At 44.0% G+C, this 124,934-nt stretch overlaps 2 protein-coding genes, 1 long non-coding RNA gene and 1 pseudogene across 7 annotated transcripts; 2 read left to right on the forward strand and 2 right to left on the reverse strand.

Moving 5' to 3' along the window:
* The first annotated feature begins 10,511 nt into the window (after positions 1–10,511).
* Positions 10,512–11,036, forward strand: LOC144291222 (large ribosomal subunit protein uL22 pseudogene; annotated as a pseudogene).
* A 12,760-nt stretch (positions 11,037–23,796) lies between these two features.
* Positions 23,797–60,027, reverse strand: ANAPC4 (anaphase promoting complex subunit 4). Its single transcript, XM_077880720.1, has 28 exons — positions 59,759–60,027; positions 56,581–56,686; positions 54,541–54,673; positions 53,047–53,121; positions 52,882–52,908; positions 52,746–52,790; positions 51,970–52,054; positions 51,003–51,107; positions 49,258–49,341; positions 47,612–47,698; positions 47,125–47,189; positions 46,342–46,384; positions 46,131–46,207; positions 44,612–44,712; positions 44,480–44,531; positions 38,506–38,561; positions 36,203–36,249; positions 34,925–34,981; positions 34,332–34,388; positions 32,362–32,455; positions 28,412–28,509; positions 27,780–27,841; positions 27,658–27,696; positions 27,456–27,557; positions 26,598–26,672; positions 25,568–25,741; positions 24,773–24,896; positions 23,797–24,156 (listed from the first exon to the last, which is right to left on the reverse strand). Exons 1-28 carry the CDS (start codon positions 59,885–59,887, stop codon positions 23,929–23,931), a joined length of 2,427 nt encoding a protein of 808 aa, XP_077736846.1. The 5' UTR covers positions 59,888–60,027; the 3' UTR covers positions 23,797–23,928.
* A 406-nt stretch (positions 60,028–60,433) lies between these two features.
* LOC144303053 (uncharacterized) lies at positions 60,434–63,166 on the forward strand. Its single transcript, XR_013370087.1, has 3 exons — positions 60,434–60,531; positions 61,081–61,337; positions 62,376–63,166. It is a non-coding gene; the product is annotated as an uncharacterized LOC144303053 (long non-coding RNA).
* A 2,727-nt stretch (positions 63,167–65,893) lies between these two features.
* On the reverse strand, positions 65,894–110,526 carry ZCCHC4 (zinc finger CCHC-type containing 4). Of its 5 annotated transcripts, XM_077880752.1 has the most exons (14): positions 110,371–110,526; positions 108,828–108,946; positions 107,981–108,063; positions 96,231–96,506; positions 95,711–95,791; positions 86,440–86,512; positions 82,568–82,718; positions 80,943–81,043; positions 73,379–73,500; positions 73,075–73,150; positions 71,349–71,400; positions 70,684–70,828; positions 67,549–67,705; positions 66,741–66,881 (listed from the first exon to the last, which is right to left on the reverse strand). In XM_077880752.1, the coding sequence occupies exons 1-13, from the start codon at positions 110,501–110,503 to the stop codon at positions 67,690–67,692; spliced, it is 1,428 nt and encodes a 475-aa protein (XP_077736878.1). In that variant the 5' UTR covers positions 110,504–110,526; the 3' UTR covers positions 66,741–66,881; positions 67,549–67,689. The 5 variants fall into 5 exon arrangements, with proteins under 5 accessions (XP_077736869.1, XP_077736893.1, XP_077736887.1 ...); XM_077880743.1 differs by lacking the exon at positions 67,549–67,705 and having other exon boundaries at positions 65,894–66,881; XM_077880767.1 differs by lacking the exons at positions 67,549–67,705; positions 107,981–108,063 and having other exon boundaries at positions 65,894–66,881; positions 110,371–110,510.
* Positions 110,527–124,934: the final 14,408 nt, after the last annotated feature.

The raw sequence follows: 124,934 nt of genomic DNA on the forward strand, positions 1-124,934 counted from the left end.
CCCCGTGCCACCACCTATGGCACTGAGGAGATCTGCACCAACAGAAAGATGCTCTTCCCAGCCTCTGCCCGCGCACCAGCCTCCCTTCTCCCTCCCACTGGGTGACCCCTATGTTCCTTCTGGGCCGGCCTACCGGCTCACCCCGCAGGGGTCTCCTCATTGCTGGGCCCTTCAGTTCCCTCCCTCTTCGGTTTCTTCCCATCACCAGATGGGCATCTGAGTGTGCTCTAACACCCCCAACTTCACATAAACCCCCCTTTGACCTCCAGCAGCCTCCAGTGGCCGTCCTCTGCCTCCATCCCGAACCCTGCTAACCTGGAAGCAACCCCTGCACTTCCTGTTCTCTCCCTCTCCCCTGAACTGACCCCAAACTACCCTTGTTCCCACCACTGTCCAGAAGCTACTCCTGTCAGGCACCCCCGTGACCTCAGCACGGCCAAGTCCAGGCTCGTGTCTCACTTCTGAGTCTAGGTTACCCCCCACCTGCAATCAGCCGCCAAACCTTGTCGATTCTGCACTTTTAATCTCCCATCTGTACCCTTCCTATTTTTTTAAGATTTTATTTATTTATTCATGAGACACAGAGAGAGGGAGGCAGAGACACGGGCCGAGGGAGACGCAGGCTCCATGCAGGGAACCCGAGGCGGGACTTGATCCCAGGACCCTGGGTCACGCCCTGGGCCCAAGGCAGATGCTCCACCGCTGAGCCCCCCAGGTGTTCTGAGAGCCTGGTTTCTGTTTGGATGAAGGATGGAGTGTGTCAATAATTGGGGGCCCCAGGGGCCCCCTGGATAACATTAGGAGTGAAGTCAGTAGGTATATAAAAAAAGCCATTGAAAAGTTACTTTCCAGCAGATACAAGTGGACCCTTCCGCTCACAGCTCTGCAAGCAAAGCCACTGTACTTCTGTTTAAGTGAAGGAGCGAACAAATGACACAGTTACCCCGGGGCCTGGTCCTGGGTCACCCCGGGTTACCCAACCCCCCCCAGAGCTGACCATGACTAAGAGCTCGTGCCCTGAATAAACCACAGTGCTCTGATGGCTCCTGGCCCAGGAAGGCCAGTGTGGGGCTTTCAGTGTCCCCGGAAGTCAGACTGTCTGTCATTGTCGCGCCCGCGGCCCAGCCTGCCACACACACACACACACACACACACTCACTCACACTCACACCCAAGGCACCCACAGTCCCTGCAGAGAAATAACGCATCGGGGCCAGAAGCCCGGGGCGCCGACCTCGTCCCTCACCTCGTCCCTCCCTGGGCTGCGGGTGGGGAGTTTTCAGCCACAGAAACACCCTTGTGTCGCTGAGATGCCGGGGGGGGGGGGGGGGGGGGGGGCGGGGGGGGTTACTGTCCCGGGCTGCGAGGTGGGATTCACTCTCCCATCCCCTTCTGATGCTAAGGCCCCAACCCCTGCCCTCCGACTCCGCTTGAGAAGAGGCATGTTCAGTGTCCAAGTCTCACCTGTGGGGCGCCCGGGGGGCTCCGTGGGTGGAGCGTCCGACTCTTGGTTCAGCTCAGGTCATGATCTCCCGGGTCACGGGATCGAGCCCCACGCTCAGCGGGGAGCCTCTGGGGCTTCTCTCCCCTTGCCCTCCCCCCACTCTCTCTCTCACTCTAAGATAAATAAATCTTTTAAAAAAAAGTCTCCTTTACACACCCCCGCTCCCCCGACACCCCCACGGCTCTGCTGTGTGTGCCACATGCATGCACGACGCAGCTGTCCCTGGCACCTCTGGGCCAGAAAAGCCGCGCACATCGTCCCAGGAGGACCGGCTGCAGGATGGGCCCAGATCCCCGGTTGTATCAGGAACACCCAGGTGCCCTCGTCACCGCCTGGCCAGGTGATGGAAGCCCAGAGAGCGTGAGCCACGGCGCATGCAACGGTTCGAGAGCGCTGGGAGGAAGAGCCACCGGCTGGCCTGGGCTGGCCCTTGGGCGCCCGTCCCGCCCCCCGGAGGCCCCCGCCAGCCGTCCTCACTGGTGTGGGGCCCCCACTGCAGGGGCAAACCAAGACTCAGACACCGGGTAGGGGTGCTTGATAAATGTCTGGGCGCCTCGGGGGCGAGGTCCGTATGCGGAGGGCTCTGAACGTCGCTGACGGAAGTCCAGGCCCTGCCCAGCTGGAAGTGGGTCCCATATAAGCTGAGCTGTCCATATAAGGAAAGCAGAAAAGCGACAGCGAGGAACAGTTCTCCAGACCCACCAGGGGGTCCTTGCGAAGACCCCAGCCTCCGCCCTCCCCCCTCCCATGCACCAACTCACGGGCTCTCGAAAGGTGGGTTTCTGCCCCCGGGCCTTTGTACATGCCGTTCCCTCTGCCTAGAAAGCCCTTCCTCCTCTTCGTCACCTGGACATCCCCAAGTCATTCTGCAGAACTGAGCCCAGGGGCTGCCCCTCCTCCGGGAAGCCTTCCTGCCTCCCACCCAGGCCATGCTGTCCTGGCGCTGGGCACACAGGACTGCGGGTGTCTGCGTGCTTGCCCGTCTCCCACCGGACCACGAGCCCTGCAGCCGGGGATGAGAATTCACGGACATATTATCATTTCAGCATCCGGTGCATATGATACATGTTTGGTTCATTCACTCCGCAAGTATGCACAGGTCACCCGCTCCGGGCCTGGCACCTGCAGGTAACAAGAAGGTGAACCCCCTGCCATCACGGAGCCGGGGGACAGACGCTGAAGAGCAACCAGAGGGGGGAGTGAGCATCTGACCCTTGATTTTGGCTGCGGTCACGACCTCAGGGTCTCAAGATCGGGCCCCACATCGGGCTCTGTGCTGGGTGTGGGGCCAGCCGGGGCCCTCTCCCTCTCCCTCTGCCCCCACCCTCTCCTTCTCTTTCCCTCTAAAATTAAATAGTGATCTCTGGGTGGCTCAGCGGTTTAGCGCCTGCCTTTGGCCCAGGGCGTGATCCTGGAGTCCCGGGATCGAGTCCTGCATCGGGCTCCCTGCGTGGAGCCTGCTTCTCCCTCTGCCTGTGTCTCTGCCTCTCTCTCTGTGTCTCTCATGAATAAATAAATAAAATCTTAAAATAAATAAGTAAATAAATAAATAAATAATAAATAAAATAAATTTTAAAAATGTAACCCAATAAGTATAACAAGTGTCCCAACAAGTGCGAGGAGGGAAAACCAAAGCGGGGTAGGGTGGCACGGCTGGGGGTGTGCTGGGCGGGGGCAGCGGCTGCGTGGGTGCGGGCGGCCTGGAGCGGAGGCCTGAATGGAGCCGGGATAGGCCGCGGTACCGGCCCAGCCCACTGCCCGGATTTCAGTGCCAGCTCGTCCCGCTGGCCTGTGTGCTCTTAAGAAAGTCCCTGACTTCTTCCTGCCTCAGTGTGCTCTCCTGTAAGATGGGAGCAGCAACGAGTGCCTGTTTCTGCCTGTTTCGAGAGCTGGCGAGGCGGCCCATCTCTGTGAATTGTGGTAAAATGCGCCTACATTCAATTTGGCGGCTTAACCACGGTCAAGTTGTCGCGGGGAGGTCACCACCCTCTGTGACCACATCTCACGTCCCCGCGCTGGAGTCCCGTGCATGAGCCGTGACCCGTCTCCCCGCGGCCTGGCCACCCCAGGGACTCCCTGGCTCCGCATTCCCCCGCCCGGGGCCCACTCCCAGGAGCCGACCCTTGCCTCGTTTGCCCCTTGGCCGCTGGGTCTCCGAACATCGGGGTCTCGAGGTTCCTTCACGGCGAGCGTGGGCCAGAATTCCCTTCCTTCCCAAGGCTGAATAATAAGTGTTCCATTTTACGCACGCGCCCCATCCCCGGGGAGCAGTAACCCTCCCCAGGCCTCCCCCCACCTCCTCCCCTCCCTCCTCCGGCGGCGCTGGGGACACTGGGCAGCTCCCACCTCCTGGCCACGGGACGACGCTGCTATGAGCTCGGGGTACAGACCCCTCTTCAGGGCCTTGCTTCCAGGTCTTTCGGGTGTAGACTGCTGGATCACAGAGTAATTCCATTTTTACTTTTTGGAGAAGCTACCGAACTATGGCCCCTACTGACTGCGCCCTTCCGTGCTCCCAGCAACCATGGGTAAGGAGGCCCGGTTCCCCCGCTCTCCTGGTATTGTGTCCTTCCTCCCCCCTTCCTCCCCCCTTCCTCCCCCCTTCCCCCCCTTCCTCCCCGCTTCCTTCTCTCCCTCCCTCCCTTCATCCCTCCTTCTTCTCCTCTTCTTCCCTTCCTTCTTTCCTCCCCTCCTCCCCTCCTTCCTTCCCTCCCTCCCTCCTTCCGTCCCTCCCTCTCTCCTCCCTTCCCTCCTTCCCACTCTCTCTCCCTCCCTCCTCCCCTCCCCCCTCTTTCCTCCCTTTCCTCCTCCCTCCCACCCTCCCTCCCCTCCCTCCCTCCCCTTCCTCCCTCCTTCCCTACCTCCCTCCTTCCTCTGCTCTCACCTTTCTTCCTCCCTTCCCTCCTCCCTCCTCCCTCCCTCCTCCCTCCCTCCTCCCTCCGTCCCCTCCCATGAAAGGCACCATCCCAAGGGCATGTGCCAGCAGGTGAGCACCCCGGGAATGCTGCCCCGTTGCCCGTCTGGCCCGAGTCCCAGACCCACTCCCCCTAGCAGTGGGAAGGGGCTACATCCCCATGCCATGTGGTTCCTGGCCCTGGGCTGCATCTTCTCCCTGTGCCCCTGTCTGAGCTGTCCTCCCCTGGGACTGCCGGCCCGCGTCTGCCTGGTGGGCCCCCTCCTCCTGGCCGCACCCTGCGGTCTCCTCTCTTCACCCTGACCTTTCCTCCAGCCGCTACCAGCCTGGACCCGTCTCGTTCGTTCGTTGTTCGTTCAGTTAGTCCTCTTTCGTCTGCTCCCCTGCTTCCTTTCCTCGTGGAGACTCCATGAGGGCGGGAAGCTTCTCCGCGTGGGTCACTCTTGGACCCACCACCACGAGCACGCTGTCTAGCAAACAGCAGGTGCTCAGTATGTGCTGACCGAGTGGATTGGGATTGAATGAATGAGTGAAGGGCTCCCCTTCGCCCAGACGGAACAAAGCTCCTCTGGGGTGCCTGACCTTGCCCGCAGAGCATCCCAAGCTGCCAGATATCAGAGTTATTTTTAAAATTGTGGTAAAATATGCACAACGGAAAATCTACCATCTTAATCGTTTTTAAGAGCACAGCTGAACTGTACAAAATGCATTCGTATTGCTGGGCAACCACACCACGGTCTGGCTCCAGACCTTTTTTATTTCAAGATTTTATTTATTTATTTATTTATTTGTTTGTTTGTTTGTTTATTTATTTATTTATTTATTTGAGAGAGAGAGAGAGAGCACAAGCGGGAGGGGGCGGAGAAAGAGAAAGGGGACACGCAGACTCCCCGCTGACCGAGGAGCCCAATGTGAGGCTCCCTCCAAGGACCCTGCAATCTGGGCCTGAGCCCAAGTCACACTCCTAACTGACTGAGCCACCCAGACGCCCCTAGAACTCTTTATGTTGCAAACTGGAATTCTGGTCCCAAGGAACACCAGCTCCTCATGCCCGCCACCCCTTATCTCGGCATGTCCTGGGCCAAGGAAGGCCCAGAGATGAAAGAAGCTGTCACACTTCCACCAAGATTTTAAAGTTCCTGTATATCATGGTGATGCTCTTAGTCGCCTCCCCAGTCTCCCATCACCATGGCAACAAGATCCGGTGACAGAAGGGAGAGGGAGGGGCCTTGCCCCTTGACAGCTCCAGAGCTGTGCCGCCATCAACTGTTCTGCACCGTATTTGGAAGATCCCAAAGCGCCCAAATGGCTTTATGAGTGGACTTATTTTCACATCCATAGGGTTCCAGAAAGAGCAATGGGATTCTAGAGCAATCTATACGGAGGTAGCGATCTATTCACCGCCTGCCAATGATCCCGAGGAAACATGGCAAAGAACAAAGAGATAGGGTGAAGGAGACCTGAACACGTCCCCGGCCTTCTGATTTTACTTATAGATCAAGTTTTGTTTGTTCTGTTTTTAAATTTTATTTATTTTAGAGAGAGAGAGAATAGGGGGAGGGGCAGAGGGAGAAGGAGAGACAATCTCATGACAGTCTCAATCTCCTGCTGAGCATGGAGCCCGATGTGGGGCTCGATCCCCCGACCCATGAGATCATGACCTGAGCCAAATCGAGAGTCGGACGCTCAACCGACCGCCCACCCAGGCGCCCCGTACATGAAGTCTTGCATTGGATCACCTTTCGATTAATATTGGTGCACTTCCTAGTATTTCTCCGGGATAGCCAGCAGGGGCTGACAACTCCTGCCCCTAACTTGCACTCACTCTTGAGTTGCACACTCTCTGGGTAAGGACAGGGAGCTTAGACCAGGGCGAGCCACTGGCTGTGACGCCACTTGGGTGTCATGCTCTCGGGCCGATGCTCCCATAGTCGTTCAACCACGAAAAGCCGGCACATACCAGGTTGAACTGGATCAAGATGGGGATGAGAACAGTGTGCTTCTGTTTCTTCCACTGTAAAAGGAAGCCAACAGCATGACCTTGCCCGTGTTTGCTGCCACCGCGAGCTTAGGATGACATATCCAGCTGGTGCCCACTGCCCACACACTAACACGGCCAGATTTCCCAGAAGATGGCCTTCCCCTCGGGGGAGCACCTGAAGATCGTTACCCCGATGCCTTATGGTTCCCCCGAGAAGGCAAGGAGGGACCCAGAGAGAGAAAGGGGTGGAGGATGGGATCAGAATTCGTTCTGGATGCCTACTTGGTAACCTCCTCCCCTCCCACTGAGCTTCTCTCACAGCCCCAGGAGACCTTGCACACTAGGCCTCATGCGTTATCGGTCCCTCTTACGATGAAAACCCCAAGCCAACCTGAAGCCCAGAGTCTAAGTGACCTGTCCAAGTTCACACAGTTTGTGTGATCTGAACCCCCAGTGCCCGGGGGGTTGGCGAGAATAAATGAGGGGGGTTTGAGTCAGCCTCTAGGAACGTTTTACATCACCTTCTTCTTTTTTTTTTTTTTAAGTTTTTATTTATTTATTTGACACAGAGCGAGAACACAAGCAAGGGGAGCAGCAGGCCAGGGGAGAGGGAGAAACAGACTCCCCACTGAGCAGGAAGCCCGACTCGGGGCTCGGTCCCAGGACCCCAGGATCATGGCCCGAGCTGAAGGCAGACGCCCAACAGACTGAGCCACCCGGGCGCCTCTACGTCACCTCCTTTTTTTTTTTTTTTTTTCACGTCACCTCCTTTATGTCTTCTTCCTCCTTCCCCCGGCAGGTGTGTGCCTCCACGGGGCTGACACCTGCCACCCCAGCTCCTGCTTTCATCCCCCTGCTGTCACGGGGAAGTTCTTTGTCAGGAGGGAAGGCGACTTGTATCTGGAAATGGTTCCTCCGACCTTTTTATGAAAACCTAGGCTTGTGCTATGTGCCTACGATGACACGTTAGGCTATTTAGTGCTGACTGATCCCCATTTGTGAGCAGAGGGAAAATTCCTCCATGTGTACACATCCCAAGTAAAGGCATCAAAATGATCTCCTGGGCTGAGAGTTGAACTGTGTGCCACCCCTCTTGCCCCCGACCGAAAAAAAAAAAAAAAAAGATTTACTGAAGTCCTACCTCTAGTCAGGACCTGGGAGTGTGACCATACCTGGAAATAGGGTCCTCTCTAATAGAGGTGATTAGTTGACGGTGAAGATGAAGTCACCCCAGAAGAATAGGGTGGGCATTAAATCCAACGCGACAGGGTCTTTATAAGTGGAGTGACATGGGGAGCGGGAAGCCGGGCGGTGACAGGGACAGAGATTGGAGTCATGCTTCAAGAAAGCACAGGAACACCAAGAAGCTGCAGGCAGCAAGGGAAGGTTCTTCCCCAGCACCTTGGGGAGGAGCTTGGCCCTGTTGACACCGAGATTTTGGACTCGTGGCCCCCAGAACTGAGACAACACATGTCTGTTGTTTCGAGCCACTTCGTTCATGGTGTTTTGTTACGGTGGCCCTAGGCCCCCAAGAGGCCTCCGCCGGCAGCAGCCTGCCCTTCCGGCCACTCCGGCCAAGGCCGCAGGACACCCACAAGCTCCCTCTGTCACCTCTGTCCCTGCCCTCGGGTCCCACCATGGCTCTGAGCAACGCAGCAACCATCAGGGCTCTGACTTGAGGGGTACCCCAGAATAATCCCCCAGAGGCCCAGCAAGGTGCCCAAATCCACACCAGAATCGCACAGCGCTGTTCCTCAAACTGTGCCCCCCCCATCAGAATCATTGCAGGGGCGCCCGGGGGGCTCAGTGGGATAAGCAACCTGCTCTTGATTTGGGCTCGGATCAGGATCTCCGGGTGGTGAGATCGAGCCCCCCACCCCTGTGCTCAGTGGGGAGTCGGCCTCTCTGCCTCTCTCTCTCCCCCTCCCTCTGCTCCCCGCCACCCCCCCACCCCGTGCCTGGTCACGTGTGCATGCATGTGCGCACCTGCTCAAAAAAAATTAAAAAAAAAAAAAAAAGAATCAATGCAGACAACGGAGTGAAGTGCCCCAGCCCAACGGACTCAATATCAATATCCGGGGCCAGGAATCTGAATGTTCAACCGGCACTTCGTGGGTCTCTTGGCACCAACAACCAGGAGGAGGCTCGGGGCAGGTTCAGACTCGGCCCGGCCCCCACCCCAGAACATCCTGGCGCCCTGCGAACACTGCAGCCGGCTGCGGGGGGGTTCCCATTGTCCCCGGACAGCGCTGTACAGGAGAGAGCAGGTCAGGAACAGACCCTCCCGAGGCTGAGGCAGGTGGCTGAAGTGGGAGGGACTTCAGGGGGCTCACAAAGGGCCTGGGGCAGAGAAGTGGCTCAGAGAGGGGACCCAGCAGGGGGGGCGTGCAGGGCCGCGGGGGACAGCGGCTGGGGGCACGCGGGGGCCCTCCCTCTCTGGCCTCTCTGAGCCTGCGGGTCCCCATCTGCCCAAAGGAGGCCACTCCGCAGGCACCGAGTGGGAAGGGCACCCAATGCCAAGGCCCCGGGTGGCCCCAGCCCCGGGGATAAGAGAGCAGGTGCAGGCATCCCAGGGGACCGGGCACCAGAGGCCTGGGGACACTGGCCGGGCCACCCACACTCCCGGGCCTGCAGCCCCAGCTGCTTCCCTGCCCTCCCCTCCTCCCCCGGGCTCTCTGGGGGAGAAACTGCCCCACCCTCCCCACCTCCCCACCGTCCCCTCCTCTCTTGTGCTGGGGCAGAGGCTGGCCAGGAGAGCCAAGGGCCCGGGGCCACCCAGCCCAGGGTCAGCCCCGACTCTGCAGGTGGAGGGGGCGCGCCGCTCTAAGACAGGCCTCTCCCCCCCTCCCCCGCAGCCCGGACCTCCCCAGGTAAGGCCGGGCCTCCCCTCACACAGAGACCCCTTGGCAGAGCCTCGGGTAGGCACCTGGCCCCACTGGTGACCTGCAGCCCCCCTGCCCGGGCCTCAGGGGACTGAGGTTCTCAAGTGCTGGCGCCCCTGGGGCGGCCTGGTCACCTTTAACCCCTGGGCCCAGCCCTGGGCCTGTGTGGCTCCAGGAGGCTTAGAAGGGGTGGAGGAGTGGAGGGGAAGAAGGGGAGGTGGGGCAGCCGTTGGGAGCCAACGGTCTGGGCCGTGTGCAGGGAGCCCCTCAGCAGGGCTGGGGCTGGGGCTGGGACCCCTGTAGCCGGGGGCCCATGTCACCCTGCTGGGCCCCGTTGTCCCCTTCTTGTGGGCACAGCTTTCTGCAGGATAGTAGGATTCCCAGATTCTAGTTGTTTCCTCAAGGAGTGCAGGGTTCAGGGAAGGAGAGGGGTGGCGCGGCCCAGTTCGCTAGGGGGTGATGAGCGCTGGGTGCATGAGGGGGTGCATTGGGGAGCCCCACAGACAGGAGGGAGCCGGGAGGGCGTCACCCCGAGGCCCCAGGACGGTCCTGCCGCTGAGCCGGGAGCTGGGCCTGTGGGAACTGGGTGTGCAAGGCAGGAGGGCTGCAGAGGGAACAAGGCCCCGCTGTCCCCTCGTGCTCCCCGACCTCCTTCGGCTGCTGCTGGGCCCTGGGGACTGGAGGGTTCAAGGCCAGGGGCCCGGCAGCGGCGGGGAGGGTCCCCCGTACCCTACAGGACCCCGGGACCGTGGCAAGGGTGGGAGCCAGGGCCACTGTTGCTCGGCCGACAGGGTGGCCACAGCCTGGGCCTGAGGCTGGGCTGCACGTTGGTGGGGCGCTGAGCCGAGTGCCACCCCGAGGTGCCGGAGCCGAGGGAGCTACTGGGAAGCTCTGGCAATGGTGGGAGGACACCGTGAAGACCGACCCTTACCTATTGTCTGGGGGCACTGGGGGGGCCCAGTCGGTTGAGCAGCTGCCTTCAGCTCTGCTCACGATCCCAGGGCCCTGGGATCGGGCTCCCTGCTCAGCGGGGGGCCTGCTGCTCCCTCTGCCCTTCCCTCCCCCTGCTTGTGCACGCTCTCTCTCTCTCTCTCTCTGTCTCAAATAAATAAATAAAATCATTTTTAAAAAAGTATTGTTTCTAATGGCAGAAACTCGCAACAGTCTAAATGCCCGTCAACAGAGGAAGGCATCGCTGTTCCCCGGAGCGGCCTGAGGTGACCTCCGAAAATGGTTCGCTACTCACTAGACTCAGAAAACCCTACAAAATCGTGCAAAGGTTCAAATCTTCGTGTTTGCTTTGAGGACACGTGTGAAAGTGCCCAGGCCATCGAGGGTGTGCATATCCAAAAGGCCACCAAGCTTCTGAAAGGTGGCACTTTGCAGAAGCAGCGTGTGCGATTGCGTCGCTACAATGGTGGAGTTGGTGGGTGTGCGCAGGCCCAGCAGCGGGGCTGGACACGGGGTCGGTGGCCCAAGAAGAGGGCTGAGTTTTTACTGCACATGCTTAAAGACGCAGAGAGTAATGCTGAACTTTTAGGTGTAGATTCTCTGGTCATTGAGCACATCCAGGTGAACCAAGCCCCCGAGATGCGACATAGAACTTACAGGGCTCACGGCCGGATTAACCCACACATGAGCCCTCCCTGCCACATCGAGATGATTCTTACTGAAAAAGAGCAGATTGTTCCTGAACCAGAAGAGGAGGTTGCACAGAAGAAACTGAAGAAACAAAAACTTATGGCCCGGGAGTAAAAATAAAAATAAAATCCAAAAAAAAACAGAGAGAGAGAGAGGAAAGCATCAATTGCTTGCCATGTGCTAACACCAGAGAATGTTCTATAGAGTCCAGGTGACTGAAGTCTAGCTCTGTGTAGCAACGTCGGGCAAACCAACGGAGCATAATATTGAACAACGAAAGAAGGTAAGTTGCGCCGGGCCCTCTGTGCTGCTCTGTCTCCAATGTGTATACATATATATTTACACGCACATATAACTTATTATCATAGAATCAAACACTGTGCTATATGATACTAAACTTCAACAACGTATGCAATAGCATAATTATTTATGGAGACAATATTTGTATTAATAATAGAAAAACATGCCTGGGAATAATAACCAAACTCACGGAGAAGGGGAAAGGGGGAAATCAGGAAAGGGGTACACAGGGGACTCCGATTGGGTCTGTATCACTTTGTTTCTTTAAAAAAAAAAAATCTGAAGAAAATCGGGCAAAATGATAAAATTTTATAAACCTGGGGAGGTGCTCGGGTGCTCATATGACTTGCTCTTCTGCTCGCGGGACTCTTGCAGGAAATTTCAAGGTCTCTAATATTTCATGAATCTCATTGTGGGGCCCTCGGGTGGACCCCCCAAGTCCTGGAAGATGCACCCTGGTAAAATCCAGTGTTGGCTTCAGTTTGTCTGAAGCCCCATGTGATATGTGGCCTGCCTCCGGGAGGCCTGGCTTCTTCCCATGTCATCACTGGAGAGGCTTCCCCCGCTGCAGAAGGGGTCAGGAAAACATCGTCCTCCTCACCGCGTACCTCGACGTCGCTGGGACAAGGAAGCCTGAGGACACCGGTGCAGAAGCAAGGCTGTTCCAGTTATTGTCACACTCGGAAGGGCCCAGCTCCCGTCCAGGGCCCTGCGCTAACCTATACACCCTCGGCGGGTCGGGGGTGGTGGTGGTCGTTGCCTACAGTTGCCAAAAGCAAAGACCAACCCTCGGGGTTTTGAGAATTTCCCTGTGGGGCAGAAGGCGATGCCCCTCCGAGCTGTTTCCCAAAATCCACACTAGACAGGCATGTAAGGGAAGCTGGGATCAGCCAGGCCTTGGTCCTGACAAGAAAAACCAAAGAGGTCCTTTGTTTCCGACCTCACAACCCACACCTTCTGGAGGTTTTACAGACGAAGAAGAAACAGAGGGTCCAGGAGGTTACAGGGTTTGCCAAGACCACGCAGCCAGTACCTGCTTGCTGAAGCCAGGCCGCGCGGCTCCAGGGCCATGAGGGCTCCCGTCTCCCTGCCACAGGGGGTACCCCCGGATCCACACCCTCTATCCGCAAACCTGGACCAGCCGAGGGTCAAAGTCCAGAAGGCACCGATTTGAGAGAGTCCGCGCACAGGGATGGCCCGGTCCGTGAGGCCCCCGGGAATCCAGGACAGCACGCCGCAACGAGACCTCACAACACAGCCCAGCACAATTACGCATGTTAATATTTCGGCAGCAAAACGTAGTAATCTGCACGCTGGGGAAGGGCGATGGGAAGTCCACGTGCCCAGGTGGGAAGGCAGTGGAAAGCCCAGCTGGGCGGGCCAAGCCCCCAAATGAGAAGTTTCATTTCTGCCCTTCCTATTGTGCCCTTGCGAGGCTCAGGTGGGAGAGATTCCAAAGCATCTGTCTTTGTTTATTTTTTTTAATTTTATGTATTTATTCATGAGAGATACAGAGACACAGGCAGTGGGAGAAGCAGGCTCCCCCGGGGAACCCGATGCGGCCCTCGATCCCAGGACCTGAGCTGAAGGCAGATGCTCAACTGCTCAGCCACCCAGGGGACCCAGCATCTTTATTTTTTTTTATTTTTTATTTTTTGTATTTTTCAGCATCTTTCTTTAAATTAAACATCACTCTAGTGCCCTTGCCGTGGTCCTCCTGCCCCCATCCCTACCAATTCCAAGCCCCTCCGTGGGCACCCCCTCTTGGGGACCCCGTCCCTACTCTGCTGTAGCCTCCCTCTCTCTTCTGCTCAGCCCGTTGGCGCGGCCAGAACCCGCGCGAGGCTGAGGGCACCGGGCGGAAAAGCCAGGCTCGGGGAGGCGGCATTGGCCGTCGTCCCCACCCAAGGTCAGGTGGACACTCTGTCTCCACTTGAGTCTGCTTTAGGATCCGCTGAGCATCGAGTGGTCACAGAGGTAAGAAGGAAATGATGGGCCCCAGGTTTTCATTGGGAGATTGGGAAAAGAGTCATTCATTCATTCATTCATTCATTCATTCATCCTTTCTAGATGCTTCTCGAGCTCCTACTATGTCCCAGCAGACAGAAGACCCCTGTCCTCACTGGAGAGGGGAGTCACACTTGGATTCAAAATATCCTGTGCAAAGGTGATGGGTGCCTTGGAGGGCAAGAGTAAGGGAGCTCAGGGGCCAGGGCAGTACCTGTGGTTTCAGATAGGGTGTGGAGTTGAGCCAGCAGGTAGGGGGGAGGAGGGAACCTCACCAACTGTCTAAGGGAGAGGGTTTCAGGCAGAAGGCACAGGACGCATGCCTGGGAGGGGGTGGGGATGTTCCTGGAAGGTTCCAAATTCAACCAGGAGGCGGGTAGGGCTGGCAAAGAATGAATAGAGGGAAGGAAGAGGAGTTAAGTGTGTCTGAAAGTGTCGGGGTGCGGCGGGGTGCAGAATCACTCTGGGGCTGGTCATGTAGGGCTTTGCCTTGTTCCCTGAGAGAAGGAACTGTTGGAGGCTTTTTGAAAAGAGCAGGACCAGCATATTGGTTACAGGAATCACCGTGGTGCCTCCCGGACCTGAGAGTCATCAGACTTGAGTCTGAGTACAGAGGTCCACTATGACCCCAGGATTGTAGGACAGGAAATATGGTCTGGAGAAGACCTGGGCAGGAGGCCCACGAGGAGGCCGCCAGCAGGTGTGGCCTGCAGCAGCCGGATGGTGGCACTGCGGATGGAGGGCGGGGCACCAAACCCACGAAGAACTTCAAAAGCACAATCCAGACTGGGTTCGGTGGATTGGCGAATGGAGAGTCTCAAAGACAAGCCGTAGGTTTCCAATCCGGGAACGTGGACTGTGGCACATTTTAATGAAATGACAAAAATGAATACATCAAACATGAACACTGGGTTTTTTTTTTTTTTTTCCTCTTAAATAGGCTCCACGCCCGGGGTGGAGCCCGACACAGGGCTCAGATTCACCACCCTGAGATCAAGACCTGAGCTGAGATCACTGAGACGGATGCCTAGAAATAAGTCAATCAAGGAAAGACAACTGTATGACCTCACTCGTATGTGGGATTTAAGAAGCAAATCCCACATACGATGAATATAGGGGAAGGGAGGGAAAAATAAAATAAGATGAAATCAGAGCGGAGGGAAAACCATAAGAGAGACTCTTAACTCTAGGGAACACACTGAGAGTCGCTGGAGGGGACGGGGTGGGTTACGAGGTAACCAGGTGACGGGCATGAAGGAGGCCGCGTGATGTCATGAGCCCAGGGTGTTCTGTGCAACTGATGAATCCCTGACCTCTCCCTCTGAACCTGATAATACACTATATGGGCATTAACTGAATTTAAATTTTTTTTTAACTTTTTACTTATTTTATGATAGGCACACAGTGAGAGAGAGAGAGGCAGAGACACAAGCAGAGGGAGAAGCAGGCTCCATGCACCGGGAGCCTGACATGGGATTCGATCCCGGATATCCAGGACCGTGCCCTGGGCCAAAGGCAGGCGCCAAACCGCTGCGTCACCCAGGGATCCCCTGAATTTAAATTTTAAAAAAAAGTCAGCTGCCTAACTGACTGAGCCACCCGGCGCCCCAACCCATCTAAAGAGCAATCCTTAGATGACTCGGCCGGTGACCTCGGGCCGCTGCCAACCCCCCCTCGTACACGAACGGCACTGCGGGGGTGCTCCGCGCCCGGGCTCGCTCTGCTTGCCCCTGACTTCTGGCCATCTCCCACATGAAACCGTGTGCTCTGGGTTTGCAGCGTTGGTTTTTTCCTTAAAGAAGTATTTTAAATTGCGATAATCAGTGTGACCTACAAGTTGCCTTTTTAGCCTCTTTCAAGCGTGCCACTCGGTGGCATTGATCCTAGTCACGAAAGTCAAAGCCGCCTTCACAAAAGTCTCTGGGAAGCCTGAGGAGCACCTGAGTTACAGACTAGGAAACAAGGTTCAGATGGATTTTTTTTAAGATTTTATTTATTTATTTATTCATGAGAGACACAGAGAGAGACAGAGGCAGAGACACAGGCAGAGGGAGGAGCAGGCTCCGTGCAGGGAGCCCGATGTGGGACTCCATCCCGGGACCCCAGGATCACGCCCCGGGCCCAAGGCAGACACTCAACCACTGAGCCACCCAGGCGTCCCTCCCCAGGGGACATCTGACCCCATACACAGAGGGCAAGGAGGGACAGAAGAGAGAGCCAGGCCACCCCAGCCTGGTGGGCGACAGGTGCAGTCAAGCTGCAGCCAGTAGATCCCCCCACCACCTCCGCCCGCCAGAACCTGAAAACTTGACGTCGAGGCTTTCACGTGGTTCAGTGACTCTACCACCCAGGCCTCAACCCCAAGGCTACGTCCTTGAAACAGCTCCAGCGGGTGGGGAGCCTTGGATGACCCCGGGGCCGGCCCACGGGTCAACCGGAGGTCACATCCTCTTAGTGACCTTAGCCAACACAGGATGATCGTGTCACCCGGGCCGGAAGACCCCGGCCCCACCAGGAGGGGAAAAAGCAAAGTGGAGAAGGAAAAGCCCGTGCCAGCCTCAGCCTCGCCCCGAGGGCCCGCCCCTGGGAGCCTGGGCCCGGACCCCACTGCCCCCCCCTGCTGTACACTTGGTGACAGCACGGTCCCTCATTCTAAGTGGCAGGTGCAAACGGCGCAAACGGCAGCTGGATCAGCCTCCGCCCAGGACCGCCCGCAAGCCCGCCGGGTCAGGTGCGCAAGCGTGAATGCAGCTGCGCCCTCGGCCCTTGCAGGTGCCCCGGGAAGATGCAGAAACGCGGGGCCCGAATCCCGGGCGGCGATCGCAGAGCGGCTCCCTGCGCCCACAGGCGCGCCCCGCAGGAGGTCACCCGGGCTGGTGCCAGGGCCACGCGGGAGGCCCCCAGGGACCCCCGGGCAAGCGCCCCCGTGGCCAGGGCCTGCTGGGACTGACAGCCTCCCTGCTGTCTGCTCCCGTCCCGCCTCGGGGACACCCAGGAAGAGCCCCCCGCCCCGGGCCCCCCAGTCTCCCGAGCCTGCCCTGGCTCCCCCGGCAGCACCCCGGGCCCACCCTCCCCCACTCCTCCCCGGTGGGTCCCTGCCGGCCCGCGAGGTGCAGCGCTCACGCCCCTGCGAGCTCGGAACCAGCAGCCTCTGCTTAAGCCCCTTGGCTCCGTCCTCGCTTCGCCCCACGAAGCCTTGAACTCCGGGCCCGGGCTGAGGGCCGAGGCCCCGTGCTGCTCCCGTGTGGCCGCGCGACCCTCCCTGAGCCGCACGCACAGGCGAGCCAGCGCCCGCTGCAGGGGTGTCCCACCCAGCCCCTGAGCGACAGGCCCCCTGTCGGGGGACTTGGGGACCCCACCTCGGGCTGGGGACCCTGGCACACAACCTCGGGCTGGCGGGCCGCCGGGCGTTAGCGGGACAGCGCAGGCCGGGCCCGGGCTCCCCGGCTGCAGGCGGTGGCACAGGGCACCCTCAGACCCCCGTGGCCGTGGCCGTGGGGAGCGGCCCCCACCTTGGATGGCTCAGCTGCGCGCTGACTCCCCGGCCTGAGGGGCGCTGCAGCCTCCCAGACAGGCCCAGGCCGCGGGGGAGCCCAGGCCCGGCAGGGTGGGGGGCGCAGCCCTTGGAGGGGGGAACCCACGCTGAGCCAATCTGCACATCGGGTCCCTTCGCTCCTGCTTCTCAAAGGGAAGCTGCGTTCTCAGGGCCGCACTGTGCACCCCCCGGGGCCCGACTGGCTCCCCCAACAAGCCCCCTTCCGGGGCCGGGAACCGGATCTCTGGCCCGCGATGCTCTGAGCCGCTCGGTGCCCACCCCCGCTGCCTGGCTCACGCCCTCTCCCCCCACCCTGCTCCTGTCATTCCCACGCGCGGGTTAGAAAACTTGCCCGCGCCTCAGTTTCTCCATCTGTGAAGTGGGGATGGTGCCAGTAACAGCACCTGCCGTGCAGGATCGCGGCGAGGGGCCCGCCGCCCACGGGCCCACACGCACTGTGAGCCGTCGCTGTCATGGGGCCCCATCACCCTCCTTGTACCCCGGCTCTGCCCCCCACGAGTGTGAATGACACGCAGCGAAACTCCTGCACGCATTTCCTTTTCTGTACAAGGTCAGCGAGTCCCTTGCTCGCAGAGGCCTTGAGGATCGCGGGGACCTCGCCGTCCTCCCCGCGCTGTCGCGGAGCACCCCGGGGATCCCGGCCCAGTTTCAATCCCAGCCTCACTGCCTCCCTACTGACCCCAAGTCAGTCCTTTCTTATTCTTTTTTTAAAGATTCTACGTATTGATTTGACAGAGAGAGGGAGGGAGGGAGGGAGAAGGAGGAAGGGAGGGAGGGAGGGCGAGCGCACAAGCAGGGGCAGAGGGGGAAGCCGCTCCCCGTCCAGCAGGGAGCCCGATGTGGGGCTCGATGCCAGGACCCCGGGGCCCCCCCGACCTGAGCTGAAGGCAGCCGCTTCATCGACTGAGCCACCCCGGCGTCCCCCGCCAGGCCTTTCCCGTTCTCCCCATTCCCGGGGGACCTCAGGGCCAGGCCCTCTGGGGCACCTCTGGCGCCGTCCCTGCAAATGGCCCTGACCGGCCATTGCCTTTCCCTGTCTTCCCCCCCACCCCAATTCCAAGATTCCACAATTCTCCACCTTCCAATCCTCCGGCCCCAGTCACCGCGTGACTACCTTCCCAACCCCTCGCCCTCGCTGCCTGGGCCGAAGTGGGTGGGCAAACCCCCAATCCAGATTGCACCCAACACGCCAGCAGGAGAAAATGATCCCAGGAAGCGCACCCCCTCTCAGCTGACACCTCGCGTCCCCAGCAAGTGGGGGGAAGTCGCTGCTCCTCGTGTCAGCGGAGGCCTCGACGCCTCGTGCACGGGGGGAACTGCACCCCTGCTAGCCTGCTAGGGTGCAAGGGGCAGGGTGCTCCAGCCAACGCTGAGCCCTCCCCACCTTTCTGCCTTCTCAAGGATTTCACTCTCACGCTTCTCTTTTCTCTGGAAACAGTCAGTTCCTTCTCCTTCAGCACATCACTGCTGGGGACATATAAATATGCCTTCGTGTCATCAATGTTTGTTTTTTTTAAAGATTTTATTTATTTGACAGAGAGAGAGAGAGAGAGAGCACAGCATGGGGAGCAGCAGAGGGAAAGGGGGAAGCAGGCTCCCCGCCGAGCAGAGGCCCAACGTGGGACTCGATCCTAGGACCCTGAGCCAAAGGCAGATGCTTAACCACAGGCGCCCTGATCTTTTTCTTTTTTAAGCTCCCCATTGCCGTCCATGCCCCCTCCCACTCTTGCAGCAAAATTCTTCACACGTTGCCCGCATTGGTGGCCTCTGCTTCTCCCCTCCCTCCTGTTCCTCCCCCGCTCCCACGGGGCTCCGGCCACTGCCACCCGAGGAACCCAATCCTGTCGGTGTCGTGACTGATTTTCTTTTTTTAACTAAAAGCCATCTTTTACATACATGCTTCCTTAGGGTCACAAAAACAAAGGCCTTGAAAATTACGCGGAGGCTGAAAACAAGGGATCTTGATTTGGAAATCTAGGTGTAAGGCGGCGGTGTCTGGGTGGGGGGGAGGTTCAAGGACGACCGGGGATTGTTACTCTCGGTGGGCGCAGCCTGGACCGACCACGACGGGGTTTTTTTTTTTCTTAAGGAGAGGAATGTAATCTGTCAATCAGTTTGCAAATTTGGGGGTACGACTCATTTGTGAATGAATCTGACTCATTGTAATATTGTTAAAATCTCAGGATAATTTCTCTTTCATATCTCAAACCAGTGTCCACTTTGCTGTTGCCAGCATGTTTGGTGACCCCGATCGTGCAGGATCTCTGGAGCACCCAGCACGTGCCAGGCACCGGGTGTGAGGAAGTAAACAACCTGGGCACCATCTCGGCCACGGGGCTTATAACCTAATTTAGGCAATAAAATAGGCACCAGAGGAGGACATAACAGCAAATCGTGACATCTGGCATGAAAGGGAGGGGGAGGAGAGATTCCTAAAATCTCTGTCGCCTTTTCCGAGGAAGACATAGGCTGAGGAATTGAGAGTGAGGATTAAGCCCATGAGGTGTTGGGGAAGGGCTTGTTCCTGGCAAATGGCACGTCTCAGAGCTCTGGGGCAGAAAGAACAGGAAAGAAAGCCAGTATGAGTCGGGGGGAGCCCCAAGACGATGGCAGGGAAGACTTCAGGGGCAAGGCCAGCAGAGCCGTGGGGAACATGCTCACAAACGGAAAAGTGCTCAAGGGCTCAAGTTTTCTCAGACATACTAGCCAATCCTCATCCCTCCCTCCTCCACTTGTTGGCAGCATGTGACATGAAGAAAGCTCCCCTGACGGGGTTTCCGTCAAGCATGTCACCCAGGTGTCCTCCTGCCTCCCCGGCCACTCTTTCCAAGTGTCCTCTGATAGCTCCTCCTCCAGCAGGGAGAAAACGGGCTCTGCACCCCGGAGGACCCCGCAGCAATGATCCTTGCCCCTTCCACGCCCACTCTGTTATGTAGACATCCTGACTTTACAGCCTAAGAGAGGTGTATTGTATATATAAATTTTTTTAATCCTCCACACCTCTTCCTGAAAGGTAGGCAGGACAAAATGGTGCAAAGCACGTGGTGGAAGGGAAAACAGGAAGTAACATGTTGTCAACTTCAGAACGGTTTTCACCATCGTTTGACATGTTGACAGTCACGGATGCCAGTTTATAGCATCTAGCTGGGCTCCTAAACACCCAGTTCTACTATCTGAAAAGTGGAAAAAATACAAATCAAAATATTAATGGTCGCTCTGTAGCAGGAATTGAGAATCAGAACTGAATAAAAACAGTTCCTAAGGTTCTCAGCCTGGTTGGGGAGATATGGGAACATTGGAATTGGAAGGGCCTGAGGCACAGATTACAAACTTGTCTCCTTGCTTTGACACTGAAAATGTCTATCAAGCGGGTGGGCTCGGCGTCACGTGGTCATGTGGCGGGAGGACTGATCATCTGTACAGCAATAACCACGCAGAACACTTAGCATCTGGGGGTGCTGTGTGTTCACCCTGTACCCCCCAGAGCCAAGGGGACATTTATGAGTTGTCATCACCTGTTAGCCAAGCTGCCTGGCCCATGCAGACCCACCTTGGCATCCACTGCTCGGTGGGACGTGAGCTGAAGGTTGAAGCGTGGCCCTCTGGGATTCAGTGGTACAGGCTGCAGTGCATAGATTCGGCATAATTAGGCCCACCATCGTTTAAACAGATTTACAGGACGGTGAGCGTGTTGCATGTAAAATTAATCGCACAGGGGTCATTTGTAAGTAAAAAAATATATCCATTTTCAATGCATCTAAGGGAGCGGCTTTTAATTAAAAGATGATCGACCTCGGGGATCCCCGGGTGGCTCAGTGGTTTGCTGCCTGCCTTCGGCCCAGGACTTGGTCCTAGAGTCTCGGGATCGAGTCCCACATCAGGCTTCCTGCATGGAGCCTGCTTCTCCCTCTGCCTGTGTCTCTACCTCCCTCTCTCTCAATCTGTCTCTCATGAATAAATAAACAAAATAAAAAAAAAAAAAGTTCTTGGGCAGCCCGGGTGGCTCAGTGGTTTAGCGCCGCCTTTGGCCTGGGTTGTGATCCTGGAGACCTGGGATAGAGTCCTATGTCGGGCTCCCTGCGTGGGGCCTGCTTCTCCCCCTGCCTGTGTCTCTGCGTCTCTCTCTATAGTCTATGGAAGCTGTTTTTTAGTAATTAGAGGTTGATTTTTTTTAATGATTACTTAATGGTCTCACTCTTTTGTAAGAACTCTTTTTTTTAGATTTTATTTTATTTATTCATGAGAGACACAGAAAGAGAGTATTCCTAAGAGTTTAAATACTATTTCCTGCTGTAAAATAATCCTTACTCTCATACGATAAGGTTTTTGTGACCTTGACTTCACATAATGCTAAGTACCCTCTCCCTTTGTTCAGTGAGAACTAAAAATGATATGTTGGACAGTCAAATATATATTCTAATGAATGCAATCAGTCTATAATAATTGCTACAAATGCAAGAGGTGCCTAAGAAACTGATTTGCCCCGAATTCATACAACCCATGATTTCAATTACAGCAGTCTTTAGAAGTATTTAGCACACTTGCTTGCTAGATTTCCTCAAGAATTGCAAGTATTTAGATTAACTCAGACAACTATATCTATATCTGTATCTAAGAGAGATTCCCTAGTTACGGGGTCATAAACCCAAGGTTACATACCATCATAGTTTTCTTCACATTTATATTCAAATGCTCTGAATAAAGAAGATAAAATGTTTTAGCATTTTGCTAAGTGTAAAATTTTTGTTTTGGAAAAAAATCAAGAACGGAAGGAAAAAAGAAACCTACAAAGCCAGAGAATTAGCAAGACTATTATCACAGTGCCCATTAAGGCACAAAAAAAAAAAAAAAAAAAAGTGCTATTTAAATTCCTAAAATATCAACACATTTTATCCTTGAAGAGAGCAGTACAGAATTTTAATAAGTGCTGATCTTTATCAGGTGTCTGATATGTGCCAACCACATCGCTCTACAACACCCATTTAGTCCTCAAACCCTGAGACAGGTACTCGATTATCCCCGCTGTGTGAAGGTCAGGGCCTGAAACCCCACACAGGCTGTGTGGGGGGAAGCCCACTGCCCAGGGTCCTCCAAGCCCCACTTTGCTGGTCATTCACTAAATTCAAAACTCATATTCAGCATCAGCTGCTAAATAAACTAGAAATAAAACGATAGTCTCTATTGCTCAAATTATTTCTAAATATTAAAAGCAAAGTTTCTCATGGTGTGGAAATCAGAGCCTAGATCTAAAAATAAAATGATAACAGATTATTTGAAAAAAAAAAAAACAGATTATCTGCACCACACTTATTAAAACTTAAGACCCAGAGACACTTGGGTGGCTCAGCCATTGAGTATCTGCCTTCAGCTCAGGGCATGATCCCGGGATCCAGGATTGAGTCCAGCATTGGGCTCCCCATAGGGAGCCTGCTTCTCCCTCTGCCTGTGTCTCTGCCTCTCTCTCTATGCCTCTTATGAATAAATAAATCTTTAAAAAATTAAAATTAAAAAATAAAAGTTAAGATGGAATTCGGCTATCAGTTCAAACTCTTCTCCTTTGACATAATATAAACCCAGTTCCTAAATTATCTATCATATGCATTAAAATCATTAATGAAAAAACTATCCTCCTAAAATCAGGAATGATTCACAATTATTTAACTCAATGTTAAGGTGTCGCTAGTACAGCAACAGAACTAGTACCGATGCCTGGTTCGAGATGAACGCAGAGTTTGGGAGTTTCGGCTTCAATTCATCCCTAGGCTGCAGCTGCAGAAAGCAAATGTGCCCAGGTCAGAAAATCTTTATAAATTTCATGCTGAAGTCACATGGGACAGATTACTGTCTAATAAAGAACTGGTTGCTCATTGTGAAATTGTAATTCATTCTAATAAGCTGTAATGCTGCCTGAGAGATTACCTGTCTTGCTCACAAAAGCTAATTCAAGACATCTGTGCTACGCCATGAAACTGACCGACCACCAAGAAGCATTTATGCAAATTACAGATGAATCGTGTTCCAGGCCTGCTACGCACAAGGCTGCCCGCCGCACAGCCGCTCTCCTGAAGATGATGGCTCTAGTCACCGAGCTCATCCACACAACAGTGGCTTCTCTTCAGTTTTCCCTTCAACACCGACACAGATCAGCCCCACTGAGGTACCTGGGGCACCTAAAGCATGATGTGCCTCAAATCCTAGCCCAACAGGTACTACTGAAGAAACAGGTGAATGATACGGGACCAGGCAGTTACCCACTCCTGTGGATATAGTATATTTTCCTGCCTGAAAATATTTAAAGCTTTAAAAAGTGATGCTTTCATTCCATGGTGAACTGATACTAGAATTCATATATAAAATAGAAACTCATCGAATATGACTCATTTTAGGAACGAGCACCAGGAAATCAACATGTGCACAAAAGCTAAATTAGGTTTCGTTGATCCATGTTTCTAATGTTCCTAAGGTGTGACATAGAAAGCCACCGTGTGTCTTTGATCAATTCTGAACAGGAAAATGACACATCTAAATGCTGCCAATTCGAAGAATTCAGAGCTCAAATCCAGTAACAAAATGAGAAGATAATTATGTAGGTGTCAAGCGGTGTTTTTGCTATTTAGATAATAAAGACAGTATCCATCTTATTTAGCATTACAGTAAAGCCGTATAATTTTGAAAAACATAATTTTGAAAGCATTATGGAGACCCAAGAATCAACTAGAAAGGGGAAGACGGAAAAGGGGAAGACGGAAAAATAGGAATAAATGTTATCTACACGTTTAAAATACTAAATGCATCAAAACCTCCCATGATGAATGACTGTTTAAATGTAATTTCTTCTGGAGAGAGGGATGATTCCTGACACCTATCTTTTAACAGAAAAGACTGAAATATTCTTCACATTCGATTTATGTTTTCTTTAAACATGAGTTGTGCACACAGTATTAAAAAGAAATCTTAGCAAAAAGAAAGTCTATCATAGTGACTATACTACCGAGAGAAGACGAAGAGGACTAAGGAAAAACTAAAACGTATGGTTTATTTCCTTGTGATACAAAGAAAATTAAAAGTGGTCCAAAACACCTCAGTCCGTCTCCCATGTCCTCCCTGACGTGATGAGAACATACAAAATAATGGCAAGTGAGATCAGGAGTCTAGCTCAGGGTCAAGTTTTTCCACTTTGATGACGATCTCTGGAGCTAAGGCAGCAGCACCAGCTTGTTGATTCTCCGCCTCCGACTCAGACAACACTTCTTCCTTTATTTTCACAGGTTTATTACCGGCTTCCTCCTCTTCATCTGAAGATTCATCGAGCTCCCATTCATCATCTATATCCATTTCAAATACTCTCACATGGCGGAGATTTGAGCTCAACTGGAGAAAAGGTCAAGCATAGAATTTTTAAATTAATAGCTTAACTAACACATAATATACAAGAAGTCAGAAGTCTGAAGAATGGTTTTTGATTAAAGTTATTTTCCCATGGATTCACAACAAAATCACCTCACTTAGCCTCATTTGCTGCAAAAGGATCTCCATATACCACAGCGATCTCAAGTAGAGATCACTTTATTTTTTTCAAGTAGAGATCATTTTAAATAAACAAATAATATCTGGAATTGTACGACTCATTAAGCTTTCTCAGAATGAGAAAGCTACACAGCCAAGACTACAACATGTTCATAATCAATAAAAGCAATACACCACAGGGACGCCTGTGTGGATCAGTGGTTAAGCATCTGCCTTCAGCTCAGGCCGTGATCCCAGGTCCAGTGATCAAGTCCTGCATCAGGCTCCCTGTGAGGAGCCCGCTTCTCCCTCTGTGTCTCTGCCTCTCTCTCTGTGTCTCTCATGAATAAATAAATAAAATCTTAAAAAAAAAAAAAAAGCAGTACATCAAGAAATGTTCACATTTCCTAAAAGGACCCGATAGCTCCAAAGTCATGTCCTCCTGTTATTCTTGGTCAGCAAACAATCTGTAAATACTTACCACACAGGACACTTTGCGAAAACCATTCCCAGCAACATATTGTGCTTTCATACTTTCCAATAATCGCCAATGTTTCTCAAAATGCATGGTACGTGTGGGAATAGCACTGCACTGTTCATCTAGCCTGGAGAAGGGAAAAACCAACCCCAGAATGAAAAAGCGATCTCCCTGGTTTATGAAGGGTTGTATCATTGTCCACCATGGGTTCGACTTCTACTAATATTCCCCTCTCCAGTGTAATTCTCAGCCACTGTGTAAAAAGCTGCGACCCTGTATCCTAGGAAAATATTGCGATTCCAAATAGCCAGAATGGCATCTTACTGAGGTTTCTGATTCCTTTTCAAGGAAAACAGACCTATTTTTAAATTAGAGAAGAGACCCACTCACTTAAATCTAAGAAAACCAAAGTCGTTTCTGGAATTGGCTGTGTCCCCTCCATATGGCTACTGAGATTCTAATTCTGAAAGGAAACCACTGAGAGCAGTTCTACTATTAACTGGGGTTAACTGCTACCCTTGAAAACACAACAGAAGTCCCATTTGCCATTCCAAATAATTCTCTGCTTGATTTCACCAAGTACTTCTTGATTTTTTTAATAAAGCAAAAGGGCAGAAGAGCTGTTGAAGCCAGTATTTTTTAAAGAAAAAAATGGTACTTCTGCTCAGCTGACTTTACTGCCATCCCTCGTAAACATGGTCTAGCATGCCTAAGGAATTAGAATTAGAATGTACAAGACGCATTAAAAAGCACCTAACTGTTGTGTCCCAAAGATGCTCTTATGAATGAGTGAGTCACCTTGTGGAGTAAGCCCCAGTGAACTGATACTCTGCAGCAACCTCGCTGTCATACACTGAAGACAACGGCAGCTGGACCAGGAGTCTATCTCTTCCTTCGCGCCCCACGGTGTCTTTAAGAACCACGGTTACAGTTTCATCATCATAAAACTGTGCGTCTAAGCAGCTGTAGGTGCTGGAAGTGAAGTACTTTCTGTTATATCACAAGTGATCGGGACTACTGAGAAAACACTCTGGTACCACGCAAAAAAATGGATGAAACAAAACCCACGTGACATTCTGTACAATTACATTTAAAATATATCCTTGGTTTGCACTAAAATCAGTTACCAACAATAGTGATTATTCACTAACGGAACTAGGCTCTAAAAATACGTCATCATGGAAAAAGAAAAACCCGTGAGGGTGAGGTGATTCACGGTTCCAGGACACTCCTGACACCAAGTCAGGCCTTAAGCCTATGGAAATTCCATGAATGGCCCCTTGTAGATATACTGGCTAAACAAGCAGGCTCACTTGACTGAAAAGTAAGATTTACAGATGAAGAGTCACAACAACTTCAGAGATATTATCATAAAAAACTCCTTTTATGTAAGGAAAAGTGAGTGAGAGAAGGACTGGCCTGTGATTAGCGTCCATTCCACAGCCTCAGGGACGACTCTGGTACTGTTAGCCTTTTATTCCTAAGAACATACCAGAGCAGTGAGAATGATGCCACCTCACATGATCGTTGGCCCACATGCCCCCTGGAACCACCTTGCTTTTTTAACAGACAGGGGAGCTCAAGAGTATCAATCACAGGAAACCACAGCTACATAAATTCCTGTAAGGCAGGATGGTTCTATTTGACCAGTAAGTCAATCAAAGTATAACCTACGTAAGCGATCCTGTCCCGAGCTGCAAGTTACAATGGCCTGCTAAGCGTAACATCACTGTCCCACAGTCTAACCACATTTCTATAATTAAACATACACACCCATCATATGCATGCACATGTACACAATCTCATCCAAATGAGATCCAAGATTTACCTTCTTCTCACTTTTTCCGTTGTGGCATATGTGAAGCTCCCAAATTTAATAGCAATTAGTCCATTAGTTACAGATCTTGAAAAAAAAAGGGGGTACGAAAGAGACTGTGTGAGACAACCTGGATAGCCAATCATCTAAATGCCTGAAAGAACACGAGCCACTGTTAGTATGTTCACCCACACAGCACGTCCCTGACCAAAATACGTCATGCTCACTCTGCAGCACTGACAACTCATTTAAACACCTAGATAGACAACCCTACATCAGAATTACAACTTGGCTTAAAATCTTAGTCACTACAGTAGCTAGAAACCTTACAGAATTAAGGACGATTGGAACAACCAAATTATTTCTCTTTGGCCCCATCTTGGGTGTCAAAACATTTCCTTCAAATTCAGATTAAAATACTATCAGTATTTCTGTACATGATCTTATGTTTTAGAACTTTTATTTCGGGTTCTCAAAGAAGTCTCTATAAGCAGGCCTCTCATTTAATGAAAGGCATACTCAGCCTGAGGCAAAAATCCTTTCGATAAGGAACCCAAACCAAAGTTGTGAACTGCTCCAAGTTCATGAGATACCATCCTGAGGGTTCGATTGTCATATTTTTTTTAACCCTAAAGAAATCCCGCATGTCACAGCTACACTTGTACAAAAGATCATCTAGCATCAGAGGGGATCACTCAGCTTCTTGATTTGGCGTTACCATCCTAATGACGTGAAAACACCCTAAGAGCAAGTCTAAGTCAAAGTCGTAAGGCAGCTTCATTGAACCCCAAAACATTGGGGAAGGAAGCTGTAGGTTTTATTATTAAAAATCATACAATCTCATTCTCTAATTCAAACTTTAATACTTACTGGGAAATATCAGTATGTCTCCTTAAGATGCACATTTTATAAAGCGAATCTTCCAGAATAGTAAAAAGAAGATAATGTAGATTTGAGGTTTTATTATTCCACCTAAGGGAAAAAAATGTAATGTCAAAACCTGATTTTTAGTTATCACTGCAGAGAACAAGACTGTATTGCTCACATGAGATGGGGAGAAACACATACTTACAGAAAAGGAAATTTGAACAATCTGCGTGTACAGTCCTGACTAGAACAAAAGAAAAAAAAAAAAGGCTAAGAAAAATTAAACTGGCTGCTGAATTTTACCACCCAAAAAGTAAACAGAATTACCTTCTAGCATCCCTATATAATGGAATACAGATTGCTTGATTCATCGATTTTCCAATTACGTCCTAAATAAAACATTAAAAATACAATGAAAATATTTACATACACACAGATACTCTACAGAAAGTACCTGACCATCACTGTTCAAATCTAGTAAAAAGCCATCTAGATCACCAAGCTTTCACACAAGAGACTTCAGTGACAGTCGTAACAGCAAGGAAAAGAGGCAAAAGAAATTGTGAGCTGAAAAGGACGCTGGGGAGAAGCGTGCATGCCAGACTAAGAACCCCCATCCCATCCCCAGTCTCACGGCACCGACTTTCCTTCCTGAGAATGAGACACAACAGCTCTGTAACCAAGACCCTTTGTAAAAAGTCTGTTCTAGGAACACATAAAATAATAAGGTTGCCAACACTTTCGATAGCCTTGTTATTTGTTTACTTTTTAATTTATGTAAGAAACTAACAATAAGAGAGGAAATGTTAGGGTGAACCAAATGAACCTGGCGATTTTGTTAGCCAAAAGCTGGATCCCAGCATTTTCATATGGCTCACCTTAATGACTATGATCGTGAGTCACATGTTATAGACACCCTCCCTCCTACACAAAGACATGCATTTGTTTTTCAAACTTACTGCTGGTTTTTGCAAGCACAGATCAATAATGTTCTCCATCCGCCTTTTCACAAAATGCAATGATTTTCGAGGATAATACGGAAACAGCAAAGGACTTTCTGGTTTCAAGCAAAAAGAGAAACAGAAACAAAACCACGAAGCTATAGTAAACCAAATGATTAGGAGAAAATAATCTCTTGTCAGAGCCAGTCCGCACAGCTTCTGTGGCCGTGGAGAGTCCCCTGACCGCTTCACTATCCCTTTGCACGACCTCATGACAATGACTGTGGCCTTCCGCCTCTCTTCCATCATCCCCTGCTGCCAGCCCACTAAAACCCACCATGCTTACTACAAGCCGAGTCCCGCAGCTTGGTACTCTAGTCTATTTTCCCCACCAAACTCTAACGGTGTGCTTCCGCTGGGTGTAAGAAGGGATGATTTGGGAACCACAAGACACAGGGTAAAACAGAGTTCTTTCTTCTCTACTCTTTGCCACAATGGGGTGACAAAAGCAGTCCAGTATTGTTTTGGGAGAGGTTAATAATAAAAACAGAAACAGGAGGCAAAAACTAAAGCTGTGTTTTTTTTTTTTACTTTTCAAAAGGCTACCCTACCAGTAGAAAGTGATAAATAATTGTTCGCTGAGAGCAACTATGCTAGATTCCTTTATATGTTATTTCTATTGCTCACAACAGCTGTACGAAGTAAACATCGCAAGCTCCAATTTATAGATTAAAAAAATGAGGTTTACCCAGGAGGTTTGGCAAATGCCCAGCGTGAAAACGACAAAACAATCTATACCCGTGAATCCAACCCTCAGACTCCCAAAGCCCACCTCTTCTACTCAGCTCTGTAGGCTTCCTTGACTCGAGGCATCTCATGGCACAGCTATGCTGGACAAAATGAGTTTTAATCACGTTAACATTTTAACCTCCCCACAGGTGACAGATGCTTTGGGAGCAGAGAAAGATATTTTTGGTCTTTGTCCCTGGCTCCTGGCACAGAACTTCAAAAATCCTCAGAATTTCCTGACTGATAAGGGTGACAGGAACATCTTTCGTTGTAATGAGGTGAGGCTGGGTAGATCCCTAGATGGCTTCAGGATGACAAGTGGTCACCAGAAAGGACTAAGTCCCGATGAGAAGCCTGGACTTTTCGGCCCTTGTACACCAACTTCCAGGGAGGGGAGAGGAGCTATAGTTGAGTCCAATCACCGATAGTCAATGGTTTCCTCAATCAACTGGCATAATGAAAACCCCACAAAGAAGCCCTGACAAGCGGGTTTCAGAGGGTCCAGGCCGTGGGAGGGTGGCAGGCCCAGGGCAGGCATGGAAGCTCTGAGCCCATCCAAACCCTGCCCTTAGCATCTCTTCCACTTGGCTGTTCTGACTTGTCTCTCTATAATAAAGCAGGAAACCTAAATGAAGTGTTGGTTTTGTAAGCCATTTTAGCAAATTATCAACCTGCAAAGAGGGGGTGGCTGTGGGGACAGAAGTGTGGGCCACCCAGGGACTTGATACTTAAGACTGAAGTCTGAGACGCGGGCAGTCTCGGGGACCGAGCCAGGGAACCTGTGGGGTTTAGCACACACTAACCTGTGGTAGTTAGCATCACGACTGAATTGCAGGACACCCAGTGGGTGTCAGAATTGTTGTCGGGAGTGTCAGTGTCACACGCTAGCATGCTGACTGCTCGGGAGCTGAGCGTCAGGCATTAAGTGCTTTATCCACATTTATTTCATCGTCACAACTGCTTTTCTGCTGTACAACTGCCTCGCAATGTGGCTGAGGGCAGATTGCCTCACATCTCTGAACCCCAGTAAAATGAGCTCATTTCTCATCAGTAAAATGAGCAGATTCCAAACCCTGCTGCCCAGAGCACCAACTTTTACCCATCATGCAACACTGGCTCTCCTTCACTTATCCTGAGAAAGTACAAAATACTTAGCATGTGATTTTTGCAAAGTGCTAGACAGACGTTTCATGAAGGTTTTCTTAATAGTTCCATAATGATGGGGGGTCTAGGTGGTGCAATCGGCTGGGAGTCCAACTCTTGGTATGGCTCAGGGTCATGGCATGGAGCCCTGTGTCGGGCTCAGTGCAGTCAGCTTGGGATTCTCTCTCCCTCTGCCCCTTCCCAGTGCACCTGTGCACACACACTCTCTCTAATAAATAAATCTTAAAATGTTCATAATGAGAGCCCATATTTCTCCACACTAAGAAACTAGAGAATTAATGAGTTTCTCCCCGTTCACATAAAACTTCAAGGATTTAAGATATGGAGTTAATAATATGAAGTGTTACCTTGGTTAAACAGGACCCCCATAGGGCGCCTGGGTGGCTCAGTAGGATACGTGTCTGCCTTTGGCTCAGGTCATGATCCCAGGGTCCCGGGATCGAGCCCTGTGTCTGGCTCCCTGCTCAGTAGGAAGTCTGCTTCTCACCTCTCCTCCCGCCCCGCCCCTCCCCTCCACTTGTACTCTCTCACTCTCAAATAGATAAATAAGTAAAGTCTTAAAAACAAACAAACATGGGGCCCATAGCTAAGATTAGGCCTTCCTGTTCATCCACAGAAATGAGATGTGAAGAATTAAGGGGTAGGGTCTATTTTTAGCTCAGTGAAGTTCTCAGGACCATTATCAGCCCACTCCCAGACAGGGTCCAGGTGCCACTGCTGCTGGCACATTGCTGTCAGCCCTCCTCAGGCTGCGGAGGCATCCTGAAGAAACACAGCTGTGGGCTGAGTCAGCTGTACCTTTATTCTCCCTCTACTCAATAACTAACTGACACCAATAGATCTCAAGCAATACAGAATGTCCTTCTCTGAAAAAGAATTTGGGGCAGCCCAGGTGGCTCAGTGGTCTAGCGCCGCCTTCGGCCCAGGGCATGATCCTGGAGACCCGGACTCCCTGCAGAGAAGCAGAGCCTGCTCCTCCCTCTGCCTGTGTCCTACCTCTCTCTGTGTCTCTGTTTCTCATGAATAAATAAATACAACCTTTGGGAAAAAAAAAAAAAAAAGAAGAAGAATTTGGACTTCTAGGGTTAGAACAAAAGAGGAATAAGCCAAGTTCTGGGCCTCAGAGAATTCTATCCTCCCCGATCTATCTTCAGTCATTCATTTATTCAGATAAACAGCAACCAGATAGAAGTAGCAGAGTTTACCACTGAGTCGAGTTAAAAACTCAGGCTTTGAGGTCAGCAGAACCCGTGGGTCCATTATATACTAGCTTCTGTGATCTTGGGCCTTCTCTGAATTTCAACTTCCTTGTTAGAAAATATGGTAACGGGTGCCTACCCCCTGGGTTTCTCAGAGCATTCAGGGAGGAAATATGTGCATGGGGCCATTACCCTAGGGATCTAAGAAACTGATAGACTGTAATCAGAGCACGCTTTTTTTTTTTTTTTAATCAGATCACTCTGAGAAAGCAAAGAAATATTGCTTCAAATATACTTGTATCTAAAATAGTGAAGCTCGGACTTACTTAGTGGTTGCTATTTTGTGTTGCATCTCTAATAATTTTGGATCATTTTACTCAATCAACATTTCAAGATCCTAGAGAATGAGAGGCACAAGTAGTACACATGAAAAACTACAATCTCAGGAGAAGTGTTATGCATCACTAGGCTTTTAGGAGTTCACAAATTGGAACTGGCCAAAGACTTCTCTCACCAGCAGGCTCTATAATTTTCTTCCCAATATCCTACTTTTTATAGGGTACTAAACAGACAGTATGAGAATACCTGAGAATACGCAATCTTCCTACATCACAGTTCATTTCAGAGTGTTTTCTACTGTAGTAATGTCATATACTATTTGTTATTTTGCTACTTCTCTAATCAAATGCAACAGAGCACAAATGATCTAAAGAGCAGAGATAAATATCCAATAATTGTCCGGCAATACTCATAGCTAATATACTGCTCTCAAATCAAGTATAAACACAGCCAAAATCCACTGGGTTCATTAACTACCTTTAAGGTGGTTGCTATTTTGAAGAAAATCATACCACTGGTTTCCTTCTGTGTTAGGGGGTGACACAAGATCGTCATCTTCATCTTTCAAGTACTAGAATTAATAGAGAATCAAAATTTTAAATGTCGTAAACCAAAGAAGGAGGCTTCAAAGACTTTATATTTAACACTATTCTATTTAAATGATTCTGTTTTACTGCCAAGGGCTCTGAAACTATATTGCTATTACTTCATGCAAAGTGACCAAAATTCACTAAATGCTGAGCCACTGAGCAAACTGCAAACCCCTGAAAGTCAGAATGGTACAGATGCAGAGACCACAGACTGAGTTTAAATTTGGTGTTCCATGTTCACGAAGTACATTTTAATCTTGCGCGTGTGTATGCACGTGTTATAAATGAATTTTAAAAGTATCAACTATCAATCTACTCTAGGGCAGGAGTCCTCTGAGTATGGTCCACAGACCCCTAGGAGCTCCAAAGATGCTAGGATCCATGAGGTCAATACTATTTTGAGAATTTCAAAATGTGATTTGCCCTTTCAACTGTGTGGACCTTGGCACTGATGGTCAAAAGCACAAGTGGGGATAACTGCTGGGGCCAGGTGGCAAAGCCTCAGGCCATACTATGGGCAGCGTATTCCTGTTTGCAGCATACTGATAATTTCACTTCTTAGTTAATGGAGCTACTAAAATGATCAATTTTATTAAATCTCAATCCTGAAGTACAAATCTTCTAAAAATTCTGTGTGACAGAAATGGAAGTATACACAAAGCACGTCTGCTGATACCTAAATACGATGGCTACCCTGAGGAAAAACATTTAAGAAATTGTTTTAGTTGTGAGTTAAGCCAGGCCCTTTGTTGGTGTTAACGGAATTCCATTTTTATTTGAAAGAATGACTGGCAGATAAGCTGTGATTATTCGTATGTGGGCATTTGGTAGACGCTTTCTTGAAAATAAAGCAAGCCTGTCACTTTAAGCAAAACAACTGACAGTATTTGTTGCCAACGATAAAATTTAAACATTTAAGCAAAAATTAAAATTTCTGAAAATCTGTATCTGCCACTGTGTGCTTGACAGCCATAGCACTTAAAGATTTTCTGATGATATTGGTACGGATATTCATAATATCAGATTTCTGGATACTGCATGAAGAAAGGTGTCAGCATTTGGAAGATCTGCATAACTCAGTAACCAGTATTTTCCAAATGATCAATACATAATATTACAAAATCACGCAGGGGTAAAAGATCCATTCAAAGCCCAAGACAGATGAATGGATTTTAATGTATCAGAGTATGAAAAGTTCACTGATGTAATTTTAGATTCCACATTAAAGCCAATCTTTAAGACACTATCTCTTATCAAGACTTGGTATAATAACAAAAAACATCCACAATTACCTGAAAAAGCCATTACAATACTTCTCCCTTTCTAACACCCCTGTGAGGCCAGATTTTCTTTGCAGACATAAACCAAAAAAACCCATCACAACAGACTGAAAAAGCATCTCTGAGAACCTGTTTTCTATTAAGCCAGACATCGAAGAGATTTGCAAAACTACAAAACAATGCCACTCTTCACTAAATTGTTCTGTAAAACATTTATTTTTCATTAAAAATATTTACGTTAACATGTAATGTTTAAGTAGAATTATTGCTACTTTTAAATAATTTTGTATTTAATACCATAATTTTCAATGCCTACTAATATCTACCATTGATAAATATAACCCACATTAACAAAAACTCTCCGGGGTCTTCAATCATTATTAAGAGTTCTGAGACCAGAAGCATAAAAATGGCTCCTCTTTTTGGTCCTTTACTAAAAGTACAGAGTTGATGTGTAAGCCGGCATTGTATTATTTTCTAGAAATTTTGGATAATAAAGACTAACACTGCTAAAGTTTTAACATTAGTTTTTAATAATTTCTAAAAACAGTAATAACTAAGTTCCAAAAGCCCATACCTGACCAACTTTTTCAACATTAAAGTATTTTCCTTTTCGATTATAAAGGTCTGGAGCCTAGAAAGAATAAGCATAAGCATAGTTTAACTCTTAAGTCAACTCACAAAAGATAAAGAAAAAATTCTTAAACTTAATGAAAAGCTTAACTTTTTTTTTTTAGATTTTATTTATTTATTCATGAGAGACACAGAGATAGAGAGAGGCAGAGACACAGGCAGAGGGAGAAGCAGGCTCCATGCCGGGAGCCCAATGTGGGACTCGATCCCGGGTTCCCAGGATCACACCCTGGGCTGAAGATGGCGCTAAACCACTGAGCCACCAGGGCTGCCCGAAAAGCTTAATTTTTTAAGGGAGCTGTTAGTAGCAGTTATCCTATTTTTTTTTTAGGGATTGTATAACACACATCCAAACAAAAGCTGAGTTTATAAAGCCTCTAAAGTTAACTATTTCCATTAATTAGTTCGATAGTTTAAAAAGCACAACTGCTAAAAATGTCAACTAAGTTGGATTAAATGTGATTACTTCTCACCATTACCCAGGTTTATTTCAATTCTTTTTAAAAAAACAGCATTACAGAAATACCAATTTCCTACCTCATTGAAATGTTCCGTAAGAAATTCAGCAACAAATGTGATATCTTTTTGAGTCATCTATCAAAACCAAAAAGGAACAAAAAGAAAAACAAATCAAGACAAAAGAAAGCTTCTCGATATAACCTACATTATGTAATAATAAATGTGACCTTTTTTACTATCTTCTAAAAGCCATGGTACAAGGAGGCAAAGTTCCTTCAAAGAAATATCAATAGAAATCCAAAAGATTATGCAACTGTGAAAATATGAAATCTCAAGGCTCTGACAAGCATGTAATCGAACATTTTAAACCCATTTTCCAATCAGCTAATCCAACAGCTACAGAATTCCTGATGGTCTAAATTTGGTTTATTATTTTAGGCCTCGTGGTAAGACTGTGTGTGCAGGGTCCTTGCTTTGGAAGAGGAGACTGTATGTCCAGAGAAGGAGTCTTGACCTGAGTGAAGACCTACAACTCAACAGTGATGCTTGCCTCGGGGTCGATGTCTGCTTCCTGCAGTGACCCTGCCACCACCCCACTCCAGTTCTTCAGGCCTCACAAAATTATACAAGGAGGTTACTCCTCTCCCCAACAATTAACACATTTTATTTCCCCAAACAAAAGTAACCGTGATATCAGAGAAACAGCTACCGTGAACCCTGTTTTGCCAGGCCAGTCATCCTAGCATAAAAGACCTGCTCCTTGTAAGAGTCCCAGAATGGCAAGCCCTTATTCATGCAGTCCACTGAGGCTAATTTTAATGCTCTCCATTTTCTCAGGCCCCATATTATCTCACCTATCTGAATCAGAGCGCAGGCAGAGGTGAGGATGAGTGAGCCACAGAATTCAGGTGGGAATTTTGCCCTAGTCTGAAAGGCCTCATTTAAAGCAAATTCCACTGCCAATTGTCACAATCCTTACCGTCGGAGAAACTACTGTTTACCAGATATCAGCATTGGGACTAATATCTAAAGTACCAGATTTCCAAGGAAATAAAAGTGCATTCAAAACATAAGGAAGTTATAAATATGGAACAGAAGCACCCTACATGATACAGAATACAAAATCTTCTATAAACATGAAAATTATAAAATTAGATAACCATGGTAAAGGTATTTTGCAAGATGAAAAGTAAGTAAAACAAATTTTTTAAAGAAAATATCAAAGGCTCACTAAGATATATTTTAGCGTCTACAGCCTGATATCTTGGAAACTAGCAATGGTGTAAGAATACCAAGAGGAGCAGCAAAGCTGAGCTCAGCCAGAGCAATATTCAGCACACTGGGAAACATTACTACCTTATTCAGCTCTGGAAGCACGTGGTCTTCCGTCATTCTCAACATTGCTGGAAATATAAATTAAAAAACAATCTTTAAAGGAAAGCTACAGACGTTATTACAGATACATTTCAAAGACTAAATGTGTTTCACTGGCCTAAGTCTTCAAGAGTTAAAGAAATCTTTTCACCAAGGAAAACAGATTTTCCTTCTAAAAACCAAAGCGTGAAGACTTTAAATTTGACTTTTATTCTCAGGTTCAGAATGGCTGGTCTAACAATTCTAAACTAGTATTTTTTATTTTCTCCTTCAACTCAACCCACTGCCACTCCAGACAGTTCGATGTGACTGCCGCCTTGTGTGAAGACTATGTATGCAGGGATTCATTCCTCTCCTAACATATGATGTTTCTTCTCTTAAAATCTGCAAGCAACTCATTCCTCCAAAAGCCTTAGAATACCAAACAAACATGTTTCTTTCTCCTGGGTTTTGGCTACACAAAGATATTTGTACTAAGACTTATGTGTATATACTTACACTTACATACATGTATATTTATAGACTTTCTTTAGTTTCTGCGGCTGATTCATTTTGTCCTTTCAGAGGGCTGTGTTTTTGTATTATGTCCACCAGAGTCAAGGAGAATGCTGCATGTACTTTTGCATAGTGTTTGCATATCTCCCTTAATTGCGTTCGGTCAGGAGTGAGCATGCTGGATGTGATTCTGCACAGATAATTTTAGAAACTGTTCTCAATTAGTTTAAACTTCTAAATTATCTGAAAAACAAGCCAGAATCTAGTCCACTCATTCATTCATTTATCCTCCCAAAAATTACTCACTGAGCATAGCAGGGGTGCTGGGGACACAGCAGTATAAAAGAAGTTCCTGCCTTCATGGAGGCTACCTTTCAAAAAGGAGCAAACCGAGGCAGTACAGTCAACGAAAGGCAGAGCCAGGATTATAATTAGACCTCTCGTTCTCCCATCCAGTGTGCTTTCTGCAATGTTCCGCTCTAATGATAAGGACTGAGCAGTAATTCATTTCTCTTCTAATCAGGCTTCTCATTAGAGTTAGGACATGCAATAAGACTATAAACTGCCTCAACTACACCAGTAATTACAAGTAAAACCAAACCTCTTCTGTAAAAGAAAATTATTTCAAAGATCTCATTCAGTTTTAATATTGTAATTTATTCTAATCAGCGTCCCTGATATTAAACAGGCTGGCCTGATAAACACTCTGGCTCCCCATTCTGGCTAGCCTCGGTACGGTTTTGAGAAAAAAATGAAGAATTTCAAATGCCAACATCTGCGGATCCCATTCTTTTTTTTTTTTTAATCACAAGCAATTACATTAGGCTGACAAATACAAAGTCTGTTTATAAGATATCAGAATTGAAGATTTAGGCATTTGTTTAAAAGCTGTGAGCATATTACAAATAATTTACCTTCTATTTTACTCTTTAGAATTTTAACATGGGATAAATCCTGTTTGTAACTAAATTTTCCTGTGTTGAAAGGGAGCATATGTTGGATCATTTCAAGGATATTAAGGTGGGGTGGTTTACAAAAATAGTACAAATGGGACCTCCATAAAATATGCACACACTGTAGAGTAAGCAATAAAACACTTACTATCAAGTTAATAAATACCAGTTAACTACCTACAATGAATGAAAAGACACTGTGGAGATCCAAAGAAACACTAAATGGTCCGCATTCTAGTTAGCTAGGGCATTAGTGTCTGACAGAAAGGATATTGCAAACCTCGTTCAGTGCTGTCCAACGTGGTAGGCACCAACAGTGTGTGGCTTCTCAGTACTTCAAATGTGTGTAGCATGATTAAAGAACTGAATGTATAATTTACATAATGTCAACTAATTTAAAGAGTCATAGGTGGCTATGGGACACCATAATGGAAGGCATAGATATAGAAACAGAAGATCAAGGAACAGCTCAGAAAATACAGTACTGAAGGGCAGAGGCTCTATCTTATTTTTCCCCCTCTCTTTTGAAAAAACCTAACATCTACCAGTGCCTACTACGTAGCAGAGATTCAAAAATGTTACTTTCACCCAAGGAGACACTACAAGGTTTAAAAAAAAAAAAAAGGTTAACCATCAATGAGTGATAGGGACAGCTGATGCTACAAGTTATCTCCTTTGGGAGCTGGGGCTGGTGATACAGAAGAGGGGTCACTTAGGCCATTCTCTCTTCCTCTTACTTGAAATTTTACCAGAGTAACTGAAATATTCTAAATTGGTACTCCCACAATTTTAAAAGAAGTGTTAAAGTAATAAGAATGCTTCATTCAATTAACTTACCCACATAAAGCCAGCGAAAAAACGCTTTGAAGTTTTTCATACTACTATCTATAACTCTGAAAAGATAAAAATAAAAGAAATCAGAAAAAAAACACGCTTTGAAGTTTTTCATGCTATCTATAGCTCTGAAAAGATAAAAATAAAAGAAATCAGAAAAAAAATTATGTGCGGTTCATGTATCATCGTTCAACTGTGGGATATAATAATCCTTACCATTCTATTTTATCCTATCTGGAGGACATTTAAACCTTTGATTTTACAAATCAAACACATACCTAAAAATAAAGCTTCAGAAGAGCAAATCCTGGTTCTTTTCAAAAACAAAGCAAGTCAGATTCCAACTAGTTATAACAGCCTTGCCACAAACTGTGTAATAGTCTTTCCAGCATTCAGTAAAGTATGAAATTCTTTTCCAACTTTGCAAATAAAAGTCAGAAAAAACGTTTTCAGCATTATTCTCAGTTTAAAAAAATATTCACTGGTCAGTAAGAAGAAAAAACATCAACACAACAGAAAATCATCATAAATTTGTACTATGCTGCTACCTCTGGTATCAGTGGACATGATTTTTGGAAATCAATTTTTGATGCTTTAAGTAACTGACCTCAAAAACTGAATTTTCTTGAGCTTTACAGAAATGCACAACCCAAATTTAAGTGTTCTAAGCGGAAGTCCTGTTCATTTTGATGAAAAAAAAATCTCTAAATATGGACAGGGGTATCACTTTTTAAAAATCTCTTTAAGCTCACATCTACAAGATAATTAAGCAACTAAGAACACCTGTACTTTTCTTTCATAAATCTCAAAGCCCCTTCCTTTTTTTTTTTTCCAAAGGATGTTGCAATTTTTTTTTTTTTTTTAATTCACGAGAGAGAGAGAGAGAGAGAGAGAGAGAGAGAGGCAGAAGGAGAAGCAGGCTCCATGCAGGGAGCCCGATGTGGGACTCGATACCGGGTCTCCAGGATCACACCCTGAGCTGAAGGCAGGTGCTAAACCGCTGAGCCACCCAGGGATCCCTCAAAGCCCCTTCCAAGCAAGAAGTTTCATACTATTGGGGAGGTAGGTCTTGTTAACCTGGCTCTTAGAGTAAAACACTTGACAAAAAAAGACTGACATCTCTTATGTTACCAAGCAATATGATCAAAAATTCTTGGGGCAGCCTGGGTGGCTCAGCAGTTTAGCGTCGCCTTCAGCCCAGGGCCTGATCCTGGAGACCTGGGATCGAGTCCCATGTCGGGCTCCCTGCATGGAGCCTGCTTCTCCCTCTCCCTGTGTCTCTGCCTCTCTCTCTCTGTCTCTGTCTCTCATAAATAAATAAATAAAATCTTAAAACAAAAAACAAAAATTCTCTTGTGGCAAAAATGAAAAAAGAGAAGGAAAGTTCCTTTCTGTCTTTCCTAATCAATACTTGGACCTCCCCTCCCCTGCCTTGGGCCATCCCTACTCTGCTACAGGCTAACATCAAAATTCTCACTGCCTCAATTTCTGTCTACAACCTGAAATAATGCTATATTCAACTTACCTCAAAGGAGCAAGAATTTAAATAAACTACTTTTGTTCATGTTGGAAAGTGATCACAGAAAGCTTAATATTTTATGCTTACTCTACAAACATGGTGAACCAAAAGATAATTCAACATACAGGAAAAGCAGTCATCTCTCCTCTCGTTTTGTCTTCTGAGCACAACCTCTACCATCTAAAACCCCATTAAAATGATAATGGAGTGGCGGGAGGGGTGTGTTATAAACTCCCTAAAACAAAAAGGACAGTAGGAAAGAAATTTCAGAAATGTCAGGAAGGCTGCGCAACAGAGGCGGCCACATGCAGGACACGCAGAAGAGTCAGGAAGGAGCCACCTGCCCTGTAGAATCCCAGGGACACCCAGACTTGGAAATGTCAAGTTCCATAGCAGCCCCGGGATGACGTTGGGCTGGACCCGGCGCAAAGTGAAATACAGAGCAGTCAGTATGTTCTCTCCCCGACAACACAAATGCCTAGGGGTCTACCTTCCAAACAAAAGCAAACGAACGGGGTTCTTTCAGGAAACCGAACAAGCTGGGAAGAGCTGAGGTGGTCGGTGTGGGCACTGGTGGCCCACAGCCAAGCTCTGGCGCTCCAGGACTCAAGCCGGCTTTCTGTGGCTCTGTCTCAGAGATTCCAAGCCAACCTGCAATTGCCTCCTGAATAAAGATCAGTAAAGGAGGGAGCATCAGATATGAGAAGAAAGCCTGCAACAAGAGACCAGGACAAACAGAAAAGTGACCCAGGAAGTAGAGATGATTCAGGCAACGGCAGACTTTTAAAAATATCTAATTAATGTCCTCCGAGATTTGCGAAAACGTCACCTACAAAGCAGGAGCACAGCTTTGAAAAATGATTAAAGAAATTGGAAGACACTCTGGGAAACTGAAAGACAAGGACTGCCATGACAAAGAATCTGACGCGACGGTTCAGGTCACATCACGCCCTCCACCTCAGCTCGACCACCTATTCCAGAGCTTACAGCCTAGACCCCGGCACTGGCAACTGGAACCCTCTAAATCTCAACGTCCAGCAGGCCACTCACCAACAACCCCAGTCTTCCCAGCGACCGCTCTCCAGCACCCCAGCTCTCGTGTCACCAAGACTGCTGCCCACGGCCTCTGCCACCTCTCCTCTTGCCTCACTCACTCAGCGTCCTCCCTTCCCTCCTGAACCAGCTCCAATTCCAGGTTCATTTTAATCATGCCCTGGCTTGAATTCCCTCGTCCCACGTTTGCTTCACCTTGGTCACCAAGCCCAGCAAATCCAACCGCTCACGGGTCCTGGGCCCTGGCAGCCAGCTGACCCCAGCAGAGGAAGACACAGAGTTGTGTCTGACTTCTACACTCACGTAAGCACTAACCAGCACCCGCCCCTCTCTCTCCCACTGCACTACACAACCGGGTCGCGGCATCTCCTTCATTCGTAAGCCACCTCCCCACTCTTACCTTCCAACTGCTGGCACATTTCCTGTTTCATGAAGACAATGAACAGTTGGAAGTGAACCTCCCCCAGCCCCCATGTGCTCACAGACTAGTGTCTGTGACTCTTCCTATAGGCTTCTCCCCCGTAATCATGGATAAACTATCTTTCCAGCCCAATTCCCCAATGCACATGGCCGTCCCCTCCCATACTCTTAACTCCAGCACTCCTCTCCTCTCTCTGCCATCATCAGTTGTTCCCCTTCTGGAGAACACCCCTTATATATAAATATGCTCTAATTTCTCCCATTGTAAGGCAAAAAACAAAAAACAAAAACCCAATAACTATTTCCCACGACTGGCCATTTCCCTTTATAACAAAACTCAAGAGACTACATTTGCTGTTTTCTTTGCACCTGCTCTCATTCTGTATCCCAACAGCACCCATGACTCTGTGACATGGCTCTGATCAAGGTCACCAATAACCAATCCTAGTAATACTCTGATTATCTGTTCTATTCTTGATCTTAATCTTGACTTAGCATTCTTCCTTACAATGCTGCCTTTATTCTGCCTACAGGAGACCTACTCTCCTGGTCCTTCTGCCTCTCCAATTTCCTTTGCAAGCTCTCTATCAACCCCATTCCTCAATGTTGGAAAGCCCATCACTCAGTCTTCTTATCTGTCCTCTTCTCTAAGCACACTCACTACCTCATCTAGCCTCATGGCTTGAAATAACACCAACATGTTGATGGCTCCCAAACTAACATCTCCAGCCTGGACTCCTCCCTTGAATATTCATCTTATCTCATCAACAATGTCTTTGACGGTTCCATGAGGGTATTTAACAGACATTTCAAATTTAATATGGCTAACACACTGACCAGGTCATCAAAATTAACATCATTAAGGAGGGGCCAGACAGGCATCGTTTGGATAGGACACCTTGAGAAGGACACTCCACCGTTATATAGTATTCTGGCCAGGGATGTATAACCTGAATCTAATCATAAAAATACCAGATAAACCCAAATTGAGAAACATAAAACACACATATATATTTTATATATTCTCTTCCAAGTCTTCTCCATTTCAGTAAATGTCAATCCTACTCTTCCAGGTGCTCAGAACCTAAACTCATAATTATCCATGACTCTTATTTTACCATGCACATAGAATCATTCAGCAAATCCTATTATTTCTACTTTGAAAATATACCCAGATTTTGACCTCTCTAGATTCCAGCCACCATTTCTCTTTTGGCTTCTATCCTTGCCCTCTTATAATCTATTCTCAGAATTAAGTAAATAACAAGAGAATCTTTTAAAAACCTAAGTCATATACTGCTCCATGACCCTGATTGCTTCGTCTCAAATCCAGAGTAAAACCCAAAGTCCTTCCAATTGTCTATAGGCTCTACACAATCTGGCCTATCCTCCAAGACCTCTCTTAACTCATCCTCTATCTCTCACGCTCTGTTATTCAATTCACTTTAGCTATAGTGGCTCCCAACTTAGCATGCTCCAAACTCAGCATCTTCACATTTGTTGTCTCTTTTACCAAATACCAACGACTCACTCCTTTCAACATCATCTTCTCAGTGAAGCCTTCCCTATATAAAATCACATCCCCTAGGTCCCTCTTCCGTCCTTGGTTTTTCTCACCACTACTTATACTATCTGACTTGCTATATAGTTTAATGATTCATTTCTGTATTGTCTATCCCACCGCATTAGAATGTAAGATCCATAAAGATTTTATCAGTTTTGTTCACTGCTATATTCTCAGCATCTAGAATTATGTTTAAAATATAGGTTAAGTACTTAATAAATGTCTATGATGAATGACAATGTTGGGTAATTAAGAAAATTTCTCATGAAACGGAAAAGACATAGATATGAAAATATGTGAGGAAAAACAGAAGACAAGGATTAGCTAATGGCTTAATACCTGACCCAAGTTTCTAGAACAAAAATCTAATTTAAAAAAAGAGAGAGAAAAAGAGATTACCAAAATAGTAACACAATAGAATTCAGGTTCTAATGGTATTTTCTTATTCTCAGCACAATGAAAGGACCCACATTTAAAAACACTACTGTGAAATTTCAATATATCGAGGATAAAAAATGAAACTTTAGAGATGAGAAACAAACAGAAAAAAAAAAACTCTAGAGAGGGATGAGAATCAGAAGCACCGGACTTTCCATTAGCCACAAAAAGGCTGGCACACAAAGGAGCAATACTTACAAAATTCTTTGAGCAAACGAATTTTCCCCTTCATCACCCTATACCCACTGGAAACCATCAATTATGTGTAAAGGAGAAAAGATCCAGAGTTTGTTGTTTTGTAGCTATTTTCTGAGTAAGTTACTGGAGGATGTTTTCCAACAAAATGATTAAAGAAAGCAAGCAATAAAGGAGATCCTAAGTCTGGACCTAACTCGTGAAAGCACTGTAGTACCTATGTGACAGCTGCCAGGAGAGCTGGAGCAGCACATCCAGATGGGTGTCAAGGTGGGGGAGGGTAGGTCAGAGGAGATGTCAGGGATCGAGGGTGAGTCCAGGGGGTGATACTGCCCTTGAGACAGGGGAAGAATCTGAGGATGTGACAAAGGCAGACAACGCAAAAAAGAAAGAAAACAAAGTCTAGGAAAAACAAACACAGATAAGAATTTCTAAAACTGAGTAAATAAAAGAAATGCGGTATAGTTATTATACAACTTAGAAGTGGGGAAGTCACTTCAGAAGAACTGAACTTCTTCACACCTTCAGAAGAACTAAAAACAGACACAGTCAAAGGAATTAAAAGGATTCCCTCTGAGAGGGGATTGGAGTGAGGATGGGGGTAGGGAGAGTAAAACACCACTCTGATTGATGAAACTGCTGGGTTATTGGCTTGTTTTAATCATGTGAAGGCAATAATTTTGATAAAAATTTAAAGACCCATTTTAAGAAAATCACAGTCTGCTAGGTTCTTGCTTATGAGAATAAAATATTTTCAATCCAGTGATTCTAGGTATCCCAATACTTACTGAAGCAGCTCATTTGCCTTGAGTATGAAAGAACCCACAGCAGTAATAGCATCTAAAGAGAAGTAAATAAATATCATTTGTCAAGTAACTCAAGTGTGTTTAATGTATTCTATTGAAAAAATAAATTACTACCTTCAATTCCTGCAGCATCTAGTCCAAGAGGTTCGTATTTTTGCTTCCATGAAGCCATTCCTTTCAGTTCACTCAAGTGGTATAATAAAGACTCGGAGCCACTATCAAAACAGAACAGAAAAAAATTCTCATCATTACTATCCTCAAGGTGGCAGGCAGCTACTACCTGACCTAAACATTTCCAAATTTTCAGAAATAAAAACTGAAAGTAACTTTAATTTTTTTCTATGGGAAGTGATCATTTTTCGAAATTTTCTCTAAAAACTGTAACAGAATCGTTACGACTGACTGACTCAGATGAATACATGAGCATGAAATTAAATTTTACAAGATCACATTGTGTTTTACAGTTAGCCCTGGCACTCTAAATAAAGATAGTCAGATGGTCATCTTATTCACCCGAGCTGTGTATATAACATCCAACAAACTTTAAGTTTTGACTTTAAACCAGGCACTAGATACTGGGGACAAAATGAAAGGATCCTCATGGCATGGACAGTCTCACGTGGGGAGGACACTCATAACCACAGTCAGATAGTATATCATTCCAACAATCATAAATGACTCGAAGGAAATGCTCACAATTGTGAGTGTAATGGAATAATACCTGACCAAATCTGGGGAATTAGGGAAGGCCTCTCAGAACAGGTGATATCCGAGCTAAGGGGTTCAAGTAAGAGCAGGGTGGAGTGATCCACAAGGCAAGATGGATGCACAAAAGCCCTAGGTAGGATGAAAATAGGTCAAGTCCGATAAAGCCACGAGTGTGCATGAAGCAGAGAGGAAGGTGTGTTAAAGGCCATGCAAGAGTCTTGGTCCTGTGAGCAGTAAGAATAACCTGATGAGACCTGCTGTGGGGAATACATTCGAGGGGCACAAATGTATTTGTGGACTGGAAACCAGGCTGAAGGGCACTGTAGTGATCCGAGGCTGAGGTGATGTAGTGAGGGATAGGGAATTCAGCATAAAGGGATTTATCAAAATTTAAGTCAAACATTGAGCAGCCACAAGCACACTGCTTGTGGTGAGGGAGCTGTGGATAGACATAGGAGGAGACCTGAAGATCGGAGAGAGTCTGGCTGTGACTGATGCTCAGTAACTTCAGGCAGGTTTGAATTTGTTTCTTCTTGTGTAAAAGGAGGATAATCACAATCAACACCTTGCCAAAGTGCTAAATGCAAAAACACGTAACATGCCTTGTAAACTGTACAATGATAAAATACTGAATTTTTGTGCTCAAAAAGGGGTATATGCCTTTTCAAAATACACCTCCTGCTTGTCTGAGAAAAGAAATCCCAGACAGAGAGCTCAGCCCGGTGAAAAGATGTTTGAAAATTATTTCATAAAGCAGAATTACCGTTATTGATTCTTTAAACCTTGGGCACCCCAAGATTCCCCTCAAGTACCAATGCAACAATTTTAGCTAGAAAAAGCTCAAAAAGAGAATGCCAGCTGATGAAGAACACCAACAGCAAGTACATGTAGACATAATACCAAAAATTCGACATCACCTTCATACCTCTGTAAGTGGCTTATAACCAATTTCTGGATACTGGAATATGATGATTCTATCGACTGGCCAAGCTTCTTTAAGCCCTAAGTGAGAGGAAAAAATACATTTAGCATATAAGTAAGATATTGTGTGCTGCTCTAAAAAAAAAAAAAAAAAAAAAAAAAAAAATCAAGAAAGTGCACATAGCCATTTAAATAGAAAGGTATTTTAACTGTACCTTTACTGTTAACTGATTCATTAAGAGGGTCTGAAGTTCAGCACTACAATGAAAAAGAAAGTATTTTTAGTTTTCTCTATCCAAAATGTGAATGCATCACTTAAAACTTGCAAATTTCAAAATAAAAACATTTTTAAACCAAATAAACAGAAAGAAACAGTCTAACAAAAATTAAGACTTTGTTGTACTCACAAAGGAAGAGAGAGAAAACAGGAAACAATAAAGTTCAGAAACAGACTGAAATATATTCAAGATGTACTGGATGCTAAAAGGGCATTTCAAATCCATAAGGAGAAAGTGTACTACTCAATAAATTATGCTGGGCAATTATCTAAACCTTCAGGGAAAAACAGGTTAGTCTTCTAGCATACAACCAAATAAATCAAATCTGGAACATGTAAATGGAATAAAACATGAACCATAAAAAAAAAAAACTCTAGAAGAAAATACAGAACAATCTCTGAATACTCTTAAGATAGGAAAGGTCTTTTTAAGAATAACACTAAGATTTAAGAATCTACTAAGGCAGATACCATAAAGGAAAAGATTGATGGGGTCATAAAATATTAGAATTTTTTTTACACATTTAGAAATACATACATATATTACAGACACAGAAAATGATTACATTTACAAAAATGCATAGAAAAGTCTAGAAAAATACCTATTTTTTATTTTTGTGCACTAGAATTTTTTTTTAAATGAATACGAATTACTTTCAAAATAAAAAACTACTGTACAAAAAGAAGAAAAAGCAAGAGCACCTAATAGGAGTTTTACTACCTTGCTTTCCCCCACAACAGCAAGTGCATGAATTCATCTTGTACTGAAGTGGTTGTGCTCTTCTCCTAGATAAAATGGATAAAACCATGACATGTATTTTAAAAATCATAACCATATGTATAATTCAAAATTAAAACTAGAGGAGCATGACTCCCTTTCCCCTAACCTTCCTTCAAATCCTTATTCAAATTGATTCTGTGCATGTCAGTTAATGGAAAATAGCCAGTGGGCTCTTCCAACACCTGTTCTTCCTCTCCAAGCCCCACCGGCTCACCCCACAATCCTGGCCTGGCCTGGGCTGTCCCAACATGAGGGCCCTTCCTCCCTGGGGAAATGGTGTGAGCTTAGACTGAGCCATTTGAAAGAAATCTTGACCTTTGCCTTTTACAAACCCGACCAGTACCCCATCCCTCAGGCAGCTCATCAAGTCAATGAGGACACCGCGTCTCCTCTTACTCCTTCCAGGGGGAAATGTCACAAACTTTACCTGCACAAACTTGGTGAGACGAGAATCCATCTGCATCAGTATTTCTTCCCATGCTTCACACATACACGTGAGTGACAAATTTATATACTATTAACAAGAAGGAAAAAATATTAAAATACTAAAAATAAAAACTACGTAAATTAATGTGCTAAGTAATACATACTTCTTGCCAACTATCTCAAAGAAATCCAGAATTTATTTCCAATCATTTTTAACTCAGCCTGCGAAAGAGACCACAGCTAATGCTTGATAACCACTTAACTATCAAACGTTCCAAAATTCAGCTTTTATCTGGTAAAACAGACATCCTCCAGCTTTATATATATATATATATATTTTTTTTCATGTACATTGTCAAAATGCTGGTTTAGTCAGCTATTCCATTTTCAAACAGAATCCTTAAAAAGACACCGATCTCCAGAAATCTTTGACATCAAGTAAAGTCTGGGATTGTGGCAGACTGAAAAAGAAAGGCCACAGTCCTTTGTAGCTCCTCTATCCAGACACAGAGTCCATCCTCTCCAGTCCCTCAATCTGGGCTGGCCTTGTGTCTTACTGTGACCAACACACAGCAGAAGTGACACGGAGTCCAAGGCCTCAAAAGGCTTTGCACATTCCCACCTGCACTCTTGACACCCCTGCTGCGGCCACCACTTCACGAACGAGCCTGGACTAGCCTGCTAGGAGATGGCAAACATGGAGCCACCATGGTTAAGGGACACTCAAACCAGCCCGCTGGCCACTGATGCATGACCAGGCCCAGCTGAGATGGGCTGAACCTGGCCTGGATCAGCAGAACCTTCTAGCTGAGCCCAGCCCAAACTGTGGAGTAAGACACTGACCTGCAGAATCATGGGCTAATTTGGATTGGATTTATTATGCCTAAGAGTGAACGGATATGAGGCCTGTTTTTTGTTTTTTTTTTTAAATCTTTTTTTTTTTTTTAATTTTTTTAAATTTATTTATGATAGTCACAGAGAGAGAGAGAGAGAGAGAGAGAGAGAGAGAGAGAGGCAGAGACACAGGCAGAGAAGCAGGCTCCATGCACCGGGAGCCCGATGTGGGATTCGATCCCGGGTCTCCAGGATCGTGCCCTGGGCCAAAGGCAGGCGCCAAACCGCTGCGCCACCCAGGGATCCCCGAGGCCTGTTTTTAATAACACTTTATCTGCAATAAGACTTTTAAAATTCCAAAATGTAAGTTTACTTAGGGGAATATTTTAAAAAGATTCAAACTACTTTTTTCTTTTCTTCCAGAGAAACAGATGGGTGGGAAGAGATTTTCAATTAAGTTCCTTTTTCTCTGGGGCGCCTGGGTTGCTCAGTGGTTAAGCATCTGCCTTTATGGTCATGATTTCAGGGGCCTGGGATCGAGTCCCACATTGGGCTCCCCTCAGGGAACCTGCTTCTCCCTTTGCGTAGGTCTCTGTCTCTCTCTCTCTCTCTCTCTCTCTGTGTGTGTCTCTCATGAATAAATAAAATCTTAAAAAAAAAAATTTCCCTTTTCTGATTAATGGACATCATAAGATTACCAGAAGAGACACGTTATACCAGATAGCTTCACAGACAAAATTTGCAAGTGTTTTATTTATAGACTGTTAGAAACTTAAGAGTATATATTCACATAAAACAAGCTATAAATAATACCTGTAAAAGTGCTGAAATGTGAGTAAACTTTCTAGCCATCCGAGTTACTTCAGGTAAGAAAGAGTACAATAGATTGGTTTCAAGCTGTGAGATCAAAATAGAGTTATAATCAGACACACTTCTTTTAAGGATAAATCAGTCCCTCTGAGCTAAAAACAAAAAACAAAAAACTGCTCCCTTTGAGATTAATACTTTGGAGATTACAGAATAGAATCTTAGAATACAGAATAGAATCTTAGAAATTTTCTAATCTGTCATGTTTACCTGTGCACAGATCCCCCCCCCCCCCCCCGCCCCGGTTAGCAATCCTATCTCCCTAGCTAAATAAATATAATAATCTACTTTGTAACACTATTATGAGAAATTTAAAAATGATTGCAAAAATATACTTAAAAACTTTTTAAAGAACTATAGGCTACTGATAAACACAAGTTAATATCTATTACAATGCCATAGAATTATATCTCAGTAAAGTGGTTATTTAAAAAAATATACATTACAAACTTCAAAGAAATAGTGAATCACTTTATTATAGCACCAAATGCAATCCTAGATATTGTGTTTTCACAGAACTTTAAGATGAAGAGCAACTATTATGGGGAATCAGGAAGTCAAGAGTACCTGATGCTCTGAATATAACAATGAATATTGAAAGCATCATACACAGTGCATCTTGCATCTTTTTGGTCTACTTGTTTGAGAATTCATGCATCTTTAGGCTATGTGGTTATTTGGCATCAAAATTAGGGAAGGGGTGACTAGCTGACTCAGTCGGTGGAGTGTGTGACTCTTAATCTTAGGATTGTGAGTTTGAGCCCTGTGTTGGGTGTAGAGATTACTTAAAAATAAAATCTTAAAAAAAGAAAGAAAGAAATCTAAGGAATATTTTCTTAAAGGCAAGGCTATAATCTAAATACTCTACAGGAGATCACATGGTCTCCACAATCTACAATACAAACAGCATACAGTACAAAAGATTTTTCCGAAAATTAAGTGATCATCTTACACAAGAGGCAATGTGTTGGTTAAGAGAACTGACTCTGGACCCATACTGCCCAGTATCACTTACCAAATGAGTGATACCGAGCAAGTTGTGCAGTATCTACTTATCTATAAAATGGGGATAATAATAGGACCTATTAGGTTGCTGTGAAGATTCAAATGAATTATTACTGAATCATTCAGTACTTGGTACATATTAAATAATTAAGAAATCTTAGCTTTTATTATTATTTGGATCAGACTCCTAAGAATATATCTGGTATAGGGATGCCTGGGTGGCTCGGTCAGTTAAGGATCCAACTTGGTTTCAGCTCAGGTCACAATCTCATGGGTGGTGAGATCCAGCCCTGTGATGGGCTCTGTTGTCAGCACAGAGTCTGCTTGTGACACTCTCCCTCTCCCTTTGCTCCTCCTCCTGCTCACACTCTCTCTCAAATAAACCTTAAAAGCACACACACACACACACACACATTTGGTAAAAGGTAAACTGTACAGCAACCAATTAACATGGTCATTAATAAACTATTAAAATACTGTTTTTATAAAAATACACTGGGCCCTGGGAATAATAAAGTGTTCACTAGAGTAAGATTCTATATTTGAGATTTAGAAGCTCCAAGTTAGTTCTTCTTCTTTTTTTGCTTTAGTGACCATTAGAACCCAAAGATAAGGATAATAAAAACCTATAAAACCTTAAAAAAAAATATATTTACTCTCTGCTACTACAAGATTTCCACACTCACCTGAAAGTATGAGACCTCTGAAGCACCACCAGCGGAAACTTCTGTGACCACTGATAATGATTTCAAATCACTGGATAAACATAATGCAAGACAAGTACCAACAATCTGTAAAAGAGTCAAATTCCCCAGTCTACTTAATATTATTGCTAGACTGCAGCTGCTTACCATACAGAAACAAAAATTCACAGAATCCTACAAAGCAGAAACACTCATGCCTGACGCCTTCCATGTGTATGTAGGAGATGCAAGGTGTGTATCCACCCAGTCCACATGGAGAAAGACAGACACAGACATAAACACACACACACAGACCCCTCCATCAAGGGTCCCAAATCAGATGCTGGAGAGCCTACAGTATATTTCGTCCCCCTCAGGAATGGCAAGAGTAGGATGGAAAAGATGAGGAGAAGACCAAGACTTAGGAACAGTGACAGACCTGGTACTAAGTATAAGATCGCTTCTCATGATGTTCATCACATTCCCATCAAAACTGTAGCTCTCACCCTGACTACAGGCTAGAAAAACATTACATCATAATCAAGTGTATTGTATCAATCTTTTTGTTAAGAAAAACTTGGCTCAGCAGTTGAGCATCTGCCTTCGGCCCTTCGGCCCAAGGCGTGATCCTGGGGTCCCGGGATCGAGTCCCACATCAGGCTCCCTGCATGGGGCCTGTTTCTCCCTCTGCCTGTGTCTTTGCCTTTCTCTGTGTGTCTTTCATGAATAAATAAAATCTTAACAACAACAACAAAAAAGAATAGAAAAACTTGACTAATTCCACTAATAGCACAGATACCGTATGACGGCTATTTTATCTTCATAAGAAAATTAGCCTCTTAACATTTATAAATGAATAATTCTAATAACTGAAACAAGAAAAAAAAAACCCAATGTTGTATTCTTTTTTCATAAATCAGGTAGTACATTCTAAGAGAAGTGATATGGAAAATTTTAAAGGAAAACTTACCCCTGTGACTCGAGCAATTTTGAACATTCCATATGCATAAAGCTCGATAAATCCAGAACTTCCTCCAAGGACAAGAATATTAAGCCTAATTAAAAGTAATGTAACAAGCTGAGGACAACAGAGAAGATTGAGTTCTTAAACCAAGATATAAACTGTTCTTGCTCTCAGATAATCTGCATGCTAAGGCTCCCCTGTGGGGAAATTGAAACACCACACAAATTCACCAGTTCTCAATATTCAATCATAGAGGGCTTATTCTTTTTCTCAAAGGGACATAAATTTGCTCTAGCTTAAAAAACATCAGTTTATAGTAAAACAAGGCCACAGTATTTTAATGAGTGTATTTTTTTTTTAACAACGACTGTATTTATACACTCTCGATAACACGATCCTTTTCCCAGTTAATACAAAGTGCCGTCAGTTGTATCATGGCTCTGATACTAAATGTTCTACAAGGGCTTAAAAAAACTTAGAATATTTAAATTTAAATTTTAGAAACTCTAATAACTTCTATCCTCTTTTACTTTTTATTAAAATAAACAAAGGTGCAGTATAGTATTATTGAACTTGACACAAAGACCATACGATAAAAGCAAGTATGTAACAGAGGCTAATGTCTGTATATTATTCTGAGGTGTTTGTAAGCAGAAAAATAAAAGGATGCACATAAAGTAACTGCCCTTGAAACTCCAAACTGCCCTTGAAACTCTGTCACAAGTATCAAACATCACCTTAAAGAAGTTAGACTTGTTATTTAAGATATTTGCAAGATTTACCTGACGTCTCCCAAAAGCTTAATAATTTCATCAGAATTTTCTTCACTAAAATATAAAAAGAATTGTGTTACCTTTCAACTACATCTTTCAATTAATAAAAGATTATTTTACTTGAAAACAGAAAAGGTATACTTGCCTAAAAATTTTTGAGGTGTTGCTGTAACTGGAGAAAAACAGAGACTAGTGTAAAAAGCAATAGAAATATATTTTTTAAAACACATGAGAAAATTATCAGTGTTCAAGGTAAAGGAAAGAGAAATCTACAAGACAGATTCTAATGAAATTAAACTCTGATACTTACTTTTTTGGCAGTGTGGGTAATTTAGGTAAGAGAAGATTTGATTCATCCTCAGCATTATAAAAAGATGTTAGAACACTGAGAAGAAAAGCAAAGAAGAGCCATTACAAAAGTACCAAAGATTTTACTTGTTTTCCCATTAAAAAATACTTTTATAAAAAATTGCCCAGTTTTAGACATTATATATATTACCAAGTAAACAAATATCACACGTATTTTAAAATGGTAAAGCTCTTCTAAGCATTGATACATTCACATGACTATTTGCAACTGTTGTATCTATGAATTTCAAACACTGAGCTAGATCCTTATTATTCAATTTTTTATCAACCCCCTTAGTTAATTTGAAATTAACTTAAAACTTAATTAGAAAAGAAAAATTACTGTTAAGAAAATTATCACATTTCCACATTTATTTTCAGTATTAGCTAAAGCCACTCATCCTTTAGGCCATCTTGAGTGCAAACCTGGTATATGACTTGAATGCAGAGTAAGGGAAACTTATTTTCATGAAACCAGGAAGGTGTCAGGACCACAGACACAGAAAGAACTCATTCAGCATCAAAACAGAGTACTCAGGGGCACCTGAGTTAAGTGGCTGCCTTTGGCTTAGGTCATGATCTCAGGGTCCTGCGCCTAAGCCCTGCATCAGGCTCCCTGCTGAGCAGGGAGCCTGTTTCTCCCTCTTCCTGTGCCCCTCCCTCTGTGCTCTAGCTTTAATAAATAAAATCTTTAAACAAACCAAAAACAATAACAAAAACCCAGAGTACTCAACACTTTTTGTACTGAGGATGTTTACTAATAAGATGCCAAAAACCCCCAAAACTCCAAAGGAAATAGACAGCAAAAAAAAAAAAAAAAAGAAGAATCTCAACTTGCTAATAAGTAACTTTAGTTTCTATTACTTAAAAGTACAAATCACTATCATATGATCTCACTCATACATGGAATTTAAGACAGATGAACACATGGGAAGGGGGAAAGAAAAAAAGGAGAGAGGGAAACAAGCCATCAGAGAGGAGATATGGACAGAGAACAGAAGGCTGCTGGAGGGAGGTGGACAGGTGGACGGGGGGGTGGGCTAGACGGGTGACGGGCATGAAGAAGGTCACTTGTGATGAACACTGGGTGTTATATTTAAGTGATGATCAGTGATTTCTACTCCAGAAACCAATATTGCACTAACTCCCTAAAGTTTAAGTAAATAAATAAATAAATAAGAAACTAAGTACAAATCAGTGACATTAACCACTAAGAAACATCTTAGCCCTTCAGGCATCATTGCTCCAATAAAGAAAACAGATTTTTTTTTTCAGAAGGAAAAAAAAAAATCTAACAAAGCATTACAAAATTTCATCTCAATAATCTGAAAACCCGAAGTTAAATGCAACATGCCCATGCTCAACACTCAGATACTCCCCAGCGTCCGTTGTAAAACACGGAAACTGCATGACTATCCCACTGTGGCTACTGGGAGCTCTCTTTCCACTCCTCTACCTGCTTTCTGCAGTCACTTCCATCCAATGCATACAGGAAACTGGGGCCTCCACAGAGAAGGAGTGCAGGCTTTCAGGTTTTTCTACATCACACAGAACGATTTTCTTGGTGTCAGCAAGAGCAAAGGCCAAAACTGAAACAAGAAGAAACAATCAGGACTAATTCATTTGAGAAAAGGAGATGGTTATTTCATTTCTTGCCCAGTTTTACTATTTTAAATGCATCATAATCATAGAAATTATTTAACCTAAAAATCCTTCCTTTAAATATTATTTTTAAAAATGGGAAGATATATTTACATGTAGTTATGCCGTTATCTAAGCTTATTTCCAAAGGCTCATAATCTCATGAGCGACCTGCTACTTTCTCATGTATTGCACTTCACATTTGACACATCAGAGCCTCTGGACTAGAGCCCTGCTTCCAAGCAGAAGATACAGAACAGGTCTCAACAGACAAACAGTAATATCCTATCACCAAGATATGCTGGTCTAGCAAACATGTCTACAAGGTAAGAAGCAATTCTATCTACTTGGTTCTTAGAAGGTTCAGTATTCCCTTTTGTTCCTAACCCTTAATGGGAAACGAGGCCATCAAATGCTGATCAGTCTTCTTCCTTTCACTGTGGCCGAATTATCTAGTAGTTTCTCCAGATACATACATTATTAATATCTTCCTAATACATCAAATTTAAGAATTTCTAAGTAGAGAGCTATGCATTTCACTGTGTATCAAGACACACAATTTTGTGAGATGTGAGGCAACTCACATCTCCTCTTCTTCAAAACAATTTAAAGCAGTCTTGAATACTCATTACCTAAAAAACCTTATTTCACTGTCCAAAAACACAAGGCATTTTTTTTTAAGATTTTATTTATTCATTCATGAGAGACACAGAAAGAGAGAAAGAGAGAAGCAGAGACACAGGCAGAGGGAGAAGCAGGCTCCATGCAGGAAGCCTGATGTGGGACTCGATCCCGGGACTCCAGGATCATGCCCCAGGCTGAAGGCAGGCGCTAAACCACTGAGCCACCCAGGGATCCCCAGCATATTTTTTTAATGATAAAAAATTCATCTACTCATATACATTTCAATACTCATGGACTTCCATGATTTTTTTTTTTTTTTTGAGATTCTGGTATTTTTGGATGAAGAGTGCAAGATCTCATGATGTTACTTAAAAAGCTCTCTAATTTTACACATATCTTTTTTTTTTTATATAAAAGATAAAACGAGAGCTGAACAAATTGAGTACAGACAGACAGTTGAGGCTTTCAGGGCGTTTTTACAAACTCATTTATGTTCACTAGGAAAAAAATTAAGCAATGAGGAGTACATACCATTTTACAAAAACAATTCAGTTTTTGCGTAAAAGCACCAATGATAACAGATTAATTTTAAGCTGTATAATTTACAGCATTTTATTTTATTGACTGTATGTGTACAAGAGCTCAAATAAAGACTCTCATTATAAAAATAACAAGGGGGACGATAGAGTTCAGTCGTCAAAGCCATAAGAAGCTACAAAATAAAGGGCATGAGGAGAAACAGAAAGAATGTGGTCAGAACTGACAGTCCTTCAGGTGAAGCATGCATTTGTGCTGAGAGAGTATGAGCTACAAGTTTAGTGCTAACATACATTTCTGGGAGAAAAGACCACAGTGGTGTTGAACAGACTAGTAAACAGCAGATAGGACTTGAGCCATCAGTGCAGGACAAGACAGTGCAAAGAAGCAAAGCCTAAGTATTTTGTATATTCTATCAGATTTCATTCTAGCATTATCTTTGCCAAGAAGTCCAATTTCACTGTAGAGCGATCTCAGCCAAGAAATAAAATAATAAAATTAATCTCAGCTCAATGAAAACACTTTAAACCTTCCAAAAAGAAAGTTCCCAAACTGGATATTTAGTATACAATAAGAATATAATAAGAACAATAAATTCTTTCTGGAAATAAGCTTTCTCTACAAAATACTTTTTGTGAATAAAAATAATAATAAAAACAGTAATATAGTATTTTTTAGAAAATCCTATCATTACGTTTGCCATCTGGCCTCCAAGCGAGACAGGTCACTTCCTTTCCTGTATTTTCATTTGGTGGAAAACTCCAAACTCGATGAAAACTTGCAAGTCGATGAAGTAAAACCTAAGACAAAACACATAGGGTGGCAAAAATTTAAAAATCCATTTCCAAAAATGAAATAAACCTAGATCCCCACTATAAAAATCTTCAAAACTAATCTCAAGCATATTTAGCTATCAGAAGAAATTAGAAGACAACAGGGTCTGAATGAACTAAAGGTATATTCAAGGAGATGGGTGAAACAAGACCTAATTTAACCCTGTACTCTACACACTTTCCTATGTCAACAAGAGACTTATCTTTTAGAAAGAAATACAGTTGTCCAAGAAGGTGGTGACAAAAAAATAAGGAACGTAAGTAGCGCTAGAAAGGTAGCTGTAATAGCCAAGTAACACCCAAGTAACACCAAACTTGGAATCAGACACCTTGGGATCGAATTTCAGCTGTTACTTACTGGCGGTAGATCTTGGGACAAGTGACTTAGCCATTCTAAATTTCCACTTCCACACGGAAAATCCCCACCGTGGAGGGTCAAGATGTGCCCCACAGTGCCTTGTGATTTAAAAATAAGGCTGTCCCTACTCCACGCTCTACACAACCAATGAAAATATGGAAGACAAAGCCTCAGAACTGCACGTGGCCCTGAAGACCCTCCCACACCTTCTCAGGGCGCCACTCTACAGCGGCTCCTCTCCCGGCCTCAGCTCGCAGCCTCCTTCACTCCGGGCACACTGGGCCCCACAGGGAAGCCAGGACTCCCAAGGAATCCTTCATTCCCTAGACTCAGCGCTCTTGTCTGAGCCCATCTCTGCCATCCCTTACTTCTGAAACCCTCCTTCTGTATCTTCTGGATACAGTGCTGCCTCATGGTCAGGTAGCACCAAGATCCCCATATCTTCCTTCTCTTCTCCAAAAAGTGCTTGTCACCCAGAGACACTGCTTTCCAGCAGGATTCTCAGGTGAGAGCTGTTCCCTATCCCATGCTCCCCACTCTACTGGGCCAGGAGATGAAGTAGGCTTCCTCCTTGACGTCCGATGACATCTCTGGATGACTTTTCTTCTCTAAAATCCTCCAACTCTGAATCATATGCAATCACACAAGACCACCCACTACCCCTCTTAATCATTTAAAGCCCCTTGGCCATTTCCCTCCTGCCTGGAACATCGGGACTCGTGTCATGCTTTCCAACACCATTCATCACCATTCTTGGTGATTTCAAGAGCTACGGTGTCCTGGCTTTCCAGTTCCCAACTACCTTTCTTCCCGTGATCATGTCTTCTACTCACCTGTCACTCCCAGGGTCATGCCCTTGACCTTGTCCTTACAGTTACAAGTGCTGCCATAAAGTTTCAAACCTCCCACTTTCCATCACTCCCTCTACCCTTCTAGCTCATTCCTACTAACACTCAACTTCAGTTCTTCAACCTCACCAAGCCATGTAACACACGATTGCACCTACTCATTGTCCCTCACTCACAACCCCCCCCCACTTCCATACTTAATTGTGTTAGAATCCAAGGACCACCAATACCATCGCTCCTCTTACATGTAACTTTAACTCCCTTGCATCTCTGTCGCTATGTCACACTTGCAAAACAACACCCTGGTGAGACCCAACCATGCCTACACCCACGGAGTCGAACAGAACAGCAGAGACACAACCATGCTCACTAGATTCCGCCAAACTACAAGACAACCAACCTCCTGTGGCTCTTAATTCTGACCAGCAATCTGTGTGTTTGTTTGTTTTTTTTTTTTTTGGTTGTTTTGAAGATTTTATTTATTTATTCATGAGAGAGACAGAGAGGGGCAGAGACACAGGCAGAGGGAGAAGCAGGCTCCCTGCAGGGGGCCCCATGTGGGATTCCATCCCGAGACCCTGGGGTCACTCACGACCTGAACTGAAGGGAGATGCTCAACCGCTGAGCACCCCAGGTGTCCCCTGACCAGCAACCTTACGAAGTTTCCCTAGTCCACTTGCCTCATGAGCTTTTCATACCCCGCACTTCCCCAACTACCAGTATTTTCTCCGCCCTCACTCCTAGACGGTGCTCCTCCTTCACTGAGGAAAGGGGCACAAAGGCCCGCTATGACATCTACACATCTAGTCCCACCGATCCCTGCTCTCCCTTCCGTCCTACTGCCGCGGCTGTACTATCTGCACCCCCCTCCGGAGCAGGAAGGGTTCCAGGGCACGGTGGCAGAGGGCAGCGGCCAGGAGGTAACACGGAGGGCCTTGAGGAAGGAGGCAGCAACGCCGGGTGAGGAGGTAGCAGCAGCCGGCATGCGCCGCGGCTCTGCAGGCTGCTAAGTATTCCTTACCCCTGGGTCCCAGCTAGTCTGCACACAACTCCTGCCTGCCGGGGAAGGAGGAGACCTGCAGGGCTGAGGGTTTCCTTACAAAATGGCTGCCGGGTGACCGGGGCCCTCAGGACAAAGGTAGATGCAGCGGTTACCCGTGATGAGGCCGAACGTGATTGGGAACTAGAAACGCCAGGTGACAACACTCAGGTGCGCCCCGTGGGCCCAGGCAAGCATCATTCCCTTGCTTTACAGGTGTTCTTAGTAGGAGTCGGCCCCGCGATCCGCAGGAGAAGCTTGGACAAGGGGCGCCCGGGCGCGTGGTGACCCCGGGTCCCGGGATCGAGTCCCGCATCGGGCTCCCTGCACCGGGCCTGCTTCTCCCTCTGCCTGCGTCTCTGCCTCTCGCTGTGTCCCTCATGAATACATAAAATCTTTTAAAAAAAATAATAAATAAGAATGAACACTTGGCCAAGAGAGTCTAGATCTTCGAACCTGCCGTGAGACGCGCCGTCTGAGGCCCGAGCATGCCCAGGGGACGCGCCACACGCCACGGGCTTCCCAAACGCCCATTTGACAAATGAAGGACTCGACGGGACTCAGACTCGGGGATGCGGGGCCGCCGGGCGAGCGACTCCGCTGCGCGAGGACCGCCGCTCTCGCCTCGCAATACGGGAAATGGGCCCATCCTGGGGGCCTCCCGCGGCCGCTCCCGACGCGCTCTGCGAAGGGAGGGGGGGGCGGGGCGGCCGCGGCCCAGCGAGGGCGCACGCGGGGAAACTGAGGCCGGGCCGGCGGCACGCGCTCGCCGTGGCGGGCTCGGGCTCACTCACCTCGCCGGCCGTGTTGGCCAAAGCGATGAGATCGCGCTTGGGCGACCAGACCAGGAAAATGATCTCCTGCGGCAGCTGCTTCTCTCCCACCACCCGGAAGGACGGGAAGCAGGTCGGGAAACGCAACATGGGGGCGGCCCTGCGGGGACTCCCCGGTCGGACGCCGCCGAGGGGGGGGGGGGCTCCCGGCCAGGCGGTACCGGGGGTCCCTCTCCGCGGCCCGCGCCGCCCGGACCACCTCCCCCCGCCTCCCCGCTCCTCCACCCGCCGCGCGCCCGAGCCCCCGCGCCGCCCGCCGCCCGCCGCCGCGCGCTGCCGGCACTTCCGGGCCCGGACTTCCTCGCGAGAGGACCCGGCGGCGCGCGGGGCGGGGGCGCGCGGGGGCGAGGAACGCGGGCGGGGGCGCGCACGGGGCGGGGGCGGGAGCGCGCGGCGGGGACACGCGGAGGGGGCGGGAGGCGGGAGCGCGCGGGGGGCACGCGGAGGGGGGCGGGAGGCGGGAGCGCGCGGGGGGCACGCGGAGGGGGGCGGGGACACGGGGGCGCGCGGAGGGGGGCGGGAATCGGGGGCGAGGACACGCGGACGGGGGCGCGCACGGGGCGGGGGCGGGAGCGCGCGGAGGGGGGCGGGGACACGGGGGCGCGCGGAGGGGAGCGGGAGCGCGCGGGGGGCGGAGGCGGGGGCGCGCGGCGGGGCCCCCCAGCTCCAAACCCCCTGAGCGGGCAACTAGCTCGACTGTCCCAGTAAGGCCGGCGGTTGACAGGCGGTAGCAGGTGGTAGTGCGAGGGCTGCGCGCTCACCCAGGCCTCCTCCCGCGGAGGACCTCCCGGGGCAGAGGACCTACAGGAGGCCCGAGGCCGGGGCGGGGGCCGCGCCCTGAAAGGCTTAGGCTGCGCTTGGCCGAGGCGGAGATGCGGGTTGACGCGGCCACGTGTCAAGGGCCGAGGGAAGGCGGGCAGGGCGGCGACGGGAGCGAGGCGGGTGTCCGGGGCGGAGTGCGAGTCCGTGACGACCCACAGGACCCTGCGAGGTCAGGTGTGACGGGGAGAAGGCCGGGCCCGCGCACCTTCAGGAATGGAAGCGGGAACCATGTGGGCTGTGACTCCTCTAGGCCATGCGAGAGGCTGTCATCTGGAGGGGTCCAAGTCATAAAATCGGTGAAACATACAAAGTAAAAAATTGGCTGGAAAGAGATGGACGTAGATCGGTGTTGGAATCTCTCATCCTACGAGGGTTGCATTTATTAAATGACAAAAAAAAAAAAAAAAACCCAACTCAAAGTGGCAGAAATAATAACTAGAATGTATTGGTTCATGTACAAGTCCAGAAGCAGAGCCGACCTCAGGGCAGGCTAGATCCAGGGACTCAGGAGACATCGAGGACCAAGCTCAGGGCGGACACCATCATGAGGCTGGCTCCCCCCGGGGTCGGAGGAAAGCTGCCAACAGCAACTGGATCTACGCGCTTCTGCATTCAGAGAGAGAACGAAGGCCTCTTCACCAATCACAAGACCAAAGCCCTGAGCTTTGCCGTGATTAGACCAAGCCCTATCATGAGCCTAACCTGCAATCAGTCACAGGTACGGAGTATGGAACAATGCCCCATAAAAAGTCCTCCCCAGGGATCCCTGGGTGGCGCAGCGGTTTGGCGCCTGCCTTTGGCCCAGGGCGCGATCCTGGAGACCCCGGATCGAATCCCACATCGGGCTCCCGGTGCATGGAGCCTGCTTCTCCCTCTGCCTGTGTCTCTGCCTCTCTCTCTCTCTCTCTCTGTGACTATCGTAAATAAATAAAAATTTAAAAAAAAATTAAAAAAAAAAGTCCTCCCCAAGAGCTGGTGAGGATGTCGGTCATCTCTCTCCCAAACCCCACGACAGGCACACGTTGGAGAGGGTGGGAAAGATCCTGCCGACACAGCCAGTCAACACTTCAACAGGACACTCAATCACAACTAGCCAAAGGGTAGTTTTAAGTATAAAGGTATTTGGGAGATGGTCCATCCTGCCAGAGTGAGTCTAAATCCGGGGTGTTTTGTCTGTCTCTGCGAAAGAAATTCAGAGACCAACTCATGTGATTCCAATCTGAAGAATAGTTCTAATAAGAGCTACAGAACCAGTATTCACAGGTATCGAAAGCTCTCCTAAGGAAACAAAGGAAAGTCATCAGTGTGGTTAGCACTTTTACAAGTTGTTTACAAGAGTGAAAAAATGCCAACAACTTAGATGTCCAACCATAAGAGGCTGACTTTAAAAAAGTACATTATGCCCATACTGAAGAATAATACTATTGTAAATATAAACTGATGTTCAGATGTTTATGAAAAAAAGGATTACAAAATGGTAGGTAGTCCCCATTCCATTTTTTGTGGGGGATATTTTAGAGTGTGTTTATATAGCTATTTATGCAAAAATTTATTTTTGAAGAACATACACAGAAGTTGTGGCAGTGGTTATCTCTGGGAGGTAGGGGACTGGAGAGGCTTTTCGTTTTGATTTACCTGGCTCGTGCATTAATTGTAAAGTCAACAGGTAAGCCCTTTGTCTTTCTGTCCTCATTAAGCACGTAAAATATTGTCTGATTTCTCTGATTTCTCCTACTCCTCGCCCCTACATTCACAGGTAAAGAAACTGGCCCATCTAGTCTGAGGCCTAGTCTCTCAGAGACCAGCAGATGTTAGGCCTCTAATCTGCAGTGGTATTAAGTAACCAAATAGTGTGAGAATCTTGTGCCTGTCCAGCTAACAGGATAATACTCACCTCTCAGAGCTCCGAGATCTGCTTGCTCACTTTGGATGTTTTTCCCCCCCTAAGTCTTGCTGAGTTAACATTTATACTAACTCGCCTGAAATCAAACTGTCGAGATCACATCTTCACTTGATTGCAATGACCTTCTTAGCTGACCCTTGACTAATTTAACCCCTGTCCTCATGCTCCAATTAAAATCGCATCAAATAGGTGAAATTAGATTTTCCTTTGCATTTTGTGCAAGCTCTCCTTACCTCGGCAGCTCTAAGCGTCTTAGGTTCTTACTCAGGTCGCCCAGTTAGGGTTTTGAGACCTCACACAGTATATTACATGGCATCTCCACTCACTCAGTCCTGATTTATGAGCAGCTACCACTTGGTGGGTGAGCCAGGGTGTTAGTCAGCCACCCACTTCCTGGGGTCATGGGGAGAATTAGTGAAGTCACACGTGCAGCAGCTGTTGTCTCTGACATTAGTGTGCAAAGCACAGCTCCAGGAGCTAGTGAACACACACCACGGTGTCCACAGGCCACTGCTACCAACGAGCTTATCTGGACAGGGGAAGTAAGTACAAAAAAGTCGATCTAATACAGGGCATAGTTTAAGTACCTTAAAAGAAGTAGGGGGAAAAAAAAGAAAGTAGGAATGGGAATGAAAGACATACAAACATGCACGTTTTTATTTCACTGGCAAGAAACATACTATTCCAGGAGAGACACCAATGGGGACATCTTGAGGGAGGCAGCATCACACCAGGACCCTTTGTGGGCTGTGATTTTATTTAAAAATTAGACTTCTCCTAGATGTCCTAGTATTTTGTAGATGACTTTGAGGGGGTCAGATATCAACCTACGTGTTTTTCTTAAAATTACCTCGAAAGCTGAATTATTCGAAGTTTAAAGGTTCTCAGTCTTGCTCACCTAGTACATCCCAATCATTAACACACACCTAAACCCTCAGTAGCAAGACCGTCTTCCTACTGACTCTAAGTCCTCCAATATTGTTTCAGCCTGTTGTCCTTTTTTCAGTCCTTCTAGGAAAGAGAAAAGACCGAGGGGAGCCTGGGTGGTTCAGTCAGTTGAACATCCAGCTCTTGATCTTAGCAATCCGGTCTTGATCTTGGGGTCGTTAAGTTCAACCCCGGGCGTGGAGCCCACTTTACAAAAATAAATAACGATTAAAATAAATAAATGAAACAAAGAGGAAAGACACCTCTCCGTGTCTTAGGCACACCTGTTAAGAACTGAACGGTACCCTCTAAATCCAGATGTTGAAGCCCAGCCTCCAGTACTTCAGAATGGGACTGTATTTGGAGATGGGACTTTAAAAAGGAAATTAAGGTAAAATGAGGCCATGTGAGTGGACCTTAACCCAATCTGATTAGTATCCTTAAAAAGGAAACCTGGATGCAGAGAGATAGCGGGGAATCATATGCACAAAGGAAACACCACGGAAGGCTAAGGAGAGGCAGCAGATCCAAATTTGCCAACACCTCATTCTTGGGCTTCCGGCCTCCAGAACTGTGAGAAGATAAATTATTGTGATTTAAGCCGCCAGTCTCTGATAGTTTGTTATGGTAGCCCTAGCACACGAATACACCTACCATATGAAGACTTCTAGAAGATTCCATGCTTTCATCAAATTTTTTTGAGCACCTACATAATGCATGAGAGATATAAGATGGTATAAAATGGGTACGGACATTAAGAAACTGAAATCTTGTGGGGAAACACAATCTGTAAGCCTAATCACAGAACAATACACGAAAAGTGCCTGAAATGTGGTTGCAGAACACCTCCAGAGAGGAAGGTATGGGATGGTAGCAGGGACACAGCCTGGACTTCCCAGAAGACAGTGAGACTCCGGCCAGGGCCTGAAGGCTCCATAAGGGTTTAATAGGTGGCCAGATGGAAGGAAATACTCCTGGAAACATAAAGAAGAGGAAGAGGTGAAAACAGTGGGCATATTGGAGAAATAAATCAGAAGTGAATTAGTCTATCAAACTAAATATAAGAAAAAACTTGAAATATGATCACTCAGGGCCTACAAAGTGACTCTGGATTTCCTTGAATTTTGTAATATAAGCAAGAAGTTTAATGAAATTTAGCTGTAATAATTTAAGAAAAACATCCTTTTAAAAAGCTTAGAAAATTTTAGGTGTCTAATTTAGGGACTTTCCTCAATTGCTGTTTTGAGTAGGTAGCTATCTTAATATTCAGAAATGCATATTTTTAATTAGAACAAATAAACTCATCTCCCATCACACTTTACATCCCAGAGACATTTTTACATCCTATTCTTTACTACCTGAGAAAAGAAAGAAGCAGTTAGTTCTTAAAATTAGTATTAATTGAACACAAAAGCAAAATCACCAAAATTTTTTAAAGATTTATTTATTGGGGGGGTAGCAGAGAGAGAGAGAGAGAATCTCAAGCAGATTCCTTGCTGAGAGCAGAGCCTGACACGGTGGGTGGAGGAGGAGGAGCTCAATCTCACATCCTTGACATCATGACCTGAGCTGAAATCGAATCAGGGAGGGGAACACTCACAATGGTCTGCAAAAGGTTCCTATCTCACCCAGTCACCTCTAAATCTACCGTTCCAATCACCATAGCAGCCCATGTGCAAAAGGGGGTAAGGGAAGTGCTTTTTTTTTTTTTTTTTAATGCTTTATTTACTTATTCATGAGAGACACAGAGAGAGAGGCAGACACGGGCAGAGGGAGAAGCAGGCGGGCAGAGGGAGAAGCAGGCTCCCTGCAGGGAGCCCGATATGAGACTCGATCCAGGGATTCCAGGATCACACCCTGGGTCAAAGCCAGCCGCTCAACTGCTGAGCATCCGCACCCCCCCCACCCCCCCACCCCCCCCACCCCCCACCCCCACCCCCCGGCATACCAAGGGAAGTGTTTTCTGATTCTTGTTTAGTCCAGGGGGCTTAGCTCATCTTTTCATATCGCTGGATATACAGCCCCATCCACTGATCAGGGCCACGCTTAATGCCTTCCACACCAGGCATCAAACAGTCCTAACTTAAAGACCAGAGGGAATTTCATTGCCAGATGGGGTGCAGTTCTTGCACCTTCACTCACAGGACTGTAGCTAAGCCCAAGCAAGCATGCTTCCAAACCTGCTCTAAAGCAGCTGTTTGGGAGTAAGAGAAAAGTCATTATGCAAATGAAAGCAACCAAAAGTATGCAATCCTAAGGAGATCACGTCAGATACCCAGCAGAGAAAGGGGAGAGGGCCTGTGTGTTCTCAGAGTTCAAACCCAGCCCCTTCACTACAGTGATACTGGACAACCATATGATTACCATTAGGGCCCCGTACCCATCCATCTGCCCTTGTTAACATTTCTCACTCACGGAAATGAGAGCCAGGCACATGTGCCTCATTTAACATAACCATAAAAACAAGCCTGTAATAAGATAATTACATAATAACAAAGAAATGGGCTGTGAGTGAATGACCTGGCCAAGGACATACAGTCAGGAAGGGTTCATCAGAATAGGGACGAGAGGTTTTAGTCTCCAAACTATCCTGCCTTCTGCTACTACTTTTACAAAGAAATAAATTTACTGCCTCAGTTAAAAGACATGGAGTTGATGGAGCGAGTCATAATTCTAGACATCTCATTCATTCTACAACATTTAAGTGCTTCTACACCATCAAAGGACACTGTAAAAAGGACTTGACAAGTATTTAATAATAAAACCATAATTATAATCTTTGTATCTTAAGACTACTTTTTGGAAATTCTCTCCATCATCTTCAGATTTTTGTCTAAAACTAATTGTTCATTGTACTTTTCTTTGCAAGAGGGGTTTAAGTCATCATACAATATTTTGATACTTAGAACATTTCTGTATCTAAATTAACATTCTTGTGTTTAACATAAACCAGACTTCACATTCTCACTTTCATTTTTCTTCTGACACTTTCTGCAAAAGAATGCTGCATGCCCGTTGTTCAAAAGAGGCCCAAATCATGTGATTGGGAGAGATTTAAAGTGAGAAAAAAGGCACACAGAAAGATCTGGTCAACCATCTCAGGATGGAACACCTCCCCATATCCCCAGAGAGGCTGCTGAGGTGTCCATAAACCAGCAAATACTACCTGCCTATTATCTGGCTTAGAAAGGTGCATACCTTTGAAAGCAACAGAATTTAAGTCCAATGTGGCCCTTTCAGAAAATGGCATCAAAGGTTGGACAATAAATCTTTCTTATTCTCGAGTCACTGGACATTTAAGAGCAAAGATATTGATGGGCTCTTTCTCTCCTGTTCTTCTTCCTTGTAACAGATGTATGATTCATGGATTGTCCTTTAGTGATCCCCATTTTCATCTTATTACTTTTTCTTTGCTTCTGCTTTCTGACAGCTCTGAAAAACAAGGTGCTAAATTATTTTGTAGAATAAGCATAGTGAATTATGTAATTATGTTGGAATTTAATTAACCAGCTGACCAAATAAGAAAACAGAAGGAGAAGAATTTACTGTATCATAAGCATAAATCCTCAGAATCCTCACCATAATAACAAGGAGACAATCAGAGGCCTGACTAAGCAAAATGCTTAAGTAAAGAAATTTCTCTGAAAGACGGTTACTACAGATTTATTTGGGACAAGCCCACTAGAGGTAGAAAGTCAAGCCAGGAAAAGCCACCCACTGTGCTTAACCATATGGTAGACTCTGGTCAGCATGTGGCCACCAAGCACTTGGAATGTAGTGAGAATATGTGCTCTAACACATAAAATGCACACCGGATATTGAAGAAAGAACACAAAATATTTTGTCAATAACTTTTATATCGATTGTGTGTTCAAATAATATTTGGGACATATATTATTTAAAATTTAAAAACAGTAAGGCCAATGAGGTCCGAGGGTGTTTTGCTGCTATTTTGGTATTGGTACATCTGTACTGCTCAACTCAGCATTTCAATTTTCAAATCCTTGAATTACATTTTTCAGGAAAAGGACCGATACATGTGCCAGTTAGCAGAGGCAGAGAAATGAAATGGCACAATGGAAAAATGGGCAGCACTTACAGAGGCCCATCTTGTAAGCTCTACAGCTAATTTTCCTTTCCTCGATGGGTCTAAAAGTCCAGACAAGTGCCACATAGGATGTCCACATGTTGTGGTCTTTGCCTTCTTGAGTGACGAGCTTCACAATGATCGACCTGGAACTCACGCTCTAAGAACACTACACCAGAACAAAACAGATCCTTAAGCTTCTGGTGCTCTCTGAACCAGGTTCCAGACAATCTATAGCTGAGAAAGATTACCGGTCGGTTCATTCATTTTCTCTAAGCTAGCAGAATCATGCCATTTATCATATCACAAACCAAGGAAAGGGCTGGGGCTGCCACCACGGGCAAACCTGGAAGATCCCCACGGGTACCCAGCAATATCTGTCATTAGACTCACTCCTCCTAAACCCCAAGTCCTAGAGAGAAGCTTATTCTTCATCTTCCCAAGACCAAAATCTGGCAAAGGGCCTTCATGTATAGTATATGATCCCTCAGTGGACCAAACGCAGGCCTCGCTTTTTGTTCACACAACATATATAGTAAGGGCTGGAAATACAAAAATGAGAGGCATAGTCTTTGACTCCAAGGATCTGGGAGACTGAGACAAGGTAGATGTCACTTATCACTTCCCTCCCCTAATTTTTTGGGGGGAAAGAAACTGAGGCTATGAAATCCTCTGTGAGGAACCAGCAGAACCAGCTTGATGCTAGAACCTGTGTTCTTAACTACCTTGATACTATATACTCTCCTAAATTATTCAGATATGTGAAGTGCTAAGCATAGAGTAATCACTAAACAAACATTAGCTATTATTAGTAGCTCCACATGACTATTCTTCAGAATTTTGCTTGACAACTTTCCATTTTTTCTTATTTAGATTTTGGATTATACAGTGGGTAACCTATCAGTTCAAAAATAAAACAAATACCGCAGCTATCTTTATACTCTTTTGTATGCTATATAAATCTCCTTTCCCTCCAGCCATTATTTTAAGTAGGCTAATGTCCTGACAAGGGATGATTTAGCAAATTTATTAAGTATAATCTCTTGATGGCACAATGAAGCTGTATGTGCCTGTAAAGAAAATTTAAACAAATTTTCTTCGGCTTATCTACTTATAAAAAGAACTAAACATGAACCAGCAGACCCCACTAAAGGACACAGTAAACAAAAGCAGAAGAAAATATTCATTTGTAATATGAATAAACAAACTTTCCAGAGATAAAGTCTTTCAACTGAGTATAAACTGCATTCCTTGAGTATAAATCATTATTTTGTTTTGCCTTAAAATTGAATTGACCTAGTGTTTGTCCTCTAAATTATAGGTATTTATGTAATGATAAAAATGATTAACCACAAGAGGGAGCCAGCACCATTCCACTTCATGAGCAAAGGCAAATTAAACTCAAGAAAAACAAATTAATATGACAGCTATGAGATCTTTTATGCCATATATGCTAAAAAAGGTGATTTAAATTATTTTTTATCATTGTAAAGAAAAAAATTTGCCTTGCCAATTTCATTAGGAAAATTTTTTGAAAGCCATCCCTGAAGAGAACTGTTTGCAGGAGTTTAGGAGTCTCTTCTGAGAGAAAAAAAGTAATGCTATTTAAGACTTATCAGGTATACCACATCCTAATGGATTTGCTCCCTGAATTAAACTTGATAAAATCTAGTACTGAAAGATACTAAATGGTTTCCTTCAATGAAAACAATAGCATACTACTCAGCAAACTAGCCCAAGCTACAGAGGAGCCAACAAGGAGCTTATAAGACATTAGCAAAACGCAAATTAAGTTTCCATGTATCATAAGATCACACACTGAAAGTCTGAGCATATTACTAACTCTGTTTGCGACCACAATTACCTCGTGCATGGGGCAACAATCCCATGCCACTAGCTTATTAGGTGGTCCTTTATTCCTAAAGGTTTCTAAGAAAAAATCTTTTATACACTACTTAATTTAGAAACTTTAATTTCTACCCTGGATTACATACTGGAAATAACTGTTTAAAGTAAATTTGATGAAAAGTGATGGAAAAATAAAACAGTAGGCAGAATTTAAATAGCTGGACCTTACTGGCAAAAACTAATTGCCACTGACTAAAAAACAAATTAACAAAGGGAAAAGAATTCTAATACAATCATAAATAACATTAGATATTTCTAATACTAAGAATTTTTTTTATCAGAAGTCGTGAGATAGCTCAAAAATGTTATGCTGACCTCAATTCTCACAAGTTTTTTTTTTTTTTTTTTAAGATTTATTTATTCATGAGAGACAGAGAGAGAGAGAGAGAGAGAGAGAGAGAGAGAGGTAGAGACAGAGGCAGAGGGAGAAGCAGGCTCCATGCAGGGAGCCCGACGTGAGACTGGATCCCGGGTCCCCAGGATCACGTCCTGGGCCGAAGGCTGCGCCAAACCACTGAGCCACCCGGGCTGCCCAATTATCACATAATGTTAATGTGTGCTTTTCATAACAATAAAACAAGAAGACTCAATAACTATCATCCCTTTTAGGTTTTTTTCTAAGTGTAATCATTCAAATGAGCCCAGTTGAAATAGCAATGATTTTTCTAAATATGCTGTTGTCATCGGTATAACTTTGCTCTGAGTGATAACCAATACCAAATATTGGTCGAAAGAAGTAAAAATAATCATAGAAAAAAAGTGGTAAAAATTAAAATTTTCATATTTAAATAGTAAATGTTTTTTTTTTGAAGTCTGATATAATTTAGAGATATCTTCGTTTTCCAATGTGTTCACCATGGGATTACACACTACATTTCATCTGAAATGCCTTCTCTAGCCTTGCCTGCTGTCATGTGTCTGCACCCGATCTATCCTGACTTGAATATCATGTCCATCAATAAAGCTTGGGCTCTCTCCCCACAAATTGTAATTTCACATGACCCACAGGACATATAAAGTTAATCAGTTTCTACCTTATACTTCGGTGATTTTCATGTCTTACCTATAAAAATGTTAAGCTCTTTTATTCACACTCCCCCCATCTATGCAAACAATAAATAACAGTAAGACAGCAAATAATTCAGCACTTCTGAATCCTTAATGCATACTTTTATAGACTGCTTTATACAAATCACAGAAGGAAAATTTTTTTCTAGGCAATAAAAGAAGTCAACTCACCTGTTCACTTTCTTAGATGTAGTAATTTTAGGACAAGTACTACGTTTATGGTCTAATTCACCACAAATAAAGCAGCCATCTTTAGGGCCCCCGCAAGAATGATCTGGAAGCGCACAGTGACCACAAATGCTACAGTGGATCCAGGCTACAAAATAAAAATTAAGTCTTAGAAGAAGTTCATTTAATATAATTTTTCATTTGATCAGCCCTTATGACAGGGAAGCATGAATAGTGTTTAGTTCAGATAATGTGACCAGTTGGCATTGCTGGTTATAATTTGGCTAAAGAGGCCAAGGTTAAGAGGTCGGAATCCCACATAACCCAGCTAACTTCTTTCTGATATGTGGCAACAAATGCAGCCCTTCTTCAATGAGTCATAAGCTGAGAGCCACTGACACAATGGGGGCTGGCTGAGTGACACAAAGCCCTATTAAAATAAGCCAAACCAAATGCCACACTGAAACAGGTTACAAAGTCATGTCTCCCTATGAAGGAGAGAGTGTGCACTTTGGTAACTGCAAAAATTAGAAAGCAAGTAAATCAATGCCGGTCTCTATATTATTTTTTTTCCTCTTATAAATACAATTAAATAAAAATCCTATTTAGGTGAAGAAAAACTCTGAAATGTTTTCATAGGCTCTCAAACACTGAGTTTAAATACTTACAAGGTTTTACACACTTTTTGCAGAAAAAGCAATGGTTCCATTTCCTGCCATCCTACAAAAATAATTTTTAAATTATGTTTAATCCATCATTAAAAATCAAGTTCCACAATTAAAAATTAAAATGTCTTATTAAAATCTGTGTAAATTATTCATTCCTTATTTCTCACTTTCCTGGGCTTCACAATTAAATACTTTGATTTTAATCTATGCATTTCTCCACTCAACTCAAACGTCTCCTTGATGGGCCCCAATTTTCTTAACTGGAAAACTAGGGGATTTATCTACATGATCTTGAAAGTCCACTCCAGTTCAAGCAACCCAATCTACACAAAGAAGAACTTGATGAAAATTTCAAGAGAATTAATGATTCATAACTTTTACGTGTCTATGCAGCATAATCCTTTGTGAAATTCATATTTGAGAACTTTAGATAATTTTAAAAGATAGAGATTATAGGCTACTGTTTGGGTAATGTTAAACCTGTGAAATGAAACTACCTAGAAAACTATACAAGACACTTACATGTCCAGTTTAATGACTATTATATAGCACACACTGATGAATCCCAACAGGTTAAGGAATACTGTTCCCCCATCACTCTCCCACATGCTCCTTCAAAATCCAGCACTCCTCCTTCCCCACCAAGTAACACTTAGTCTGGTTTCTGTGATGGACACTTCCTTGCTTTTGTTTATTTTTACCATTTGTGTGTGCACCTCTAAATAAAGAAGCTTTGTTTTCCTCATTTTGAGATTTATAAGACCTGGGCATATTTTTTTTTTTTAAATAAAGAACACAGAGAGTTTCTAAACTGATTGAAATTACATGTAATCAGATGCACTACCACAGTTAAAAACAAGTATAACCAGTCATAAAATTGTGAGGTTATGAAAAATATACTTTATGATAGTTATAAAAATACAGCGTTTCCTTTGGAGAATTATTTGTGCGTATGAGCCAAACTAAACCTCACATGTTCTTCCTGACTGGATTTAGCTAAAATAAACAGGTCCCCTTAAGGGCCATCCCACCTCCTTAAAACAATAAATAGGAGGTATGTCCCCGTAGTCCTTCCTGATCTATAAAAACTGGGAAATACTTATCTACTCGGGCTTTGTGCAGAGTGACTGAGTAATCCATGTATGGTAGGAAAGATCCTGGCACATAAAAAGTACGTAGAATATGTTGTTATTATTTCATCAGAATAGGGAGAGTATCTTATGGTTCAGTACCGTATTTGAAGCATCTTAATTTTACCCTCAACAAAGTTTAGCATTCCTCTCGTGCCTTATCTGAAATACTCCTACTTTAGCAGTCATAGATGCCTCACATAAAAGTGAATTCAGGGGTGCCTGGGTAGCTCAGTTGGTCTAGCGTCTGCCTTCAGCTCAGGTCATGATCCCATGTCCATGGCGTCAGGCTCCCTTCTCAATCTACCTTTGCCTCCCAACCTCCCCATGTGTTCTCTCTTGATCAAATAAAGAAAATCTTTTTTTAAAAAAAGTGAATTAAAACAACTGTTAATGATGATGGAGGTACCTATTTTTTAAAGCCTGTTGTACTTTATAATTAGAAATAAAATATTGTATTGAAGTATAATTAGTAAATGATAATATGGTAATACAAATTATATCATCAAAATAACAGTAAGCAAATGTAATGAAACTAGTAAGCTAAAATAAACTGAATATGTTTTAATAAAAATGCATTCTATAGAAACCTATACCTTGGAGGTGCAAGAATTACAGTGCTCACAATGTTGATTCTCTAGGGAGATGTATCGTTGACACAAAGGGCAAAATCTAGGGAGGAAAGAAACAGATAAATCAGCTGCATATTCTCAGGAAGACTCACAGAGTAGACAATTATTATAAAGATTGAGTGTAATCCAAATTCAATATAAAATTATAGACCAAATTTAAAAGTAACAGAAGAGCTATATGAGCCAGTATTAACAGCATTTTGATATTAGATATATAGAACTTTATTTTCAGTGACTCATGTATTTCAAGGCCTCACTAGGATCTTACCTGTACCCTTCTTCACTAGGAAGGATTATTTTGTTGGGCGGAATATTGGTGAAAATACGCACAGGAGACTGTTTTCGACCTGTCTTCCCATGTTTATAAAGTGCATGATTATCATAATCTACCTAGAAAGTTTAAAAAAATTTGAAAAAGAAAATTTATTCAAATGAGTCAACATTGATGAAGATTTCTTAACCAATAAAGAACAAGCTGATGCTAAGATAGAGTTAAACCAAAGTATTTAAGAAGAAATTCTTAAAAGCAAGAGTTTGCTTATTCATCAACAGACTCAGAACAGCCTCTGTGGAGTGAAATTTCATTACAGAAAAGGTAAACTTTTCTTTTTTTTTTTTTTTTTTAAAGATTTATTTATTTATTCACGATAGACACTCAGAGAGAGAGAGGTGGAGATACAGGCAGAGGGAGAAGCAGGCTCCATGCAAGGAACCCGATGTGGGACTCGATCCCGTGACTCCAGGATCACGCCCTGGACCGAAGGCAGGTGCTAAACCGCTGAGCCACCGAGGGATCCCGGTAAACTTTTCTATAAAAGGTAAACTGGTTATAGAAAAGGTAAATTTTTCTATAAAAGGTAACCTGGTTATGATAAATTCACATTGCCTGGTATTAAGAAAACAACTATAATCTTTTAACCAATACAAAAGACTTCACAAGAAGGCCTATTACACAATTAAGAATTTTACCCTTGGAGATGTGTGCCAGCTTGGCTGGGGCTTTTCACCACTGTGTGTGAAATCCGCTACATGTCAGTTCTCAGGTCAACGAGTCTTGGTACAGCCTTACTCTGACCCCCTACCATTTGCTATTTGACCTCTACATCCTGGCAGGGCACAGGTTGGGGACCAGGGCGTGGCTGTGCCGCTCACTTGTTGTGATGTGAGGCAAATTTATGTAATTCTCACCCAGAAAAGGAGGTTAGTGAGCCCTGCCCCAGAGATGCTGTGAAGGTGATGTGAGATAATGTGTGTAAAATGCCGAGTTCAGGGCCTGGCATACAGTAGCAGCAGAAAGATGCAGATGAGTTGTGACTGTTTCAAACATCTACCTCTCCTCAAGACCCCAACCTCAGCCTTCAGGCTTGGCTGATCATCTTGAAAGGAAGCTGAAGCTAACAGGCTCAATTTCTTTTTTTTTTTTTTTTTTTTTTTTAATTTTTATTTATTTATGATAGTCACACAGAGAGAGAGAGAGAGAGAGAGAGAGAGGCAGAGACACAGGCAGAGGGAGAAGCAGGCTCCATGCACCAGGAGCCCGACGTGGGATTCGATCCCGAGTCTCCAGGATCGCGCCCTGGGCCAAAGGCAGGCGCCAAACCGCTGCGCCACCCAGGGTTCCCTAACAGGCTCAATTTCTATTAGCTTCTCACTCTCGTCTCCTTCTCCAACCTCTCTGGTTACCCATACATGTTCTCACTTTGCTTTGAAACCTGCTCTGAACCCACTTGGTCACTAAGTCCGTCTTTCTTTAGATCAATAATTCTCCAAGTGTTGGGTCTGGATCAGCAACATCAGCATCACCCCTGAGATCTTGTTAGGAAAGAGCCTCTCGCCCTGTCAAGGACCTAACAAAACAGAAGTTCTTGGGAGTCAGGCCTCACAATCTGTATTTTTCACAAGCCCTCCTGGCGCACTGAACGTTGAGAACCACTGTTCTAGATTATCCACAAGAATACCATGAGATTTTTATGAAGTCGGTACAGGCAGGAGCCCAATGTTCAAATAAGTTATAATGAGTTGTTTAGATTCCAGACAAGAATACGCTTAAGAATTTTTCAGAAGAACTGGCTTGCACACTAGCTCTATTTAATAAGCAAATCATAAACATGTAAGGACTTAATGATAATGGAAAGAGAGGGCTTTAGTGAGAAATTCTGAAGCTCTCCTTATGCCCTACCACATTAATAGGTGAACAAGTTCAGGAAGACTGATCAACAAGCTTTAGCAGGGGCAGGTGGGGGTGTAAGTGCTAGAGACCCAGAGAAACAAGGGACAGTGTGGGACAGCACTTTATAAACATGGTAAGTGCTAGACGGGGAGACCCAGCTAGACAAGGGACAGTGTGGAAAAACCAACCCAAAACCAAAAGCAAAACCCTGGGAGTTCTGGTTCCTGTGGATGGTGAATCCACAGTCTAGCGTACCGTATGAAATCTGGCGCTGGCCCAGAGCTGCCCTGCACAGAAGTGTAACATCCTAACAAGGAAAGCATGAGGTTAGATCACATTTGAAGTCCTGCATTCACTGATAAAACCAGTTCATTTCTACTGAAAGTAATGGGAATAAATAGGATTTGTTGTTTAACATTTTGGGGGTATTTTTTCAGAAAAGCACAAACTGGAAGGATCTGATAACTATTTTATAACTGAAGGGGTGTCAGTGGATTCGAAATTAGACTAAGCCTTTATTGCTTTGGAGAAGAGAAGTAGGACCAATGGTTAGAAGTTAATAGGGAGCATATTTTATCTCAATATGAGAAAATTTTCTAACGATTAGAGCTATTAAATAAATTGAGTTGCCTTGTAAGTCTGCAGGACTTGGCTCACTGAAAGCATTCAAGTGAGGCCGGACGACTGCTTGTCATGAATTTAGTGGAGAGGATTATTATGGTGGGAAGTTAGCCTACGTTACACCCCTAATGGTTCTTTCCAACTTTAAAATTCTATGAATATATGTTACCTATTAGAGGCTAAAATACAAAAGCAGATTTTACTTCAAAACTACCTTAAAATATTAATGTAAGTAGTTTTCTTTAAAAATGATTTAAATTCCCAATTATTCCCTAATGCATTCCTCTATGTATTTAATAAATATATGACACCTTATTAAATTCAACAAAGATATTCTGAACATTTATGGATGTCATAGGAAAAAAAAAATCTTCCCAAGAGAACCTTTCGAAGATCTTCAAATGTTGGAAGAGAGGGCCTTAGAAAGATTTCTAGTAAATGGAATATCCCATGTAATACAATAGACAGCAGATGGAAGAGAGGGAAAGAGAGAACAATTTCTTTATGGTTACCCAAGGAGTCGAAAATGTATGTGTCAGGAAGGTAGTTGATTGCTTGATTTTGCATAACCTAATTGAGATTATTATTATTTTTAAATGTGGGTTTGTTGTGCTAATTAACTATAAACATATGGTATGTAAAACGCATGCTGCTAGGGTAAATTAATGTACCTCTAACATACATCCATATTTCATAGCTTCATCCACACAAATAAACGTCCTATGGAAGCGCTGTAAAGCAAACACAATTTTGCAAATTGCATATCACTAGTGGTAGAGCTGATACACCATTTTCCCATCATTATCTCTGACATTTCACTCACAATGATGATGAGAGGCATTTTCAAATAGAAAATTTCTCCCATGGAACTGATTAATGTGATGAAGTACTGTATAGAAATGAGGGAAAGCACAAAATCTCTGCGATTCTTAACTTTTAATTTTATCTATACGCAAATTTCTTCTGTGACATGAGACTGAAACTAGTTATAAGGAAACCACCAAGACTTTCAAGTCAACAGACATTTATTTTGCACCTACTATGTTCTAGGCATCCTGCTGGGAAACAAAGATGAAATAAGACAAGAGTACTTGTAGTTCGCTAACTCCTTCGGGATTGTGTTCTCCTTAGTTTCAGTGTATCAAAATATCGCCATCAGCCAACTTCCACCAGAGCCCTGTCAAAATATCTTCATTTCTGAACGTGAAACTAACCTCGAAAGACAGTTTTCTACACAGGAGGATTTTCTAAAAGATAGCTGTAAAAAAATAAAACCCAAAGCTCTACTTTCAACAATCTAGACAAATGTCCAACATTAGGGAGAAACAAGAGATCACAGCACGTTCACAGTGGAAGGGAAGTGAGGCCACCTAGTTCAGATACGGTAAGTACAGGACCTGAATGCCACCACACCCCCACCCGGCCCCTGTGGTGGACACCACTAATCCATCACACACCACTCCCTGCCACCAGGCCTGATACTCTCAACAAATTCTCTGGAAAGTCGCTACCAATTTATCAGGCTTACCACTAAAGCACTAAAAGTGGAACGTACCTGCCATCTCTTTCCTGATTCAATCACTTTATTTTATAGGTAAGGAAACAGAGACCAGGAGATACACTGACTTCTCCCAAGATTAAAGAGCCTCTAAAAGTCAGTGGGCTAGGACGCATACTTCTGACTCTGAGTCAGAATTTCTTATATTATCACATTCTTCCTTCCTACTCTGCCCTTAATAAAACTCTTGCTTTTCTAGGTCTTTGATGATTGTTTTATTCTGTACTCATCAAGTGCTTTATCACTGAAGAAGTCTACGTAATTTATATTTTATGAAGATCTGCAGCATTTCTACCTTCCTTTCACCTGAAAAGTATTTTGAAAAAAGAGATTTAGTGATTTGGGTTTGTTTGTTTGTTTCTGCATTGTGGTTTAGGGGGCTTATAATAATCTTAGGCAATGTGAGAAAGAAGGTCTAATCACAGTCTATGGCAAAAACCTGTGAAGGAGGACAAGAGACTTTCAAATTTTTCATTTGATGAAGACAGCTAATATTCAAAACAAAGAACTGCTACAAAACCAGGTTAAAATAACAAGAAAGAAAAGGAAGAAAATAAGTTTCAGAAAGGTTAATAATAATACATCCAGAGACATTTTCAAGGAAGAAAGAAAGAAGAAAAGAGAAAGAAAAATAGATTAGCAAGGTGAGGTACAACAAATAAGGTTTATAAACACAATAGGAGATATGGTACAATCAGTTTCTCCAACTGCGCATGCAATGGGCAGTAAGTGTTCTTATCTTTAGTAGAAAGATAAGATTTTTAGGAAAAATGAAGATTTGTTTCACAGCTTTTATTCTAGTTTTTCTTTTCAGAGTTTGGCTTTCTCTTTACTAAAAAAAAAAGACTGCTTTTCACCCTATTTGATATGGCCTATCTGATATGGCCTAGTTTGAAACTTTTTTCACCAATACACTGAATTGTATAATTATTTTTAATAAGCTTGGACCTTGGGACTATTTCTCAAAACTGAGACTCCAGTACTTCCCCAAGTTCCGTTCTAGTAACTCAGGCCATCAAAACAAGCCATGGCTGGTTTCTCCATATTAACCTCTCATCCACTCTACTCTGGATCTGCCTTTTTTTTTTTTTTTTTAAAGATTTTATTTATTTATTCATAGACACAGAGAGAGAGGGGCAGAGACACAGACAGAGGGAGAAGCAGGCTCCATGTAGGGAGCCCAATGTGGGACTCGATCCCGGGTCTCCATGATCACACCCAAGGCTGCAGGCAGCACCAAACTGCTGCGCCACCGAGGCTGCCCTGGATCTGCCTTTGCCTCCTCGCCATTTCAAGCTCTTGCCTGCAGCGAAATCTCATTTCTAAATGTACATAGGACAGTCTTCTGAGGGATCTTATGTTTTGCAATTTTAATGTTTCATATACTGTACCAAAACACAAAGAAACAAAAAAGCCCCAAAGAAGAGTTTTACCCCCCACTCAGAGACTATCTGAACGGTGACATTATGCCAATGGTCTCAACAATGCTGGGAGCACTTATCTTTAGTCTATTTTGTTGTGTGTCCGGGACTAGGCTATGCCTTTTCCTGTATTGTCTCACATAATTCCTAAAACCACATGAGGCAGATATATTATTATTCTGCTCATTTAGCAGGTCACATGACCTGCAGAGAATTAGATAAAATGTGTAGGCCTAACGAGTAAGTGGCAGAACCAGGATTAAAACCCAGTTCCTTTTCAACTCCAGAGTTCATGCTGTTTTTCATTCAAAATGTTTTAAGCACCTCCTCTGTGCCAGACATTGTACTAGAAGATTATTCACTGTCAAAGACAGCAGGCGCTCCTGCCAACTGTAGTTTATTCAGTTAACATCTTTAGGATATGTCTGCTATTTCAGCACTGCAAACCTCAATACGAGAAGTACCCCTCAGACAAGAAACAGAAAACCATGTGCTCTAATAATGAAAGTAAACCAGATTTGGGAAGAATTATGATCTAGACTTTGCCTAATGCAGAACTCAAGAAGTCAGGTTAAAATGACTTGTGCTATATACTTTGGAAAGGAACCTGTTATATACTTCAGTAGCCATAAAAATGTCCATTAAATTTGATAATGAAATTTTTGGAATTCTATTTCAGTTTTGGAAATTTATCTTAAGGAAGTTATATAAAATATGGAAAAATTATATGAATAAAAGATGTTTATGGTAGTGTTATTTATACTACTTTAAGGTAAAGCAACCTGTGTATCTAAGAAAAAAAAATATAACCTGCTAATCAAATAATATAATGTGATTAACAGTGGGCACTTGGGTGGCTCAGTCAGATTACTGTCTGCCTTTGGCTGGGGTCATGATTCCAGGGTTCTGGGATCAAGTCCCACATCGGGCTCCCTGCTCAGTAGAGAGCCTGCTTCTCCCTCTCCCTCTGCCTGCCACTCCCCCTGCTTGTGCTCTCTCTCTGTCAAATGAATAAATAAAATCTTTAAAAAAAAATAAGGTGTTTAAAAGCATAAAGACTATGGAGCTACATTTAAAACTGTACACTTGCATAAGACATAGTGAGGAAAGTAGAATTCGGATTCATCTGCTATGATTAAAAACCTACGTGTCAAATTATGATATTTGCTAGTTGGGGTGGAAGTAACACTGTTTCTTTCAGAGTCTCTAAATAATTTTCATAATGGTAAATGCCTTCAAGATTAGAAAGATTAGATCCAAGTGCTAGCTTGGAACAAGGAGTGGAGATATTTTCCGTGCCAGGGCTGAAAGCCTTCATAAAGGCAGTCCATTGCTCAGAAAGCTCAAGTAGCAAAGTGTTATTACAATAGAGGAAGCAGTGGCCACTCGGTGACCACACATGGTGATGGTGACAATGAGGTTAACTCCAAGGAAATGAATACAGGAAAGTGGACATTAAAGCAGAAGGAGTTGAGGGCAGAGACGGGAAGGAGAGCCGGTCAATTTTACCTTGAAATCAGCACACTCACCCACACAGACCTCAGCATCTCTGCTTCTCTGACACCCTGCCACCAAGGACACACCTCCCTTCAGAGCTCCTGGCATCCTCTGAGTGGCACAGTAGAGTGTACATGACATTCCACTGACCAGAAGAAGCGACTGACTTCTCTACAACCTCTGAACAAAACCCCTGTTCATAACAATAACCCTGGGGTACCATGGCATCTTCTGGTGATGGTAAAGGTCAGGTCAGTCTGTCTAAAACCTAGCTGCGCTGCAGGATCACCTGGGAAGCTTGGTAAAATGTGGCTTCTTGGGGCTTTACTCTCTTATTTTAATTTAGTAGGTTTATTTTGGTACCTAAGAATCTATATTTTTAGTAAACACCTTAAGAATTACCTTTAGGAACCTCGGGATTAATTTACATATGGTACAATTTTAGTGCTTAATATAGCCAGTAATATTTTCATTTACTAAAATTGATGGATAGTCTGATCAGAATATTTATGTAAGCGGAATATCCATTCGTCAACCACGTCAGAAAACAGAATTTTTACTATACCTGGTAATCCAGCATGCAGAAGCTTGGAAAAAACTGACGAATTCGGGATTCAAAAAAATAGGGGAAAATCCAGAATATGGGTAGTTCTTTGTGACTGCTATCTAATGGATCACAAAAAAGGAGAAGAAAATAAATTGTTATCTAAAAAAAATAAAACAGCTGTAACTGCAAACCCTCTAATATTAGGAGAAACTGCAAGTGTTTTCAATGCACTTAAATCATACAAAAGAAGAGAATGTTTACCAGAGTGTCATTTACAACTTGACCTTTCCCAAAAGTCAATGGAAATGTGCTTTTACAACTAAACACAGTTATAAGGGGTATATAAAAGCAATCCTTACATGCATATCACTATAGTCTAAGTAAAGGCAAAGATATAACCAATAAAGTGGGAAATGACAAGGAGCCTTGCTTGGAAGCCCCAAGGTCACTGTCATGCGGTGGCAAGAAGTATGGGCTAGAAGGCAGAAGGCCTTAGGTCAGGATCTCAGCTCTGCTACGACTCGTTATATCCATTTTCAGGGATGAGTCAATCTTTCCTGAAGCATGGGAGATTCTTAAAAAACAATCTTAGTCAAAAATAACCTTTATGACAGATACAAGATGTAGCTATTATGTAGCCCAATGCCAGGTACTTTCTATATATTACCTCCTTACAATAACCCCTAGAGTTAGGCATTAATAATCCCATTTTACAGACAGGGCAACTGATGCCATAAGATTTAAGGAATTTGTTCAAGTTCAGGCACCTATTAAGTGCCAGAACTCAAATTCAAGCCCACTGAGCACTTCGTTGCTTCCTCAATTAACACTGACCTTACCTGTTCTAATAAGTGGACTTAAGAACTGAAAATAAGTGGAACACTTAACACTATGAGTCATGTTTCAGATTTCTTTTGCATTCTCTCTCCAAAGCACACTATTCACATAGCACAATTAAAGGAGAAGCTTGATGACAAACTCCTGACACTCCTACAGTTTTTCAATTTGCAAGCGAGAAACTAAAAAAATGACTGTGCCAGCTAATTAGACAATTAATTAAATACTCTGAAGGCCTAAGGCACTTTTGAGCTGAATAATAACCCCCAGCCACTAACCCACCTCTATCTCTGTGGTATCTATTTGTCACAGATAATGACTCATGGCTAGCGCATACCCAGTCATCCTACCCAAACCATGGCACAGTTTAGAGCTCTGAGCCAGAGGCTGGGGGCCCTCTTGGAGCTCTGGACGAGACTTTAGGAACATGGAACGTAAGATCCATGAGGGCAGGAACATGTGTCCATCTAGTTCAGTACTCTATTTCCAGGACCTAAACAGTATCTGAACACAGGGGCCACGCAGTAAATATTTACTGAATAAATGACAACAGTGTACTGCTATTCCTCATAATGTTCCCTTACGTTCACCTATGAGTCATTTTGAAAACACATGATTAGAATAGTGCAAAGTGTAACATGCTAATGAAGTCTGCTACCTCCTCAAACAAGCCTGTTTCTAAAAACACAAGAACCCAAGACATGTATATTTTATCAGTGCTCTGATTCACTGAGCTCTGCTAATATTTGACAGGAAGTAGATACACAGATACATGTTTATTTTGCAGTAAGTAATAAATTACACACCTTCGCTTTGACCTTCTTTCCACATAGCAATTAACTTCTTGAATGTAACAGCCAGAGGTTCAACCAAGCCACCAAAAGGAGGATCTGTCACCATAATGACTCCCTCACCTTTATCTTCCTGTAAAAATGTTCTGCATACTTCAAGGGCAGCCTGGAACAAATAAAAATTCATTTTTAAATGAGGACTAGAGGGAGGCACTTCATCCTATTTGGAGAAGACATGAGGCTCGGTCCCACTGTTTCTACTGAAACTTCATCCATCCTGCCACCCCAGAGTCCCTCAGTGACATCCAGAAGCCTCTCTCATTCGGCCCCCATGAGATTTTATCTTTGGGTTCCTTGATAAGGGGTTTTTAAAATTGCAAATTCAAACACCATCACTATCAGAGGACTACACATTTCAAATGGTTAAATTAAAAAACTAAATTTAGTAACCTAGGAGAGAAAAACTCATTACCCATGAAGACTATCTAAAACGCTAAATTCAATCCCACAAACAGAAGCAGGGACTGAGCCAAACACTGGAGACACAAAGACAAATACGACCTATTTTTTTCCTGTCTGGTTTGTCCACCACCACAAGTTCAGGTTAATAAGAGCTACACGTTACCAGTTACCTCATACATGTTTTTGAGCACCAGGTACAGGACAGACATATTCGGACATGCACGGTGAGGAAATGAATGAAAGTCCACAAATAACAAAGCTTATCCAGGCCATGAAACCATGCAATTAACACATTTTCCCAACAGACTAACTGAAGTGTTTTTAGTAATTGTAAAATTAACATTACGCACTGTCTAGGATATTTATTATTTTCTGCTTTGGGAGAAGTTAATAAGAGATATACCTATAATACTAACTCCAGTCTACTGACTTTGTAGTCGTTTTCGAGTACTCATCTATAAAAAGCAAATCAACACAGTATACAAAATAGCCCGAGACTTTAAAGCTTAATGGCATTTTAAATTTTAATAAACCCATATGTACTTTATAATAAAATATATATTGTTCTTCCACTAAATCAATTTAGAAGACTCAATTGATGAGAGAAAAAAAAAACACAACACTCTAATCCCCTTTCCCTAGGAGAGTCTTTATTAACTTCCTACTGGAAGTCCTAGAGCAAGGGATGGCGTGTCAAGAAGGTTAATCATTTTTCAAGTGCTGCCTGGCACTTCCTTAACCTGCCTTCACAAACAAGGACTTAAAGTACAGACATTGTTATTGAAAAACTTCCAATTCCTTAGACTTAAAAGTAGGAAAAGAAAAATAAACAAGTAAACTAAACCTAGACTCTTGGCCAAATTAAAAAACCAATAGAGTATGTCTGTTTGCAGGTAAGAATCAATGGTGTGAGGTCCTGTCATGACCTGCTGAGGGTCCTAATGTTGACCACCTATAGAAACGGAGGCTTGCTTATGCCACCAGTGTTGACAGTACTTTAACTCTTCCCTTCATTTCAATCATCATTTTAAAAAGTGCTTGGTACTTTATTTTTCTTTTTAAAAGATTTATTTATTTATCTATTTATTTTAGAGAGCCCGCGAGTAGAAGGGAGGTGTAGGAGGCGAGGGAGAGAGAGAAGCAGACTCTCCGCTGAGCAGGGAACCTGATGCAGGGCTGGAAGCCAGGACCCTGGGACCATGATCTGAGCCAAAAGCAGACACTTAACCAACTAAGCCACCCAGGAGCCCCAAAATGCTTGGTACTTTAAATAACCATCCCCTATACATACTTCAACTTCCTTGACCATTAAGGCGTATGACATTTTCTATTACCTTAAAGACTGTATGATTTTCTATGAGAAAATCCTGTGCAGGGAGCTCCTGCTTTTTAATTCAGTGGGCTGTGAAGTGCTTGCTTATAGGCATCAATGGAGGCTTATGTCCCCCAAAGCGCCCTGCACACCTTCACAGGCCCCTGGTAGACGCTTAAATACTCAAGTGATTGATCAGTGTATGGTAAGGCTCCACTGAAAACCTTGACTCAGGAAGTAGGCAGAAAAAGGGCAGATAGTAAAATCATGCAAGACAACAGTTTTCTGTAGATCAATCTCTACAGTTGCAGTGCTATTTAAGGCTGCTCCTAAAATATAGAGAAAGGAAAACCTGGGCTAGATTATTTTCTTCTGGGAAAAATAAAGTGGAGCTCAGTCTTGGCAGCATATTCCAACCATTATTCTAGAAACTTATAAGGTAATTCCACAAGCTTTCAATAAAAGTTAAAAAGAATTTCCTAGGAAAAGGCTGATTACATGTTACATTCTTAAAATAGAAGCAACAGTCAGCTGTTAGGTATTCAAATGTCATTTTACTCTTATCTCACCATTATTGTTCAAGATAGAAAGCAAAATCATGGTATGGCATGAAAAACATAGAAGAATGAAATACAAAGCCAGGCCGGACCACAAGGTCATCTCTGACTTCTCATCCAGTACACGTACCACCAAATCTCGTTTCCATCTGTGAAATGACTATAGAATCCACCTCTCTCTTCCCCACAGCTACTGGCCTAGCTGAGAAGTCCACTGTGGTCTGTTGTCAAGTGAGTCTGCAATTCCTCTCTCTCTCCTTCACACTCATCTAATCGGTTCTCAAATCCTAGAGATTATCGACCACATAAGCCCTTTGGGAAACTGTGAAGTATGTCTAATTCTAACTGCTGCTTATTTCATATTTGCTTTCCACGGCTATCGCAGCTAAAAAATATATATCCCAATGCTGACTGAGGCTCATGGAAGGAGTACACCATTGGCTAGACTGGATCAGGAGACTCTTTTCCAATCCCAACCAACAATTCAGAATTTGTTTTCCTTGTCTGGATACACAGGTTTTTAGTTTTGCTTGGTTTTTGTCCTATTATTAGTTAATAACCTAAAACAACATATACTTCTACATGGCTCACAGTTTTTTAAAAAATTGATATACATGCATAGAAGGATATGTGCTTCTGGTAGTCTTGATCATCTCAAACAGTTGCAGCCAACTTCCTGTCAGGTATGATTACTTGGTTGGATATAGTTTTTATTTTATAATAGGACTGGCGAAGAGCTCAAACTAGAAGTATCAGCTCTGCTATGTTGTTTATTTATAGTGACATTACTAACAACGTATTATTGAAAGAAGCTACCCCTGCTATACATGGATGGTCTCCTCCATTATCAACATTCCCCACCAGGTGGTACATTTTCCACAACTAATGAACCTGCACTGACACATCATTATCACCCAGAGTTCACAGATTAGGGTTCACTTTCGACCCTGTCTAATTTTTAAGAATTAGTTTAATAAAACTATAAATCCCCTTAACTGCAACATGAAATTTACAAGGGAGGCAGACATCAAACAACTAACCACAGAATTATTTAATTACGGCATCATATAGCAACAAAGGAGAACCTGACTTTGGGGCTCAGAGGAGGCTGGAGAAAGTGACGTGGAGGAGAGCTCTAAAAGATGAGGTGAAGTTAACAAGGCAAAATGAGACTAGAAGGCAGAGGGAACAGCATGGGCAAAAGCCTTCATGATGGAAAAGCCAGTTCCAGGTGAAAGTCCTACATCCTGAACGTGAACATAACACCAGAGCATGGAACAATAAGATGGATGGCGACAGAGATCAGATAGGGCCAAGCCATTGGGGCCTCGGTAGGAAAGTGGGTCTGTATCCAAAAAGCGGTAAAAAGTCACAGAAGAAGAATAACACAATCACTTCTAGATGCTCAACACACACACAGTGGATGAAGAAAAATAAATACCAATAAATGGTGGAACAGCCATGATTTGATCTTGAAGAACTCTAAGCAAATAAGAAAGGAGGTACTCTTAAATTTGCTCTTCCACAATAAAAAGGATAACGGTCATAATTCTTACCTTTCCATCAAAGAAGTGATGGTTAAACATGTTATAATGGCAAAAGCTATCTTCCATATAAAACTGTGAATACCTGTAAAATAATTTATTACTGTAGTTATCTGTCCAGTTATGGCTATACAGTAAGTAAATACAAATTAAAATTTTAAACTATGAAATCACACCTTTAATAAATTAAGCAACTTCATCATTCCTTAGTTTTTTGAAATAAAGGATACTTTCCCCAAATCCCAGGGAGTCAGTGATAATGAATGGGTATCAAACTTAAATTATGTTCCCAATAAGCCAGTGAAAAAAACTACAGAAGACGCAAATATAAAATGTACAACGTACCTTCAGACCATAGAATTATACAGAAACAATGAGATTACTGATAGATTGTTATGCAATTTAAGTTCGAGATGGGTTGGCAATTAAAATACATCTCTCATACTTAATAATTTTAAGAAAAATACTGAATCAACATTTCTGCTCAACAGCTGTTAATTATCTTCTGTGGTTAACAAAAAAAATGTTTAATACAAAGCATTTCTTGTCTATTGCAGATTGATTCTATAAAATATGCTTCTCAATATATAAGAAAAATAAGTATGTACATTTCATATTTACTGAATTAGTGCCAGGAAAGAGAGATATTTATTTACTGACTGAACCATTTTATTCTTCTAACATCCTACTTTAAAATGCATCAGTAATGAATGAGGGATGCTTGGGTGGCTCACTGGTTGAGCATCTGCCTTTGGCTCAGGGTGTGATCTCGGAGTCTCAGGATCGAGTCCCACATCGGGCTCTCTGCATAGAGCCTGCCTCTCCTCCTTCTGCCTGTGTCTCTGCCTCTTTCTGTGTCTCTCATGAATAAATAAATGGAATATTAAAAAAAAAAAGTAATGAATGAGAGTACCAGCTTTGTGCATTAACATTTTATAAATTTTTGCTAATTTACTAAAAATTCATAGCACATTATGGTTTAAATTGGCATTTATTTGATTTCTTACAAGACTGAATTTTCTATACTCTTTAATTGTATTTGTATTATCTGTCTTTACATCTTTCCCATATTTATGTATATGGGTCTTGTTAGTTCTTGCTGAATTCTGAGTTTTTTGTATAATATAGAAACTTCTTTATTATGATAGAATTCTGAACTTCTAAAATTTTGCTATAAACAATTCACGTAAGAACCACACCACCCTTCTACAGAATTCATAACCTAGTGGAAAAAATCAGGGACCCATGCTGAGTTATACCACTTTTTTAACCAAATCATGAGAGTGGTACTTTGCTTCTACTTCTGCTCTGTCCTCCCTTACTGTTCATAACTGACTCACCCCCCAGTGGAAAGCCCTGCTTTATCCTCTCCCTATTACACCGTGGTTAAAATGGGCTCCAGGGGGCGCCTGGGTGGCTCAGCCAGTGAAGTGTCTGCCTTCCTTCTGCTCAGGTCAAGATCCAGTCCCATGTCAGGCACCCTGCTCAGAGGGGAGCCTGTTTCTCCCTCTCCCTCTGCCTCTTCCCCCCATCCTCACTCGTGTTCTCTCTTGCTCTCTCTCTCAAATAAATAAATAAAATCTTAAAAAAAATACAGGCTCTACAGTCAGTCTGGTTTCAAACACTGGGTCTCAGGGCTCCTGGGTGGCTTGGTCGGTTAGGCATCCCACTCTTGATTTTGGCTCAGGTCCTGAAATCAGGGTGGTGGGATCGAGCGAGACATAGGACTCCAAGCAGGTTCCCTGCTTGTCTCTCTGACGTCCCTCTCTGCTCCTCCCTGTGATCACTCTTGCTCGCTCACTCTCTCTCAAAATAAAATCTTTAAAAGAAAACACTAGTTGTGTCACTTATTACCTAAGTAAACTTGGTGAGTTATTTAACTTATCTGAGCCTGTTTTTCATCCACAAAATGGAATAAATAATAGTGTCTACTGCATAGAACTTAAGTGTAAGTGAAACGATGTATGTAAACTGCTTAATATAAAGGAGCTACATAGCATATACTGAAATGTTAGGCATTGCTATTTTAATAAATATCAGCTATAATGATTTATGTCTTAATGCCCCTCATATTAGGGAATTATGCTTATGTCCAACCAAAATTTCTCCTCCTGTAGTCTAAACCCATTTCTTCTTGTTCTGTAGAGACAGAAGAACAGCTGTTCATTCTAAGTACAATGTCCCTTAATATCATTTGAGACAGTACATCTGCTGATTCCATAAAACATAAATTTGCACTGAAAAAATAAGAGGTTTGGGTAACTGAAAAACATTCAAACTATGTATTTTAACCTGATGAACATTCCAAAAACTGTGGACAATGTCAATTATTAATAAACAAATGTCTTCCTAATAAACTAAATTCCAAATAACTGATAATACATAATATCAGTTATTTTATGTATAGGTATATCTCAATATTAGTACCACTGTGGATCAACTATCATTTGAGGATTTTCTTCTTTCTTGCATTGCTTTGTAACAAAAGAAAATACAATCCCTTTTAAAATATATTCCTACTCCCTTTTCACCTTTTTGTATTGCTTCTCAAAGACACAATAGTCATTTTTTAAAAATTAAAAACGAAAATTTTATTTACATAAAATTCAGCCTAGCACACTTGTCCAAATCATTCAGGGCAGCAGTGGGCAGAGTCAGAGAGAGAATAAAGCCAATATTTCAGCTCTGAGTTTCCATCAGATACAAACAAGGGAGCATAATTTTTCATATTTTAAATTATGAAAAATCACTGAACATTACCCTCTTAAAATGAAATTGGCCTCAAAGAATTATTCTCTCTATTGAATAAGGCAAACAAAACCAATCAGAAATGCATGCACTTGAAAACTGCAAAAGGACATTCATTTAATTTGGCCATTCATTCTCTTTAAATGAGAGTCAGTTACCAAGTGTGAAACATGCTCTATACACAGGAAATGTAATCAAGAGCTGAATAAAATTAGTCCATGAAATGAACCTAAGAAATTCATTTTTTTGATATAACTTTATTTGGATGATAGTTTGCCAAATAGAGCTTCACATCCTTCATGCTAAAATTGGAGCATTTAAAAATCCATCTTAGCAAATGTTAACTTCATATCTTAGACCACCCCCCCCCCCAACAAAGAGAATATTTATAGCATATGTAACACTGGAGTCGAGGCAGTTCTCTGAAGCCTTGGACAGACCTTTGGTAGGGCAACAAACCAAAAAAGTGTGAAAAGTAACTACTCACTCTCACTCTGTATCACATAGGAACTTATTCCTGATTTAACTGTGGTCCTAGCGAGAAATACAAATCAACTCCATACCCTGTAATATCATGAGTACAGGCAACAGATACAGTTCATTCTGATCACTACTGTGTTTTAATAAATGAGCTCTCTCTCTCTTTTTTAATTTATTGTGGGAAGGGGGAGGGACAGAGAATCCCAAGCAGGCTCCTTACCCAGCTCAGAGCCCAACATGGGGTTCAATCTCACCACCCTGAGATCATGACCTGAGCCATGAGTGGGACACTCATGTGGGACAAAATCAAGATTGGGACACTTAATGGAATGAGCCACCCAGGTGCCCCAAAGAGCTCTCTCTTAATACCCAATGTCAACCTTTTACAGAACTGACTCAGTATAAAAGCAGCTAAGCTGATTAATACAACACCTTCAGTTTTTTGTTTCCAAAACACACATTTATAGATATGAAAGAAAAAAGTATCAGTACGTTCAATAAGTTACAAAATAACTTTATGCACATCCTCTACTCTGTCCAAGAGATTTAAATATACAGTCCCAAGAAATGTAAAACTATAAGACAAATAGCTTAAATGAAAAATTAAGGGTTCAAATAAATCTTTCAAATTAAAATTTGAATTCAGCTATGATGAAAAGAGTTCCAGTAAGTGGTTGTACAACAGTGTGAAGGTATTTAACTTACTTAACATTACTGAACTGTACACTTAATAACATGGTAAATTTTAACCTATGTGTATTTTACTACAGTTTTTTTTAAAAAAATCAGGACACTAGCAATGAACGGTACAAAATGAAATCTGAAAAACAATTTAATTTATAATAGCAGCAAAAACAATAAAATATTTAGGAATAAGACATGCTAAGACTTGTATGCTGAAAACTACAAAATATCATTTAAAGAAATTAAAAATGACCTAAATAGTGCAGCCCCGGTGGCCCAGTGGTTTAGGGCCGCCTTCGGCCTGGGGTGTGATCTTGGGGACCCGGAATCGAGTCCCGCATCGGGTTCCCTGTGGGGAGCCTGCTTCTCCCTCTGCCTGTGTCTCTGCCTCTCTCTCTGTGTCTGTCATGAATAAATAAAATCTTAAAAAAAAAATAAAAATAAAAATGACCTAAATAAATGGAAAGACCTCTTATGTTCAAGAACTGGAAGACTTAATATTAAGATAGAACTAGCCTCCAAGTTAAAAAATGCAATGAAATCCCTATAAAAATCCAAGCTGGCTTTTTTATAGAAGTTGACAAGCTGATCCTAAAATTTATATAGAAAGGCAAGGAACCCACAATATCCAAAACAATCTTGAAAAAAAATACAGCTGGAAGACTCACACTTTCCAGTATCAAAACTTACTACAAAGCAAGTGTAATCAAGACAGTGTGGAACTGACATAAGGACAAGCATAGGTCAAATGAACAGAATTAAAAGTCCAAAAAAACCTGCATACATTTATGGTCAATTCATTTTCAGTAAGGTACCAAGACAACTCAATGAGAGAAAAATAATTGTTTCAACAAATGGTGCTGAGGCAACTGGGCATTCACGTGCAAAAGAATGAAGTTGGACCCTTACCTCACACCGTAAATGAAAAACAACTCAACATAGATCAAAGACCTAAATGTGAGAGCTAAAATCATTAAATTCTTAAAAGAAAACATTGTGAAATATTCATGACCTTCAATCTAGCAATCATTTCTTAGATATGACACCTAAAACACAAGTAACCAAAGAAAGAGGAGAAAAATTGGACACAAAAGTGAAAAGATAGCCCATGGGAAGGGAGAAAATATTTATATATCATAAACCTAGTAAGGGTCTAGTATCCAGAATATATTAACTACTCTTTCAATTTAACAACAACAACAAAAAGACAAGACAACCAATTAAAAAATAGGCAAAAGATTAAATAGACCTTACTCCAAAAAGATAAACAAATGGCCCATAAGCATATGAAAAGATGTTCAGCATCATTAGCCATTGATAAAATGCAAAACAAAATCACAATGAGATACCACATTAGAAAGACAGACAATAGGGGTGCCTGAATGGTTCAGCTGATTGAGCATCCACTCTTAATTTCAGCTCAGGTCATGATCTCTGGGTTATAAGATCAAGCCCAGTGTTGGCTTCCACGTTGGGGTCCGTGTTGGGCATTGAGCCTAAGATTCTCTCTCTCCTTCTAGCCGCCCGAATGGCGACAATAAATTATTGTTGTATAAGCTACTCAATATGATTATTTTGTTATTGCAGCCCTCGCAAATTAACCCGATACCCAAGAGATAAGAAAACCTATATTCATATAAAACTTGTACACAAATGTTCATAGCTGCATTATTCAAAATAGCAAAAACATGGAAGAAACACAAATGTCCATAAATTGATGAGCATATAAACAAAATCTGTTATATCATTATAATGGAGTATTTATTCAGCCATAAAAAGGAATTAAGTACTCATACATGCTGTAACATGGATAAACTTTGAAAATATCATGCTAAATGAAAGAAGCTAGATAATAAAAGCCACATATTGTATGATTCCGTTTTTATGAAATATCCAGAATAAGCAAACCTATAGAGATAGAAAGTAGATTAGTGGCCGCCAAGGGCTGGGGAAAGAGGAAAAGAGATCACTTTTTTTTTTTTTTTTTTAAGATTTTATTTATTTATTCACGAGAGAGAGAGAGAAAGAGAGAGAGGCAGAGACATAGGCAGAGGGAGAAGCAGGCTCCACACAGGAAGCCAGATGTGGGACTCGATCCCCGGACTCCAGGATCACGCCCTGAGTCAAAGGCAGACAATCAATCACTGACCCACCCAAGCATCCCAAGAGATCACTTATTAAAGGAAATGTTTTGGAATTACATAGTGGTGACAGTTGTGCAACCTTTTGAATAACACTAAACACCTCTTTTTTCTATGTGAAATATGCCTCAATTTAAAAAAATATATATATGCCTGATATATGGTGGGGAAAAAAAGACTATATGATTCTTACTTTTTAAAATGTTTGTATGCATTAAAAAGGTCTAAAAAGCCAAAATCTAGAATGTTTTGGGTGACAGTATTAAAGATCATGTCTCTTTAGAAAGTTAAAAAAAAAAAGTAAACCAGAGGATCCTTCAAATTTGAACAAGTCGAGTCAGTTTTTTTCTAGTTTGTGTATAAACCAGCCCACTGCAACTAAACCTTGAAAAAAACTGGACTTAAACAAAATCAGAATACAAATTGTATGATAACTTCAAAGAACCATACTATTAGAAAGACAACACTGTACCATTTTCACTGAGGTAAAAGTCCCAACGGTAGGAAGTGGGTGCTGCTGACAACTGACATACATTATGTTAAATAATTTGGTTGTGGACATGTGATTATTATTTTTGTTTGCTGTTTCTCATGCAACTATGTAAGTGAGGGTTTCCTGTGGTGAACCCACTCTATGTAGTTGGTCAGGGCTGCCAGGGCATCCTACCTGCGAGGCCACAGAGAAGGCTCTGGAACAGGCATATGACTCCAGGTGAGCCATCCCTCCCTGAAGCTATGCTGCTGGGGCTCAGGAAAGAGTGCCTCTGTCTCCTGGACAGTTGAGCTGGGACTACATAAGCTGAAAGCTGCAGCTGCCAAAATCCCTGGCAGTGAGCGTGAAGTAAACTGGAGCTAATCCAGGGAAAGACAGAACAAGAGGTAGAGAGAGAAGGATGGAGCGCGAACAACAGTGGGCAAGGCCCAGGAGCTCGCCTGCGCCAAGGCCTGCTGTATCTTAGGCTCTCTGACAGACACAGATTTCCAGGGCTCCAGTGTAAGGGGCCTGACTACAGAGTGCCTTATTCTAAATATGTGAGTAACCTGCAAAGCCACTATTGACTCACATGCACCTCCGTGGAACAGGCACGGGGGTAGGTGGAGAAGGGGAGACACAGAAGGACGACAACCGAGAAACGGGCTGTATGAAAAACGCTTATGTACAGGTTACTTCCGGAGGGCATCTTAATGTTTGGGGCCAGACTGACCGAGTCTGAACCCTGACGTGGCCACTCAGAACTGTGAGGTCAAGTTATTTCACGTCTCCACAGCCCGGGTTTCTCGTCAGCAAATGAGGAGGATGCCAGCACCTCCCTTACAGGGGAGGCTCTTGTGAGCACTAAGGCAGAGCAGGGTTTGACACAGGACAAGCATTCAGCGCCAACCCCAGTTATTGTCCATATTGTTTTGATAAGAACGCCAAAGTTAAACCTCTACCCTTAAAATAATACCTTTACGGTAATTTGACATTCTTAAGGAAAGAGATGTGGTATTTACAACATGAATCCGATACATCTATACAGTGGAGTGTTAATACAGCCCTGTTAGATAGTATGCGCTGGATGAACACAGCAGCATGTGAAAGAGGCCACACACTTAGGACGTACGGCAGGATTCCATTTCTAGAACACACAGAGAACACACAGACCACAGAGACAGATCATCGGAGGAAGTGGGGAGAGGAGTTCTTTTCAGTGTGATGGGAACATTCCGGAATTGGATAAGGGTGACTGGTGCAAAATGTAATGAATATACCCCAAACCACTGGCATATATACCTTAACTTGGTGGGTTTTCAGTGCATTATATCCCAACTTAAGAAAAGGAAATTGAGTTTTTCTTTAAAAAGTCTGTTTTAGGGATGCCTGGGTGGCTCAGTGTTGAGCGTCTGCCTTCAGCTCAGGGCATGACTCCGGGGTCCTGGGATTGAGCCCCACATCAGGCTCCTTGCAGGAAGCCTGCTTCTCCCTCTGCCTGTGTCTCTGCCTCTCTGTGTGACCCTCATGAATAAATAAATAAAATCTTAAAAAAAATTGTTTTATCACCTATGGAATTCCACTGTACTAAGCATTACTCATGTTAAGTGGAGATTAGTAAACTGTACTAGTCCTGTTAATAAGGAATGAGAGGCTACAGAAAGTGTGGCTTATTTCTGAGAAACACAGTTACTTTTATTAGACAATCTAAAGTTGACCTGGAAATCTAAAAAAAAAATTAATTAATTAAAAAGCTGTACTTCATCTTGTGACTTTTTACACTTCAGAATTCTGTCCACCTTGTTTTTGGGGAGAGAAAAGCACATGTAATTTCCTAGGTTCTCTCTAACAAATATTGGGATACTGGCCAAACAGACTATCAGATCAAGTAAAAAGAAATGCAGTGCTTGCCTCCTTCAATGTATTCAAGAACAGGTAAAAGATACTAAGAACACAGTGTTTTGTAGACTCACCATGATCTCATGGAATTCAAACAGTTACAGAAAGTAGGAAGAGTAATCCAAGTTTATAGGATCCCAGAGACTGTGGATGGACACATGAGCTTTTCTAAATTACCACCTGCAGGGAGCTAGCTACCAGGTGTGCTCCTCTGCCAGTTTCATCTCCGTTTGTCCCAACACATCAGATGCCATTTAATTCTAACCCTGTCCCACAGACTCGGATCTATTCATTAATCCTCTGTTTTAAGACCTGTCTATTCCCTGGTGGCACTCCCTTGATTTTAGGCTACATCCAATGAAAGACAATATGCACATCATCTTGTAAAATATATTAAAATAAATTAGGATAAATAAAATGCATTAAAATAAAATATATTGAAAGAATTAAAATAAATTAAAAACAAATACATATTAAATAAGTATTAAAATAAATATATTAAAACATCATGATGAAATAAAATCCTTGAAGAAGTTCAGAATTATCTTTGAAAAATAAGTGTATGAAGAGAAATTTCATTCAGTAAGAATTTATCTCTAAATTACAAGCCCAAGTCAATGAGACACATTCATTGAAAAAATTTAGGAAGCATATCCAGAAAAAAAAAAGAAATCCACTGCCATCTTGTTGGAAATACAGAAGATTACAAGGGGGGTTTATATGACTAAAAAGGTGGCTTCTAACCAATTACTACTCTGAATGTTAGAGGATTGTAATAAGTAATAATTAATAAGAGAAAAACATTAAACAGAAACAGATGACAATGAATGACAATAAGTATCATACTCTATAAACCTACCGAAAATCAATATCCAATAAAAGGCTTTTAATGTTAGATTTCTTGTCATCTGATGCTTTCAATCTGATCAGCTCATGTAACCTAAAACAATTAATGAAAGCAAACTTAATAAGGAATTAGAAACGCCATAGATAATAAGCAAATAAACCAAAAAAATCCCACTGATGTTCTCCTGGTATTTCTAGTATTTCAATGAAACACTGAAAAGAATTTGGCAGATATAACCAAGATTTCAGCTTTTCCAATGTAGAACTTATTTGAAAACGAGAACTCTAAAGTTATAAACAATTTAAGAATCAAATCAGAAGCAATCTCCTATCATTTATCAGAAATCTGTAAGGATTTTTTCTCAAATGTAATATAGATTACAAACTCAAGAGAGGGATCATGCTTTATACTTCTTTTGTATATTTAAAACTGTATGCCATGTTCCAGAACATAGCAAACAACTACTTGATTATTTTTTCTTACAGCTTAGATAGTGGGAATAGTAGAAGTTTTTAAAAAATATATAGCATACCTTGGTGTTCCAACACAGAGCACTCTTGTGAATCCAAGGGTAGGAAGTAGGTCTACCAAGAACTGACAGCTCCGATCAGCAAACAAATACTGGGCATTTGTCTTCTTGTTTTCCAATGGATAAAGAAGCTGACTGGGCCTTCTTAACTGGGTGATAGAAATATCACCTACTACCCGATGCTCATGATGCTTCTCCCAATCGTCTGGCAACAGCAACTGCTGACATCTTTGACAAAACTTTCTCTGAGACAAGGGCAACTCAATAAACTTCAAGTACCTTCAAGACATAATTAAACACAAGGTAATATATTACAAGTTTGTTGTTTTAAAGACTATTTCTTTTTGTTGTTTTTAGTATGCAAAAAATATTATTACTTCCTAAGAGTACTGTGTAAAGAAACAAAGGTTAAGGAAAATCTGTGGAATGTTGACTAGAATTTATGTCTGGCTGCATACCTACAAAGTAGAAAAGAATCAGCAATTCTATAAGAATTGAGATGCTCCAATTCAGTCACTGAATGAGGATCAATATCTATTTAAAATGTGAATATAATATATTACTCAAACAACTTAGTAGTAATGGAGTCTACTATCATGTTTAAATTTATTGACAAATCCATGTGTCCTAACTCTGAAGTGTTAAATAGTCTGGCTCAGTATGACAGTCATTTTAAAATGAGAAATTAAGATCATTCTTCAATTTTTTATGGCATACTTAGCAAGAAAAATTACCTCTTAAAAGAAAAAATGTTCCTACAAAGTTCCTCTATTCTTAGCAGCACTAAGGGAAGCAGTTCTGAAAAAGCTCAACCCCCAAACAGCAAGACAATATCCAAAGCATTAAAAAAAAAAAAAAAAAAAATACTGATAGCCCATCTGATCTCTTCCAAGACATCCTATCTGATATCAAAGTTACCACTTTGGGTTTTTTTTTTCTTTCATTTTATTAGAGATAATTAGAGGGAGAAAATAATCACAGTACATTATTTTAAAACTGCTGATTTTGCATAGCAGTACCAGCTATGAAATGAGGGTAAGAAAACTAAAGAAAAACAAATGACATTATTGAGGCCTGTAGCAGGTCGGCAATGTCTAAAAATCTAAGCATGTCAAATACCACACTAAAGGATTCTGAGTTTGAGAAGAGAGTCACATGGTTTCAACTGAACTAACCTCTAGAACTGCACTGTAAAAACTGTGAACTTCACATAGAATCAAAGTGGGTTTTAAAACTTTTTATATCTAAGCACAGCTTCACTTCAAAGCACCCAAGGCAGTGACAAATCGATATTCTGAATGGCTACAGCAAGAAATAAGCTTATCGTGCCAGTAATTTAAATGTTTCTATTTCCATGATAACTGTGCTTCTGACAGCTTTATCTACGGCTGGAAAGAAAAAGGGAAGAGATATTAGAGGAAACTTTTATAGTAATTCAAAGTAAGAATGTCAGGAGAGAAAAGGGCTCCTAAGACACAAAATGTGGTAAAAAGAACCAGTACGTTCTCTGACAACAGAAACACTGAATTTGCTACTATTACCTTTTGTTATTAAATGTTAAGGGCTAAAGACTTCCACATCCATCCCTGATAGGGTAACAGAGACCAGATTCACCATCCTGCCCCTTAAAACCTTTTCTAAACAGACAAAAGATATGAAAGTACAGCTGTAACATAATGGGACAACTGGCAGCCCGAACGGTGAACAAGAAAAGGGAAGAGATGAGGGGGTGGGTACACCTGCCCAGTAGGTGGGTACACCTACCTGGTTTACTGCTTGTGGAGGGCTGGCAACACGGGGACAGAGAGCCCAAACACAGCTCAATGAACTCATGAGGCAGAGCAGAGAAGTGCCAGAGGCCAGGGCAGCTATAATTCCCAGGGCAGAGCACTTGAGAATCAGAAAGCAAGAGAGAGCGTTCCATGGTTTGCCATGACTCCCCTCAAGTCTGTAGCTGAGGACTGAGCAGCCCATGCATGTGAAGAAAGTACCCAGAGTGAGGGAGAGAAATCACTGGAAAGGAACAGATGGAATAATCACCAGATAGCCAACAGGGTACACAATGGTTGTCTACCAGCGGGTCCAAGTGAGAAACCTCACGAAACACAAGCATCAGGTACAGCGCTGAGAAGGGTAACCACCTCAGGACGGGAGAGCAATTAGCCTTACCCCCAAAGGTGCTCTAGTCTTGCCAGAAAGCTTAAAGATAAGTCTTCAAAAGCAAGGGACAATGAACCTTTTCTGTACAGGACTGGGTAATAAATATTGAGCTTAGCAGGCCATCTGGTTTCTCTGTCACATCCTATTCTGTGATTGTAGCACAAAAGGAACTGCAGATTCAATGTAAATGAACAGGCATGACTAAAGTCGGCCTGCAACCTGTAGTTTGCCAAATCCTGCTCAAGAGTATCAAACTATAGCCAAGCAACAACGGTGTTCCAGAACAAAGCTCAAAAATACATAAAGGAATAAAAAATACCCAGGATACAATGAGGTAAAATGGACACTCTCAGCAATGAATCAAATACCACCAGGCATGTAAAGAAACAGGAAACATGACCCATGACTAGCGGAGAGAAAAAGATCAGTTCAAATTGAGTAGAAATGACAGAGGGCACCTGGGTGGCTCAGTGGTTGACCATCTGCCTTTGGCTCAGGATGTGATCCCGGAGTCCTGGGATCGAGTCCTGCATCGGGCTCCTCAGGGGGCCTGCTTCTGCCTCTGCCTATGTCTCTGCCTCTCTCACGAATAAATAAAATCTAAAAAAAAAAAAAGACAGAGATGCTATAATCAGTAGACAGAGACATGAGTGTCATTTACTAGGACTATACCCCATATGTTCAAATGGTAGAAAAAAGCATGAGCCTATTAAGTAAAAACATAGAAAATGTTAAAAAGACTCAAATTGAATTTTAAAGATTTTTTTAATTGTCTGAGCTGAAAAATACCTTGGATAGGATTAACAGCAATTTAGACATTACAGAAAAAAGATTAGCGTATATGAAGGCACAGCCTCAGAAATTATCCAAAATGAAATACCAAGGAACCAAAATACATGAAAATGGCAGAAATAATTTTGAAAAAATTGTGGCTGAATTGAGGCCTTACTTCTTGAGATACGTAAAGTATTTATGGATAAAATTATATAATATCAACCCTGGAGGTCAGGGTAGAAGGTACAGGTGAAATAAAATTAGCCACACATTGATGAGTGATAAAGCCGGGTGTGGGTGTAGGTGATTCTTTATACTTTTCTCTCTGCATTGGTGCATGTCTGAAATTTTCCATAATAAAAGGCTTTAAAAAGTGCTTTAAATAAAAGGCAGTAATTAAACACAACAAAAATAAGCAAAGATGACCTCAGAAAAATACTAAGCAAGAAATAGGCTGTACTCAGTCCAAAGTTGTGTGCGATTTGGTTTTTCATTCTTTTGCAGTGGGAATATATAATCTGGGAAACTTCTCAGAACTGAAGAACATGAGTTTCCAGTTTGAAAAGATTAACCTACTACCCAGCAAAACAGAATATAACAGACTCACAGCAAGACAGGTAATCATGAAATGTCATACTTGTAGGAATAATAAGATTCTAAAAAAAAATGACAGAGGGATCAAACAGGTCACGGATTATTTATGTGCTTGAGAATGAACTTCCTGAACTTGAACTTTTCAACACCTATAATGAAGACAAAAGTAAATGGAACACTGCCTTCCAAATTCTGAGAGAAAAAGATTTCTAACCTAGAATTCCATCATCTGCATAGGTATCCACCAAGCATCAGCACAGATAAAAGTATTTTCAGAAACACAGATTTCAGAATTGTTGGATAGTAAAAATCAGGTTGGCCTCAGACTTCAATACCAAATTTAACTCTAGAACAGTGTTCCTCACAGAGTGGCCATGCACCGGTGCTGGCAGTCACCTATTACCAGTTCCCGATGAGACAAAGATAGATATTAAGAGTATGTGTTTAGAAATTTTTATACCACTTAAACAGAGTACTTTTCTGTCTGTTCGAATTAATAAAAAATGTGGGCTTGTAGTCTGTATGTCTTTTCTTTTTTTCATTTTATTTCCTAGTAATTTATTTTCATTCTATTTACAGAGTTATCTAATCCTAATGGGTAGAGAATAAAAACAAGAATATAAAACAAGCAAACAAACAAACGACTGATTCTTTAAAAGAGATCATTTAAGAAGTACTGCTCTGGGGGACATGAAGCAATCTTGCAACTGTCCCAAAGAAAACATATAATCTAAATAATCTTATAGCTGGATCAGTGCCACTCAAGAATAAAGGAGGTAAACAAATATTTGAGGACTTGGAAGAACTCAGGTTATCTAGTGATATAATCTAGGTCCTTAGTAAAGAAACTGCAGGAGAACTGAATGCCAGGCAGAAAGGGCAACCATGCCAGACTGGGGCATTTCTGAAAGCCCTAGGACAGATTTCTCTAAGAAGATGAAACTAATGGATTATGGTACATCTGAATGTTCTTAAAAGATTCAGACAACTGGCAGGGAGTTTGCAGTTGAAGCAGTGATAAGCACATAAATAAGCAAATAGCAGCTATAATAATAAAAAAATCCAAGATTATTAACTCCAAAGAAAACAAAAAGCTGTGTAGGAAAGAAAAAAAAAAAACGTGTTTTATTACGTGGTTTAGTTATGAGCAGCACTTACATGGTTATAATAATGCAAATACTAAAATATGAATTTAATCAAGTTATGACATAACCATATAACAAATAGGGTAGGAAAGTGGTATGGATTATAGTGGGGGATTAGAGGTGGAGGGGAGAGGGTAGGAGAGGAGAAAAAGAAAAACTCTCATCTTCCACAGAAAATAGATAACTTCAAAACTTGATAAATGAAGAACAAGCAACACAAGCATGTTTTGTATTTCACAGACAGGAAGGTAAATTCTAAAATAATTAGCCAAAAGGGTTGACTATCGTTGCTTCTGGAGAGGGAGAAATACACAGGTGGAGACAGGGGTGTTGTTCTTTGTAAAACCTCTACTTGGTTTTTTGAACTATTTGATTCCATTGCCACATACAGATTTTATTTGTTTACTAAAATTTAGTCCACATACCATACAATCACCCTTCTCAAGCATACAATTCAGTGGTTTTTAGAATGTTCATGAAGTGAGGAAACCATCACCATAAGCTCATTCCAGAACAATTCCATCACCTCAAAAAGAAACCCTGTACCCATCTACAGTCACACCTCATTCCCCAACCCCAATCCCCAACCTCTAGCAACCACTGATCTATTTCCTGTCTCAACAGATTTGCCTGCTTGCGATATTTCACATAAATGGAACCATACAATAGCCACATAGGGATTTTGATTTAATATCTCTTATTAAGGGGCATCTGGGTGGCTCAGTGGTTGAGCATCTGCCTTCGGCTCAGGTCGTGATCCTGGGGTCCTGAAATCAAATCCCACATCAGGCTCCCTGTAGGGAGCCTGCTTTTCCCTCTGCCTGTGTCTCTGTGTCTCTCATGAATAAATAAATAAAATATTAAAAAATTAAATAAATAAAATTTCTGATTAATAGGAGACTTCTATTTAAAAAGCAAAAAACCACTAGAGGATGAATTTTAGCCAAATAGGAAATAAATGAAGGAATTACAGCAAAAGGGCTGTCAGTAAGCACTGAAATCATTTAACCACAGAATAAAAACAGAACAATATGGATATTACAGTTACAGTAAAAATGAAAATAATATGGGGCACCTGGGGGGCTCAGTGGTTGAGCATCTGCCTTCAGCTCAGGGCATGATCCTAGGGTCCTGGGATCGAGTCCCATGTTGGGCTCACACAGGGAGCCTGCTTCTCCCTCTGCCTGTGTCTCTGCCTCTCTCTTGTGTGTCTCATGAATAAAGAAAATATTTTTAAAAATAATAAATAAATAAAAATAATATAAATCCAAATATAAAATGTGGGGGGAAGTCCTAGAAAAAGTGGGAAATAGTAGTATACTGATTTTCTCATGTGATAGAGTCAAAGGGCAAAAGATATCATTTAAAACTGAAAAACCAAGTAAGAGTTCTAAGCAATACTCAAAGGCATTAAAGGTTATCCCTAAAAAAAAATAATCAACCAGAACTGGATAGTGATTGTAGAGAGATTGGAAGATGAAATATACTAGTCCATCATTTTTCATTTTTAGATGTAAGAAGGCAATCTAAAAAAAAAAAAAAAAAAGGATTAAATATAGCATAAAAAGCTACAAAGGCAATTGTACGAACAAAAAAATAGAAGAAATACATGTTTAAAAAAAGGAAATATACACCACACAGTGAAAGGGAGCAGAGAAGCAAGAAAACCAGAAAGCATAAAATAATACAGCAAAATCAAGACCAAGCACATCTATTATGTCCACCATGCAACTGAACTAAGTCTACCCATTAAAAGAAGTCTACCCGTCAGACGGATCACAAAGCAAATCCCCACCATCCCATTTCATCACTTGTAAGACGCATATGTTTTCACACTTTAGCATCTATGACACTGAGATATGATACATAATGCCATCCGCCAGACGGGGGTCATGGCATAGCCAGGATGGTCCCCCCACGTGCAAACCTCCCCTGGCCCTTCATGCTGTCACCTCTTCGGCTCGGCACAGCCACTGTTACCACCACACTCCAGTGTCCCTGCCACCACCTACGATTTCAGTCCCAAAATGCAAAGGTATTACATGTGCAGTCAGGAGCTAAAACGGAGCAATAGAGCCTATGATTGATATCGGGAAAATAAATACTAACGTTGAAAGAATGGCAACGATCAAGGGCTTTGCAGGAAAAAGGAGAAGCAAGATCCCCACGGATAAAGCTGTGTCAAGTTCTGTTCCTTAAACACAATCAGAAGGACTGCCTATCACTCACCAGGCGATGCCAGCTGAGGGGGAGAAGCTGCCAAATCACCAGGAAGAGAAGAAGGTTCAAAACCATGACGGACTGGTGCGCAATTCGCTCATACACAGGACTCTCTACCGGCACTGAGGGCACCAAGTTTAATTACTTTTAAACAAAGGAAAAGAGAAGTATCATTAAATGAACCTCCACTTGCACATCTCTGTGTCTTGTGGGGATTGTTCCTCAGAGAGCTTCCCTGCTAGTTTGTTAACCTTTTCTTTCTATTCAAAATCATATCATAATCATTCAAGTATATTGCTTTAAATTTAACTTTCGGAAACAAGGTATTTTAGAAGTTCGGTAGGAGGCACATGAAAGGCTGAGGATTACTCAGCGCTCCTTCCCATTCGTACTTTCTACACATACCCCGGGGCAGAAGAAATTCATTCTGCTGCATGGCTCAGCATGATTCACAAACTGCAGGCTAGCATTTTGAAATGTCATTTTTATTGATCTCCATTTGATGTTCCATTTGCCTTTCCTGGAGTAGACGAATTATGTTTATGGCATTCCCCTAATAGCAGACCTTGAAAATCTGAGTTTAAATGAGCTCAGAAAAAAACATAACGAAATGAAATATCAACTGAGCAAAACTATATGGATGCACATAAATTAATGCTTATTTTAGCATTAAAATATATCTTCTCTAAGACTTCATAGGTCACAATAAGGTGCCAACATACTACATAATAAAATAACATTTGAGGGCGTTAACAGGCAGCTAAAAACTATAAGAAAGTCAAATCTCAGACACAAAATGTAAATCTGTCAACTGAACACATGAAATATAAAGCATGGTTCAAAGAGTGAGATTAAAAAAACGATTATCAAATCCTATTCTGTAGCACCTAGACATCTGTGCAGCACTACCAGTTCCATAATAAAAATCAAGTAACATAGGCTAATTTATTTTGCTAGCTACCATAATTCCTTTCTAACAATTTGGAAAAGAAATTATCAATGAAAACCTATTGTTACTCCACAGTGACAGATGAAGGTTTGCATTGCAGAATAGGAATTATACTGAAATGCATTTTAATACTTTCAAATGGAGTAGTTATTTCATAAGATAATTTATAAATGAGTTGTAGAAAGTTAACTTAGAAAACAATTAGTCTCGAGTAATAATACATCATCCTTAGGTTCATTTTCACATGAGGATGAACTGCCAGTCTCAATTTTCTCACCTCAGAGAATAGGTAACTTACTAACATATAATAAGTTAGTAAGCCTCTGATTTTAAAAAGCCAAAATTATAAATTTTTAGAGGAATGACAGATTTCAAATGTTTTACTCCACAGAAAGTCTATAAGAAAGCATAACAGCATCCATCACAAAATGAGGCCATGAAAGCCTCACTTCAACTTTCAGAAAGCTTCAACTTCTCCCCATCCTCCAAAATCTGTTCAAGTCTCATGCCCTTAAACTGTACCGATCAGTGAAGGCATGAGGTATCTGTATTACGGCTGACTTTCCAGAACACTCAGTTTTTTCTATAAATATTTTCTACGTTTAGCACATCCTTCTTAGCAGTGCATTATCTTTGCATATTTCAACTCCACTACTAACATTTCAAGGTTTTTTTGAGCCCTCAACAAAGAATGATTATGGATGGATGGATAGATGGATGGATGGATGGATGGATGGATGGAAGGAAGGAAGGAAGGAAGGGAGGGAGGGAGGGAGGGAGGGAGGGAGGGAGGGAGGGAGGGAGCTTGGCCAACAAAATCCAAGGTTATGGGTTACAGATGATTTAAAATGTTGAAATTTATTTTATTAAGACACGCTCTCAAGAATCAGCACTAGATTACAGATGAAAGTATGACCTCCAAGAAATGGCCTCTTGAAAATTCTTTAATACTCCACATTTTAGCCAGTGTTTTTATTTTCTAATTAACATGAAAAATGAATCTCAAAAATTATCATCAAAAAACCATACTCTGGCAGTACAAAGACAGAACAATGATTTAGCTCCAGACTAAAATTTTATTACACAAGGAAACAAGATCATCTAGATTTTCCTACAGAGTTTAATTGAATCACCAATATCCTTATGTCATAACATAAAAAACAGGCTTATCAGATAAAATCTGTAAGCCAAAGGACAAGAGATTATATATATACATTAGGCTATACCCTTGTAAAACAAACTTTGGCACAGGTAAAAAGAAGCTAGGAGAAAACACTACAAAATGAACAAGGTGATGATCAGTTCAAAGGGAGAAACCGTGGATGTTTTTCCACTTTCTGCATCTTTGATATTCTATTTTGTATCATTATGATAATCTCATTATGACATATCCCTATATTACTCACATTTTATCTACCTTCTTAAATCTCCTTAAATCATTACCCATCATATGTTAATCATTATCTACTTTTATGTTTAAAAATAACATTTTAGAATAGAGGTGTAAGTGTGAGTCACTGCTAAGTCACTCTAGTAGTAAGAGCTTAATGAAGACACTCAATTTCTCCAGGCCTCAATTTTCTCATCTAAGTAAACCACCTTAGCAAGATTAAATAATTCTCATGTCTAACACAGAGCATGAGCCGGCTCACGGCAGTGCTCAATTTACATTAATTCCCTTGTAAATATTTTTTGTTTTTTATTGCATTTCCATATATTAAGTAGTCATCACTGACAAAGTACTTTGGTTAGGAGTGGTCAAGTTGGGCACCTGGGTGGCTCAGCGGTTGAGCCTTCAGCTCAGGGTGTGACCCCGGGGTCCTGGGATCGAGTCCTACATCGGGCTCCCCACAATGTGCCTGCTGCTCCCTCTGCCTGTGTCTCTCTCTCTGTGTGTGTCTCTCATGAATAAATAAATAAAATCTTAAAAAAAAAAAAGGAGTGTTCAAGTTATCTTAAGAAACAGCCTCCTCTATCAAAAGACTTCAAAATGTAAAAAGTTCAAGAAAGATATTTTTAATAGAGCCCAGTTCCTCCTTTCCACTTAACATAGACAAGACCCCAGAATCCTTCAAACACAGCAGTCCAGGTAACCAAAGGAGTTGACTTTAGAGTAAAAACCTATTTGTCACCAGCATCCCAGACGAGGGGCTTCTTAAAGGGCTTCTACCAGCACATACGAACAAGGCCCTATGACACAGGAGGAGGTGGCTTTTCACAAGTCTCCAAAAAATTAAATCTAGGATTCAATTCCCAGTCACCCAAAAAAACATTTTTCAACAATGCAGACTCTCAAAAAGATATGTTCACAGCTTTCAAAAAATGTTTTAGTTCTTAGTATTTCAGAAAAGAAATATGGTAAATCTCCATAATAGTGGATATGACAATGGATTACTAGCTGTATCATCCAAAGCAAAGAAAACAAAAGCAAAAATTTAAAAGTTGGACTCCATCAAATTTAAAAACTCTTGTGGGGCAGCCCCGGTGGCGCAGCGGTTTAGCGCCGCCTGCAGCCCAGGGCGTGATCCTGGAGACCCTGGATGGAGTCCCGCGTTGGGCTCTCTGTATGATGCCTGCTTCTCCCTCTGCCTGAGTCTCTACCTCTCTCTCTGTCTCTATGAATAAATAAATAAAATCTTTAAAAAATAAAAAAAGTAAAAACTCTTTGTGTATCAAAGGACATCATCAAGAAAGTGAAAAGGCAATCTACAGTGTAGAAGAAACTTCATACAAACTGTCTATCTGTTAAGAACGTAAGATCCGTTAACATATGAAGAACTCCAGCAACTCAACAACAAAAATTACAATCCTATTAAAAATGAACAAAGGTCTTGAACAGACATTTCTCCAAAGATACATAAATAGCCAATACATACATGAAAAGATAATACTCATTAGGGGACCAAAATTCAACACCACAATGACACATCACTTCACAACTATTAAGATAATTTCAAAAAAAAGAAAATAATAAGTGTTGATAAGGATGTGGAGAGAGTGAACCCCTGTACATTGGTGGTGGAAATGTAAAACAGTGCAGCCACTGTGGAAAAGAGTTTGGTGGTTCCAAACTGAAAAACTAAAGAGGGGCACCTGGGTGGCTCAGTGGTTGAGTGTGTGCCTTTGGCTCAGGGCGTGATCCTGGGATCCTGGATCCAGTCCCACATCTGGCTCCCCACAGGGAGCCTGGTTCTCCCTCTGCCTGTGTCTCTGCCTCTCTCTGTGTTTCTCATGAATAAATAAAATATTTTTTTAAAAAACTATACACAGAACTACTATATAATACAATAATTCCACTTGTAGATACATATGCAAAAGAACTGAAAACAGAACTCCAACAGATAGTTGTATGCCAATGTTCACTGCATTATTCATGAGAGCCAAGAGGTGAAAACAACCCACGTGTTCACTGATGGATGGATGAACAGGTCAACAAAATGTGGTATGTGCACGTATCATGGAACATTATTCAGCCATAAAAAAGACAGGGTTCTGATATGTACTATGTAACATTGATGAATCCTGAAAACACACTAAATAAAATAATCCAGGCATAAAAGGACAAATATAAGATTCTACTTATATGAGGCAGCTAAAGTAATCGAGACCATAGAGACATAGAGTATATAGAGCTTTTCAGGGTTTGGGAGGAATTGGAATGGCGAGTCCCTGCTTAATAATATCAGAGTTTCTGTCTGGGGTGATGAAAAGGTTTTGGAGAAGTGTAATCGTGAAAACTGCACAACACTGTGCATATAATCAACACCACTGAACTATATACTTAAAATTACTAAAATGGCAAATTTTATGCAATATATATTTTACCATAATAATAAAAAAAAAAAGTAAATGCAAAGGCATACAGAAAAACAAAACAAAAATAATACATAAAAATGACACCACATCAGCACCTTTCTGCACACTGCGTTCGGGAGAGAGGAGGCTGACATTTTCGGTTATGAGCTTCTCGGGCAGCAAGTCTAGCTCCTGACAACTGGAAAGGAATAAGAATGCCATTTAATAGACCAACCTTACTACCGTCCCAGTGGTATCACACCCTGACATTAAGAAGCCAATTACCGCAGCTTAATGTTGTAAACGGGCGTCTATCTGTGTCAGGGAAAAACAAAAACAAAACACACTAAGCTGCCAAAGTTCTAGAGCAGTAGGATGCCGAACCTAACATCCTAAAGCACTGAGGGATTATCGCACACACGGTGATTTTAACAGGTGTGCGGAAGAGTCATACACACGACTGTGTCTGTCCCAACAAGACTAACAAAGCTGAAATTTTTGTAGACAGAACCTTCTGAAACTTTACCTGGAGAGGATACCAAGCTCATAACTGTATCTCTAAGCACCTTCATCGATCATACGGTAGCTCTATAAAGGATGCTCAATACACATTTAAAAAAAAAAAGTGTTTTTTTTTTTTTTTTTCTAAAACACTGCCTGGACTGATCACAACCTAAACTGTTTAGGGATAAATCTGTATTTGCCAATAAAGGACTGGCCACCCAGTACTGACACCTCAGTGTCTTTAAAGGGAATGGTCTTGGAGACAGCTGTTCACGTCAGTACTCAGAGGTGTATCAACTCCAGTCTTTCAAACACAAACCCCAGCCTATCTTCATCTTCTTCTGAAGACATTCACCTCGTTTAATGCTCAGGCTGCGCGTGTTTTTACCGGTTTGGGCATTTGCAAATTGTCACGTACATCAAAAAATTGGGAAATGCGCGTCCACGAAGCTGAGATACCTTTTCGTCTTCCCACTGAAAGAAATTACAGTCTTTTCTATCTCTACAGGCTGAGCAGGCATAGAATCTCCGCGTTTCTTCTTTCCCTTGGTTCACCTTTACGAACAGAAGTGTGGGCCCTAGTTTTGGAACAGGAGGGGGGGAAAAAGCATGTCAAAGAGCAGTCGTGTACATCAGGTTCCTAGTTTTCGATGCTTTTACATAAAACTTGATTTGGTGTTATGCACAACTTGTCGTGATTAAACCCATCACTCTGTTTAAATACTTTTTTTTCTTTCCTGTCCCATTCAGGCACTGATGACCCAAGACATTACTCTTGGAAACTGGTCTTAGGCAGCCCGGGTGGCCCAGCGGTTGTGCAACCGCCTTCAGCCCAGGGTGGGATCCTGGAGACCTGGGATCGAGTCCCGCGTGGAGCTCCCTGCATGGAGCCTGCTTCTCCCTCTGCCTGTGTCTCTGCCTCTCTCTGTGTGTCGCTCATGAATAAATAAAATATTAAAAGAATTTTTTTTTATTAAAAGAATCTTAAAAAAAAGAAAACTGGTCTCTCATGAAATAAAATCTTAAAAAAAAAGAATCTTTAAAAAAAGAGAACTGGTTTCTCACGAATAAATAAATTTAAAAAAAAAAGAATCTTTAAAAAAAGGGAAACTGGTCTGTCATGAATAAATAAATAAAATCTTTTTTAAAATCTTTAAAAAAGTGGTCTCTCATGAATAAATATTAAAAGAATCTTAAAAAAAACTGGTCTCTCATGAAATAAATAAAATCTTAAAAAAAAGAACCTTTAAAAAATAGAAAACTGGTCTCTCATGAATAAACAAAATCTTAAAAAAAAGAATCTTTAAAAAAAAAAGAAAACTGGTCTCTCACGAATAAATAAATTAAAAAAAAAAGAATCTTTAAAAAAACTGGTCTCATAAATAAACAGAAAAAATCTTAAAAAATAATCTTTTTTAAAAAAGGGAAAATGGTCTCTCATGAGAAAATAAAATCTTTTTAAAAATCTTTTAAAAAGTGGTCTCTCATGAATAAATCTTAAAAAAAGCATCTTTAAAAAAAGAAACTGGTGTCTCATGAAATAAATAAAATCTTAAAAAAAATCTTAAAAAAAAAAAGAAAATTGGTCTGTTTATTTAATGAATAAATAAATAAAATCTTTAAAAAAAAAGAGAGAGAGAGAGAGAGAGAGAACTGTGCTGCGCAGACGGCAAGGCCGTCTCGGGGGCCCGGGCCGCCCCCTCCCTCCTCCCTCCTCCCTCCTCCCTCCTCCCGGGCCGCCTTTCTGGGGAAAACCTGAGCTGTCGGGGTTGGGGCCGCCTCCCCCACACCGGGGGCACCGGGGCTGGGCCCAGGCAGCCCCTCGCGCCACCCTCGTCCCTCAGGTTTTAGGGTGAAAAGACGGCGGCGGCCCCCGGCCTGCCCCTCCCCCCAGCCCCCCGCGGGCCGCCGCCTAAGGGACCCGCGAGCCCGCCCCCCCCACGCCGTGCGGCGGAGGAAGCTAAACAGCCGCCAGCCCCGAGCCGCCCGGACGCGCACCCACCGTGGGGGCACAGCGGGGCGGGCGGGGCGGGCTCGGAGGGAAACACCACCTCCACCCCCGAGCTCCCCTGCCGGCCCGGGACCCCCGCTCCCGCTCCCGCTCCCGCTCCCAGCCCGGCCCTGGGCGCCGCCATCTTCCCGCCACCGTCCCGAAAGCCTCCAGTGCAAGCCGAGGAGGCCGAGACAGAGCGCCGCCGCGCCGCCCGGCGACGCACAGCGCCCCCTCGCGCCCAGGAGGAGCGGAGGCCGCCGCCGTCGGGCAGCGCCCCGCCCCGCGGCCCCAGCCGAGGAGCTCAGGGCGTGGGCGGCGCGCGGGCGACTTACCGGACCTGTGCAATGGGCTCACCTAGGCTCTGCGCTACCCTCAGCCCCTCCCGCACAGCAGCGCGAACAGCAGCGCTTTCTTTTATGGTTGTGCTCGTTTGGTGTTTAAGCCGAGATCTCTTGTTTCTACACTGGATCCTGAGATATTTAACGGTTTTCCACCTTGTATTTCTTTTTTCACATCTTTGGTTGCTTTTTTGTTGGTTTCTTGTGCCACCATATGATTTTGTCGACATGTTTTCTTTGTGCGACATTTGTTCAAATTCTGATAAAATTAATGTTTTCCCTTAAAAAAGAGAGAGAGAGAGAGAGAGAGAGATCTTGAATAGCCTCTTGCTGAGTCATCCGGAAGCAATTTTTCCCATAATTGATGACCTTGGCTTCCACTTTGGGAAGAGAACCACCTTTTTCTATACTTGCTTGCATTTTTGCTTTAATGTCTTCTACAGAGCTAGGGCCGTTTGGTGCTTTGGGAGTCTTTTCCTGTTTTTTTTTTTGTTTTGTTTTTTGTTTTGCAAGATTCTTGACCTTTTGACCTTGGTGTTGATGGTTTTGAGTCTTTTCCATTCCGGGTTTGATTTTTGTGCATTTTTGGCTGGAGTATCTCGCATAGATTTCTTTACTGGAGCCTTTTCTTCAGCTTCCTCGTCTCCTCTCGTAGGAATACAGCCAGATGAGATGACTCTTGGGAGCAGAGATTTGGTGGGGTTTTAAGGCCGAAGGGGCAGCGTCACCACCACCGGCCCCTGACCATAGAAACACCTGCAGCAACCGCATTTGAGAAAAAACATGCTCTTCTTTTCCCAAAGTCAGAGTCACACTGTCCTCTTCTACCACTTGGGCAGCGCTTCCAGTTGCACGATAGAGTCACATATCTATCGACATTTATGCATCAGAGACAGAGAAAAAAAATACAACTGCCCCCCCCTTTGCATATGACATGATCGTCTACATAGAAAATGCCAAGGAATCTGCAAAAATAGTTCCCGCCGAAACTGAGTTCGGCAGGGCTGCAAGAGGGCAGGTGAACAAACATCTGGGAACCAATCATGCTATGTTCCGGGAATGATCCCACAAACGCCCAAACTAGAAATAAAGCGCCACTTAGCACCGCTCAGAGAAATGCAATCTTTGGGTGTAAATCTAACAGAACACGTACAGGACTCGTGCGCAGAACGCTACAAAATGCTAAATGAAAAAAAATAATCAAAGATCTGGATGAACATAGGAACTGTGTTACTATGTTAAGAAGACGACAGAGTGAAGCTGTCAGGCCTCCCCGGGTTTACTGCACGTACAAGTTTAACACAATTTCAGCGGCTCCAGGGTGGCTCAGTCGGTTAGGCGTCTGCTTCTGCGCAGCCCCTGCCCCCTGGGTCCTGGGACGCAGCCCCACGTTGGGCGCTGCACTCGGCGGGAAGTCGGCTTCCCTCTCCCTCTGTGCTCTCGCTCGCTCCTGCTCTCTCTCAAATAAATACAGTCTCTTTTTTTAAAAATGTCTTATAGGTACAGATTGGTGACCTTTGAAAGTCTTCGTCACAAAGTTTGCAATTGAGTTCGTGAAATCACACCACCGAAAACAGTCACTGAATCTGCATCTTGGGGTTCTCTCTTCAATAACTCTGATTAGTCTGTGGGGTGCCCTGTAGGAGCAGGCCAAACCAGTATGGATTTGCGGCCTTCACAGGTAACCTTCCCCAAACAGTAAAAGTACGACGACGGTTGACCCAAATAAGGCAAATGAGAGAGTACTCCTTAGTGGCAGAGGATTTGAAGGTTTCAGAAATAAGGCGGTTCCCTCTTTTCTGGGAGATAATTTGGGGAAGAAAAAAAAACAAACAAACCACTCACTCAGTATTCAGATAGACACAGTAAAAGTCATGCGTGTTGAATATTTGCTGAGAGGGGCCCAGATAGGGGCTCATAACAAGAAGCTGAGAATATTTCTTTTTATTGTGTGTCTGCACAGGAAAATCCTTGAGCGGAGGGACGTCGGGGGACATAGCAGGATGCTCAAGGGAAACCAGCGGCGGAGCTGGACGCAGGTCCCCGAGGCCTACGCGCAGAGCCGGGCCCAGGCCTCTCCATCCTGCAGAGGGGAATCTCTGATGCCACTAAGACGGGCCCGATTCGGTGACCCCCTTCCCCGAGGATGTGGACAAATCATGGAGCTTCCCACAGGGACCCGGAGGGCTTGCCCCCTGCTTTGGTAGTGGGGTACAAGCACCCCAGCCTCCAGACCTACTGCGGAGACAGGCTGGGAGCCCGAGGAGCATGTCGCTGTGAGGCCTGAGCAGCCTGCCTGTGCACCAGACCCCGATTCCCTTGGGAGGCCAACCCTCTCCACTTTAAGCCCATGTGGTGGGAGCGTCCACAGGGCCAGAGGGACCGGCTTGGGTTTGCGCGGACGTCGGGGGGCGGGGAAGAGACCGCAAGAGGCAGATGTTGTCATCGTAGTGGCACCTGTCATGCTGCTCTTTCAGGTGGCACACGGGCTGGGCCTTCCCATCCTGGCGGGCCTGGGGGACTGGCTTGTCCAGGGTCCCCTTGGCAGGATCATCCGGCTCAGCCCCACGTGTCTCTCATCCTCCTCCTGGACCCGGTGCGCCCGCCTGGACGTGCCTTCCTCGTGGGAATGGCAGGAGCACAGGAATCAGAAGAAAGGGACAGGCGTCTGGAGGCGTCGAGGCCCGGGCTCGGGGCCCCGCTGTCCCTTCCACCGTGTGCTTTTGGCTCGGGCAAGTCAGGGGGCCAAGCATTCTGAACACGGCCAAGGGCGTGGGCGGGGGTGAAGAAGTGGAGCCGGGAGTAGGATCCGGCCCGAAGCACCTTCACTGCGGCAACCACGCGGATGTTGGCATTTGTGGTGGTTGTGGGTGTCGCGGTTTCCCACCGCAAAAGGAGCACCTGCCTTGGCAATAAAAAAAGAAGAAGAAAAGGCAATTAAAGGAAAGCATAAGGGCAGCCCGGGTGGCTCAGCGGTTTGGCACCGCCTTCAGCCCAGGGTGTGATCCTGGAGACCCGGGATCGAGTCCTGCATCGGGCTCCCTGCATGGAGCCTGCTTCTCCCTCTGCCTGTGTCTCTGCCTCTCTCTCTCTGTGTGTGTCTCTCATGAATAAATAAATAAAATCTTAAAAAAAAAAAAAAGGAAAGCAGAACTAGGAAACAGGAATGTGTGAGGACAGTATATGAGCACCTAGATCCAGCCATGCCTGAAGTTTTCACTCCTATGGGTCAAAAATTCCTCTGTCTCCTTGAGCCAGTCTGAGTTGGGGTTGGTTCTATAAACTCCAGCCAAGATTGCCGGCTCTATGGCTCTACGGCTGCAGCCCTAATAGGGGACGGGTCTCTCCGTGGGCTAAGAGGTGTTGAAACCCTTTGTCAGGCAAGACCCGCCAGCCCTGCTCTACTTTCTCCTTGCCACAGGCCCTGTCCTTGTGCCCACCGTCCTCCTCCCCTCTTTCTTCCGCCACCACCCCCCGCCCCGTCCCGGGACCCGTCTTCCTTGCCGCCCCAAAGCCAGTACCGGGAGTCCTGGGTCAAGTCCCACGTCGGGCTCCCTGCATGGAGCCTGATTCTCCCTCTGCCTGTGCCTCTGCCTCTCTCTCTCTCTCTCTGTGTCTCTCATGAATAAATAAATAAAATATTAAAAAAGAGAACATGGGGTTCCTGCACACACAGCCTGGGGTGCAGGTGCTTTTACAAGTGGTCTTTGGACGGAAAAATATGCAGAAGTGAGAGGAGCAGGAAAGGGCAAGGGCCGAGCTGAGGCAGAGAAGTCACGGTCGGAGTCGATCCTCAGCCTGATGCAGCTCTGGTGTGTGACCAGCCTGTCGGCCTTGCCTACGTTGCGGGGGGCGGGGGGCCTCCTGTACCCCACCATCACTCAATCCCAATCCCAGACTAAGCACAAGCCCTCTGTGGGGCTTCAGAGAAGATCCTTAAAGGAACTGACTCCATTGGGAGATTTGTCTTATTCTTTGCTCCTTGTCCCCCCTTCCGGTGGAATGCAGGTGTGACGAGCAGAGCTTCAGCAGCCCTCTTGAACCTTGCGGTAAGCGTGAGGCAGAAGGCGAAACGGTAGGAGGAACTGGTCTAACTGTACTTCTTTTAATGTGAGAATAAACCCCCATCTACTTAGGCAACTTGCATTTTGTGTTTTTTTTTTTTCCTTTTTTGCAATCCAACGTAACCTTAGCATAGGCTTTTTTAAAAATGGCACTTTGGGTTTCAAAAATGTGATTCGCAACTCAAATTAAATACACCAATATACTCTCCAGATTATGATGCTTCTCCCTTAAAAAGGGAAAGATTGAACTTGGATAAATGACTGGAAAAAAAATGCCACCCATGTGTCCAGTGCCCTAAATCTGTAAACATTTCACCCATCTATCAATTCCCAGGAGCTGTTGTCAGACTCATTTTGCACATGAGGGAACAGGGTCTGAGGTTATGCAGGTAGGAGTGAGCAAGGATCGTTGGCCCTGGAGTCACGCTGTCTGGGTTCCAATCTGGCTCCCGCTCCTTAGTTCGGGCAACCTTAACCTTTCTGTGCCTCAGTTTCTCTTTCCGTAGCAGAGGGATGGTTATAAAGACCGTTGGGAGGATTAAAAGGAAGAACCCAGGCAGCGCCTGGGTGGCTCAGTCGGTTAAGCATCTGACTTTTGATTTTGGCTCAGGAGCTGGATCCTGCATCCCAGGGTTGCAGGATCCAGCTCCGTGTGGCAGGGGCTGGGGGACAGTGGAGGGGGGAATATCTGCGCTCAGCAGGGAGTCTGCTTGAGATTCTCTCTTCCTCTCCCTCTGCCCCTTCCCCCTTCTCTCTCTCTTTAAAATAAATAAATCTTTATAAGAAATTACAAATAGAACAAATAGAAGAAAGAATCCATGAAGAGCACTCCCCAAAATGCCTGGAATGTAATGAGCAATTTAAGAAGCTCAGTTATTCTAGTGGCTCAGGATTAGAGCTGAGACAGGGTTTGAACTAAGATCTCTGGGAGCCCAGCGCTCAGGGTCCCGCAGGCTCAGCTTCTGGGATGGAGCCTCCCGCCTGCCCCCCCCGACCCCCTCTTACCCTTTTACCCAGTGAACACCTAGTCCTCCCTCAGAGTGGCTTAGATATCACCTCCTCCGGGAGAGCCCGAGCCCCCAAAATCGGGTCAGATGCTCCCCTGAGATGCTCCTGCAGCAGCCCGAATGTGCCTCAGTGGTTTGCATCATCGCTCCACACCAAAATTGCCTAATTGCTGGCTGGTGTTTCCCTCTACACTGTAACCCCTTGGACAGCAATGGTTGTGCATTATTATTGCATCCCCATAACTAACACAGGACAGACACTTAATACATATTTACTGGGTAAGTGACAATTAGAATCAGACCCAGAAGGGACCACTGAGTCACTTCATCTAGTGATTCCAACAAGAACCATGCCACCTCCCAGGGAGCATTCTGGAAACAGGTGGGGCTGTTTTTGTTGTCATTGGTTTTGGAGGGAATTTGAAGGGTAGGGGTTAGGTGCCGAATGATCTGTAACAGTTGGCACAGTCCCGTGCAATGAAAATCTGGAAAGACATTTTGGGAGGTGAATAACCTTTTCCTACTCATTTGAACCTAGAATCCAACTTTGATTTACACAAACACAAAATAATTTTCTATAATTGTAAAATATCTGAATACGCTGGGAATGCACCTGCTGTGTATTAAGGGGGAAATTATACTTTGCTTTGCCCAGAAAGAAAAAAAAAAAGCATGCCCCATTGTGGAAAACTCACATGAGTGATAACAACATGGCTCGTGTCATCTGAGTCCCCCAAACAGAGCCTCTGTATCTGCCTTTATAGCTTTTGCAGTCACCAAACTGTATTGGTCAGCAAGTTCTGGGTAACACGCCAGTCCAAAAGAAAGAGGCTTAAAGCAGCAGTCATTCGCCCCCATGCATCTTGGGTCAGCGGGAAGTTGGCTGGTCCTGGCTGGGCTCAGCTGGGCGGTTCTGCCTCAAACTTGGGTCAGCTGGGCTGGGCTTCACACTTGGGTTGGGCTCAGGTCTGCTCCAGGCATCTCACCCCGGGGAGAAACTCTCCTCGTGATAATGGTGGGGGTACCAGAGGGCGATTCCCACTGCGCAGCATGTTTCAAGCCTCAGGTCAGTTGTCTGCCATTGTTCCTCTTGGCCAAAGCAGACCACGTTGGCAAGCCCAAAAATCAACGGGTGGAAAAATGGAAAAATGAAAGTATTCTCCCCTGGAGGTGGAGGGGTAGTGAATAATTTTTAGCAAAAAAAAAAAAAAAAAACAACAACAAAAACAAAACAAAAAGGAATCCACTTTAGTAGTGACCCCACGGGACTCTCCTAATTTAGCTCCGATTATAAAATCTCCTGCATAAATAAAAAATTGAATTTTGTGTTACTTCTCTTAAATCCAAGCATACTCATTATAAGAAAGTATGTGCATCTCACTACTTTGTTATAACAATGAGGTCATGCTAAGTGTTTACATACGAAACACATGTTTTATTTTAAGTGACTGTCCTCTTATTTTAAAATATTTTACAGGGGAGCTGGGTAGCTTAGTCGGCCAGGCATCCGACTCTTGACCTCAGCTCGGGTCTTGATCTCAGGGTTGTGAGTTCAAGCCCCACGTTGGGCTCTGCCCTGGGCTTGGAGCCTACTTTAAAAAAAAGAAAAAAGAAAAGACATGTTACACATTTTATTTAAAACCAGGTCTTTAGGTAGATTATATTATCTATGAATTTCATTTTAAGGCAGTCAAGAGGGTCTACAAAGCCTTTTTTACGGAAAGAGGACAAAAGGTAAAGGGTGGGACCACAGAGGTAATGCAACGTTGTCCAGGCTGGTGAGGGGCGGGCGGGACGATCGAGTCACAACGCCTTTCCTGATGTGGGGAACAAAGGCAGAAGAAAAATTATTAAATTTCCTTACTGCCTACAGCCCACTGCAAGTCCTTGAAACAGGCAGAGGGACCTTCCTCTAGGGCCTCAACCGCCTACTCGGTCCTACATTGCTGAGGGCAACGGGTACTCTTAGGCCGACCCCCAGGAGCCTGAAGTCTGCTTTAACATATAAAAATTCCTTTGGAGGGACGCCTGGGGCTCAGTGGTTGAGCATCTGCCTTCGGCTCAGGGCCTGATCCCTGGGGTCCCGGGATCGAGTCCTGCATTGGACCCCCCTGCAGGGAGCCTGCTTTTCCTTCTGCCTGTGTCTCTGCGTCTCTCTCTCTCTCTCTCTCTCTCTCTGTGTCTCTGAGGAATAAATAAATAAAATCTTTAAAAAACAAAACAAGGAAAATGAGTGGTGTAAGTTGAGACAAGCTGTTTAATATCTCCGGGCCTTTCTCAGGTGTACTACGGGGATCATATCCATGGTCCGGCTTGGCAGGTGAGATCACGTGCGGGACAGTCAGGGTCCTGGCAGGAACAGGTGCACGCCCGAGTGGGGACGTTGAGGGCAGTGTTATAAGGGGACTGTCCACCAGCTGGGGGCAGAGTTCCGTCCGGCTCCCCAGGGACTGTGCCTTCTCTGGGGCCTATGAACAGCAGGGAGCCATTCCCACTCTTAGGCCTACAGGCCAAGGGGAGACAGGGCAGGGGCAGCCCTGCAGGGCACAGGGCCTCGGTCACCATCACAAGCCCCCAGGGCAGGAGCCGGGGGATGAATTCTCCAACCTCGCTCTCCTCCCTTGGGCCTCGGAGCGCTCATCCGTCAGGGGCTCCTATTGGCAAAGCCAGAGGTGACATGTGGAGGTGCCTGTCGGTGACGTCCGTGCACCTGCCGCCCGGGCATAAGCAGGAGGAGAAACACGGGAAGCAGATCCCGATGGGCAACTGGGAGGGGTCCAGCGTGGAAAACACTCAGCGCAAGGCAAAGCGAGGACTTTATAAATAAGTAAACACAGGCATCCACACAGGGGAGACTCGGATACCTGCCCAGGTGATGACTAGAAGCTCCACTAGAATCTGGTTGACCTTGGTGAGGAAGGAGAAAAAACCCTTTTCCTTCTACCCACCTTGGGTTCTCCGGCCTTGGCCCTCGGTCCGTAAATTAGACTAACAAGAGGCAGATTAACAAGAGAAAAGAACAAGCAGGAAGTTCAGGAACAGGTGCCACGGGCTGGTTAGTGCGCAGGTCTACAGGGCATCCTAACAAGAGAACAGTGTATTTTTAGAGACGTGACCAGATAAAGGCAACGGACTTTGAGCTTCCAGGGGCACCGGCCGTGGGAAGGCAAGGATATGGGGAGACTGATGGTAGAGTCTAGAACTGTCGCAGGTGGCGGTGGGGGGGGAAGGGGGGCATCTTGACAAACTCTGTCCTGCCTTTAGGCAGGTATAGGGGAAGGCAGAGGGCTCAACTATCCGCTTCGGCTCAGAATCTTCCTCGGGCCCAAGTGCCGTATTTGGGAGCAACACAAAATTCTGCTACTTTTCAACCTTTTCAAGCCGGAGTCCAAGCCTCTTCTTTTTACTGCATTCTCCTGCCACTCATGCCAGATTGCTGCGCCAGCAGCGTGATAACTTCCCCCTCTCGGAGCCGCAGACGGTGGAAAGATAACGATGGTTGCCCTCGAAACATTAAGGGGGATCCTATCCAGAAAAATGAGCAGCATTCTAGCCAGAGATTCCGGCTCCTGTGCAGCTGCAAGTCCTGAGGCACAGCACGATGGCAAGTTAGAAACTACGCTAAGGGGACGCCTGGGGGGCTCAGCGGGGAGCGTCTGCCTCCGGCCCAGGGCGTGACCCCGGGGTCACGGGATCGAGTCCCCCATCGGGCTCCTTGCAGGGAGCCTGCTTCTCCCTCTGCCTGGGTCTCTGCCTCTCTCTGTGTCTCTCATGAATAAATAAATAAAATCTTTAAAAAAGAAAAAGCAGCTGTGCTAGGGCAGGGGCGACCTTGCTTTAAACCAGCCCCTTGGTTCAAACGCAGTCCCCGACCACTTTAAGTGGCGCGATGTAAAGCCAGCACCTGCAGGGTGGACTAGCTTTCAGGAGGCGTCCCAAGCCACAGGGGTTCAGCGCACAGCCTCTCCGCATCGGGGTGACCGGCTCGGCCCCACCGCCCGCAGGTGCACCCGCGGAGCCGCCCAGGCCCAAGGCGCGCGTCTGGGGCACAGACGGGGCTCGGGGCTCGCGCTGCTCTTTGCTTTCCCAAGCTTTGAGTTCTCAGGGCCCAGCGGGGACCCCGCAGGCAGCCGGGGAGCCCCAGAGCGCTGCGCTGGCGGGGACTGGGGGGCTTGGGGGGGTCAGGATTCCTAACAAACCACTTTTGAGATGTCGGATCCCTTCCCAGGATGGGGTTTGGATTCATCTCCGACTTGTGTCCAGTGCGCTCGGGTGACTTCCGCTCCCCAGCCCAGGTCAACCCGCACCCGCACCGCAGAGGAGGTCAGGGTGGCCTTTTGGTTCCAGACCTGCTGCCAGGCTCCAGGAAACACGTTTTCGATGTATTCCAGGCATGTGCCCTGCACACATGGTCTCTCTGCAGCAATCCAAAGCCACAGACACGGATACATGGCCTTATTCCATCATCTAAAGCCCCAAATCCTCAAATGGCATTAATTTGCCATTAATTTGCACCATGTGCAGACAGGTGCTTAGATAGAGACCCAACCTAGGACTACCAGAATTTGTGGTTGTTTTTTTTTTTTTTTTTTTTTTTTAAGATTTTGACAGAGAAAGAGAGGGAGGGAGCAGAAGAGCACAGAGAGGGGTTGGGGCAGAGGGAGAGAGGCTCCCCACTGAGCAGGGCTCCGGCAAGGGGCTTGACCCCAGGACCCCAGGATCATGACTCGGGCTAAAGGCGGACGCTTAACCAGCTGAGCCACCCGGGAGCCCCCAGCTACCAGAATTTGTACCAGGCTTTTCACAAATTGTACCTTACGTGTCCTTGTTACAAACCTCTGAGGTGACCATTTCGCTTGTGTGCTTTATACACAGAGAGAAAGCTGGTTTGGGAGATTGCAATATCCGTCCAGGACACAGAGCGAATAAGGGGCAGAACCAGGGCTTGAAAACAGGTCTATTCCAATTTAAAATTCATAGAGGAGAACTGTGGCGCACGAGCCAGTTATTGAAGATAAGTGATATTAGCGCCTAAGTAAGTTTATCATGTTTTGAAATGAGGAAAGTCAAGTCTATTGCATTACTTGGTGTTAGAATAAAAATGTTAAAGCTTAAGGATTTACTTTCTCAAAGAGCTCTTTACATGGATTTTGAAACAGGCTAAAACTTACTGAATAAGAATGATGCTGATTAATAATGCAGTTTGCTTAGATAAATTCACTTTTGTTATATACTTTCACCGTTCAATCCATGAGCCCACTTAATATTTGGGGATCTTCCTATGAAAAGCAAATGCCACGAGTAATAGCAAAAGAGCTCACAGCGAAGAATGAAAGCTCACGGAAGTGAAATACACCTTTGTTCTAAGTTATGAATTTCATTCTTGAGATTTTAGGCTTAATTAATATCATTCATGGCAATATTCTTTTGGTAATGTCATTAGTACATTTGCTTGATTAAAACCAACTCTTTATCATCCATCATTCATCAGCATCATCATCATCAAAAAAGACAGCTCACTTAGAAAAAGTCATTGATGAAGATGGGACAAAAATTAAATTTTCAAAGAAATGGAGGGGATCGAACCGTCCTCTACACAGACAAGAATTTTTTTTTAAAGATTTTGTTTATTCATGAGAGACACACAGAGAGAGGCAGAGACACAGGCAGAGGGAGAAGCAGGCTCCCTGCGGATAGGCGGATGTGGGACTCCATCCCAGGACCCCGGGATCATGGTCTGAGCCAAAGGCAGCAGCTCAACCACTGAGCCCCCTAGGCGTCCCTAGACAAGAATAATTTTTGATTTGTGAGCAGGGCTCCTACTGCCATAGCTCTCTGGTTCCTGTGGGACTTCCTCCCCTACCATGTTGAATTCTTCAACAAAAATGAAATACCTTTTATCTAATTCTTGATGTACATGCAGTATGAAGTATGCAGAATCATCCTGGAAATATTCTTGTCAAAAATGTTTAACCTGAACCTAGTCCAGCTTTCAGATCTCACTTCCAGTTTATAGAAAATACAGGGGATAGAAGATCAAGCTGAACAGTAAGAGGAAGCAGATTCAGATGTGGGGGATGTCCCAGCAGTTGCTGTCATGGGGAGAGGGAAGGAATCGTTCTAAGTTAGAAGACGGAACAAACACATGCAGTGAATAAAATCTGAGTATCCCCAGCCAAGGAAATCTAGCTGTAAAATTATGTAGTTGGCAAATCATTGAAGATACTTGAATATTCTTGATATAATATAGACACTTGTTGATATTTTTCAGACAGATGATGTTGTGGTAAATAGGATGACCATATTCTTTCTTTTAAGGATTAGGAAGAGAACACATGAACGAGAGAGAAAGAGCAGGAGCAGGGAGGGGCAGAGGGAGAGGGAGAAGCAGACTCCTGCCTGGGCGGGGAACCCAACTCGGGGCTCGACCCCAGGACCCGGAGACCACCGCCCAAACCGAAGGCAGATGCCCAACTGACTGAGCCACCCAGGCGCCTACATTGTTGTCTTTCTCCTTCAATGTGGTCTCTCGGCATAACTGGCATGGCCTTCCTCATGGCGTAATGGACTCGGGGGAGTTGGACGTCTTACAGGGGTGACTTCCGGGGGTGGGGGACAGAGGCAAAACCCCCAAACTGGCATAGCTTCACTTTCACTACCATTTTGACGTTCGAAGCAAGTTGCAAGGCCAGTGCAGACTGAAAAGGAGGAGAGGCAGACTGCGCTTCCTGATGGGGGGAGTGGCTCATGTTTACAGCGGGAAGGAACCAAGGACAGCCATCCTTGGAGACCATCTACTCCCCACTTGCAAAACACAAATATATCAAGCTGTAGGACAAAAGCCACTCCCTCCATAGTCCAAGTGAAATCTAGACGTTGCAAACATGCTATTAGAAATAATCGGTTGAGAGCTCCAGCCAAATGCAGTCAAGCATTCAGTCTACAAAGCATTTACTTTCTCTCCCTTGTATGTAAGGAACTTACAGGCTAAGAGGCAAAGGTAGAAAAGGGTGGGTGCAAGATACACAAAGATTAGAACATTATTCCCCAGAAAATATTTGATTTTAGTCCTATTACCGTTTTCAGGTTTTTCTTCTCCCTTTGAGCATTACCTGAAGCTGAATCCAAGAGTTGAAAATGTAGTTTACGGATTTTCGCATTCCTACTGTCTTTTAGAGAATTCGACATACGGCGTACTCAACAAATGTTTGTTGAAGTCGATGAGTGATTTATACTTACCACGCACACTGTCACCCACCCAGGAGTTGGGGTTTTAGGAAGTGAGAAAGAGCCAAAGTAAATTCACGTGACTGCCCCGATTGAGCAATGAGCTGTTGTGCTCCACGACTCTGCAGAACAGAGCCCAGAGTCTGGCAGTAAGCAAGAACTTTATCTCAGTAGTCAAAATAATTATTATTAGAAGTTATAAAAGTCGAGAAGGTCTCTACGGTACTAAGAAAGCCTTTCAGAAGGTATTTATGATCATCTTAGTCTTTTTTTTTTTTTAAGTTTATTTGAGAGCGAGCAAGAGCACAAGCAGGGGGGAGGGGGAGGGCAGAGGCAGAGTAAGGGGTTCCGCGCTGAGCAGGGGGCCCGATGCAGGACTTGGGACTCAGTCCCAGGACCCATGGATCATGACCTGAGCTGAAGGCAGACGCGTAACCCACTGGGCCTCCCCGCCCGATGATCTTAGTCTTCTATCAGGTGTATGACTAAGAAGGCGGCTGGAGTGAGTGGGGTGGAGGCTGATCCCAGCCACGTTAAGAAAAACAAATGCAAGTGCTTAGAAATTTTTTTTTCTTTTTTTTTTACCTTGGGTGGTGTTATGTACAGGATTGTGTCCTCTCCCAAATTCGTATTCAGAAGTCTGAACCCCCAAACGTGACTATATTTGGAGACAGTCTTTCAAGAGGTAATTAAGGTTACAGGAGGCCATGTGGGTGGGGCCCTAATCCAACTGGGCTGTCGTCCTTAGAAGAAGAAACACCCAGGGGGAGGGCACAGGGAAAAAGGCCCGGGAGGACAGAGAGGTGACTTTCTGTCAACCAGAGGCATGCCTCCCGGAAACCGATCCTGCCAGCACCTTTTTATCCTGGCCTCCCAGCCTCCAGAACTGTGGGAAAATAAACTCCCGCTGGCTTGGCTAAGCCACCCAGTCAGTGGTGTTCTGTGGTGGTGGCCGTTGCACCCTAATAAAGGCCGGCCAACAGAGCATTCACTTAAATATGCTCCCATGTAAACGCTTCTTTAGAAAAATGAAAGAATTGAAACATACAGGAAGTAACAGAATAATATTAGAAGAAAACACCTGGACTCACCACTCAGAATCTAACAAATGTGGACAGTGTGTATTTGCTCCAGGTCAGCAAGAAATGAACCTTATACTTCAAGTGGGCTGCTCGGTGCCCTGTAGGTCTGCTGCCGTAGCCTCGGCCCCCCGGCCCCGCCGGGACTCCTCTGAGGGCGGGGAAGGGCACTCCCACGCACCCTGGTGTGTACTTACGCCTCGGAAGGCTGCACACAACATAAGGTGCGGCTCTGTGTTTACACAAACGAGACAGGTACATACTTTGGCAGTATTTTTCCTTCAACATTGTCTTGAGGCCTTTCCTTGTCAGCCTGGGCCCCGCACCCAATCGTCTCCCTCTGGGCAGGCCCCGTGCTCTCCAGGGTGCTTCTGGGCTGCCCTCGCACCCTGGGACCTTCCTGTGGGCTCCCCTTCCTAGCTGCCCCTGAATGCTCAACAGTCCTGTCCACTTCAACTGTGGTTTGGGGGCCCCCCGCCGAAGGTGCCACTCCACGGGTCCCCTAGCTTTGCTTGTTTGCTCCTCCAAAGCTGCTGTTCTGCTATCGATGGTTTTAGCCCCAACTGCTTAGCTTCTGGGATTTCAGGGTTACTCTTACCACCGAATTTTAGCGTAGATGGTGTCACTGCAGTTTTTTCTCCTGCAATAGGATAGCACCTGGGGGCTCGGGGAGACTAAAAAACACCCGCTGCTGCTACCATCGTGCCTCCTATACGACTGATTATTTTTAAATGATTTGTATGTTTCTATTTATATTATAATGCCCAGGATAGGGCAGACTGTGGTACAGTCACATATAAATCCCAGGCGCAGGTGGGATTTACTTCTTGCTCATGTCACAGTTCAGCTCAGGCAGCG

The sequence above is a fragment of the Canis aureus genome, chromosome 2, assembly GCF_053574225.1.
Source record: "Canis aureus isolate CA01 chromosome 2, VMU_Caureus_v.1.0, whole genome shotgun sequence".
Taxonomy (NCBI): Eukaryota; Metazoa; Chordata; class Mammalia; order Carnivora; family Canidae; genus Canis; species Canis aureus.

What these genes read in the sequence shown, in the direction of transcription:
- ANAPC4 (XM_077880720.1), bottom strand. Translation starts at nt 59,887, where the DNA reads ATGTTGCGTTTCCCGACCTGCTTCCCGTCCTTCCGGGTGGTGGGAGAG. An exon ending in TGAATCAGTTAACAGTAAAG is followed by an intron (nt 46,208 to 46,341) that starts GTACAGTTAAAA and finishes CCTCTCACTTAG; the next exon opens with GGCTTAAAGAAGCTTGGCCA. An exon ending in ACGGAAAAAGTGAGAAGAAG is followed by an intron (nt 25,742 to 26,597) that starts GTAAATCTTGGA and finishes CTTCACTTCCAG; the next exon opens with CACCTACAGCTGCTTAGACG.
- ZCCHC4 (XM_077880743.1), bottom strand. Translation starts at nt 110,503, where the DNA reads ATGGCGGCGCCCAGGGCCGGGCTGGGAGCGGGAGCGGGAGCGGGAGCG. An exon ending in GAAAGAAGGTCAAAGCGAAG is followed by an intron (nt 81,044 to 82,567) that starts GTGTGTAATTTA and finishes GTGATCCATTAG; the next exon opens with ATAGCAGTCACAAAGAACTA. An exon ending in CAAAAAGTGTGTAAAACCTT is followed by an intron (nt 70,829 to 71,348) that starts GTAAGTATTTAA and finishes TTTATTTTGTAG; the next exon opens with CCTGGATCCACTGTAGCATT.